Raw genomic sequence first — 143,647 nt, 5'->3', positions numbered from 1 at the left:
GTTGGCAGTTTATTAGGTGCACCCAGCTAAAACTATTGCTGTCCAATACAATAGTCCTGCAATACATCCTGCTGTCATTTTTGTTGCAACCGTTTAAGAGGGGTGTTGAGTCAGCGCTGCGGTTGTTATGGTGGTTATGATTTGTGGTATGTTTGAACAGTAGTGCATTAGACTGACTGGTGTTCCTACTATTTTGTCCAGGCCATTTACATCAATGAAGGTATGTGCAGAAACACTTTTCTGCGTAATGCACCGAGTACAGCTCCTGCAAAATCACCATGAAGTTGAATGAGCACTTCCCTAAGACAGTTAAAATAAAAACTGAACATTGTAACATTCATGATGGCAGAAATTATTGCAGGACTGTTGTATTAGACTACTGGTTTGAACGAGTTAGGGGTGCATACCTAAAACTGCTTTCACTTCCATGCTGTACTACATATACCACTAGTAATGTACACAATTTTGCATCACAGTAAGACTTAAAATTTGATTATTTCTCACTTTGATTCAGTGCAGAAGTGAAATATAACTTAAATTGTACCCAAAGCACCTCGCTCGTAAAACATCCGCTTATTGATAGACACTACAATTCACAGTGCTGGACAGCTCTGCATAAAGAAGCTTCTAGTTTCTACTCGGTTACTGCAGTGCAGCGGCTCAGAGAGGTGTGTAACCAAAAATACTTTGGTAAAGACTTAAGTAAGGATCTCTAATGTCAGATTTACCCAAATTGAAACCCAATGATTTCATGCACCTGAGCAGAGCATTTTAAACATCAATTTCATTTACACACATCATATTTATTTAACTACAGGAACACAAAATCATGGTCATGATTAGTTCTTGACTAACTGTGCAGCCCTATTATACATATATACAGGTACAATGACATTGAAGAAATGCAACAGAATACATAAATAAATGCAATGGTAACTAATAAAGGTATACAGTTTGTCCAAAACTACGCAAGTAATTTCCTAATGTAAAATACTGTAAATAATGTCTGTATTGAAGACTTGTTGATTTTTGGTTTCTTTATGGGATTTGTTCACAATATAAAAAAGAATATCGACAGTCTTAACATTCAAAATGGAATGATTTACAGATTTAGATGTACAGATTCTAATAGCACAGTACCAGTAATTGGCTCCTTTTGCAACCATTCATCCTGCATTTCTGGTTGAATTATTAGACCTGAGCTGAGAACCTCTTCAGTCACTAATAAGAGCTTCACGCTTGTGCTTCACCACCAAAAACAATCCACCTGTTCTGCTTTACAGGAACAGCTCAAGCACTCCACGGCTTCTTTGCATGGCCCTGTTAAAATATTGAGCATGTACTTAAGTGCTATTTGGCCAAGTGTCATTTAGGCTGAGGGGCTCTCCATCCACAAAAGATGTCTTGAAGTGACTGGATCAGAGCTGGTAGTGAACCACAGAGGAATACACAGGTGTTGAATTATTTACTCGCAATGAAAAATTTATACTTTTGTCCCACAAACTACTAACTACAACTATGAAGTAGGGCTGCAGATGCAGTAAGTGCAAAAGCAATTTTTTTATGTGGCATGTGTTTCAATAATATATAATATAATGTTGCAGGTGGAGATTGTTAATTAAACCTGAATTTACTAAAACTCAAATACAAGTGGAACAGGTCTTTGTTTTGTGCTTCAACGAACATACAAAGTGAATGTGCATTTCTAGCATTCATTCATAATACAGCATTTATAAAACATGACTTCAGGTCAGATTGAATAATAAAAGCTTCCTCTGTGGAAAAAAATGTTGCACAGTACATAGCCTATCATACAGTTTGGTATAATTTGTGTTACCCTGTCAAAATAGCAGCAGTTTCAACTGTCTGAAGTCAGTGTTTGAGCATTTGCACCTTCTCCCTTATTTAAAACAGATTTATCTCACTATAAAAATAAAACGTCTTTAAGCTCAGCCAATTGTGTACATAGGTGATCAGCTGGAAGCAAATTGTCTGTAAACCCTCCATTTTGCTCCATAAACTGTGGTGACATTCTGTGATTAAATTATAGCTGTATTGACTTTCAGGAACCACTTGCCTAAATCTACAAGATTAGCCTAAGATTAATGTTGGACACTTAATCCTTTAGTCAAATTGAACTGTTCAAAAAGACTTTAGCAGGAGAAGACAAGACGTTCACTTTCTTCTCCTCTAACACCTGCCACCTGCTGTCGCATTACAGGGCCACATAGAGGAAAACCAGCCTGTTAAACTAAAAAAATCACACCAAGAATGTTTGTATGCTTTGTCCTTTCCAAAATGCCACATAGTGAAGCTATATCGCTTCCATACAGATAAAACGTTGACAGCATACAAGCCTGTCAGGAACCTTTACGTGATATGAAAAACCGAGTATGCTCCTGTGCAAACCACTGAAGGCTGAGCATGCAGGAAGGAAAACAAGATCAACTGTCAGGGAATTTATGGATGGAACAAGAAAGTGAGTCACTTCAAATACTGGAAGCAGGTCTTCAAGGAGGTCCTGACCCTGCATCCGAGTCAGACCGTGTCCAAATTATACTCAGTCTAAGTGAGTTGCGTAAGGTCTTGTTTTCCTGCAGGTCTTCTGTCTGTGTGTGTTTTCACGTATATCTGATGAAACCGATATCCATCATGCCTCCATTTTTAATAAATTTGATCATCTCCGCAAGTAGTGTAACAGCTAGTATTTTATTTACAATTATGCACATGAACGCAACACTTTCAAGGATTTTCCTGGGGCCGAATAGGTCTCTGGGGGATGACTATGACCAACAGTAAAGACAATGACCGCTATATTCCTGCTATTTCTCACCATTTATTTAAAAACCTGTCTGTTATATTTCAGTAAATGAAATCCCAATAAACAAAACAGATTAAAAGATCATATTGTTTTGGATATCTGTTTTATGCTGGTGATACTGTCTTGCTGCTGCCTAAAGCCTTTTTCTGCGTAGGAAAAAAACCTGACGTTAAGTCTATTTTCCTCCATTTTACTCGTGCAGCTAAAGTGACTGTATATATCTGACTCTGAGTGCTTCCAAATGTGAGTAACCTACAACTCAATACTGCGCCTGAACGCCTCCTGTGTGACACAGATGGCACACCGAGGCTGTGGCTGCCTCTGTGCTAACGTGTGTTCACGCCACACCTTCTGTGTGGCTTAATACGTAAATGGATCAGTAGCATATGCTAGAATTTTATGCTATGAAAGCGTAACTATTTATTAAAATTTGATTCGAAGATACTAAGTTGGTGTTAAAATCATTCAGCAACAGAATGTTTTTATGCTGTATGTGAAAAGAGGACCAAATCAGCCTTTGAAACACATCAACAAGAAATTTGAATAACATCGATGCTCATTTTAACTATGGCTGCTGGCTAACTACAACGCATCCTGCTCCTGCTGCTGTAGGTATAAACTGACAAATACATGTAATGCATGTAGCACACATTCCTGCTGGTTTACATTCCATCTGAAAATATTACAAACCACTTTGCAGTTTCTAATAAATGTTGAATTTCATGGATCTGTCCTCAGATATCTTGCAGGTACGTGGAGTGACATGGCCTCTCCACTTCAATCCTCTGTACTATTTTCAGTCTAACTGCTCACTAAAACCAGAGTGTATCTGAATGTATCAGAGTGCAATCACTAGCAGCAGATCAAAAATGTATGCTATTGGATGACAATTATGTTTTGGAATTCAGCTCTCAGATATTTTCTGACCTGCTCATCTATCGCCTAGTTGGCTACAGAATGGTTTGTTTTTGGTGCAAGGCTTTTTTTCCCAGCAACACTAAGCCTTCTGTCTCAAACACGGTTGTGTGGTTTCATTCCAACCTTTATTTTGACTTGGATATTAGGAAGGTCACCCAGCCTTGTTTTTATCATATATGCACCATTGCCAAAATGTGTTCATTTCTAAGCTTTCGAGACAGAGTTGTTTTCAGTTGTTCACGTTTAGATTACTGAGCAATTGCCAAATAGGCAACAATTCACAGGCTCCAAATATGGCAACAGGATTAGAAACACAAATCAAGAAAAGAGATAATACTTCCCTTTTACTGACTTTACATTGTCTACTGGTCTACTATAGAATCCATGTTCAGATTTACTCTTTACCTTTAAAGCACTTCATGGTCCAGCCTGCAGCCTATATGCAGTCTAAGGTTGACAAACAGAAACCTGTTGGCTGCTGCCATTTCAAAACTAAACTCTGAAATAAACCGCCTGAAGATTTGCAAAATCAGTATTCTTGTTTCTTAAACTGTGTCTCTAACAAACAATTAATTTGGGTTATTGGTTTGCATAACTGCATTAACGTGTATATACAGTGTTTCCAATATATATATGTGAATGCATGCATGAATTGTTAAAAAAATCTGGTTTATTCTTCTCACATTTACATACAGTAATTGACTATGTTTGAGTCTTTTCTATTTTCCATACAAAGCGTTTTGTAATCTGGTTTCTATTAGATGCGGCATAAATATTACCATTATTACTGCTTTCCAAAAATGAACAAATTCAACTATGCTCTTCTGTGACTGAAATAATTCTACAACTCAGAGGTAAGATTAACAAATCTGCAAGAAATGCTTTTCTTTTGTAAGTACGCCTCAAAATAGTTAAACAGACTTTTCACAAACATGCTATTTTTGTTACGGTCTGTATTACCTGTCAGATGAGTGTATATTCATGTGACACATAAAGAGAGCTACCATCAGAGGTTTATGGATATTTATGAAAGACAATGAAGAACACAGAATGGTAGCCTTATTTAGACAAAAAGGGTTTGCTGGGATATCAGACATCATCGCGTGACACTTTAGTCACAGACTGAGCTGTTGTTTATACATAATTCCTTTGTAGTTCCAGGAGCTTATTCTGTCATTGATCATATTCTCTTCTATCTGTGTTCAGAAGCTGACCTGTTGTGCCGAGATGTGCATATTTACTCTATTCATAGGCTCCACGCAGCACACATGCTACAGGCACATATTCATTACTAAGTAGCCTGTGGCGACTGTCATGTGCAGACAATGGTGGAAGACAAAAACAGTGTATCTACCACACAGGGAATCTTCCACACTTGTAGCCACACTATGGAGACAGCACACCCAAATAGCATTTTTTTAATCAGATTCACATAATCTTGTGAGAGTCGTATGTGAAATCACAGATAAGCCTCCTTATGTTGCTCAGATATTACTGCAAATGAGCATGTCTGAGAAATGTAACACCTTGCACAGACTCTTGCATTTTAATTTCTGTGGCATCTGTGACCGGTCCGTCGTGTCCCTAACCCCCTCGGGGGACCCCCAACCTATCTGCTGCAGACCCCCAAAACCCAGGAGGAAGGGAAGGGGGGAGCAGGGACACATTTGATTGATGATGGTGTGAATTAAACAGAAAGAGATGGAGAGAATCCTTTTATCAGGCCAGAAACACGAGTGGATTAAAATGTAGTTGTACAACCCCTCTGTATAATGCAGCAGCCTGGCCGCATATCACAAGGCAGCAGAAGCCAAGATGAGAGCAGCTTGTTATTATTGCCACCAACCCGACATGAAACTTTGCTGAAGCAGAAAAACAGAGATGAAACATGGGAAAGAGGGCTGCAAATATACCTGAAATAATTAGTAATTTTACAGAGGGTTTACCTAAAACTATTATAACAATCAATAAATCATTCTATTTTCTTTTATTTAATTGAAAAAAATATGAATTGATTAAACTTAGCAGCGTAACTGATAATATAAAGAACTGTTAGTTGTTGATCTACATGAAATGAACAGATTCAGATCATTCACCTTTTAAAACTTCAGTCAATCTTTTAGATCCAGGCACTAAGCATAACAAAACCTTTGTATTTATTACAGGGGAATATTAAACTCTGTTCACAGAGGCAGACAATAGTCGCGGTTGTGTTGCAATAAAAGTAAGAAAATTTTATAATGCAAAATTCTCTAAAGACTTTTTCTCATCTGTAACAGGATTATGAGCTTCACGTCATGTTATCACGCAGACAGAAGCCCTTGACTGTCCTTAAACAGCGTCACTGAGTCAAGTCCTCCATGACCATGTCTGAGGCTTTAATGGACCTGCAGCATGTCTCCATCTGTGCCCGACTCCACTGCTGCTCTGCTGATGTTTTGTGCCACTGCATAATTTATTGCTCTCTTTGCAGGCCTCTTCTTGCACATCCCTTTCTCGTGGTGTAGGTGAGAGTTCAGCTGTTTGGTTTAACACATCACTGAGAAGGGTCTCAGACCTGGCTCCACAGCAGCAGACCCCACATGTGACAAATGCAATTAGAGGGAAATATGCAATTACCGCAATCCCCACTCTCTCATGCGGCCAGACAAGGACAATTTGTCAATGAGGCCCCCAGTGGCATCTCCTGAGCCTGGATAGGGACCTGCAGGTACCATTGTCCCTGCCTCCTTCTCAAGAGCTGGCCTGTGGTGTTGGATGGCCTGAAGCCCCTGGGAGGCCTGGCAGAGGAAGATGTATGGCCAGAGAAAAGATATAGTGTTCACTAATCAAAAACAAACCCCTTGTCTTTGACTGTTTCCGTTACATGGGCTCTTTTTTCAGTGGACCACAGAGAGGCTGCATTTAATAACTACTGGCTGGAGGAAAGTATCACACAGTGCAAAAAGATTAGAACAGATAAAATTGTCGTTCTATTTCTTTTTGGTTTTGTTTCATTTCAGCTTTTATTTCAGTCTATTCAACTGAAAAACAACATACCGTTTTTATTATCTGTCATGCAAACTACGGTTAGTTAATGAGCAGTTATAAGTGGTGAGTAAACCATTAATATGCTAGAAAGCTCCCAATTACCGCCTCTGGCTTTTAGTTATCAAGACTGCAGAGCACTTCATTCAATAGCTAGTTAATGGTTAAGCTAGTCAGCTAGCTTGCTGTCACTTAACAAGCCTGTTAGTTTGGAGAGCTTGGAGAGGTTTTTCTTTCACAGAGGATATACCTAAAACTGTAGCACAGCTACTAAGTTACGGCAGATTCCTGCACTGTGTATCTTTGCTGTCAATCTGTTATTCCTCAACAGCAAGAAGTCTGAGGTGTCAAAGTTGCGAAAATTTGAAATGGATCCAAAAGTCTGCATGGATTTTCCACTCTTTGCAATTAAATTTGCCTGTACATAATGCTGGTGTGAAATTTATGCCATGAAAATCATTCCATCCTCCCTTAAAATGGCTTAAATGTAATTCTACACTGTTGCTCTTTTTAGAACAAGCAGATCTTAAAAGTCCCTGCCTCTCTCTCCACCTCCATGGCTTGCTGCAGCTTAGCACACCAGCTCACCTAATTCAGCCATACTTCTATGAACTGAAACCCGATTCTGATACAGAAGAGTGATACAGAAAACTCCATCCTGCAAGCTGACAGCAAGTTCTTCCTTGGGTTTGTGAAACCATGGAAGTCTAAACCTGTGTTTTTTAGACTGCCATTGGTACACTGCAGTTTCTTGGGAGAACTGCTCAGTATTGCTCCTGACTGCTCATTTCTCTCATGATGTGTCTTCTAGCATATGAAAAACACCATATGGACATGTTAACAAGGTAAAAACCTTGATTTTCACCAGAGGGGATCATTATGGTCAGAAGAGGTCTACATCACAGCTGCAAGTTGCTTCCGTTTTCTGTCATAATTTTCTCATACTCAAGAGCTCCTTAAGGTACTCTGGATCTCACTGCAGGGCGACCTGTTTAATCACTATAATATCGCTTTCAAGAAATTGTTGATGCCTCATACAGATGACAATGAAGAGAGCGGTTTGATGTCGGCTGCAGACTGAAACATTTGTCTGAAGTGCTCAACACTGGCTGACATGGTGAAGTAAATGACCTGCTGCATGCCTTTGTCTCCTCTTTGAATGGACATGATAGATAGAACTGGAGCAATGGAGGGGAAGACCATGACAATTTGAGCACTGACCTGGTTTTCACTGTAGTCATCATAAAACACAGAGCCAGCATCCTGGGGACATGTAATAACATCAGGCCTTTGGTGTAATTCACTATCTCAGTGTGTGGCAATATAGCAAAAGCCATTACATTTGCCTTGTAATTTGCTGTCGCCCTGGCGAGGGATTCAGGTGACTGCGACCCCCGTTAATGGAGTTCCAGTGATAAGGACAGGTCTGTTTATTAGCCACATGCGGTCAAGCGTGGCAGGAACAGCTGAGCGCAGGCAGGTGTCAGGCCCTGCGAGGGCTCAGGCACCGCTGGCAGGCCTCGGCGCTCATTTCACGCGCGTTATCGCCACACTAGCTAGGTTGAAAAAGGAGGTCGCCGGGTGCACAACAATATAACTGCTGAGTGATGAGGTTTCCTCAGAGCAACACTAGTGTGTGCGACTCCCAGCAATTTGGTTTGTGGAAATCAATGAGTCATCTGCAGTTTTGTTTCTAGTCAAGCTGGAGGAGGAGCTTTATAAATGAAACATCAAATGTTAGTTTTTGTTTCTGGAAGCAACCTCATTTCAAAAGAGCCACTGGAATATACAGAATTTACACTCCTGCACAAAGCCAAAATGTAATAAATGATGAAGCGAACATTTCATTAGGTCACAAAAACAAAAAGATCACACACTGAAAGGTTATCTCTTCCAGAACGCGTGCTTGCAGACATTTACAGAGCCTTGAGGAGAAAATGAACTTCAAATTAAAATGTCTATTTGATGCATTATCCTAATAGGGACGGATGGGAAAAGAGAATTCTATGGTGCTCTCATCCTTCAGCCTGGGGGGACAGACTTGGAGAGTTGTCATTACCAACTTAGCCCATCAAGATGAGCCTGTTGGGAGGTGGATTCACAGAGATTGTCTGCTGTTTTGACAGGTGTCTGTGCTGGTTAATTTATCAGGCAATTACAATATAAATGGAGTTATCTTTACAGGAGAAACATGATTGATCCTTGTAGAAATTACACAGTATATTTTTAGAGTTAGGTTTTGAGTTGAGTGTTAAAGAGAAGGCTACCTAACTGTACTTTGGATTGTGTAAATGATGGGTTCCAGATAATTTTTTTTTTTACAGAATGTGTTTTGTTCATTTCTGAGACTGCTTGCCTTCTCATTGAAAATATGTTCACACCTCAACCAAGAGATTAGCAGTAGGAATCGACTGATGTGCTTTTTTACAGCACATTATGATACTGATTATTCATAATCAAGGAGACTGATGACCCATATTTGGAATTGATACACACTACCGGTCAAAAGTTTTAGAATGCCACAATTTTTCCATTTTTTTCTATTGAAATTCAAGTACTTCAAGTCCAATGAATAGCTTGAAATGGTACAAAGGTAAGTGGTGAACTGCCAGAGGTTAAAAAAAGGTAAGGTTACCCAAAACTGAAAAATAATGTACATTTCAGAAATATACAAAAATGCCTTTTTCAGGGAACAGGAAATGGGTTAACAACTTAAAGTTGTTCTGCAGCAATGGAGGTTGATCAAACCTTGAAAATTGGTGCTACCAAATCCTACAAGTGCCTCAACTTTTCTTGATTACTTACAACCCCCTCTGTCTGCATTAATGTAGTGCTGGAACACACCATGGCACCATACCCTCCAGAACATTATTTCAACAGTATTGTACTGCAGAAAGTAGTGTGTTGCTATAAAAATGGCAAGGAAAAGGCAATTAACAATAGAAGAGAGACAGACCATAATACTTAAAAATGTAGGTCTTTCCTACAGAGAAATTGTAAAGAAAGTCAAGGTGTCAGTGAGTAGAGTTTTCTTCACCATCAAAAGGTTCAGAAACTGGCTATTTCAAAGGTGGCTATTTTGATGAGTCAAAAGTTTGGAATGCATTGTGGTTTCTAAATTGATGTTTTTTTTAACTTCATTTGTTTATTTGTTCTATGCTTTCATTTCAGAATACTAGGAGACATTAACATGCATAATTTCCAATAAAAAACTGGAAAAACTGGGGCGTTCTAAAACTTTTGACTGGAAGTGTATTGCAGTAAAACTGAAAATCTTGACAGCAAAATTTAGAATGACACAAATTCCAACACTAAACAGTGTTGAAATGCCTTTGATGACATATATTTTACATATTTCTAATAAAAATAGACCTTTCCATCATTTATTCTTCAAAGTTGACAGCAGGTTATAACTTGTATAAACAGTCTTGTAGTTCAGCCTGTGAGACCATTGCTCAGATATAGACTGGTGGCTACATCAAACTGAAGGTAGCATATTTTAAAATGTACTTACTGAATTAGGAAATGTGCTTTATTGGGGAAAAATGCTTAATATCACATCTGAAAATTGACAGGACTGAGAATTGCTCAGTATATAACTATGAACCTATAACATTATGTGAGAAAAACTAATATTGTTTCCATTTTAACTAACTGGGTAAAATTTACAGTTTTTCTCATCTTAATTTTCTAAAGCCTGTCTAGAGCACAGAAATACTGCCTATAATGTTACATTTTGAGGGAAAAAAAAGTGCAACAAATTCTTACAATTAGGATACTGGAACTCGGGAGTTCGGGCATTTTTGCCAGAAAACCAATAAATGTATTATTAAAAAACATTCCTATTAATTTCTTATGTAGCAACTCATTGGTTGCTGCAGCCATCATTTCAGCTGCAGACTTAAGAAAAATGCACACTGTCTCCGCAATTGACAGTCTGTGCATCACAGCCGTTATCGATGGGCCAGACAGCAGACGGACAGGCAGCCTTTATGTAGCCTATATAAAGTGTGACCCAGGAGCCAGGGCTTTCTGTAAGTGTGCCAACATGGACATGCTTCCAGCAATAGTCATGCTTCTGCCAGCTGCATCATCTGTGCCTGCACAAAAGCATGCCCTTTGAAAAGCGCTCAACACACACAAAAGCAGTGATGCGTGGTGCACATGCCTCAGTGTGCAAACGTGCATGCTCACATTACTCTTTACACAAGTTCAGATGCCCAATAAAACTGATTGTTGGAATTATAGAGTGTATAAATTTCACAATGCAGAGGTTAGATTTGGTCTCTATTATGTGGGATTCATAATTTTGTGTTTTTTTTCCCTCCCAGTGAATCTTGGCTTTATTTAGATTAGATTTAGATCTTTCACAAATGTTAAAATAGAACCATAATACTGAGGCTGGTTTAGAAAGATTTGAGGTGAAATCTAAATAAGCGGCAGCAGATTGAAGCAGAAGCAACAGAGCTCATCTGTCCTCTGGCAAAAGACTCACTGTGAGTCATACCAAGTGCACACATCACTGTGGAGACACTCAATTATGATTCAAATCTCCATAACGGGGCAATAAAGCCATTTGTCATGTGACCATCTGCAGTGCATCTCCTCTGATTCTGCCTGAATGTAGTTAGCCCCTGTGAAAGTGCAACGAGTGGAACGTGTGGATTTATTAGTGTCAGGCTCAAACTGTAATCACCACAGAATCAGTGCTGTGCCGATAGATTAATTTCATTTTCTGTGAATTTTGTGGCCTCTGAGAATCTCTGGGAGCTCTGAAACAAAAACATGCCCCGCAGCAGTCTTTGTTTTACTTTTTTCCCCCTCAGATTTAAAACAATGTGTGACGGGAGAGAGCAACACCAGTTTAGTCCCAGCACCGTAATTATCGCCTGCTTTCGTCTCCCAGGGATGTTCATGGACAAGGGCCTCATAACAGGTGACAGAATGCCTGCCAGCCGCCCCCAGTTCCCCGCCCCCACCCCAGAATGGTGGCTATTATAAACCAAAAACGTATGCTCTCAATATATATGCAAATGACGCTTGGTCCCAAGGTGAAGTTCGCAGAGCAGCAACGCCGCTTGCCTCTGTTTTGCTCATTTGCAAAAATGTTGAGAGTAACAAAGACCACAGGAAATTGAAAAATTGTTACTAAGTATTAGAAAAAGCAATCATCTTCCCCAGGCAGCCTAATCCTGTGGAAATTGATCTCACCTCTCTCCCTGACACGCACTAGTAGGAAAAACACATAAGAGGAAAATGCCTGTCTCAGTGTTGCCTGGTGGAAAATTTGTTTGGTTGTAGACTTCTTTTATTTATTTATTTTTCATAAAACTGCACCGCACTGTGGTGTCAGGAACCGGTATCTTTGTTTGTCCCCTTGGCTGCAAACAGGTGTAGTGAATCTTCAAAAAGAAAATAAGTAGCTGGTGTGTAATTGTTTTTCAGACTTGCTGCTGCTGCTGCTTTACAGAAACGCAGTAATCTTTCTGCTGCGCTGCTCCATCCGTGCTGCATGCATGCAAATCTGTCCATTTGTTGTCTAATTTTAAATGGGCTGATACCATCTCACTAATGCATTTGCTCTTCCTTTGCGTGGAAGTACAAATTGGAAACGACAGTCTATTACCCACTGCTCTGACCTTCGTGATGGAACATAATGTGAAAAGACCTACAATGCCTTTATTTGAAGGAGGAAGGGCGACGACACAGTGGTGATTAATTAACCCAATTAATTTAGACTAAGATTATCTGAACAATTATTTCTCGATAAATCAGAGCAAGGTGTGGTGAAGACTATTGTAGTTATTTAAGGTTTAATTACAGCATTAGAAAATGAAAGTGCTTTACTAGGAACACTCTTGAATGCTTTGTTGAATGTCTTCAGCTATGAATGAAATTACTACAGCTTCCTATTGAAAAAAGAAAAAGTTTGGGAGACATCAGAACCCCAAAGAAATCCTCTTCCACAGCAAATGCATAGGTGAAGGAACAGACATTTTAGAAAATATTGTTCTTGCACGGAGAATATGAGAAGATCTAATAAAACGTGCATGTCTGATATGGTAAACACAAATCTACTTCCAGCACCTGTCTAACTTAGCTCAGCATAAAAATAGACCTGGCTCTATCTGTCTACCAACACCTCTAGACCTCACTCATGTTGCTGCTTTATATTGTTAATTTAGAGGGTATATATACCAGACTGTCTCTTGTAACTTCACTGGAGAAAGTGACTAAGTAATTGTCTGACACACAGCACTCCAAAGAGCTGTGAACTGGCATTTTCCCAGTGGAGTTTTTAAAAGAATTTAACAAACAATACAAAACAGGTTAATAAGTGAGCCTTCGGGATGCTTGGAGATGAATTTTGTATCTTTGTGCATAGCCAGGCTAGCTGTTTCCCCTCATTTCCAGTCTAAGCTAAGTTGGAAGTTACTTGCAAAATGTAAATAATTACTCATATAACTCATTTTAAAAGCTATTTCGCTCCTAATTATTAATACTTCCGTTGCTCAGCCAATGTTAGCCTTGAAACAAATCCAAAGTCTTTTGAATTTTTCTGTTTCTATTAACTTTTGCAATACTTCAAAATGTACATAAAAATACATGAAGAAAACACAGCAACTGCACTCAGAAATCTACAAGTACTGTTCTCAGTGAAGCTCTGGGGTTCACACACGGTCCAAATTTGAGCAAAACCAGCTCATTACCTGATGTAAATGTTATGTTAGCAAGGCAGATTGGAACACACGTGAGACAATGTTCTTCTCTTTCGATCAGTCAGTTCACTGAACAACGCCAAACATCAACCCTACAACAGCAAGACAGCAAAAAAGCAGTCCTACAGTATAACTGGGTATTACCGGGATTAATTAACTGTAATAATTAAACCACTTGTTCATGAAAAAAGTAATCCCACTAATATTGACTGTACAGACATGAGAGGGGTTTCAGTTCCCAGCAAGACATTTGTACTGAAATTTGTACTTCCATCAAAACCAAATGTTCAACACTGTAACACTCATTTTGACCAGCCTTTCTTTTTACTGGTGCACAAAAGAAAGAGAAGCTGAAACATTTGTTCTCGGTGGCTGACATGGTGGCGCTCCTCACTGAGCATGATAGCGGTAGCTGGTAGAAATTTCATATGGTTTATTGCTCCCACTTTCACTGGGATTATTTATTGAACTGCCAGCATGGCCCCTGCTCTCCACAGCCACCCAGTGCCTCTGTGCCCCTCAGTATGATAGAGGAATTTATGCCACATGAACAGCATACTGAGCTCGAATTTAAGTGTTATTAAGAAGCATCACTCATGCATAGGATACTATTTACAGTAATACATTCACACATGCTGCGACTTCCTATGACGGCTCTTGAAGGAAAAATGATGATAGATTGTGTGCAGGGTGTGAGGCTATTAGAGAGAGCAGGGAAGAGACAGAGAAGGAACTAGGTTTCAAGTATTCCACAGGCTAAATGAAGAACAAACATGCACCATACAAGACAGTGAAGGAGAAAAGATTATCATCTGGAGATGAAAGGCAGAGAGAGAGGGAGAGAGATTCATTCACTGCCACACAGCTGTCTTATTTGCAAGGTGTTGAGAAACCACTTTTTTTTTCTCCAAGAGGATGAAAAGATTCTTCTGAAGCCAAAAGGGTCTGCTATCATTTTTGGGCAGCTTGAGCGGTAGAGATGTTATTAGCATAAATTATCTCCCCCACCAAAGAGATAGGAACATGCTTGCTCCTTTCTGCTTTTCACACTTAATTGCCCTATTTACTGAACAGTTGCCCATGGACAACAAATGCACACACGCTCCGAGATGCATACAGGACAACAGGCAGACACAAGCCAAATAGGGCATGAGTGATACACTGAACTATCTGCCAAACAGCGTTAGATACAGTATGACTGGGGAGGCAGTTAAGGTCCATTTAGACTTCATGTTAGACTAGAAATCCACAGCGTGATGTTAAGTACAGTACTGGTTTCATGACCTTCTTCACTGAGCCACATCTCGTCAGTGTCTGCATAAAAATGTGCCAAATGCATGCACCATGGCTGTTAATAATAATAATGAAACAAACAAGATGTATTACCTAATGACATAGATACTTGTTGCATCTGAAATGGATTCTATTTTAGACTTTTTAATCATCATTAGCTCTTCTCCTTCTAAAGAGTATAACAGTCTCCAACTGCAGCAGCTTAAAACAAGCTTCTCTGAAGTGACCTAGTAAGCAAGAGTGAGGTGAATTATAGATGCCTGCGCTTAATGGACTCTTAGCTTCTCTTCACCTAGCCCAATGAACTCAGAGTGTCTTTACATAAGCAGTGCCTGGTGTGAGACATTGAAATTTCTGGTTTTATGCGGGGAAAATCTTATTTTCTGTTTAGTAAGTAAGGTGTCTGAATTTGCTGAAAGCTGGATGATTAAACAGACTTCACGTGCCGGTAAATAGAGATAATAAACTGACCTGTAGATGGGGTAATTCAGTTGAATAGTGAGAAGGAACAAATCAGCTAGACTGACTTCATTCATTTGGCCAGTCAGGTCATCTCCACAATCCTGGAGGGTCATACAGGATGATAATGAGGTTGATTGTATCAAAGCCTCTTCTCCATCTTACCAGAGCAAAACCCCTGCTCCTGCACAGCGGAGTAAAAACCCATTCCTTCAGCCTGAGGGAGGCAGTCACTATGGTAACGTCCTGAGGCAGTGACCACATGTCACTGGGAGTCTGGGGGCCATAAGTGGACCAGAGCTCTGGCATTAGGAGGAGGAAACAATTGGCCAAAAGTTGCCTACTGCTGGATGCAGGTAACAATCACAGCATGTTTCCTTTAGTTCGTCACAGCTCACCTCTAACCTGTAGCTGAGTTGTTGCACTCATTCCATAATTCAACAATAAAAATCATATGTGATGTGCAATAATTAATTAGCAGATTATATTAATGCCATGCAGGGAACAGTCCGTGCGCAGAATAATTAATGTGATGTACTGTAAATATGCTGCTTGATGTCTTCTCCAGTTACAGGTGGTTTCCTTGGTGTGGGAAAATGAAAATTTTAGATTTTAGGGTTTTCCCTCCTTTTGAGTGGGCCTTTTGGAGTGTCATTATGCACGACAGTGAGCATGATCAGTCCAAGCACAGAAAAGACAATGTAAGTGTGTTACATAATTTGACAGATTTCTGTATTTTGTACTATTTGAAAAACATAGCGAGACATATTTCTACAGCGCAGCGTCGTCACTGGAGAATGGTCTGACTGCACCTCATTATCATTCTGCTATACAGAAAATAACACTCTGGCTTGTCTGTATCTCTTTAAACCATTCAGTCTTCTCTGGTGGTGCAAAGCCCAAGATGCAGCAACAGTATCAATGCAAAATAGTGATGGGGCAATTGTTTGGTGGAACATTTGCATGCAGGAGGTGAGCACTATCAATAACTAATTCACTAAAGGAACCAAGCAGGCCTGTCTTATTGCATAATCCATATCCGAAACGCTCTATTTTCTGCATGCAGTGTACTAACTTAGAGGTTGTTTTTTGTAGTAGTGAAGGAGATTATGAAAATGATGAAATACAGATAGTGGAAGGGCTAGAAGAAAGCTGAGTTAAATTCCTGCTGGAAATAACAGGCTTATACCAGAATCTACTACTAAGGGAGCCAGACTAGGAATAAGCCTGCATAGAGCTTAAACAACTAGTTTTTCAACAGAGAAATTATCTACGATTATTGTTTTGATAATTCATTTATCATTTAATTTCAGATTTTCCTAGTGCTTCTCTTTGCTATATATGCAATATAATCTGAATATGCTTTGGTTTTGAACTTGTTGTCTTAGTCTCTTTAAAGTCATGATGGGTATTTTTTCAAAATTTTTCGACATTTCATATTTTAAAAATATGACAGAGCAATATTAACAGATAATAAAAACAATCATTAGCATGAAATGAATTCCGCACAGGCCAACACCAAAATATTTCCTCAGAGCTGCTTGAACTTCTGAGGTTGAGTGTTTCTACTTTAAAGAGGTAAAAGCGGCTGTGCTCCGCTTCACTGTACCAAAAGCAAAATAATGAGAGCTTCTGCCAGAGGTGAGCTGTAGTTCAGGAAGAGACAGACTGCAGGTTTGAGAAGCTGCTGGAAAAAGGTCAGTATGAGTCAAAGAAGGTTCATTGTTCATTTAACCTCTCTGCTCTGTGGAATACAATCTGGAGAATAACTCAGTAGCTACACAGATTTGCTCCTCATAAACAAATCATGATCTTTATAACAACCCAGAAAGAAACAACACAGGTGCAATTAGATAATTAAAGCTTTGGAACTGATATAAAAATGTATTTGTGAGATGACTCATGCAGAAGAGTGTTTATCAAAAATTGTATTAAACCACAGAAACGCAAAACTTCCCTGCAGACAATGATTCTTCCCCTGACCTTTCTCGTCCTTGCCACTGCACTATAAGCTTGGCTTGGTGACAGCAACGCCAACTTCTCCTGTAATGTACAATCACATATGTGTGATAAATCTCGGCCGCACTGATTTAACACGTCCCCTCTTGACACCCGCCGCGTCCGAGCTGCAGGGTCACTGTTCGTGGCAAGAATGATTTAGAGCAACCCGGGTGAGGGGGCACGCCTAAACGCCTGAGTAAATCTGGAGCACCTTTAACCACATTCACGCATTTAGGAGCCTGATCAATATGGAAAATGCAAAAAACATGAACTCTATCAACAGATGAGCCTTCGCATCAAGTTTGAAGAACTATTTTGTTTTTTCCAGGATAATCTACAAGTGGTCTTATAAATTTTTACATTTCGAATAATGTAATTAATTTTTAAAAAGACCTTACTATAGATATCTAAGATGTAAAAAATTGTATACAATATTGTATACAATAGAGAGGAATGGTGTTGAAATGTATTAAACAATGTTGATTAATCAGGTTAATTGCCAATAAATAACCACATATAATTTGACAGTTTTTTTTAAGGTAATTATTACACATATATGCTTTCTGATTATCAACTTAAAAATGTGATGATCTGCTTATTTTGTCTGTTTTATTGGACCATAAATTAAATATTTTGTGGTTTTCAACTGTTGGACACATCAAACAAACAATCTGAAGATATCATCTTGGTTTGCGAGAAAACTGTAATTGGCATTTTAGGGAGAAAACAATCATTAAGGTATTTGACAAACTGCAAGCAGAAAAACAGACAATGACCACACTTTTCCTGTTATACTTTACAAGCACCACCACTGCTCAGACACACAACAGCAAAATACAGAAACGTAGCAGCCGCCGCAGACACTACTTTCTTCCTTTTTTTTTAACAGAAATAGTTGTTAATTGTGTTGTGTTAATACAGTACAATATTAATTAATCAAACAAGTGAAGTGACACAAGTGTTTCCTGTTGATAGTGAATCAAACAGGTGCATCATTTCTGTTACACTTTCACAGTTGCTTTTAGAAACTACCAAGAGATTTTATTTCCTCATAAATATTCCAACCTAATGAAAAATAAGGTGTATAATGTGGCATAAAAATCAGAATAAATTCACAGAAACACAAACCAACCCAGAGATATGCAGCCAATTTAGTGAGCATGGATCTAATTCTAGATTTCACCCTAATCAAAAAAGATGTAATTAATTAATCAGATAATTCACTGCCACGCATGGCAGGACACACATCTGTGCAGCGGTAATGGGGAGGGAGAGAGACAAGCTGAGCCGTGCAGCACTAGTGCTTCCCTGTAGCCGGCTCGTCAATAGTGCTGGAATCCAGTGCAGCTTTAAAAAAGGGTCCAGCACTCCCAGACGCTCTGATAGCCTCTCCTGTACTGTATGTGTGCTCTCAGCGTGAGTACAGTGCAGTGTGTCGAAGGGACGGAAAGATCTGAGGCTGTTTGAGGTAACAGAGATGACATGAGGGAGGCAGCGCCTGTACAAGACAAACATAAACTGTGCCACTTCATCTGAAAACAATGGGGGACAGGACACTGAGTGTGCTCTCATCCACATCTCCATTGTCTGCCCTCCTCTTTTACTCCTCCTCCGAGCATGGAGCATAAGCGGGGTGAAAGAGGGAGGGGAGGGGAGGAGGAGGGGGAGCAACAGTGGGGGCAGTGGGGGTCTGGCTGTGTTCTTTCTCCTCTGTCTCTGTGCGAATGCACAGACGGTTCAGTAGTAATTTGATGTGTGTCCCCGGGGACATTTGATGGATTAAAGCTAAGCAGCTCCATTTCGCAGCACCACCTGATCTTCCACTGCCTGTGCCCCATATAAAGGCTGGCGTGATTGCTGATCTCAGCTAGTCTGACAGTCTCTCTCTCTCCCTCCTCTCTCTGTCTGTCTCCATCTCTTCTCTTCCTCACTGGTCCCTTAAGCCTGCTGCATCACAGGAGCTATCCAGTGCTGAACAGGATCGCTTTTATTTTTTATTTTTTTATTTTTCTGGGGGAAGCTGGGGGAGCCAGAGAGTATCACACAGCATCGCCGTCAGCCCTGTTCTCCACTGGTTTCCATTTTCTTTCTTATCCTATGTTTTTGGCCGTTGTCTTCATACTAACCACAAGGATTACCGTCAAGCCAGCTCTGCTTGTGTGCTTCCTCAGAGGGTTTTTCGTTTTCTCTCATGTGTTTTTCTCAGCGCTGTGTTTTTATCCATTGAAACATGCCCCGCTCATTTTTGGTGAAGAAGATCAAGCTTGATGATTTCTCTTCGTCCAATGTGGCCACCTCGAATCATCATCACCACTTGGACGACTCGTTCACTTTTGCACGCTCCATCACAGACTCGGTGACCAGCCTTGGGGTTCGTCTCAGTGAGAATGGTGAGTTAACATGCCTCCAGTCTGAGCCGCTCTAGTTAAAGATGTGCTAGCACTCCTGCCTGTAAACAGCTCCGGTGCTGATTTCAGCATGCCTGACATTTCCACACTTACCACAGATGGCATCCTCTTGTTTTTTGTCGACTGAGATTTTCCTTTGAGTCAGCCAATAACATGCTCGTAGTATGTAAATTAATGTGAGATGTTGCACGGAGCCAGCTGATTTTTGCACCAATATCCTAAATAATCCTCTCTAGAGGCACCCCACCCCCATCACTGTGCTCCCAGACTTTTGTTTTTTGACTCCAGCGAAGGACGGACACAATTCAGGTCACAGCCACGGATTAGTTTATGTAAATAGGGAACAAAACGTGTGCCTAATCAGGAGAAGCTCCAGATACGCATTTGTATGACTGCAACAACCCTGTGGTGTCTGAACACACACAGGCTGACGATATGTGGTCATCATGTGGACTAAAAAATTCATGAATATGAGAGATGAGTATCGGATGATACATTTGTCCTTAGCTGTTATTGTCCTTGAGTTCCCATCACGGTCCGATCCTCCCTTGCCCCCCTCTTCCCATCCAAATGGAGCATGCACAGGCTCCCCACCCCCATCACTCCACTACATCTTTCTCTTCCTTCCGGGCATTTGAAAACTAGCAGGGGTTAGAGTTTCAGCCATGCAGGCCTATCGCCGCCACAAGAGACATCAACACACTGTACAGTAGAGCCAGGAGGGAGGCGGGGAGCTGGGCTGAAGGGATAGTGAGGGGAAGGAGAAAAAGGAGACAAAAATGCTTGGGGCAGCAATGAGGCTGATCACGTGACAGAGGTTGTACAGTAAACATGAAGAAAGACACACAGCTGCACTGTGGTCAACACGCTGACCGGCCACGCTAAGCTCCAGTCAGAGCCGAGAGGCGACCTTCACTTTCACGGTCCGCTTTAAGCTCGTCGCTTCCATTTTGTGGCCACGTTTAGAGGGCCATATGTGAGTCTTTGTTGTGATTTCTTAGCGTGCTTTCACATCGAGAGGCTTCACAGTCCACAGCTGAATGTTGTGGTGATACCCACCTGTTATTCAACCGTGTTCGTAACAAGGTGAAATTTAGAGGATCTGGATTAGGATTTAGCAAATTCTTTGTGGCAAAGTGACTAAACAGTTTTGCAAAACTAAATATAAATAGCTGGTGTAAGACTAATTAATTATAATAATTTTAAAAAATTTGTAGATTTACTAAGCATATCTTGTTGCTTGTAGTGAAAGTCGTTTACTTTTCCTGCCGCGGGATTTATATTATTTAAGATTTAATTTTTGTCACTCTATTGTTCTTAAATCTATTGTTCAGTACCATGAAAAATAAGCATTATATTAAAAAGAAGAAAGGAACAATAGGGCCCTGCACTGATGTTAACAAAAGGCATTTAATTTGAACAAATGAATCCTCTTTTTCAAGCAGATTAAAAGGTAAAATAAAAGAATTCTCAGCGTGGCTGAAATACCTAACATCAGCACTTCTGCCGTGCCAGGAGACTTTCTTTCCCCCCATTGTGGAGACATCTGACTTGAGTGTCTGTCGAACAACAAAGAGGGGTGGCTGAGAGGGTCCATTAATTACATGCTTGCTTTGCATTACAGAAATGAGTCTATGAGCTGTAAAGGCTGATGCAGCGCAAGTCCTAAATGATGAGCTCTGTGTCTGACCTTGGGTAATTGAAACATAGTAAACAACACTGTAGGTTTTGTTGATTTAAAAAATGCTTGCAAATAAAAAAAAAGGGCTGTGATGTGTCATGGTATGTAGTGCAAAGGCCCTTTAGCTGTATGCATGACAGTTTATACTGTAGCCTTAAAACAGGTGGTCTTAGCTGTTTAAAATTGTTGAAACAGCATTTATTGTATTTGTAAGATACATTTTTCGAATTTTAGAGGATAAAAAACATTTTGTCTTTTTTCAGTTTTATTTTTAAAAGACATTGTTCCTCTCTCTCAGATAAACACTGTCTGTGTAGTTTAAAACAGTGAAGCCATGCAATGCAGCATAACAATGTGTGCACAGGCCGGGTGTTTCCCTGTCCCCGGGTGTCATGGTCACGTCTTTGACAAAGTGGGTGTGTGAACTGAAACCCTTGGGAATGGAGACACCGTAGTAAGAGACCACTTCAACTGATTTCTTAATGGCTTGTTTCTTGAAGGCACTTCAGCTTGCTCGCTGCTGCAGACAGGTGACCCTCTTCACAAACAATGTGCACGATGCCATTTCTCACATTATCAGTCCTCAAGCACACTGTGCACAATAAACTATTATTGTGTGTTGCTGATACTTGATCTGTTCCTCGCATTATTTCTACCTTCTACAGCACTCAACTGTTCTAACAGCTGCACTATTTTACAGATGATAGCCTATTGATCAGTTCAAAACTTTGAATTTCATTAAAAAGCAGTCAATACCTAATTTCCACTGCTTGCTGCACACAGCGCTTAGGAATGGCTTTTTCTGCAGTTATGCACTATTTGTCTCAGGAAAGGAATTTCACCACATTTTATGTTTGCACTCATATGTTTAACCTATAGAATATCAACCCTGGAGGGAAAATGCATTTGCTATGTATTCAACTCAAGAAAATCACAGCATAAGAATATATCAAGATCTGTTTAGATGCATTCAGCTGCCAGCAAGTCTTTTAGCTCCTCTGGCACTGAGCTGTTTCAGAGGGAAGGGAAAGACATGAATGATGCCAACAAAAATATATCTCCTCTGAAAATCATGCTCTGTACAGTTGGGGACATTTAAATCACTCATGGTGCTTTGTGCTTTGCTGCATCATGTTTAAACTTGCTTGAAGAAGTAGCATAAAATCCAACAGGATGTAAGTAGCTATGTAATCTGGTCCAAAACCAAAAACTGCATTTGTTTGCAGCAAAGAAGAAGAAAACTGTTTTTTGTTCAAGTTTATAGCTGAAACACGATTCCTTGTGTCTAACTTGTAATGCAAGCACTCACAGAGAAAGGAGGTCTAATCAATGGACCTACTTTATTTAAGATGGGCTTTAACATGCATCTTCATAAACAGGAGAGCTCTTTGATGAGCTATTATCAAGCACTCATCCTCATTGTAAAACTGCAACCTTCCTAAAGGTAGCTGAGCACTTCTTGTTTCCCTGCATCACTGAACTATTGTGTGTACAATCTGTGAGATCTGGAAAAAATGCAATTAGCTCTGTGCTGCCACTCACTCGTTCACCATTTTACAAAGGGCAATCATCCAACATTATAATCATGTAATCACCAGCATGTCACTGTGTCCTTATCCATCACAACCCCTGGCCAACTGTGTTTGCGTGTGTCTCTTACCCAGGATACATCCAGGATTACATCACGCCATCTGTATATCAGGGGGAGAAGAAGATGGAGCACAAGCTGGCTTCGCCAGTGTCAGACCCCCTGTACACCCAGGTGAGCAGCGGAGGAGAGTATTGTGACCCCGACCTGAAGCACCCCGACAGCCCCCAGTCTGGCATGACAGCCAGCGGCTTCTACACTGGTGAATCGGAGGCCCTGGCCGAGGGTTACACCATGGATGCCTTCTTCATCTCTGATGGGCGCTCGAGGCGGAAGGGAGACGGGGAGAGTCGTGGAGGAGGCTCCAGAAGCAGCAGTGCCAACGCTGGGGCTCAGGAGAGGGGAGCCGGCACGCCTCGCCACACCTGCAACGAGTGCGGCAAGACGTACGCCACCTCCTCCAACCTCAGCAGACACAAGCAGACGCACCGCAGCCTGGACAGCAAGATGGCCCGCAAGTGTCCCACCTGTAATAAGGTGTACGTGTCCATGCCGGCGCTGGCCATGCACATCCTCACCCACGACCTCAAGCACAAGTGCGACGTGTGCAGCAAGGCCTTCAGCCGGCCGTGGCTGCTTCAAGGTCACATGCGTTCACACACGGGGGAGAAGCCCTTTGCCTGCGCCCACTGTGGCAAAGCCTTTGCTGACCGTTCAAACCTCCGCGCCCACATGCAAACACACTCTGCCTTCAAGCACTACAGATGCAAGCGCTGCAATAAGACCTTCGCTCTCAAGTCCTACCTGAACAAGCACTATGAGTCAGCTTGCTTCAAGGGCTCTGCAGACGAAGACGACTCTGGATCAGAAAACTAACCACGAGGAAGAAGTAAAATTCTGAACCCCTGTTGTAGGTTCACAACCAATAACCCTGTTCACTCTGCCCTCCATGCCTTTTTTCTTCCCTTTTTTTAGAAAGCAATATTTTCACTGAGATTACGTGAAGAAACTCTAATGATTATGGCAAAGACAATTTCAAAAGATGCTGGATTTTTTCCCTGCACAGTAGCTAATCGTCCACAGAAACATACAATCAAGCAACCTTCCCCCAAATAGAGACTGTAGATGATGATAGTTGTACACAATACAGCAACATGTGCTCATGTGGGAACATGTAAACAAACACGTACAAATACAGACATGCGTGCACATACACACACAAACACACACGTACGCATGTGCGCACACACATAAACACACACACAATTAAATATGAGGCCTGGCATGTGAATTTTTATCAATGACTATAATGATATTGATATCAATAGTAATAATATTTAGATTCCTGATATTTTATAGGAAATAGTAATGAGAAAAAGAAAAAAAACATAAAAAAGGACTAACAGTGTTCTTTTGTTTTTTAGAGACAAAATGACCTCTTGTATTTTTATGCTGCTTTTTATTTGCTAAGAATTGAATTCTTTTGCAACTGCCAACATGAACTTTTTATGAAAATGTGAACTATGACAGTATTTGCAAAAAAGGGAGATCATTTTAAAGGTAAAAAGACAAACCCCTTTTTCCACACCAATGTTTCAATTCAACGGATGTTATTTTTCTATTTGATTTTTCTAAATTTATTTTTTTGTGCTTATTATTCCTTGTTGATCAAAAGCATCTTTGTAACTGTGGGTACTCAAAACACGCTCATTTGAATAAGCTATATAAGATCATAGGTCATCCAATTCAATTCTGCAAGAGCAGAGATTTTAAAATGTTGGCCTGTTGAACAGGTTATCACACACTCTGTCTGATCAAATTCATAGTCTCACCCTGATGTACAGACTTGGACAAAAACACTGAGAGCCAGACCAAATGATCTATCGTTATAAGTGCCATGTGCGGGTGACTCGTCTATAGCAATGAAAACTCTCGTTGTTCTTCCTCCACCATGGTGGCTTGCATAAACTCTGCTGCCTTTATGGTGAATCGTCCAGTCTTAAATAGCAATCTTCACCCAGTGTTTGAGGTGCTCCCCCTCCGCCAGTGTTACCTCAGAGTGAAGGTATGGACTCACACACCCTCAGTTACAAAGTGACAGGCAAATTATTGTGTTCGTCTGTTTTTATATGTCGCTAAAAGCTCCGCCCGCGGTTTTAGATGCATACCATCTATTTATCATGTAAATACTTTATTTATCTACCTATTTATCTATTTATTTAATTACTTATTTATTTACCTTATTTTTGTGTATTTATTGAAGACTCGCTTATTTATCATGTATTTATTTGTTTATAATTTAAAAAATGAACATCCATTGACCTTGTAAGATGCTGCTGATCTTCAAAGAAAATGTTTATATGCATGAAAACTGTAGAGAGTCCATGGGACTTAGGTTTTTAAAGAGGAACAATGTACATTACCAGTGTTAGAAGACTTCCAATGAATGAATGCAGAATTATTTTTGTTTTTGTAGCAATAACTTTCCTGACACAGCAACTGACATGTGTAACAATCACAGCTGTCCTGTTTTGTTGACTTAGGGCAATAAAAAAAAAAACAAACAAACAATGAAATGAAAACTAAAATACTCTTTACCTTGCTGTTTCCAAAAAGTCTGTTGCCTCCCAATAACTGGAGCATCCAAACCACCTTTTTGTCTTTAAATCTCAGGCAACAAAGTAAATCTCAGAAATAACCGACGTTGATGTGGATGTAGATGTCGCCCAGAAAATGTAAAACCTTAAAAATCGCAGGGTGGGAAAAATGCAGGTGTAATCTAGTTACACCATGGTTGCAAATGTGCAAAAGCAATAACGATGGTGATAAAGTAAATAAAATAAAGACTGAATCCTTTATACAATAAGTTCAAAATGCTGCAAGGGTTAATTTGCCTGGAAAAGGCTGCTATTCCTCAATATTATTATCTTTTGTTTTAAAAAGCCACCAGGTATGAAAAAATTCTTCTGGCAGCTGAAGCGCAGGTTTGAGTTTGAGGTTATGTATTACACGACAGGTTTAGAATAATTATCATTTAGGTCGCTGGCATAATAAATTGTCTAATAGAGTTAAATTCACTACTGATCCCAAACAACTCTGAGGTGTCAAAGGCAAGAATCCCTCTGAGATAACATAAGGATGGCTGCATGGATGTATGTCTTAACCAGCACTGATGGAAATGATCTTGACGTCGACTGCCGCCTTGGTAGAGAAAGTTTTTGAGATTGTTGTGTTAAAACGACGCGCTGTAACGCACTTCCAACTCCCACATCATTTCTCCCGCATCCCTCCCTTCCCCACCAGCCATCCTCATCCTGTCCCAACTGCCTCTAAACAGACGCAGCGAGGATGAGATGTGCTGAAGTGGGATTGGCGGAGGGTGGCGGAGTGTGGGAGGATAACAGGTGTTTGCAGACAGACTGCAGATAGGGAGCGTAATTGAGTCGGTGAGCGACCTCCAAGGGGAAGGTCAAGCACCAGCAGGCAAATGCACTGTCAGCTATTTGCATATTCCAAATGGATGACACGATCGCTGTAATGCTGAGTCCGCCCTAAAAAACAAAAAACCCCACAAAACTGAGGAGAAAAGACAGCAATGAGGAGCTTCTGCTCTGTTTGTCCGTCGTCTCCTCCCTGTTCCACCATCATCCTGTCAATGGTCGCCTAAGTGCTACAGCTGAATCACTGCATGAGAGCATCCAAACCACCTGTCTCCTGATTAACTTGCAGAACACCCAGTTTGGCACGTTGCTCTATTATCGAACTAATGCAGAAATCATAACTTCCAACAGACTATTTTATATATTTTTATATTTTTCTTCGGGAGTCGTAAATAATGTATCTCCAAAACCTGCGGACTGTGTTTTAATAAGGCAGATAAAAGCACTGAGATTGTTAGAAACATCAATTGGAAATGCACTATACCTGTAGGCTTGTATCTAAAACTGGCAGTATTACAGCTTGTCCTCACAGAAAATACTAATTACAAAGAAGGAGGCACAATTTGATTCCAAACTACTGAATTTAGATGTAGGGAAACATTGTTCCTCTTTGATAATTTTGTAAATATATTTGTAAATATATCACAGCAATAATATGACAATGCATGTAGACATTTAATTGCTCTTTTTCTATTCATGTTGTCTTTTTTTTAATTAAAAAAAAGACAAATACAGGTATCAATTGCAGTCTGGGTGGCCATGTGAATCAGGGAGTGTCTTGATTAAAAAGCTATCTGTTGTAAGTTACAAACAAAAACTTCAAACTCTGTGTATTCTCAAAGATTTGATCATGTTCTGTATGATTTTTCTGTTCTTGTTTTCTTTTATTTATGTGCCCGGCTTGGCTGCGCAATGAAAAAGTGCCAAAAAGTATGATTTCCATGACAAAAGCCTTCAACATATGGTTGGCTGCTTGAAACCTTCCATATGGTCCTCAAAGAAAAAAAACTGATTAAGATTTTCCACTTTCTTTCTCATTCTCTCTCTTTCTCTCTCTTTATCTTTCTCTCTCTCTGTTCCAGCTGAGTATGAAGAAAAGCCATGATTGCTGAGGGGTGTTTTGATTTATCTTGTTCTGCTACAATTAATAATGATGACAACAATAGCAATGATAACGTTAATAAAAACAATAGCACAAGGAGCCTGCAAGTCCATTCTTATTTCTCTACATTTTTTAAGAAATGTGGAATGTTTTTTAATTATCATTTTTATTTTTTACACGTAGAAAACATACACACTGACATGTCAACCTTCCATCCTACACGTTTTCTGTGCAGTATGTATCTGAACACACTTAGAAAACGGTGAGTCTGGTATCTGTTTGGTGTAGCCTTTAGTCAACATTAACACAGTGAGTAATTGACGGTAATGCGCCATCAGCTGTAGCGTCCTCTGTCAATGTTTGAGGGGTTTTATGAGCTTTACTGTCAATTTACTAACTTTTAATTTCACTGCTCTGAGGCACAGGAATGCCAGCATCCGTCTTCTTTCACAGCCAAGAGCAGGAATGGTCAGAGGACCTGACAACACCAATGTAGCTTTGAGTAAGAGTTCCTGAGATGTCGGCGTTATGAAAAGCAGAGGCATCTGTTCTACCACTATTAAGCCCTTCCTGGTCATTAAATTTTAATGGAACATTGATTTTATGCTGGAACTACTCTTTCTGAGTGACTCAAAAGCCAGAGAAAAATATGGAACAAAATAAAAATGAATCATGACAGCGGACAGGGATTATTATTCTGGGGCTTTTCTTGATTGGTTTCCAGGGAATATACAACACTTGAATTCAATCGCTTGTGTCCTTCAGTGTCCTCCAACAGCACAGCAGCAGTATAATGAGACAGCAGGCAGAGCAGACAGAGCAGAGCAGGGACTCAGAAACAAGACACTTTGCTGCACACTCCTCTCCTCAGTAAGGGGAAGCAGGATTGCCCTTGCTGTTGCTTCTATGCGAGTAACGCTACGGAAGTTAAACACAATATAAATTGTCGTATCGGCTTTCACGTGTTGAGTGGGATGACAAGTTTACAGCCAAGTGTTGATTCAAGTGCACACAGCAACAGCTCACAGTGCTGCAGATCAGGACGTTGCAGACCACACATCAACATTCATGTGCAGCACTGGCTCAAACTTCACCCCGGCAGATGTTGTCCCTTATCAGATTTTATGATGAAAGTAAATAACTGATTTCATTACATGGCAATGGACTGTAAAATGGGGACCCGTGGAATCCAATTACATCACCCGTGGGTGTGCTGTGTGTGTAACAACAGCCGCTGTGAGCGATCACCACCGGGAGGCAGGTAGGGCGACCGTGGCCCTGCATACATATCCCTGCAACACTCCAGCGCCCGGCACACAGCCAGCGCCTCCCACCGCCACTCACACTCACAGCACATCAGGTAAATTATTGAAAACAACCTGCAAAATTGAGCGAGCTACACTCACACTTCAAAGACACTGACCTGAAAATATCGTCATTTTCTGAGAGACTGTCTGAGAGGAAACATTACTGTGTTCTGATGGGGTGAGGGGTTACCACCAGGTTACTGCACAAAGCTGGAGCAGCAGATACAGCCAATAAATACCGCAGAAAAAGAAACTGTGCACTGAAATGAAATGGCAATTACAGAGAAAGCTGTGTTTCAGACTTATTTCAGTTCATTAACAATTTTGACATTTGAGCAGTTCAGTAAGTTGGCTGTTTTCAGTTTTTGATACACAGATATCTGCTTTTTTGTTTGTCTTCTGTCGTATTAAACAAGAGCTGCAACAGTCAAATGATAAATTGATTAGTTACTATTAAATTAATCACTATCTATTTTGATAAATTGGTTTGAGTGATTTTCTGACAAAAAAAGTCAAAACTCTCATTCTAGCTTCTTAATTCTTAATATTTTCTGGTTTCTTTACCCCTCTAAGGCTGAAAAACTGAATACCTTTGGGTTCTGGACAAAACAACACATGTGAGAACATTATCTTGTTTTTTTATTTTTACAATTTTCGGAGATTTATCAGAGCAATCAGTTAATTGGGGAGCTAACAGTAATAGTTACCAGTTGAAGCTTTACAACTTGAGCTCTGAATTTTAACAGTCAAATCATATTTATTTCTAGAACCAAAAACTTTATATTATTATATGACAATATAAACAATATGTAATTTTTGCGAAGTTGAAACCACAAGTCAATAGAAAATTAATCAGAAGTAAATTCTAATAATCAAGCAATCATTGTATGTTTTATTTCAGCTTCTAAAATGTTTATATTTGTTCTTTTTCAGTCTTTTATGTCATAGTAAACTGTTTATTGGGGGGATATCTTTGGACAGAAGGATTTGAATATGGTTTTAAGTTTTCTGTTATTTTTGATAAAACTGTTAAATGTTGCCCAGCACTATTTATTCAAATTCAGATTTTCTACTCTGCACAATCAAGGAAGTCTCTTTTATTCCTATTATTTCTAAGATGACAGGCACAAAGCAGAGCTCAATCAGCTGAAGAATCTATTAATCAGTCAATAGAGAACTAATTTGCAAACATTTTCATAATCGATTCATCATTTCAGGTGTTCAATCCAAACTATTCACTGGTTGGAGATTCTCAAATCTGAGTTTTAGCAGTTTTATAGGATTTAAACTTGAATATTTAGGGGTTTTGGAATGTTGGACACATGAAAAATCTTTCTTTTGGCTCTAATGTTTGCAGTTCATAAATGAAAAAATATATATATTTAACAATAATCTTTGTTAGCAGTCTTTAAAAATACAATTAATACACCAACTGAAAATCACACCTGATTTTCTTTTTTTTTTTTTTTTTTTGCCACAGCTGGCATCTCTCAGTTTCATAGAGCTGTTCCAGCAAACAACAAGTTATTTTTGTAATGACACTACCATTATTTCATTCAACCTCCTTCAACTAGTGCCGGCCCTCGCTTTGACCCTTCCCATACATCTGGCGCCATCTGTTGGCTGATCCCCAACTGTCAGCATGAACAATTCAACAATAAGCACAAAGGCTTTGTATGTTGATGACGGTGCACTCAGTTCAACTGGATAATTCAGTTAAAGAAGAAATTCCAAATCCATCACCATCCACACGCAAACAGCCTCCACAACATAACCATTCTGCAGGCACACTGACCAAATTCAAGAGGTTAGTTAAACCTTTCAGTTCAACCAGTCAGGACCAACCAACTGTAACTGCCCCTTTAAGAGCTAACAGTTTGTCTTTTCACATTCTGCATCACAGGAGAGATGCTCATTAAAAGCGCCTCCATTCCTCACTGTTTCATCAAGTGAGACTGCCAAGCTCTTTAACTCAGTGTTCTTGATGTTTGTGCTGTTTGTGTAAAACCCATCTGTTTCCTCGTCTCTCTGTTGGCAGAGGGTCCACCTCATCCGTATGCTTCTCTTTTTGAAGTCATGTCAAAATCGCATTTTTATGCATCCAAGATATCCCACTTGTCATCAGCACTCAGGCAAAAGTCAAGGAGGGCACTCCTTAAATAGCTCCTTTTTCCCTTCATATACCATGCATGCAGAAACAAGGATAGCAAAGGAATTACAGCTATGAAGTTTTAGAGTTTAGAACAGAGCTGCAACGACTACTCAATCAACAGATCAGCGGATCAACAGATCATTATCGATTATTTTGATGAATATGACAATTGATTGCACCATTTTTAAGCAAAAAATAAAAAATATTTTTCAATTCCTGTTTCTCAAACATGAGGATTGTATGTTTTTCTGTGTTGTGCATGATAGCAAACTGGATATCTTTGGAACTGTTGATTGGAAATGACAGCAGGCATTTTCACCATTATCTTAAATTTAAGAGCTAAAACAATCTGCCGATTAATTACTAGAGAAAATAAGGAATTCTTTTATATAATTTCAATAATCCTTCTGAGGCCCTTTACGTTGATATTTAAGCTGAGGAATGCATCATCCTACCTCTGTTTTTGTTGTGAGGTTAACAAAGTGAACCAAGTGTACATGGAAAGAAAGACCACAGCTGAATCCACATTTAAATAACCCTACTCCAACACACCACTTGCTCTCTCTGTGGATGAGATTTGGAGAACAAATTTATTTCAAGGCAAGGAAGATCATTAAACGGGAATCTCATTTGGGCAGCTGTACCAGAAGGAGATAGTGCAGAAAATAATTTCATAGATTTAGGCAGCGAGAGCCACCAGTGAATAATCAACTCACTGAACAAATCAGTCACACGTTCGGCCACAAACACAGCAACATCCACTGCTGCTAAACCGCGTTATGATTTCACACACATTCATCTATCACAGAGCTATAGTTTGAAGACTGAAAATCGGCGTCAGAATAATTATCACTTTAAAAGCATGTCAACGCATAAAAAAAAAAAGAAGAAGAAGGCATAAATAAATATAGCTCACTTCCCTGTCGGAAAGCTGGCAGGTAATTTTCTCCAGCTGCTCTAAGTGTGACAATCCCACAGGGACTGAAATCTAATATTAACAGCAAATCATTATGTGGGAACTGTTCTTCCATGACCTGCCACTGTACCTGTGTGACTAACTCAATCTAAGTAATTGAGATATGTTAGCAACTCGAATACAGTCCTGCTGTGACAGCAGAGGGTCACGCAGAGTGTAGTGGGACTCCGAACACACCACAGCACTGGAGATGATTTACATGTCTATATGCTTTGACTGACAGCGTCTCTTCTCTTCACGAGATGCTGGTTCCTTTTGGTGCGTGATGAAGAGGCTTTTGATTGACAACAAAGCAGCAACTTGACTATGGCGTAAAGTAGCGAATGCCCAGGGGGGACATGTCACTGTACTTATTTACTATATTGTAGTTATTCACACAGAAACACCAAGTCACACAGCCAGTGTCAGCATATTATGATCTGTGTCAGCATGCTAAAGTCTAACTGGAGTTTTTCTAGTATTCTGTTGTCAGTTTAATTGCTCTTTAAGACAACAACTTTGAAAATGTAAAGTGGCTTTCAAATCTAAGCTGTTTTTGTTGCCGTGACTGCACCATCACTTCACAATGAGGCAAAAAATATTCACTACACACCTAAATTACAGGATGTATTTTGTTCAGCTTTATTCTATGAGGGTATACAATGTATTGATAGCACTGCTAGTGATTACATACTATATATAGACCTCCTTCATGTTGTAACTGATCCCCGTGTGACCAATTAATCAACATAAAAAGCGTTGCCATTGTAGTTCAAAGAATTTGTAATAATTCAATATAATGGCCTGCCTCTCCTGTCCAAGAAATCATTTTTAATTGTCTCATTAGGATATGCTGTAGCTGTAGGTTGGAAAAAACAACAATAGTTCTGTTTCCACTCCACTGCCACAGATCTTTGAAGCTTTCCACTTACCTGTGCAAAGCTGTGAGCCCAGACGTCCCTTTCGTAACCACAGCAACCCGGCTGGTTCTTTGAAATCCCTGCAAAAATAGAATATCACAAAGTAGCGCACTTTGAAAGTGGAAGCCTATATCATGCGATAGTCTACAATACAAAACAATGATCTCATTAAAAACTATTGTCACCAAAGGATCCTGGTCTTGTAGAGGCTCTTTTTAACAGCATGACTAATTGCTGGAGTGAATTTTAAAGAGAAACAATTTGGCCATGAAATGTGTTTGGTGTGAGTTTAGTACTACATGTAAATGCCACGAAATACTCAACAGGCCTGTTTACATGCTAAGAAGCAGAACAGTTAACCCTAATGTCCTGTCTGACAGTTCAAAAAAGCCACTTGACAATGTTTTATCAGTTTCATAGCTTTTCCCAGTATAATTAGAATTGCTTGTTAGCATGTTTTCAGTGACCTGTTTCAAATGTCTACTACGGAAAATACTACATTACTTTTATTTGGAATCTCAGAAAACCCAGAGGGTAAAATGCACATTTCCATAGTTTATATCAGTGTCTGGTATTGGCATTACTTGTACACTTTCCCAGTAAATCCAAAGTGGGCCTATGTAGAACTAAGGGGGAGATGGCTATGCAGAAGGCACTATGGGAAGAAGGCAAGTCAGCTGAGTGTGACTCTGTGCAATGTACTGGTATTTACTTGGACAGTATCATCTACCTAAACATTGCTGCAGACCACATACAGCCTTTCATGGCATCTGTATTCCTTGACGGCAAGTGCCTCTTTCAACAGGACAGTGCTTCCTGATACTCTGCAACAACTGGCCAGAAATGGTTTGAGAAACATGACAAAGAATGCAACGTGTTAATTTTGCATCTAAATTCCTCAGATCACAATGGGAATAAATAACTGCCGGATGTTATGGAAAAACAAGCCTGATGCACCACAGTTATATATTTACTCCAAACTGATCAGCCCTAATTGATAGTACAAGACATCCTTAAAGGTCTCGTGGAGTCAGTCTATGCCTCGGTTTGTCAGAGCTGTTCTAGCAGCACAAGAGGACCTACACAATATAAAGCAGGTGGTATTAATGTTGCAGCTGCGCATCAGTGTACACATCTTGAATATTTGGTCATGCATAGCCCATACAGCATATAACACATACAATGTATGCATGTCAGATGTAATAAAGTAAGAAGAAACAATGAAGCATATAAAGCAACAATTTCAAAAGAAAAAACAATGGAGTCTGTAGAAGGCCAGACTATGAGGAAGTAAAGCCAGTGTCAACTACAGATACGGGTCTGGAATTGTAATTTACTTGATTAAATGAAATGTGTCTACGCCATTGGACACATGGGAGTATAAAATCATGTGGGGAAAGAACAATATTCTACATTTCTGTCCCATTTTATACCAAGAAGTATCAAAATACAATGTGACCAATGACACATCATGAATTGTCATTGCCTCTACAGACCAGTTTATCATACTTTAACTCACATGCTAACATTTTTTTTTTGCCCTCAAATTGACTGTTTTAGTTCACTTTAACTGTTGTCATAGATCTTTCAGCAGAAGTAGGCAACTCTTTATATCCAAAAATCTCTGAAAAACCCAATATACTATCCACAATCTGGTCACCGCCAAGCTGCTAGCGTGTAAGTGTACAAGCTAGCAAGTTAGCTACTAGCTTGTACACACAGCAAAGTATTAAGCCGCTAAAACGCCATATCCCTCTCAAGAAAGTAGAGAGATCGAAAATAGTGAATATTTGACTCACATTCATCAAGTGGCCAGAAACACGAATCCAAATAAGTGATAGTGTTGCTCTTTTGCCGACAAGTTCGCCATGTCAACTTAAAATTTGACGACGCTGGAATTTGCAACTCCATTGAGTGGCTAATTGGCTAGCTAGGTAATTCGCTGGCTAGCTAATTAATTGTAAGAGCCAATAGCGAGATGGCTGGCTAATTCACAGCAGAGTTTAAAACAAGATGTGATATATCACTTCTTAACACGACACCAAACGCCAGTATAAACATGTAATTACTGACGAACCAAACATATAAAGTTTTTTTTTTTTTTTTTTTTTTAATAAAATACGTGGGCGTTTCAACAGTTCCACAGACCTAACGGAGCACTGCGCATGTGTGATTGACGGTGAGGATAACCAATCAAAACCATGTCTCGCATCTCGCAAAGAAACTCCAGGAAGTACTCACTCAGAGCTACCCTCGAATGGTAAATGTTTCGACTGTGGCAGGGCGCTAAAACTCGATTTAATGTGGTGTTTTTGTCCAGTAGAAACATATCGATAATGTCCAGTAAATGTGGTGCGGCGGACGGTCAAAACACCAGCGACAACAGGTCGATTCACTCGGACACCGTGGAGGAGGTTCATAACGTCCCAATGCAAGTCATCATCAGACCGTTTCCCCCGGTGCTGGATGAACAGAAAGTCCAGAGTCTGATGGACACAATAAAGGTAAAACGACTGTTAATGTGTTTGTATTATTATTGTGTGATATACAGAAGAAGGTAGAGGAGCAAAAACTCTTCTCAATAAAACCTCTGTTACGTGTTCTCAGAGGCCTTGTTAGGATTTTGAAGCACTGGTTCACAGTCCAGCAATCCTAAGATTTTAACCTGATAATTGCACAATTTTCAGGTTATTTCAGAGTAAAATGAATATAAAATGTGAGACATTGTGCTCAAGGCTCTCTGTGCGTAGCTAATGTTCCACATTAATATCACAGTGAGTGCAGCAGCTAGACCAGTGGTTCTCACTGTGTGCCTTCAAATTAGTCATTCAACTGATTCACAGCCCTAATAATGTATAAAGGTGTGCACTGAAAATAATTGTTTTCATAAACTGAATTTAATAGTAATCAGTCCAGGAGAAAAGATGCAGGTGTTGGTGAGAAGTTCACCCATAAAGTCCCAAATAAGTGACTACTAATATTAATAGTAAATCTGCTGTCTGTGTTGCTGATACGAAAATGATGTCCATAGTTCTCTGTTAACTTATCTCAACACAGCAGCTTAAAATAAAACAATAAATGTGTTTTCCTTAATTTAATTTGTGTGACTGACAGTGAGAGTAAAAAGCCAAAACCAAACAATTATGCAATTAGTTAGCCATTAGTTGCAGTCCTGTACAAAGCGTTTAAGTTAGCTCCAACTTAACCACTTTTCCCAGTTTTACTTACATACTTTTCTTTAAATATGATTTGTAATGCTGACATTTACAGTGTTTTTACAGTCTGGTATTGTTACTTTTACTTAAGAGGATCTGAATAAGTCTTCCACTGCTGTTATTAAAATGGATGTGGATCAGATTTGGTCGATTTGCTGCTGAGAATTTTTAAAACAGGTTCAATAACACCAGTGTCATTGACACGTTTATGAGGCCATTGTTATTCACTGTCAGATTTAATTTCATTAGGTCAGTTTTTGCTGGTGGGGGTTGTAGATGTCAGTCTGGCCTGGTGATGTAGACAATCTAATATATTACATTTTTAAAATTATCACAACTGTCATTTATTCATAGAGCCCAAGGTTGTTCATTTTGGCCTTACAGTTTAGTCGTTTTTACAGTTTTGGGGTGTTTATTTAGGTGATCAGTATTAGCTTAGGATCTAATTGGTTAACTAGTTGATCTCTGGATGTACTATGGCAAAGACTTCAATTCTTAAAATTCTAATTTTGCTGCTCCACAGCCTGAATAGTTATAATGAATTCTGCAAACTGTTTTTTTGCCCATAATGATCGTAATGATTTTGATGTTCTAACTAAAGAATGCTTGTTGTCATGTTTTGCTTCTCACATATACACCAGTTTCACTCTAATCATTACATTGTAGTGTATCATTAATGTTTTGCAATATGACAGTTTAAAGCAATTAAGAGCCAGTACAGTGGTTTATGAACATGTGTTTTACCTCCTTCTCACTTCAAGACATTTTTGTTTGCAATACTTGCATAATTTCTGCTCCACAGCTGTTGTATACTTTAATTGACAGTTTGTCTTTCCCTCCAGGAGACAGCAGACATCAGCGTTGTTCCTCCAATTGATGTGCTCTGGATCAAAGGAAGAGAGGGGGGAAATTACTTCTACTCGTTCGGAGGCTGTCACAGGTTTGCTGCGTATCAGAGGTTGAATATGCCAACTATCCCAGCCAAGATCATCAGATCAAACATCACAGACCTCAGCACTTATTTGGGGTCTTCTACGCCTGATCTGCGGTGAAGCTGCAGCAGCTTGGAGGGTTTTTTTGTTTTAGAGACTTGACTCTGGTGGATCACACGAACAGATGTGACTCTTGTGTTACAGCTGGTGACTGCACAGTAAAGGATTTACCAGCAGGGGGAAATGTAACTCTTTTGATAAAGACATCATTTATCATTAGAGATGGCTTAAAAATAAGTGCGTAATTGTGTTTTTGTTAGTTGTACATTTTTACGAGATGCATATCTGTCATGTCATAGCTTTAACTTTCAAATCCCAGCTGTAATTGCAGATAAAAAGTAGCTTAAATGAATGTTTTCTGACAGTTAACACTTTCTGATGATAAAGTGGTGAATATATATATATGTATTGTTATTTAGTGATCCTACGGCAAAGATGTTTTCAGATGTTAAAGCATTTTCACTGCAGATATCTTGATTTGTCAAAGTATGAAAAACACTTACAAACACACTAACAAACTCTGTCCACTGTTTAAGAGTCCCAGTGAGTCATGACATTAAACCAGCATGCATATTAACACGAGTGTGAGACTGAAGCAGATAAATGGAATTCAGCATCTTTTAGTTTTACTGTTTACACATGTGCCTTTCCTACTGTGACACTTGGAAAAAAGGCCTGTTCTAGACACCAGTGGCTCTCCTTCAAGTGCACCTTTGATTTTTTTTCTACTGAAAACCCAGGAAGCTATTTTTGTCTGAAATTATATCAGAAGGTCCCTGTAGTCAGTCTTTTTTTGTGGAACTAGTTTTAATTTTAGAATTCAAAGGACACAGACCTGCTTTATGTTGCAGCAGCACGCTATGAGGAGGAAATGAATTTGTCCTGCGGGACATGTCTTTTCAATAAGAATAGTAATCGCAGTAATAATTATTTCTCTTTTTCTTTTTACCCGAACTTCTCAGCAGTTCTGGTGTTACACAGTCTCATGCTTTTTAGTCATACTCAGCCGCTTTGTTCCATGCACAGTCAACTTTAATTGAGGTGTTGCAGACAGCACAAGACAACGGGGTAAAAGTAAGAGCCTATAGAGCAGATGGTTCGTCAAAGAAGTCAGGTGCTATGAGAACATCAGGCTGACAAAATGCAGGATGTTATTGAGTCTTACTGACTCTGCCTGTCATTAGTCTCTCTCTTGTCATCTCTGAAAAGGACTGTAACCTTACAGATTGTGTTTGACAAAGAAACGGGGAATTGAGCACACGTTGTTAACTTCCACAAACTGATCAGTTCACATGAAAACCCTCCTAAACAAGTGTAATCCAGTTAAATCTTTTCTAATAATGTAAAACATTACTTGAATATTGGCTTCCTCTTTATCCTGTAGTCCCCAATGCATTTAAGAGCACAAATGCATGCATCTGACAGTAAATACCACAATTTATCCTCAGTAAATGTATTAGATAAAGCCCTATTTGTTGTTGTTGCTGACCTTGAGCCTGGCCCTGTTTACTAAATCAAGTCAGACAGCAGTTCCCTTGCCTCTGCCTTGGAGGAAGGAACTGTAGTTTACAGAATAATGTAGGTAATCTATACATCAAGATGAGGCCTTTCCGACATCAGCGCTCTCACAATGCAAGCCCAGAGCTGCTTGACGATCTCCCTTTGTGGCCATCGAGGAAATGAAAGGAGACCTAGGGCAGCTTTTACCGACCGCCCCTAAAGGACTCTAAATTTCTCCTCTGAATCGTCGCGTGTGAGAAGATTTCCTGTAGCTCGCTCACTGTCTGGAAGTAACCATATCCTCAAAGGGGTTTTGACACGCAATACTGGTATGAAAAAATACATTGCACCTGTTGCTTCGGGGAGCGGTTTCCATGGGTGGTTCTGCACGCTTTATCTCCGAGGATTTGAGCAGATCAAGGGGATTTGGAGGGCTAAGAAGGGGAGCTGTTGAGGCCATTTTTACAAATGGATTGGATTTTTACCTTTTTTTCGTCTATTTATTGTTTTGTGAGAGGTGGTCAAGGATGTCATTTGTTTGCATCTCAGTCAGTCTGTGTCATTTGTGGTGATAGAGGTGTTGCTCCTCCATCTCAGACAACATGGAGGCAGCTTGTAACTTTGCAAATATAATGACAATATATAAAATTCCATGCACACTAGTTTTTGTGGCCCTACAAATTAGTCCATGGCATTTTGATAGCAAAAAAAATTGTTGGAATACGGACCAAAGACTGTTTTAGCTGTAGATATTGATACATACATATATAACCTTTGAACTCTCTTGGGTACCAATTTGACCCTTGTTTAAAAATGTTGCACTTTTTCCATTTTCAAGGGCGAATAATTCTAAATTTGGCCTCTGTTGGAACTATTGAATCATTTTGTTTAACTGGAAACAGTTTTGTCCATGTTCTCACTTAATTTCATGGCTGTAGGAGTAAACTTTCAGGAGATATTAAACCTTGAAAATGCCTGCCCAGATAATATGTTTTTATTAAGGGTGAATATACAAAAAAATTCTCAAAATATTATAAGCTTAAATGTTTTCCTGAATTTAGTTTTTCCAGACTTGGTCTTGGTTTGTTTAGTGACTTAAGCATCTCTAGTGTAGGTAAATGTGTGCCTTATTGATTGAACAGTTGTGTGACCGTTATCAGTGACACATTAAGGGAGCACAGTAGTGCATCAGAGCCATGTCACTGCTCTTACTATTTTCTTTACAATGTGCTGTTGTTACTCTGTAATGACTTAAAGAAATGGACTCATAGTGTCAATTTCATGTTTGCAAACCTTTCATTAAATTTCATTTCTTTGTCCTGATTTTCACTCTTTTGTACAGTTTCTCTTCTGCAGTATCAGCACAAAAAAGACATTAACAAAATAAATACCCATTTATTTTAACACAATCTAAGGAGGTTATTTTTTGTAATTACTGTAACAAGCAACAATGTTATGAATTATGGAGGATTATGAAACAGCTGACTCATACTGAAATGAGGACAAGAAGTCAAAATGATGCTGACAGTACTTTTAAAAAGTTTTTCCCTTTTTGTGCTATTTTGAGGATCCCCAGGAGGCTGTTGGGCTCTAAACAGAAACTTAGTTTGATATTATATTATGTTGATTTTGATAATTATAAGTACAGGGTCTTGGCAGACAAGACAAGTGAAAGGCACTGAGTAAGGATGAGAGTAGACTTTCAGTTCAATCGTCAGCAACTCAGTGATTTTTCATGTCAACAAACTAGTTTTATCTGTTTTATGGCTTTTGATGTGACATTGGACAATGAAGAGAGAATGAGGATCTAATTAATAGGCTTTGGTTCTTTTCTGATTAGAAAAAAAGTTTTATCCACATCAGCAGCACATAACCATTAGTCAGAGTCAAGTCAGACAAGTTACCATTATTTATGTAGCACATTTAGAACAACACATTATGACGCAAAGTGCTTTCCAATAGAGAAGTAACAATAGCATCAGAGATTTACACGACCAGTTTAACTATTATAGTTAAGAAGCAACAATATGATTGAGGGAAATCCAACTATTCCCTGGATTCAGTTAGAAACAAAGTAAAAATGTCATTCATTTTCTTTTGACAATGCAAAAAGAGTGACTTCTACATTTTTTACAAGAACATCTCTGTGGTCACAGATTTCCCTTTTTGTGCATCAACCAGCTGACAATATGTTTTTGAATCAGTGATTGTGACATTGTGACAGCACAAGCTATAAAGTTTTTGTTTACAAAACTGTGGAGCATTTTTAAGGAGACATATGTGCCACTTGCTTAAAGTCTCAGGTGCAAACTAATTTAGAAGACTGCTTTAACATGTTTTGGCGTGGCAGTGTTTAATTCTTGGTCCAGAAAGTGCTTCATGCGGTGGCATAATTCAACTACTGAAACTCTACAAAAGTGACTCTAACTCTCCTGCAGAGTTTGTCTACATTTAAACTGAGACTGAAAAGTGATCTCTGGTTAGTCAGCTCACCCATTTGTTCCACTTCAGAAGGCATTACAGCCAAATCCTCTTGAAAGAGTTTAGGTTTAGGTGTTTGATTCGACGAGGACTTTTCACAGCTTCCTATCCGGAATTCGCTCAGACTATACTGGTGGTTGCAGGCGTGTAATTTGTGCCAGATTTGCAGTGCCGTGTCCACCCTCTGACCTCAACACAGAGACACATTGTGCATAAACCTTCTTCTCTACGTAGCTTTGTGAAAGTATACATGTGGTATAATAGCAGTAGGTTGTATTTCGCACAGGCTTCAAAGCTGTAGCGTGGGGGACACTTGCACTGATGAGCCCTGCCAAGCAGAGAGCGTCGGCTATAAAAGATGGCCTCACTTATTAGAAGGAATTGTCTCTGGTTAATTATCATGTAGCACACCAGCTTTGTCCTTTAATTTCACTGTGTTGCCTTCAGTCGGACGTGAGGACGTGACGCCCGACTTGTCTGCTGTGACATCAGTAAATTAGACATTTACAAGTTCAGTACAAATGAGTGTTATTGAGGCTGAGAGCCAAAGGCAGGCTGGAAAAATGTGAAGTATTGCACTAATACTACAATGAGTATTAGACTTTTTGTAGGATTTAGGAGGTCTGTGTCCCTTTTGAATAGTACTTACAGCAGTACTAAAGGTAGATGGTCAGGTGTTGAACAGAAGAGTGGGGTTTGGGCTGAGGTTTTGTTGAGGTAGAGTCCAAATTGATGGGGAAATGGCCTTTATGTATATTTTACCTCATATAGAAACACTTGGACAGAGCTGTAGCATGGCATCATGGTTTAGGCACCGTCTGATCATCAGTACATGTTGGTGAATTCGGTTGTCCAGTGATTGAGGAGGTATTCAGATTCTACCAGCATGTACTGAAGGTTGCATTTACTGCAACCAGGGAAGAAAATGTGGAATGAAACCAAGATTGAAGAGAGGCACGGGGAGGGAGTGCTGCCAGTCTTTTTGACTTAGATTAGGTTCAATTTCACTGTCAGCTAAGTATTAAAATAAGGAAATGTAGTTTACCATCTAGAAGAAGTGCAAAAGAAGCAGTAAAAATGCATTGTTAAAATCTAAGTGGAATAGCTTTAGTATTAGCAGTATTAACAGTATAAACAGTGCAAATACACGATATGACTATCCAAGATGTACCAGTTATCTATTGTATATCCAGTATGATGCAGTATTACCAGAAGGAGCAGTACTTGCAATATTTGCTCTCAGCCATCAATAATTTTAATGCACCTGTGCTCTTCTTGCTGTGATGGATCAAAATGTCCGCTGTATTAGTTGTTATAAACCGATCAGCCACAACATTCTGACCACTGACAGGCGAACTGAATAACATCGATCATCTTGTTATAATGCAACGTTCTGCTGGGAAACCTTGAGTCCTGACATTATTGTGGATGTTTGACATGTACCACCCACCTAAACATTGCAGGTCAAGAAACCCCCCGACCCCCCATGGCAACAGCAGTCCTTGTTTCCACCCTCTGCAGGACAGTTCACCCCAATACAACACAAAAACTGCTCAGGAGTGGCCCGGGGAACATGACAGAGCTAAGCTGTTCACCCGGGTTCCACACTCCCCTGATCCAAATCTTATTTAGCATCTGTGGGATGTGCCAGGATCAGCCTGATCTAGGCACAGAATTCACTGCCACCATCCCAGTTTCACAGGACATCCCCAGAGGTCCTGAGTCCATGCCCCACTGGGTCGGAGGAGTTTTAGCTGCATGAAGGAGACCAACGTAATATTTGGCAGGTGGTCATAATGTTATGCCTGATTGGTGAATAGAGATATAAAGCATAAAAAGTACATGTTTTGTTGACTCTCTTGTATGTTGAATACAAGTTCATAAAAGACCTTCAGCAGAAAAGAAAAAACACTGTTTTCTATGTGACAAGACAAAAAATGATTGATCCACTGAGCTGGCCGTTGAGGTGCATGATGCACCTACACAGCAGTGATTAAGTAGTCCTATGTAGTGGTGGAATTTTCACTCACCTTTTACCTCAAGTGCTACAAATTTAAGGCACTTCTTAATTTGTTTTTCTACTTGTACTGCACTACAGTTTGGGGGAAAGTCGGGTATAGTTAGTAGTTACTTTACACATTGAGATTTTATCATAAGAACCCTTGAAGCTTATAATATAATTTTGTTACAGTTCAATTGCCAGAAAATTATTTGGCAACAAGCTTAATGATTGTTTATATCACATTTTCATGCTAAAAAAAAATTTCATGCTTGCAGCTTCTCCTGATGCTCTTCTGATGCTTTTTCTCACACCGATAAAAAGCATCAGGAAATTAGTTCATGATGGAAATAATCATTACAGAGTTTTTCCTGGCTCAGAATGAGCTTTTGTGACCAGATCAGAGGTTAGCTCCATTCAGATGATCCGGCTCCACCACTCCATCACTCTCAGCACTTAGTCCTTTTCACTCAAAGTATTTATACAATGACATCATTCCCTCCTCTGCCTTTATTGTTATGGGTGTATTTTGCCATAAAGAAAAATACATACACACTGTGCTGCACTGATAAGAGTTAAGTGGACTGAGAATAGTCTGTGCACACACCAACTTCACACAAACAGCTCAAGCTGTGAAGATCCGACCCTTTAATTTTTTTTTTTTACATAAACAGTGTCAAAGCCGATGCCAGTCAGATGTAACTGTATTAATAAGCATGGACAGTAGAGTACGGGGTTACAATGTTTGACAGAGATCTATACATTTTCTTGTTGTTTCTGACCATTCGTTAAACAAAATACCTATTAATCTTCATTAAATAAAACCGCAGTTAATAAAGCTGCTTATGAAAATGAAATCACTATTTCGTTTTCAATTCTAATTTTGGTGCTAGTGATTTTCCCTTGAGATTGGCCAATGCGTTTCAGGTTGGTGACAAATGTTCTTTTATACAGTAAAATGCATTCACTAGTTGCAGTCCTGTGAAAAACCGTTACTCCACCTCGTAAAGAAGCCGATTTGAGTACATTTTCCTAATTATACTAACATTCTTTTACTTAATATTTGCAACATACTACTTTTACTTCTAACAGAGTACTGTACAGTGTGAAATTAGTATTCTTACTTAAGTACGAGAATCTGAATACTTGATAGTGACAGCTCCGGCTGTCACCATCATGTTCTGTAATTTCTGGATACATTCAGCAAATAAATATTATTAGATGGTGCCTAAACCATGATGCCATGTTACAGATCTGTCCATGTGCTTCTGTATGAGGTAAAATGTTGATTAAAATATGTGTTTAAACCTCTTCCCTCGTTGATTTCAACTTCACACAACCCAAATCCCAGCCATTTTTCTGTCTCCATTACTGAACCTCAGTGCTGATGGAAGACCTCCCTTTCCCAATTCCCAATTGCCCCAAGTCCATTCATTGCTAGTGAACATTTCTGTGTTAAAAAAATGGGTCACAACTGCATAATCTCATATACCAAAATGCTAAATAATGCGCTTAAGTAGGCAGGTTTTGTAATGTCTTCCTAACACTGCTCAAACAGAACTAAATTTTGCCTTTCTGGGGACTATTTTCAGCTGCAGATTTAGTGTTAAAGTGAGTGTTTAGCACAGCAGGACAGCGTGTGTGGGATCAACTCAAAATAGACTACAGAGCCCACACTGATTATAATAAAGGGACATGTCACACGGTGCAGCAGTGTTGAACTCACTGATGTGTTTTTAATAGCTGTTGGACAACAATGGAGCTCCAAAACTGTATCTGCGGATACACGCACAACATTCAGATTTATTCTTTGATGGTTTTCTACAAGAAAGTCAAGGGATCAGTTAAACCCTGAACAGCTCCACAATTATGAGGCCAAAATGAACGACCACTGACTCTGTGGATAAGAGAAACACAGTAAGTCCTCTTGTCTGCATCGCCAGTTCACACTGAGATCTGATAAACTCAAGCAACAACCAACATTTTTATTTCAGTCCTTGGACCCTTATAACAATGAGTCAGTAAACTTTGATTTTAGAAAATCTGTTCTAAAGATTCTCAGTTGCAGCTTTACCAAATTTAATGCAACAGAAATGAAGCTCAGCAACATGATGTCCATTTTAATCAAAGTAATACAAGGAGGTTTCTTCACTGATTGTTCAACACTCTGCATCCTCCTGCTATAAATACGGTATTGAGTTGCTTTTTAATTAATAGATGCATATCATTGATTTAGGGACCTCCAGGGCAGAAAAGGTACATTTTAATTTTAGCCTCCCCTCACTGGTTGCCACTCGGTTTTAGAACTGATTATATGATTTTACTGATCACATTTAAAGTATGCCTAATTTTATTGTGATGCCACATTGGATGCATTCTCAAATGCAACAAGGCTTTCCAAATGCAAACATTGTCTGTGCAAAATAAGAAAACTACTTCAACTTAAATTATGGAAAAAAATGCCATATATATTCACACTCTCCCTCCCTCTAGGAGTCCGCTAAATGCCAGCGAAATCCAGGCATTATTTTATCGGTTTTCATGGTAGGCAAATAAATCGATAATGATCTTGACCGATATCACGTTTTTATGCTAATATCGGGCTGATAATATCGGTGGGCCGATTTTATTGGACATCCCTACATTTAATGAAAGATATTTGCATGTGTAAAAACACTTAATTACCTATCAGACAGACAGTCAGATAAATATGATGATATATTCTATATAATATTAGAAATGGTATTTTGACGGATTACCACTTATTATAGATTTTATACACTGATGTTGACACATTGATTCGACATGTTTTTTTGTGAAAATTTCAGTAGTTATACAAGATATCTCTCATTTAACAAACAAATCCTTTCACACACATAGAACCAATACTTATTTTTCTGTCAAGCATCGCCAACTGTGTTTGATTTAAAAAATATATTACAGTATTAATTTTTAACAGTTTCATCTATTAAATAAAAAGGAAATATTTGTGAAATTATAATGGAAATGTTATGTTACTCACAGTTACAGGTGTTCAATGTCATTTTACATTAGACATACAAGTCATTTTATTGATATTTTTGTGAAGTTCAACAATGTGGAAAACATCTGTGAAATAAAAGGAAAAAAGTCTTCAAAATTGCAGTTTTGTTTTGGTTTTTCAGTGCAAACTTTACAGCAGGATCAACCCAAGAATTGTCAGGACATTTCACTAAAAACCAAAAATGTCAACCTAATACAAGCCCGAGATGAAAAGTTAGGAGATAACCAAAGTCAGTAGGGTTATCCTCTGAGAACCATGAATTCATGTACAAAACTCTGAGCCAATCTGATAAAGTAATGGACTGACCATCGAGTGATGAGCAAAGCTAACAGCAGACACAGAACCTTCCTCTCTGTGGGTCAGACAGAGCTGCTGTTCCTGGACTTGTGGAGCTCAACAACTTGGACCTCAGTGGGTGGAAAACCCAACATGGTTTGGCCTCATCGCTGTGAATAAAACGGATCTGTTGCTTCCAGATGAGCAATAGAGCTCTTCACAGTTCCATGAAATAAGAGCATTGTTCTCAGAAAGCTTCGACTTCTGTGTCTGGTGCCAGGTCAACATGCAGAGTCTCACACATACACATGTGCACACAAAAACACACGTTCACATGTGTTCTACTTCACATACTTGTGCGCACGCCCCATAAAGATACATAATAAATTCCCAACAAGACTTCATGATAAATCATATTTGTTGACCTTTAATGTGTTATTACTGGATCATCAGATATTGCAGCAAATTAAATTAGTTTGTGTATCTTTCATACTTCATGATGTTTTTAATTAATTCAGATTAAATAAATCCTCTGAGGACACTGCCTTATTTCTGCAAACTGAAATCTTCACAGCCTCTGGGTCTGGAGGGTCTTGTGTTTGGTGTCCTTTCTAAGACCTCAGAGCTCCTTCAGCAGACAGTTTGATTGTCTGATGTCTGACTGTTGATGCAGCTGAGGAACATTGAAATGTCTGAATGTGCTGCCGGCTCGCGTCTGCTTACTTGAAGGGACTAAATCATCCATTTGCCACCGATTTGTTTTTCTGAACTCAGGGCAGCGAGCAAATAAATCCTCGCCATTCCAGGATCATCTGTTCATTGTTTATTTACTCACACTTAACTTTCTCTTGCTGCCTGAATTGTGAGCCTCAGTGGGAGCCAAGAGCAGCTTCTAATGCGGGGACACAACAGTGGGATTATTTACTCTAAGCCTGTTTGTTGTTGTGATATAATTAATGTACAGTTAATTTATGTTTCTGAAGGCGATATTCAAAGGACTTCTCACATTTGACATTTTTGAGTTGGAAAGTTGGTTTACAGACACATATGCTGCACATGCATGCTTAGATGTTGGGAAGTTTTGTTGAGAGTTCATTTGGGTGGTAAAACTGCAGTTGAGCAGCCAACGAAAACAGAGCCCAGCGGGTGGCAGAACCGTAAACATGTCACACTAAGACAAGATAGTTAACTGTAAAAGCAAACTTTAGCCCCTAAATACCTTTAAAACACTCCAGAAACAATACGTTTGAATTTTGCAAGTTTATAAACTTGCACTGGCAGAGTTATTTGCATCCAGTGAGTACAGTATTGGAATATACTAAGTACATTTATTTAGTTTTTACTTTAAGCACCTTTATACTTCTACTGAACAACATTTTGAAAACAAATATGACTGTACTTATTATCCCATTAGCTTTATTTGGCAGCTACAGTTATTAGTTTTTACATGCATAAGTTTAGTTCAGTAAAAATATGCAGTTTTTATAGACTAGTTCACCCATTTTATAAAGTAGCTTAAAGTAGATAAGCTCCATCTAAATAAACTCCAGTCAAGAGATACAAGAATAATAGAAATATACTGTATCTTAAACTATATGTCACAGTCTATCTAGTTTGTTCTTGAATATTATTACCAGTACCATAGTACACTGTAAAAAGTGTATTTGAGCTGTCGTCAAAGTAAAGTTCTCTTTTGAATTAATCTCATTTATCCATTTTCTTTGGTGATGGCAGTTTACTTTTGTGGATTCTGTCAACTTTTTTTGCTTCAACTCAACCACCATTTTCTTCTTTAAGTATGATTACTGCTTTAAAAAGTACAGTTAAGTAATTTTTTTTAAAGAGAAGGGGCAGTGTTTGACACATTCTGTTTGGGTTTAGAAAATACCTAAAATTAGAAAAATTGTAAACTTCAAATGACCTTAAAATTTAGTTGCAGCAATAAAAACTGTTCATTTGAAAGAAATCTAAATATTGCAGCACATTAACATAAACCAGCAGCATTAATATCACTTGTTAAGTTGAAGCAATTAGTTTATGTTGGTCCAACATTTCTTGTTTTCTTACTGTTGTACTGTGTTTAGGGATTCAAGAAGTCAAATCCATAACTGCTTTACAACTGTAGTCATTATGTCAAATAAATTACCAAAAACAAACAAAGCTGGTGGTTCTTAAACATTTCAGTGGCTTCCAATGATCACTTTCTCCTCTAACTGTAGAACTCATTTTTGGGTGATTGGCAGCATTTTATCAAGTTACTGGGGAGTTACTGTTTGTGTATTTGGAGTGTTTTCACTGGAGAGGCTACTGTAAGTCTGTGCGCTACTGCAGCTCCTCCCATCCAGCTATAAGAGCCCTGCTGACCAGGTAGTCTGGGTCCATCCCGAACCAGGCCAACTAGTCGGCCAGCGTTATTAAAAACCTCCTTTTTCCGCAGGTGATCGCATGCTGCAGACTTTGCGCCGTACTGAGATGCAGGGAAAGTCCCCGAGTTTGTTTTCAGACTGACTGCGCAGCGGATCTGGAGCCGGGGCCGGTGGCAACTTTTAAGGATGACTTTTGCCATGCTGCGGCCTGTGGCGACGCACTTGATCTATTCGGACTTCACTGTCACGTCCGAGGACGACGAAAACCGCAGCGAGAGCGACGGCAGCTCGGAGCAAAGTTACTGTGGCTCTACGGGGAAACGAAGACGGATTTCACGCAAACTGGAGGGAGACACCGCGGTGGTCGTGAAGCAGAGGAGCGCAGCTAACGCCAGGGAGAGAGGCAGGACCCAGAGCGTCAACACCGCCTTCACGGCCCTGCGGACTCTCATACCCACCGAGCCGGTGGATAGAAAACTGTCCAAGATCGAAACTCTTCGACTGGCATCCAGCTACATTTCCCATCTGGCCAACGTGCTTCTCATCGGAGACGGTGGCGCAGACGGACAGCCGTGCCTCGGCGCGGTCCATGCGCAAGGAGAGAGTGGAGGGAAGCAGCCGCGGACCATCTGCACATTCTGTCTGAGCAACCAGAGGAAAGGGGTAAATGCTCTTTTATATCTTCATGCATGAAGACTTAAATACAACTGCTGGGTTGGAGAACATGTAACAGACTCATCAGCTCTGAGTCCAAACTATGTGTAACAAGAGGTTTGATGCAGCTCCATTTTAAATCATCTATGTAGCTTTTACGCACGCTTTTGGTGTGCACTTTTAGTCCCCCACATTCTAAAACCCTCACTGTAGTGCAGAGCATGTGGTGTAAAACATCTCCCTGTTGCATTTGGAAAATAACTTGACATTAAAGAGTGGGATTATTGATCTGTTGAAGCCATTTCCATTCTTTCCCTGTGGAGAAATTACAGCTACATCTGGTGTCCTGAATCCTGATCTGAGTCATTTCTCTCTTTCCAGATAAAGGATGGAAAAGACTGTTTGAAAGTGCGAGGGCTGGGTCCGCTGCGAATGAGACGCTGACTGCAGACCAGTGAATGATTAGCAACCTGAAAATCCTCAAAGACTGTCTCAGGGAAGAGTCCAAGCTGTTTTTTTGCAAAGCACACACGTGTACATGTTCACATGCTGGATCAAATGATGGAACCAAAGAAGAGACTATTTATACTTGACGGAGAAATTTAATCCATAAGTCTTTCAAAGATGCAGTGCATTTGTTCGAAACTTATGAGTTTGTGTCCTTTTTTGTGAAGCAAAAGTTTTAAATAAAATATATTTTTATCAAAATAAAAGCCATTTTTGCTCTTATTCCCAGTTTTGGTCCAAATACACCACTGAGCACAGACAAGATTAACGTAATCAAACCAGAATATGTTTCAGGTTTCTTGCAGTGATGCCTCAAAGAGAAAAAACAAAGTGTTTATGTATATTTGTGGCACCAACATCTTTTCAGGCCTTTGCTATTTTTAAGTTCTTAGGCTTCTGAAAAATAAAATCATTTTAAACAGGGGGTGTACTGTAAAAGATATATTTTAAAGCAGTTTTTAACAAATTTTTCACACAATTTACTGTTATTTTACAGATTTGTTAAATTATGCATAATGACGAGTAAAAATCACAGAAAGTGTGTATGTGTTCATTTTGAACATTTTTATTTTACAAATACCAATTAGTGTTTTTACAATGTTTTACAATGTGTGCCTGTAAATGTATATGGTTTTACTGTATCTAAATCAGCTAACAATATAAATATTTTACAGATATCTGCTGTTATTTTCAATGTTACAGTGTACATATTTTTTCTGCCCCCCTTGCTTCCAGAATTCACATTTTCTAAAGTACTTTTCTTACAGTGTGGTAGTGTAGAACAAGCATTCCAACTGTGGTTTGGGAAATGACGAATCTCAACCTAAACATTTAAACTTCTTTTAAAATATTTAAAGTTTCTCTGTGACTAAAATGCTCAGTTTATCTTGATCTCCATTTGCACGATTTCAAGGTTTAAAATGTCTTTGTTGAACGATGTCTTTCTCTCTCACACACACATTTCCACTGTTTGCATTAATGTTGCCAAGAAGTTGTTTATGAAGCCTGTAGAGCCACAGCAAAAGCTTCGGGGTTTCTGGTGTCATTGACTGGTGTATTTTTCCCAGATCTCACGATTGGTGTTTTTTTGAAGTCTGTTATCGATTAGTCACGGCAAATAGTAGCCCACACTCTGTTCGGAGCTCCCAACACAGCTGTTGGTATGTCAGGGGGATAAATCATTGCTGTGGGCCCAGTGGACAGGGAGAGATGGAGCAAGAGGTCGGAGGTCACGGTGGAGCACTGAAGTGAAACCTTGTTGACATGTAATGATGGTAGATGATGCAAACATATTCCGGAAGCAGATCCTGTACATAACTTTTCTGTTTGTCATGTGATTTCCTGGTAGCTCACATCTACATCACTTGAGGATTCGTCTTGATTTGACTGACCATCATGACGCCTAGTTCCTGTTGTTTTATTGCAATCAACAGCTTGATTTTCTCTCGTAGCTGCTGTGCTTTCTGTCAACATGTAGCGCCGAGCCAGTTCAGACAACTTTTACTGGAAAAAATTTCCTCAGTGCTGAAAAATCAGTCCATGAAGCAAAAGCAGCCCAGTCTCTGTGGGCCTCTTTCTGTCTTCTCCAGTCTGAAAAAGCCGTTGCAGTGAACACATTAACAGGCAGAATGCAGCTCAGACACACCGACAGCTGAGCCCGAGTTCCTGTCTGGCATCGCTTTGAATAAGACTGCAAACTTAGAGCTGGAAACGACAGAGGAAGGCTCCCTGGTGACATGGGATGCTGTATGGAAAGTGAATTCTCAAGCAGTTAAAGGTGCATGCTGGGGGTCTGGAGCTTCCTCACCGTCCCTCCCCCACCTAACCTGTCAGGATAAGTCGAATTTGTCCTCCGAGCTCAGGGACGGGGCCTCCTCAAACGGCTCCCCGAGGCTCCCCCCGGCAGGAAGATGTCACGTAGGCAGAGGAAGGCAAAACACCGCACAGCCGACCTCTCTGAGGAACTGTGTGCGGTGGGCTTTGGGTCATCGCCAGTCTTGACATCATCCGGCGCTGGGACCCAGATGTACGGCTCTCCAGTGGTAGTCTTCAGAGCGAGCCAACCAAATAGTGAGTTTCAACAAAATCAAAAGGAGCCTTTTTTTCGTACCAAGATGACAGATATCAGATTGATGGCAGAGAGCATTAAAGGAGACATGGGGAAATCAAAAACAGCAGATAAGGTCAGTGTGGATCTGTTTAACATGTCTGACTGGCGAGGGTCCAGAGGATCCACCTGGGAACCGCTGCAGAGACTTACCACTTCGCTTTGGTGAGTTTTTCCTCTTCCTCAGACCCTCGCATCTCTTAATCCCTACAGAGGTTTTGCGCAGGAAGGATTTCAGCGGAGATGAAATGAAGCTAGATGGCACTTCCACCTCGTTCTGCTGCCGATTTCGTGACCTGAGATGAAAAATGACCTTAATAGTTAGAGCTGAAACAAAACAACAAAACCAGAACATTCTTTGCCTCTTCTTTGTTTTCTTTTTCTGCTGTACTGTGACATTTCTTTGAAGGATGCAGCATGTAACCTCCTTTGTAACTTTGTATTAGATCACAAAATATATACACTGAGACAAAAAAAGGGAAAAGGAGATGATTTTTGCCTTTCTCCTTTTGCAGTTTGCATACTTGGATAACTGATTATTCTAAGTAGTACTCGTGTTCATTTTAAAAAATTACTGATGTGTTGTTTACTCCAAACTGTCAGACCTTAACTGTTAGATATAATGTACATATGACAAGAAAGGCACAGTATGTAGTTTCTGCTATAAAGGGGACTCAACACAGTAACAATAGATGTGGTTTAATGATGGTGGGAAGTAGCATGGCATCATGGGATTTGTTGTTTTCACCACTGTTGCTCACTCAGGCGCAAATTATGTTTACAGACACAGTCATGTAAAAATTTGTATTCAGATAAGTCATGTATTTTCATGTTAAATCATTTCATGCTAATAAAATAGCCATGTTAGCAAATGTGATGCTAATTGCTAGCAGCTACTGTAGCTAACGTCACACAGTTTATTCACCCATGGGTTAACATGGTGCTGTTAGCTGTGGTCAAAACAAACAATATAATGAAAAAACAACAGTGGCTAGCGAGCTAGCTCACCTATTTATTCTTCTTGTTTCTCTAACGTATCAGTTGATGTATTTCCTCGGCTACACCAGTCGCAAAAGATTCAACACCAGTGATAAGCGACCAAACTGAAACTCAGTATTAGCGAAACCCCCAAACGCTAAACCTTCACTAACTTACCTGACTGACTTTATGAGCGGTATAAAGAGGTTAATAAAGTGAACTTTGCTTCATTCACAGTTTGTTTAGCTGCTTAGTTGTAGTACCACAAAATCACTGTCAGTATTTATACAGTTTAGCTTAAAAAAAGGAAGCCACGGACATCTGTTAATCATAAGTTTGCCTGAAAATTAGGAGCCAGATGGTATCACTTACATCTGCCCTGGACCATCCATCCAACAAATACATTTAAATGTCACCAATTTTGCAATGAACTATGAGCAGGTCGCTCTGTAATATCTAACAGAAATGAAGTGTCATAACATTGAAATGTCTACATCATATGACAGCAGAATAACCCTAAACTGTCACACACTTAACATGTTTCAAAGCCTGTGAGTGTTTATACTGGGTTGGGTCATTACATAAACTTACAAATTCTCTCAGAACATTTGTGATAATGAATGACGAAAAGTCAATAAAATATATAGCATTCATCGAGTCATTTTTAGATATTTTAATGTGGAAATGTTGTATATTATGCTTTTAAAAATACATGTTAATAATTATTCAGAAAATTAGAGCTCAAGCACACAGTTTACAACCAATGTGTGTCCATTTAAAACATGTTGATTTTATTATTTAGAGGCGAGGGCAAGGCTTGAACATTAGCTTATTTTCATCCTGCATGAAGAATGTAATAATAGGAGGTGCTCTAGGAACTACAACGGTGCCAGAAATCCCCGGCCAGTTTAATGGTAATGTCCGGTCCATGTATTTGAGCACAATAATATTTTGAGCATAACTTTATGTCTGCTCACATGCCTGCAAACTACCCTAGTTTCATATCAGTGGTTACTGGATGAGGGTCCAGTTCTAGTATTGTATTCATGCTATAATTCACCCAAACTCTGTCAGCTGTGACCTAGTAGTTGTGTGAGCAGATCACACAACAGCAACACATTTAATTAGCAAGTAAAAGTTCAAACTGTTGTCCGCTTCAGTTGATACAGCTCATACAAATTTGACTTTTTGGTCAAAATGTTAACATGATCAATGATGCAAACTTTCTTCTTGTGTTTTTAAATGTTTCTAAATCCTAAAACTTTCTGAATATTTCTTGTTTACATTAAATTGTGACACATTTTTATCTCAGATTTGTGGACCTTATAGCACACGGTAAAAAAAAATTTAAAAAAAAACAAGCACTGTTACATTTACTGTGATTTCACAGATCTTCCCTGTTTTGTTAAATTGCAGATAATAACTAGTAAAATCACAGAACAAAAGCATTTATTGATAGTTTATTGTCAAAACTGTAAACAATGCCCACATCAAAATTCTATTTTTCCTTAAAAACAAAAGGGTAGTTTATTCTTTCACAAAATTTGACTGTAAAATGACTATATTTTATTAAATTTAAATCAGGTATATATTAAAGATAGAAATATGGTATACGGTATAATTTATTTTATTTTTTAAACATCATTGGTGTTTTAAATTACAGATATAGTGAAATCAGAAAAAAATAGGAATCTACATGTTGACTGTAAAAAATAAACAATCTGGTCAAAACTATGCAAAATGTGAACATCAAAAATCCATTTTTTCCCCAAATAATAATGAATTCTTTAGTGTCTGACCCTATTGTTTTGCTGTATTTAAATGTTATAATATAATTAAAGATATTTGCCCTTATTTTCAGTTTTTTTAAGCATTATAGCATTTTACTATTTTAATGTATTTTTCTTGCACCCTTGTTGCAGGATTTTCACAGTTTTATTAGATTTTTCTTTACAGTTTATGTTACAGGACTCGCAGGAATAAAATTTAATTGTACAATAAACAGTAAAGCAAAAACGGTATTGAGTCTGTAAAAAGACTTTATGTTCTCCATTGGGATGTTTAGTGTTTTGTTTTAATTACAGATTGCCATTTATTGTTCTTGAGAGTTTTTCATGAATAAAAGTAGAAGAAACTGACATAATGTGTTCATGTTGAATGGCAGTTCTGTGATCTAAACACACGGAAGAGGAAGCTGTCCCATTTAGGAAGTGCAGTTTAATGAATCCTGTCGAGCTATGGCTCTTTGAAAACACCTTTACGGATGAAACACAAATCACTGCTCAGACAGCTCAAACGTGTTCCTGTCCTTGCCTTGCCAACAGAAAAAAAGTTAAAATAGATGATCCAGAAACAGGAAGGATGTAAAGTCTTTTTTCAGCATCATCTGGGAGCGCAGTCCTGATTCCCAGATGGGTGCTTATCTTCGGCATTTTGTAGTCCTGCCAGAGAGCTGTTGTTAGAAACAAACCTGCACATGGTAATATTTTAATAGCTTTTGCTCTCTCTGAGTCCGTTTCAACATGTTTCAAACGCTCACTGGCTGGGGACGTGGCCCCTCGCTCCACCTGCATGTCAAAGATATTAATGGTTCTGAGTCATTTTGTGGCTCGAGGCTCAGAAACCTCGCTTCCAATTTTACTGAACATGACCACTTTTCCAAAAGAGGGAAGAGGAGGAGGAGGAGGAGGAGGAGGGAGTCTGTCTGTCTGCCCGACTGTCAGCTGAGCTTCTGTGGGGAAGAAAAGCCCTTCCAAGGAGCCGGTTGTGTCTCCTCAAACATACAAGAACAATTGTTTTCATGTGCCAGAGAGTTTGGCAAGAGTTTCAGACAGAGGGAGGATGATGGAGGGCTGCAGAGTGAATAGAAAGGGTGGGTGGAGGGAGCCGGAGAGAGGAAATCCCAGAGAAGAAATTAGGGAACAATGCAGCCCGTCGTGGCTCTGCTCTGTTCTGTTCAGTCTCGGACAATCAACCCCCAGCAGTCAGCAGCCTGCCAAAGCCCAGAGGCAGAGGTGAGAATCCAGCAATGCACACTTAGAGGGGTTTTTGCTTCCTTAAATAAACAATTGAACAGGCAGTGTGATGCAGCTCTGCAGCCTCTATTCCCTCACAAAGACAGGAATCATTTCAGCCACTTACAGCTGTATTCAGCAGCGCAAAACAAAGACATTATCCAGATCAAACAGGAGGACAAAATCATATTCTGAGTGAATAGAAAAGTGCTCATCCTCCCCAGCATGTGTAAATGTTCATTATTATGGATGTCTAAAATATGTTTCATTGTTAATCATGTCAGAATATATTCCCCAAACAAGCCATGAACACAACACTTAAATGTTACCTTTTATGTTGATATATATAATAATATATATATATTATATATAATAATTATGAATAATTTCTAAAACCATTGAAAAACAGATGAATTTACATGCTGACCATGAAACCAGCAGACCAAAATTGATTGTAAGATGCTGTTTTAAAACACTGGACTGTAAAATTAATTACATTATTCTAATAAAGACAGGAATGCATTGTTTAAAAAAAAAAATTATCTTTTTAACAGCGTTTAACTATAAATTTTTAAATAATTTACCGTTAATTTGCAGTTTTTCCTGTTTGTTAAACCACAGAGAGCATCTGGTAAAATCACCTAAAAGAGAATTTGTTTACATGATAATCGTGAAAAAAAATGTACAAATAGACTTATATTCTATTTAATTGTGTGCCTATAAATTTACATTGTTTTACTTTATTTAAGTCAGCAAAAAATCTAATTATTTTACAGATATTTGTCATTATGTTTAGAAAATAATATGTATATTGAGGATTTAAAGCATTTATTAAATTACAGATAATAACTAGTAAAATCAAAGAAAGAATGTATGAATTTACACAAAACTAAACTGTGAATAACATCCACATCAAAAAATCTGTGTTCTTGCAAATAGAAAATTAGTTATTTTACAATGTATCATCATAAAATTGCACAATTTTACTGTATATAAATCACTTCAAAATATGATTATTTAAAAAAATGTATTTCCATTATTTTCACAGTTTTACAGTTTTTGAACTTTACAATATTCCAGTGTTTTTTATTGTGTTTTTTTGGCACCCCTGCTACCACATTTTTATTTTACAGTGTTATTTGGAGCTGAGCAAGGAGCATGCAGGGATGACAGGGTTAGTCTGTTCAGCTATTTTGTCTGAGTCAAATTATTCTTACAACTTCTGTCATGATATTTAATTCAGGTACCCAATGGTGCTCAGAAGATGAAACAAATGAAGCCTTTGACTTTTCCTGCAGTTCCACCGTAAAGCATTTTTCAGTGAAATGTCTCAATAACCAAGTTTCATGGCAACTCATTCATCAGGATCGGCCTTAAATTCAGGATTCACGTCGTACTAGTTATGACTAAATGTAAAAATTTCAATGATTCGCTGAATTTTCATTCAGCGCCATCATGAGGTCAAAATATGAATGTGTCCACTTTCATATTTCATGACACAACGCCTGCACCAGTAATGATACTCTCATCACCCTCTGATGCACTTTGTGTTCAGTGTTAATTAGTAAATGTGAGCCTGTTAGCACCAAACTAAGATGAGATGATGATGAGCACTGCAGCCACTGAACAATAGCGTGTTAGCATCTCCACATCAGTGTTTAGTTCAAAGCTCTGCTGTGCTTTGGGGGCTGCTTCATGGGTCTGTCATAGCTTGTTTAAAAGACCAGCAGTCCAACCACACTGGAAATCAGATCTGAACGGCTGCACTCGAGGGTGGATTCAAAAGCCCTCCATCATAGAGGGATGAAGCTGTGATATTGTTAAAAACAGAGAAGGGCGCACATTTTCAGGCTGTCTCTCCAGGGAAAGATTCATAGTGTTACACTCAGCTGAACACGAAAAGTGCCCCAAATTGTTGTGCTACATGTGAAAACGGAAAGCTGACCAATCACAGGGTAAAGTGGTGTGAACATTTGGTTTGGAAAGTTGCAGAAATGGTTGGACAAAGATCTTTATCCCAAATCACAATGTGTGGAGAGAAGAGGTTTCTGAAGCTCTCTGATGAAGTGTTCAGAGAATAAGGCCGGGTCAAAGCTATAGTGCCCGACTTTCACATATAAATGAACATCTGGTATTTGCGAACTCACAATGCTAATTAATCCCATCAGCTCCAGGTATATTTCTCTGCATTCTGCAGTTTAACAGAGTTTTAAGTCTGTGAGAACATTCTCATGTTGGCACAGCTTATCTGTCAAGCAGCAGTGATTGGTTGGCCAGAGCTAAAGAGGAGACGGAGAAGAAGTAAACTACACAACTAGATGCATGGCAGTGAAAACCAAGGAAGCATCCAAGAAAAGTTTCTGATGCTTCAGATGAACAAGGAACTTTTGCTGAAAGCATTAGAGTCTAAAAGAGAAAGCAACCAACTGTGAGGTAGATAAAATAAGCACCACATAGACAGTGTTTGTGTAATTACATCATCAAAACCAACCGTGTGTTGTGGCAGAAACCGAGGCTGTAGAGCAGTGATTGTGAATTAAAGTAGTGCAGAAAACCAAAGCTATGAGCTAAAAGTTGCAGTAAACCTCCAAATAGAGCCGAGGGGAGCAGCTCCACTGATTATATACAATACTGATGGTGGTCACTTTAAGCTGACATTTTGTGTTAACTGAGTTTTCACAGCTTCTATTAGCATGGCCATTCTGTCTTAAGAGCTACTAACTCATTTGCTATAACTGTATAAATACAGTTACCTTGACAAGAAATTACATATTTTTAATGTTGGAAAAATGTTGTCAAAATAGTATTATTTTACAAATTCATCACACAATCATTCCAGGCTTTCTCTGTCAGACAACGTTGTCAAGGTGGAGAGTAATATTTGAGCAGCAGACATCAAGAAATCACTGAAATACATCAACACCAAAGCGAGCCATCCTTTTTTCCCACAAATTAGGTGCAAGGGATTAAGTTTTTCACTTTAAAACACCATAATTCAACTATGACTCTTATTTATTTATTTATTTATTTTTTTAAGTTTTCTTTACTTTTATCACTTGAATGTTTTCTTGTTCTATGTATTGTAATATTTCTTCTGGGTTTTTTTTTTTTGTTTTTTTTACTGTGTTTTTATGATGTTTTTATGCTTCCTTGCAACAAAGAACAATTTTCTCTTGTGGGACAATAAAGATTATTTGATTAGTTTTGGCTTCAGTGCAGACTTTTAGTATCTCTGAATTTCTTAATCACTGTTTCAGCAACAACAAAATTGTGGAATAAATTAAAAAATGGTCTGTTGTATCTCAAAATATCATCTGTCGGCCTGGCCAGCACGGCACACTGGTACTGTTATGGTCCATCAAAGAGCCATATATCTGTCAACCCCCAGTAAACATGCACGGTCTTCATGGGAAAGTCTGCGTGTACAGGACCTGTGGGAGAGACGGCGGAACCATTGGGATGTTTCATTTCAGCCAACAGAGCAAACAGTCAGAGGATTTCCTCAATCAGAGGCGAAAGAGTGTGCAGTGAACAACCTCGCTGACAGAAACATGGAGACCTGGACTAGCAGCTGGGCGTGCTAACAACCTCTGGGACTTGCTGTGGCGTGCGACACCCTTGAACTACAACACAGAGAACCTGAATCAAACATACATGCACACATCACACATGCACTCGCTCACATTTACACCAACCTTCAGAGAATCACAACTCTGATGAGTCTCACAAGCACTTCTTGCCACTGACCTTTATGATCACACTACTTCCTTATCACACATAGTTTGTATGAACTTTAAAGCTCCCATGTGCTTGATTATGATGCTTTTCTAAATGCAGCGACCGGAACATCAGCACATCTGCATCTCAGAAATGTGGAGTATCGCGCTTTTGTATCTGCTTGTTTACTTCTCAGGCTGAAATTGCTGCTGTTCACAGATCTGAAACCGCTCACAGCTGCAGTTGCTGGTGTCCAATTGGACGTGGCCAAAAAAATCCTCATTTCCACTGATGCTTTGCTGTAACATCAGTAAAATTTCTATGTCCCTGCTCTCCCTGTGCCAGCTGCTGCTGAATGAGGCATTGTTTAATGCAGATGGTGGAATCCAAAGACCTCACTCTTCCCCTTTCCATAAAGTCAGTGTGCTATTAATAACCATATATCGACCTCCTTTGTCAACAAGAGCGACACATACAAATAATATGCCTTGAAGGTAGACAATGGGGAGTTCCCTGTGATCAAAACAACAGGATGAGCCAGACTCGTGTGTGTGTGTGTGTGTGTGTGTGTGTGTGTGTGTGTGTGTGTGTGTGTGTGTGCGTGCGCGCGTGTGTGTGACAGTCAATCTTACTGACAGAATTAGACATTTTACTTTTTTCCCTTTGCTAACAGTAATAACAAAAATGGTAATGCATGTTTTTTGTTGGCCACTTTACATAACATCATGCGTCATAGTAACACAATACTTAAGCAACAAGAATAAGATCAAAGTGAATATGACAGTACAGGATTAAAAATGAGTTACAATAAGATAATATAACATATGCCATTATAATCTCACAGTGGGGACATTTAGTGTTATAGCAGTAAAGGGAATCAGAGGAAAATTTTAAAATAAACACAAAATATGCACAAGTACTGTTGACATTAGCATATTCTTCTGTATGTAGAAATTCAGATATTACACAAATTCCCTGAATGTGGAACAGTACAAATAATAACAATAGTAGCTCCATATATACAAGTACATATAGAATATGCAGCACTGCCTTGCTAATGTCAGCTTACTAACTTTTACTAATCATTGGTGCACACAAAGTACAAATGAGGATGATGATGAGAATGTCATTAATTGTGCATGTATAAAGCATTGGACAAAAAATGACATTTTGTCCTAATAGTGAAAGAAACAAAAAATCAGGGAACTCCTCATTGTAGTGTGACCATGTGCAACAACTACTGTATTTATGCCTCTGATTTTCAAAACATCCTGAACCAACAAGTTGTGCTTTTTGTTGTGTTTGTTTTATACAGTCGAGTCTGTGGTTCTGGAGAAAGATTGTTGATATTTTGCTAGCTAGCATTTTTGGACAGTTAGAAAATATGCAGCAGATTCACAGGAATAGGGTTGAGTGGATCACTTTGTTTCCCCTTTACAAAGCCTGGACTGTGTACAAACACCATATTGTTTTCAGTGCACTCAGAACAACCAGTGTTAGAATTGCAGACTTCAACTTCGAACCACTGGGGGTCAGCATGCAATACGTTTTCAGGGGCTGTTGAAGAATCAGTCCATGAATGCAGCATTTGACTTTCGTAGAGGAACTTTCAAGGGACACATTTCTGAAAAAACAAAACATGACCATCCAAAACGCTGGATCCTACAATTTCTCAATGTCTCCCCTCCACTTCTACGTGCCCCTCTGACTCCCCTCATGTTTACGTCATCAGGGTATTTTTTTCGAACTTTAGAAAGCTTCTCAGGGGCCACTGAGGAAAAGACATAACTGTCTCCACAGACCGACGAGTCGACTCTGTCATGGCTGGATTTCATATAAGTAGAACTGGTGGAGTTCCACTTCAAGTTGCTTATTTAAGCAGCTGAATCTTCTGTTGTGGTTGATGATGCACTGTTTTATACCACACGGGGGGAGTATTTCCTCATGCTCCCACTACATCAAATTGAGACCTTCTGATCAAACGTGCCCCTTTTACAGGAAACTGTGTCTCCATTTCAAGTGAAGTGAGAAAAAGTTGCACAGCTACAGCTAAGTGAAAGGCAAGATGAAGCGTAAAGGATTGTGCCAGGCCATCGTGTTGGTTGAGGTGAATTTTCTATCAGCATTTTTTTTTTTTCACATTTCATTGACCATTCCATCCCAGAATACTCTCTCAACATTGTGGTTTGTTTACCTCAGCTGCTGTTGGTGTATTGTGCAGCTCAGAGTCGCCAAGTTATTCAAACAGCGAACTGCAATGAAGATGTTTCACTCGTGTGTCCAGGTGTCGACTGCATAGATTTCCACTCAGTGACGTGGTACCAGGTCAGTCCCTCACCTCAAGTTTTCAAGAGTAAATACCGCTAAAGTTAAGCTGGAGAGTTTGTTTGATTTGGTTTGGAGATATTAAAACTGTTTTTTTCTTCTTTACCTTGAACAGCTTGTCAACGGTCAAAGATTTGGCATTATAAAGAAACGTAAACGAGACCAGGCTCCGCAGATGTACAACTTTGCTCGAAACGTCAGCTTTGGAGAGAATTACAGTCTGTTCCTACCCAGAGTGAAACCTGCAGATTCAGGCACATATGTGTGTGGAATTGGTGCAAATGTAGGGGGTCAAAGCCAATATCCCACAGTCGACCTAACAGTTAATGGTAAGCTTTTCATTTACTATCCATCACACTCGGTGGAAGACATGCTGCCTCAGTGACTCATCCAAACTGTTGTCTTTCACAGGGCGCCATACACATGTCAAAGCCACTCTGGTCTCAGAGGTGTTCTATTGCGCTGATGCCACCCTCACCAACAATCCACACTGATAGTGCAGGTTTAGGTTTATGCACAAAAAAGATCTGTTTTTGTTTCCTTCATATATTCTCAAGAGTGTTTTAAAGCCTCATTTTAGAAACGCTTAATAGAAATTGCAAAATTGAAAACAATTTTCTCAGTTTTGCAAAGAACTATTTATACTTGCTTGAGATGAGTTTTGACTTTAAAGGGACAAAACTAACATGCATAGAAGCAAATGTGTTGTGACGTAGCAAATATTTAAGTCACGTGATTAACCAGCTGGTTGTTTTGAAGTCTTTGTCTCCAGACAGTCTAAAACAAGCCTAATACCAGATGAAACGCAAAAACAATTCCAGCTTTCCAGATTAAAAATAATTCGATTTTTTTTCTTGTAGATGGTCAAAGTTTTGTTTGTTTCTTATTCATGTTTTTTTTAGAGGTTGGCAAATAACTGGTTTTGTCTCTGGCTTCCTCTACTCTTTTTATTATAGCTGTGTATGTGTAACATAGCATATAGCACCATGGTCTATTATAGTAAAATGAATGTTTTAAGTGCATACTCTGCTTTTGATAAGAAATATTTGCTGCACTGGTTATTTAGCAAAGAATTAAAGCAATTAATTGCCTTGTTAAAATGAAAAAAATAAAGATTCATAGCATAAATCACATTCATCCTCCCTCTGGACATTATGAACATCAAACACTGCTGAATTTTTATGCACAAATTTGTGCTTTTCTGCAGCAATTTATGTACAGGAAACCACAAAATGCAACCACCAGGTAACAATTTTCAAAATATTGCAACATAATGCAGTAATGTTATTCATCATTTAGTGCTGTCAGATATTTCTTTTTCCATGGATCAACCAAAAAGCATCCATTGCTTTACATTTTTGGATCTCTCTGTACTGAAAAATGTAGTTTCTACACTGATTTTCTAACATGTTTTTGTCTTTTATCTAAATACAGAGTGTGTGACCCAGGCTGACCCAACAAGTCAAGTCGTCGTTCTTTCGCCAACAAAAGCAATGAACACAACTCAGTCCATCCAAGTGCAGGAGCTGCCCATCATGTGGACCACAGCAGGCTATGTGGCAGTGGCCCTAGTTAAAATTGTTCTTTCTCTAATCAGCATTTGGGTAAATATGCTCTTTTATTAATCATCATAAAGTATGTTGGTTTGTTGTAAGTTGTGAAAGTTTCTTTTTTTATTGATGGCGAACATGATCAAAGGGCTTTATGGATAATTAAAATGACTGCAATAACGGGGAATGCGGAGTCAAGAGGGAGAGTTCATCAAAAGATCTGAGGGTTCTGGAGGCGGAATAGGAGATGTGCTGGTGCCAAACTCCTGTAGTGCTTCAAGACATATAAAAGAATTCTAAAATCAACTTCAGTTGCATTTCTCTGGTAACCAGTGAAACCAGTATAGTGGAGTGTGACAGGCTCCTACAATAACAACAGAAATAAGGAAATCAAGCCCTTTAATTTTAAATTCAGTGATATATTGACTCTGTTGAAGTTGAGAGAAGCATTTAGATTTTGAGATAAAATGACTAGACCCTTATTAAGGTTAGGGGGACTCCAGTGGTTATAACCACTATATGTGTTTGGGGTTTTTTGATAAAGGTCATGGTTGTCCAAAAAAAGACTTGCTGACTCTTATTCTAATACGGGAAATAGACAGCTGTCGTCAATGTCAGTGTCTGTAAATCCATACATTCACCCAGATCTCCTCCTTTTCTTCCATCATAATCACTCCAATCACAAGACAGAATTGTTTATTGTGGCACCTGCCAATGCAACTAATGCTGTTTCTGACTAAATTTTCAAATTACACCTAAAATGAAAAAAGTTTAACATCAGAGTGTTTTTTGTCTGACAATCTTTAAAGCAGAATCAACAATAAAACTGAGATTTCTTGACAATTGAAGGCCAACAATGCACTGAACTGAAAGGTTAAAAATGCAGACTTGTGTGTCTTAAAGTGTTTGTCAAGATTTTTTTTTTTAAAAAATAAATGCAGGTCTTAGTGAAACAGGTGCAGAGGAAATGATGTTTTGGTTCCTCACTGAAACTGATACATGTGTTGCCTTTATATAATAACCACATTTTAAAGCATGATAAATATCACCTGAATCTGCAGCTTTGCACAGCTTTACAGAGTCTCATATCAAGTTTCAGCTCACTATTTAGTAAAGTTACTGGTATTTCTGTCTGCAGCAGGTGCCTGTTTTCAGTAGCATTGCTTTGAAAACTAATTTTATGTTACATGTTTAGTATTCAACAGCAGACAGGCACAATTAGCAAATAGCTGCCAAACACTGTGAAGCATTTCACATCTACAGATCCAGATATTTCTCTTAGGAGTTGGTGGAGACAAAAAAAGAGCTGGTGTTAAGGGTTAGGGTTTGACAAAACAAATCTCAGAGTCACGTACGACAGAAAAATGAGTGGTCAACTATGGCAGCAGAGATATAGAACTAACAAGATAATAGAGTGAGTGCATAATAAGTTTGAGCATTGTTCAAGTGGCACAGATTTATGAGAGAACATTTAGGTTTTTAGTGATGTAGTAAAAGAGCTTGGAAGTTTTTTCATTTATTTTGCATTTCAACATTAAATCATGATTAATTTAATTTGGCTTTTTTGACAAGAATTTACAAGCAAAAGTATTTCATCTCAAAGTGAAAACAGATTTCTTCAAACTAATTTAATGAAGAATATAAAATATATTTTTTAAAAAGGTGAAAAAAGATTACTGAAGACAACCTTGACTCCTCAGACTGAGTTAAAGCTTCAATGACTGAGATGGGAGAGACTGTGTATATGCCAACTGTTGCTGGTTCTTCAACAGTTAAGCTTTATGAGAGAGAAGCAACTGTTGTTCACTGCTGCAAAAAAAGAGCTCATATTGAATCTTGACTAGAGTTTAGAAGACATGTAGGAGACTCTGAAGTCAACCACAGAGAAGGTTATTTGATCTGATGAGACCAAAACAGAGATTTTTGTCCATCAGATTAGGCACTGTGTTTAATGAATGCCAAACGCTGCACATCATGATAAGCACACTATCTTCATTGTAAAGCACGGTGGAGGCATTATAATGATGTGAGGATGCTTTTCAGCAGCAGACACTTGTAAAAGTAGCAAATGAAGGTAGCAAAGTATAGAGAAGTCCCAGAGGACAACCTCATGCAGTCTGCAAGGGAACTGCAACTTGGGAGATAAATTGCTTTCTAGCAAGACAATGACCCCAAACATACAGAAAAAGCTACGCAGAAATGGTTTAAAGACAACAAGGTGAACGTTCTGGAGAGCCCACACCTGAACCAAACTGAAAATTGCAAGGTCCAGATGTTTAAAGCTGATTGAGTTTTATATTTTCACTTAGTTGACATTATGTTAAAAAATTCTTATCACTTTGACATGAAAGAGCCTTACTTGTAAATTGTTATTTCTTGTCAAAAAGGCCTAATATTATTATTTAAATTCAATGATAAGAAGCAATAAAAGGGGATAACCTCCAAGGGGCAGAATATTTTTATAGACACTGTGTCTTAATGCATGTTACATAGTTTTTAAACAAACCCTGTTTTCTGTGAATGAATAATTTTGTGTCTCTTAGTCTAAATGTTATTTTACTTTCTTTTCCACTGTGGCACCTTAACGGGGTTCTGTTTTTTTTTCCACTCATGCTTCAGTCTAAATCATAGTACTGAAGATGATTCTGTTGCCTTCAACTGGTATTTCTAGTTCTAATATGAGGTTTAAAAAGAGGTCAAAGACTGCAGCAATGCTCTACGATGTTATACATTTTCTTGATGTTTGAAAAAAAAAGTGACTCGGTCCAACCACTTAGTTTGCTCTCACTGCTCATCATCTGATCAATTACAATAAATCCCTAAATAGTATCTCACACTATTCACCAGCTCCTCTGCAAAAAGAAAAGTGTGTCATTGTTTCCGTAAATTAGCAAACTAAAAATGGAATTTGCAGTCAACACAAAAAGGAGCTCCAGTGTGGGAATCAGAAACCACAGCAGCAGTTTGTTGCTCGGATGTTCTGGTGGAAAGATCTGTAGTCGGCTCAGCTCTGAGGTAACATTTCCTCTAACAGCCCCCTACATGCTGAGAGTTTTTTTTAAGTGGGTGGGCTTCTTTTTCTGCTGAATTCATTAAATGCATTTGTTCTGTGTTGCTTTGTCTCTTTCTATTGTAACTCAGGTTCTTCGCATCAGCTTTTCAAGGAAGCAACAGAGACGGCGCTGCAGCTGAACATTCGACCCGTTTGGAGGCTTCAGGGAGGCCGTGTAACCAGAAACATCCTCTGCATCAACAATTAAAAAGAGCTTTATTTTTGTTTTTCTGTATTTAACAGGTGTCTTTATTTTGCAGACAGATTGTCTTGATAAGTGCTCTCAGTGTGTGAAAGTGTGCAGAACCTGACCACTTGCTGCTTTTTTTATTAGCTCAAAAGAGGCCAACAGGAACACACCAGAGAGGATGTAAGCTTTCTTTAGAAGAACAAAAACCACCACAGTACTCACACTGCTCCGGGTGTTAACACCATCTGACAGCTGATCTACTGTAACAAATTATTCATCAAGCTTACATTTTAAGCTGATTCATACAATCTTTAAATTAGTTTTTACTGAGTTTAGATAAATTTAATCAAATCAACAAAACTGTTTTTACTGTATAATAAATGCATAATGTATGAAATCAACAACTGTAATAGTTAGCTTTCTGTTCTTTTCTATCCCCTTGAATTTTAATTCCTGTTTAAGAAGTGAAAGCTCAACTCTCCTGCATTGACTTTCACTGTTTGTGCTGTTAAAGGATTCTACACTGAAACATGAATCACAGAAAACATGTTTTGATGAAACCTGCCGTTTGTAAATCTGGATCACAGATCAAGAAAGAAGAGAGGCATGTCGCAGGATGCAGCCCAGCGGATTCAGGCTGGAATATAATGTGAAAAGATCCCCATCTACTGGCAACACAGCAGTACTTACTTGTTTTAAAGCAATCTTGACAGAATAACTCACTAATTTGATTTAAATATGTATGATTTAGTAAATCTGGTGCAGGAATGTTATGGAATAAGAGTGGATTTTGCTACATTCAAAGCTATAATACAATTATTGTGTATTTTTACATTATGTATTAACAACAAATAAAAATAGATATCAGTAATTCATTCCATAATCTGTCTCCTACTTATGTTATATTCACATTATTTTCCTCCTTTAGTTTTGAGAACAACTTATCTGATGCAGAGAATAAACAAAGGACCGCTAAGAGCATCGAAGGACCTGTTTTATAAGCATTTAGCTGCAGAAGCATTATCAGCCATACAATCTTTAATAGAATTTAGGCAGTTACATGAAATGATTTGTTGTGTTTTAAGATTTTAGAGACGTGTGGTAGAACATCAACTGTGTAGCAGTGATAAGCAGCAGTTTATCTTGAGGCTGCGTGATGCATCTGTCACAAGGCTGCAGCATTAAGAAGAAGATAGCAGCACACTGGATGGATTGTGATTTCTTACCGGCCTTGCAGAGCTCTTACATTCACCTCTTCATTATCTGCTGTCCCAGCTCTGAAAAACATTTAATGCAGTGATGACTTTGCTTTCAGAATCTTCCAAAATTCAGACTCAACTACAACTCTGGGGTTGAAGAAAGCTACGTCTCCTGGGAATGTCTGTACATTCAGCCAACACTCTTGTAAACAATAACTCTTAATTTTGAGGGGTTCATACCTGAAAAGGGGAGTAATGAGTAAAGAATGCACGGACAAACTTTCCTCGGCCATGTGTGTAATGACTGAGAGGAGCAGTGGAGTGTACCGTAAGCTTGCGCAACATTTGGCTAAAGAAATTACCCTCCTTTTATGTATTTGAAACTACAGATTTCCAAAGTTACCTAAAAACTATTGAAAAATTAAATCAAATGAATAAAAAATTGATAAAAGCATTAAGAATCTTAGAAAAATACAAATTTATTACCCCATCCTAGCAGACCCCTTATTTTTATTTATTTATGTTATTGTATTTCTATTTGCTGTTCTTTGTGTTTTATGTATGTTTAGTGAAATGTAAATCTCTAAAATGCAATGTAATTAACATGTGACGCTTTGTTGAAATGAAAATAAAAGATTAAAAAAAAAAAAAAAAAAAAAGCTTGCGCAACAAATTGAAACTCCCCCTGCTGGAGCCCTCCGGTAACTGCTGTTACAATAGTATCTTGGACATAAGGTATAACTGAATGACAATTACTGTACTAAGACCGCTGCAACTGACTAACATTAATGAAATCAGAATGAACTCTGAATATAAACTGGGTGCCTTCAACAGTCACAATTCAATAATCAGAATTTGAAAAATAGTACAACTGGTATTACAGATATTCCAATCCATCACACAATCACACGTTAACATTGAGTTTTGATGCTGTCAATTAAAGCTTGATACATAAACAAGCAGGTAAAAGGAAATTTTCTTGAATTAGAAAGGGATCTTAAAATACAAATAGGCTACAGAACAGCAGAAACCCCAGTCTGGCAAAGGGTGAACACGTGGTATAATTACTGAGATGACTAATTAGTGAAGTGGATGTGAGTGGGTGTTGCTGGGTCTGAAATTGGTGAATGGCAAGAAAACACCAAAAAAACACAATTGGCAAATCCAAATCAATGAACTTGACAAGTATGACAAACCTTGACACAAAATCTTTCAGCGCTCTTGTTGCAGTAGCATTTCGTTGGACCCAAAAGCAGGCCAAAGGTAACCAAGGCCTAAGGTCATGCACAAATAGGCAATCCACATGGCAAACATATTCAAATAAACAGAACAAGCAAACACAACAAATCCAAGGGAAGTTGGAGGTCTTACATGAAGAAGCAAACCTGTAAATAGTTGGAAAGCTTGACTGCGAGAGTAGAAATATAACCGAGCAAAGAGTACAGGTGGTTCTTTTATTGTGGAGGGTGATTAACATGCGTCTGATTACTGAATGGAGTGTAGTTCAGGAGACAGCCTGACTAATACAACGGTTCTTTAAGTTTTGTGTTTTCTCTTTAAATGAAACTAAATACAAAGATCATGTTTCCACAGAATACAGGGATGAAGTGGGGGTGTGACAATCACTGGGTGTGAACATGTTACTGTTAATAATTATTGATTTCTTTAATAATTTGTTTTCTTTATTTATTTATGTATATTTTTAGTCGGGTCTTTTCTTTCTGCTGTGTTTTGCTGTTAGGTCCTTTTCTATGAATGTAAACAGACATATTGGTGTATATTTAATCTCAATCGTGTATACTATTATTATTATTGTTATTATTATTATTATTATTATTATTATTATTATTATTATTATTATTATTATTATTATTATTATTATTATTATTATTATTATTATTACTATTAGTATTATTGCCATTATTATTGTTTATAAATGGTAGCATTTTGAAGAAGCAGAATGAATAGATTTGCAATCATTGTGTAAGGAGGAGGGGTGGGATTAAATAAGCTTTGACTTCTCCCCACTCCATTTGAGCAACTTCTTCATTGTCTTTTGTTGTTGTTTTCTTTGTATGTTGAAATGTTCAAAATAAACAACACAATGAAGGCAGCTGCTGAGCTAGTTTTCGCCATGCATCATGTGGTTGTGGATAACATGAATTCAAGGTGTCTGCAGGTGTTAACACATTTGTGCTGTGATCTCAGGGAAAATCAGGAAAGGCCATACAGTTAATAATGTCTAAAGCCGCGATTCCACAAGCACCTACTCGGCGCGGTGCTGCTCGGCTCGTCTTTGTTTGCGAGCGTTTCCATATGGATTAGTGCATGGTATCAGGCACGATTTTCCGTACCTCCTCGGCTGAGGTTCCAACCGAGATGAAGTGAGCCGAGATGTGACGTCTACATAGTGCAGGCCACTGATTGGACAGGAGTGCAGCCCACTGATTGGACAGGGAGTGACGACACACGAGAGCGACTCCAGCACTAAAACAAAACCGGCATTTAAAAAAAACTAAACAGCGACTGTGCCCATTGCTCTTCACAGACCTCTCTGTCTTCATAATTTTAATATGACAGCCAGACCTGTACCGTGGGTGAATGAAGAGGTCGAGACTTTTCTGTCTTTGGTGGTGGACCAAATAATACAGAGGGAGCTGGATGAAGAAAGTTTATCAGGAGGTCTCTGAGCGGATGGCCGCTCACATATACAGTAGACTGTATATAAAGAGGACAATGAAGCAGTGTAGGGAGAAGCTGAAAAAGCTCAAAAATGACTATTGGTCCACCAAGGACCACAGCGGCCGGCGTGGGTCAACCAGGAGGTGTTGGAAGAGGTTTCATGGAAGCTATTTACTGGCACCGCACCGACGAGCAACAGGAGGGAGACTCAGCTGCTGCATTATTGGAGACGTTCAAGAATGGTGAGTGTTTTGTGACTTCAAGAAACTTTTACATCATTTATCTCATTGGTGGCAAGCTTCTTTTAAGCAAACAAGTATATTTAGAAAGTAACGTTGTTGTCTCCTGTAGCAGACAATAAGCTAGCTAGTTAGCCATCAGCGCTAGCTAGTTAGCCATCAGCGCTAGCTCCGTGCTCTGCTTGTATTTCGTGCTGCTGTTTCTAACGTTTAGCTCTCAGAAGCTAATACATCAGTCTGCATGACGAACTAAGCTGGTGGTCGTACAGGTTTATTTTTTTTCACAAGTTACAATGTCGTGTTTTTCGTGTACTTAGGGTGAGTGTTTGTGTTCAAGAATCCTTTCCACGTACGAAGCCTACTCCACCTCCGTCGCGGAGCCCCCAGCTCCCCTGCCTCCTCTCCACCACCAGCAGCGGCTCCTCTCCAGCACCAGCTTCGACACCAGTACCAGCTCGGACACCGACCCTGTCAACATCAACGTAACAGCAACGTCTTATTACCGGTAAGACACGGTAAACAGAGACCATGGTTGATTTTCGCATTATTATTATTGCTACAGGTGTAAATGCCTGCAAGCATGATCAGAACAACGAGACCAGCGACCAAGAATTCAGACAGGTGTAAATGCAAACTGCAGCATGCCAGCTCAGGAACGCCTGATGAAAGCTACATGTAGCTACAGTGACACATAAACAGAACACATGCAGCTCCATTTTTTTCCTATTGACTTAACAAGCAAGTCACTCTAATTTACTTTCTCGTGCAATGTAGTATTGCAACCATTCTTCTTATAGTCACTAGGTAACTGTGAAACCGAATGAAAATATACATAGAAATAAGAAAACACAGCTGTTCTTAGCAACTCCAAAATGTGCACAAGATGAAATGAAGTTCACACCACGTTGTTTTTAGTTGTGGTGGAGGAGATACTATTTGTGCTTCAGTTAAAGTAAAGAGTGCCAAAAATTTATTAAAGTAAAACAATCAAAGACATGATCATGATTGAAAATCAATGGACGGGTGGCTAAACACATCACATCATAGCTGTGGAGTCCTTCTAGCTCCTGGGGACTACAATCTCTCAGGACCTGCAGTGGGAGACGAACATCCACTCCATCCTGAAAAAGGCTCAGCAGAGGATGTATTTCCTACAACAGCTGAGGAGACATGGCCTACCACAGGAGCTGTTGATCCAGTTCTACACTGCAGTCATCCGATCTGTCCTGTGCACCTCTGGATCAGCCACACAGCAGGACAGAAACAGACTACAGCCTATAGTATGGACTGCAGAAAACATCATCAGAGACCCCACTCACCCTGGACATAAACTGTTCTCCCCTCTGGCAGGCGCTACAGATCCCTGAACACAAAAATCACCAGACACAAAAACAGTTTCTTCCCCACTGCCATCACTGTAATAAACAGCTGAGCCATTCCTAAACACCTGTACAATAGTCAGTATTCCAATGGACATGTACAGCATTTTTTTCACCATGAACAGCATTCTCTGCTTTTGCACTACTGTTTATAGCAATTATCATTTTGCTAATGTGTTTATTCCAGTCTAGCTGTAAATTTCTGTATATATTGTTTTATTTAATTTTTCTATTTCATTTTTCTTCCTGTTCCTCTTTCTATAGTTTCTTTATTTTTTATTATTCTCTTCCATATTCCTAGTGTGACACCAACAGCCGAAACCAAATTCCTTGCATGTTGTGTACTTACTAAAGCTGATTCTGATCACTTTTCTGTCTTTGGTCTAGGCAAGAGGAAAAGGTGCAACAGAAAATTGGACCTTCCAAGCGTGCTTGTGGAGATGCAGGCTGAGGAGCGGAACCGGCACCCAGCATGATGAGAACATCTGGTTGCTCCTCAGCGAGGCAAGAGAGAATGAAGCGGCCTTGCAGCGGGAGGAGATGGCCCAGAATGCTGCCTTCAACCAGTCATTCCTGGGTGTACTGGGGCAGCTGGTGCAGGCAGTGGGCAGCCAGCGAGTCCACCTCCCAGAGACTTGAGATTGAGGCCTTGTCCACACGTAGCAGGGTTTTTGTAAAACCGAATATCCTGCCCCCCTCCGTCTAGAAAAAAACTTACGTACACACCACCTCGTTTTTAGAAAAAACTTTATCTACACCTAACCGCATAAGTGCGTTTTTCAGCACATTCATAAGCATGCCGGACCTTTAGGTGGCAGTAGTTCCCCAAATCCTAGCAAGGTGGTGGAGAAAAACTGTCCTTAACGTCGTCCTTCGCCTGTGTTGTTGAATGTGGAGCAGTATCTGGGCTTGTAAAAACAAGCAAGTAAAAAGCGCCTGTACAAGAAACAGCGCCCAAAACCTTGTGAGAGCATCCATACTGTTACCGAATGTAAACACAGGTCGCATATGTGACGTAAGAACATATTTTGTCGCAGGCGGTGACGTTTTGAAACGCAAAACCCCGGTTACTGATGTCCACATGCAGACGCATAAAAGGGAGAATTCGCAAATCTTCACTTTGGTCGGAGTTTTTAAAAAGAATCGTTTTTGATGACGTAAATCTGCGTTTTCGTGTGGATGATAGGCCGAATCGTAGAAAAATATCTTCGTTTTGTGAGATACCCGGCTACGTGTGGACAAGGGCTTAGTTGTATATAGTTTTACTTTTAGCCCTCCACTGTAGGAGAGGCCCACCACAGTTTGTACTTTGCACATTGTAAATAGTTTTGATTTTGCTGCTGACTAATAAACTATTTTGTGACTTATGTGATTGCATCTTAACTTTTCATTTTGTCTGTTAAGACACTGGTAGGAAACGAGTCAACAGTCTGAACCAAACAATTCTGTATTCCCTAATAATGCATTTATGTTTAATGGGATTTAACATGTTTTAACACAAACTCCTTTATGGTTCATAATTCCGTTGACTGAATTACACCAAAGCAATACTGATTTATCAAACTGGAATATTCTTAAAACAGCTGTTTTAATGTCTTGGTGTTTGTCATGTAATCTTGCTAACCTTCACAAATAAAACAATAGCACAGACACATCTGCAAAAGGTACAAAAGTTTATTGTCAGAATTGCATTAAAGAAAACGATAGCGGTCCGGGGACAGAAAAACGGAAGTATAACGAGAAGAATAACTTTTGCATGACATGTACTGCATCAGTGCATCCTGTACATCTCTGTCCTCCTCCTCTACACCTTGTGCCACTGCAGGCTCATGTGCTGCTGCTTCAGGTAAATCCCATGAAGTCTCATCAGAGAGCATCTGAAACACATACACAGCATACATGTTTTAATACCTAATAGCGACAAACTGCAGCCATTACAGGGTCGTTCACAGGACTGATACACGATAGCTAGCGAACTAGCATTAGCTTACCCTCATATGTCGTCTAGTTCATATCCTCTTGTCTTCAGCTTGATACTGCTGCATCGCCTCCCAAACTCTCCTGTGTGTCTCCTGAGTGTTTCGACTCGCCGCTCTCAGCTTTCTCCGACTCTTCTATTACTCTGAATCTGACAGAAAGCCACAGACCGAGCAGCAGGTGAACCATCGTCTCCGTTATGTTGCGTTTGTGTCGCACGCAAATGACGTTAAGGGACTTTCGGCTCGCTGCGCTATGACGACTCCACCCACGATGAGGCTATATGGAAAAACAACTAAACCGAGAGCCGAGTCAGATACAATAGTGGCGAACCGTACCGCGCCGAGTAGATGCTTGTGGAATCGCGGCTTAAGAGCCACTAGGAATCTTTGACTTTCAGCAAACGGTGCAGTTTTCAACCTTTCCTGACCTTTACAACATCTCTTTGTTATTAGGACACAGAGGACTTAAATGATCTTCAAAGGTTGAATCTGTAGCTCAAAATCAGGTCTCACACAGCCACGATAGTCACATTAATGGAAACACATCAGGTTGAAAAGAACCAGAAATACCCTGTAAAGTCCCTCTTCACTCAAAAACAGGCTTCGTTTATGGCTGCTTGTTACCACTAAGGCCTGATACACTGTAAAAAATGAAAAAGATTGTGTGTGTGAAAGCATTCATTTGCAAATAAACTGTAAAAAAATAAAAATAAAAAATACACGTCAAAACTGTAAATAATGTCCACATAAGAAATCTTTACCTTCACAAATGATGGTAATTTTTTTTTTTTTTTTTTTTTTTTTACAACTGAACTTTTTTTTTGCTGTATTTAAATCTTTAAAATTGGCCAGCGGCAGATGGGTCCCCCCATATGAGCCGGGTTCTGCTGAAGGTTTCTTCCTGTTAAAAGGGAGTTTTTTGGGGGGGGGTTTGCCACTGTCGCTGGGGGTTCAGGCCATTTGGGTTCTGTAAAGCGTCTCGAGACCATAAATTGTAATTGGTGCTATACAAACGAGAAAAGCACTCGGAGAGCACGGTACTCCGCCAAGGCTGTTCATTCCCCCATATGACGTTGTCAGAAATGCAGCATTTGTTTATTAGTTATTGAGGATCAGAAATCACAGCAACATAGATTGTGGCCATTAAATAAAGATGTCCAACAAACAAAAGGACCTTGCGCTGAGCACAGGCGTGTGTTATGCGTGAGTAAGTTATGGACCGATACTGAATGTCTTTAAATTCCTTTAGGACTGTTACTGAAATAATATTTTTAATTAATTCCAGGAAAATTACTAAAATTATGCATGGGTAATTATTAGATTTCATTTCTGATCTTTCTGTACACTGTAAAAATAAAAATAAAAAAATCTGCAGCAAGAGTGCCAGAAAATTATGTTAAAAACCGTAAAAATTTAAAATAAAAAAACTGGTGGCAAATATCACAAAAATAAAGTTTTTAAGTGATTTAAATGCAGTAAAAAAAGTGTCCTTTATGATCACACGTTGCAAAAGAATTACTTATTATTTGTAAAAATGCAGATTTTGGATATGGGTATTATGTAGAATTTTGAACTGTTTTTATTTTATTTATTGACTGATTGACTTTACAGTTGTCATGCAAGTTATTATTGCATTAGGTTATTCTGTTATTTTATGAGTTATTATTTGTAATTGGTTTTAAAACAGGGAAGATCTGTAAAATAAGTTTATATTTTTTTTAAAAAAAATGTTTATATGCATATTATTTTCTTTCTAATAATAGGAAATGTCTGTAAAATAATTCAGATTTAAATAAAATAAACGTTAATTTTATGGTCTAACAGTGTAAAATAAAAAAATACAGATTTTTTACAGAGGACATTATTTTAAGTTTTGGCCTTTTTTGTGTTTTTTATTGGCATGTTTATATTCATACTTTTTTTCTGTGATTTTACTAGTTGTTATTTTTAACAACGACTGTGTGTTGACATCAGTATCAACATGTACTAACTTAGTAGCACTTTATTCATTTACATTCCCACAAGAATCTACAGCCAGTCCTCCAGATGTCTGAATCCACCTCTCTGCCTCTGAAGGTGCCTCAGTCCTGGGAGAGGTCTGCTGGGTGGAAACCTGACAGAAAGTCGTCTATTCTTTCCAAACCACAGGAGGAGTTAACCTGTAGCAGAGCGTTAGTTAATCTTCTCTGGACTCTCTGCCTTCAAAGTGCTGCCTCTCACCAGTCTGGAGCTCATTCTCCCTGAAAGGACCCACAACTCCAGTCTGGAGATGAAACTGTCGGTTGTGTCCAAGAAGCTGTGGTGCGTCCACAAACAGCTGATCCTGCTGCTCACTCCACTCGTGTTCCTGCCTTTACTTTTTTCTCTGCCGGAGAAGGTGAGTGGTTTTTACGCTCCGTGTGCGTCTTTACGCGTCAACCGCGTTCCAGGAATAGCAGCTGAATCGCGTTAATTCGGTCACACCGAGGCCAAAACACGAATGTCCCATCCTGTATGGATTTAAAACAAGAGCTCAAGCTGGGCATTTATGTGTCTCAGGGCGTAAAAAAATGTTTCAGTTGGAGCTAATCTCATCTGATAATCGTCTAAGTCATTTCAAGGAAAAACTGTGACAAAAACGCCAAAAGTAATCAGGTTCCAGCTTCTCAGATTTGCTGTAGTCTGAACATCTTTCAGAGTTTTAGTTGAGCAAAAGCAAACATTAAACACATTCTCATGGGATCTTGAATGTTCTAATTGGGAACATGTTGATTATTTGTGGACAAACAATGAATCAGATGCTTAGCCCAGCTCTTGACTGAATACCGCCAATCTTAAATATTAATTTTAAAAAATATATTTTTATGTTTAACTGGTTGTGTAACCGTCGTGTTGTCCTGTGGGTCAAAATTGATCCGGTTTAAAGTTTGAAAGTGTGGAAATTTTTTATTTTTTTTTGCAGTGAAACTTCTGATGTCCACATTTTCAAAATTTTTTGGGAAATCTTTGAACATTTTTTGGTGGAAAAAAAGAAATGCTAAAAATGTTTCTTAAGAACATTCACAAAAAAATCAACCAACATCCAGCGAATTTTGCTGGATTTTGGTTGATTTTTTGTGGATGTTCTTGAAGAAAATGGACTGAAATATATGTAATCACTTAAGATATTTTTAGGATTTTTTCTGAAGATTTTTACTCATTTTTTGAACATATTTACAAAAATTTTCTTGCCAAACTTGTGGGATTTTTTTTAAATAAAATTTTTAAGGGAAACTTTTAAGGATTTATTAAAATTTTCTTCCTGAAGGTTTTGCAAATTTTCAGAAATTTGGGGAATTTTTTTTGCAGAATTTTTGTCAGAGAAGGAAACAATATTTTTTGGTGCCTGTAAATGAGGACAACAGGAGGGTCAAGTGTATAGCCTGCATTTTCTTTTATCCTCAAACTGCTCCTGCGCAGACACTCAGACACATTCCCTCTGTTTTACCACTGACATCCACAAAACCAAACAATGCACCACCTGTGTAACACACTCCTCATTCCATTGCTTTCTTTTATTCGTGTCAAACATTTTTGTTGTTGTTGAAGTTGGCCGAGCATTAACGATCACGTGTCGCTCATCTTTTAGGAGGGAAAATGTCTTTACGTGGTGGTGCTGATGGCTATGTTTTGGTGTACAGAGGCCCTTCCTCTGGCTGTTACAGCGATGCTTCCAGTCTGCCTCTTCCCGACACTGGGAATCCTTCCATCCAAAAAAGTCTGCCCTCAGTACTTCCTCGAGACCAACTTTCTCTTCCTCAGCGGCCTCGTGATGGCGTCCTCCATTGAGGAGTGGGGCCTGCATCGCAGAATAGCCCTGAAGGTGCTCACTATTGTCGGAGTAAAACCAGCCTGGTGAGAAAACAGCTTTACTGGAAGACGGTGCAAAGGATGATTCTGTATTTATCTCAGTTTTAGTGAAACTCATCAAGAAAACAAAACCAGCAATCAATCTAATCTGATTAAAAAGAAGTGTCACCAAATATCTGTTAATACAAACTGTGTGTCATGAAGCTCTGTTGTTGTCCCAAAACAAAAACAAATGCCCCATTCACCCCAGTTTGGGTAAGTTTTGCTAAAACCTGTAATACCCGCTTGTTTTAGGAAATCCTACAGCTGATTGATGGATAAGAATCGAAGCATCTAAAGTTCTGCATACCTTCATCAGTCGCCACAGGTTTCGGCCTGAGGGCCAAAGACACTGCACTGATCTGAGAATGTGGACTGAATTGTTTTCACAGGCTGATACTGGGCATGATGCTCACCTCGTCCTTCCTGTCCATGTGGCTCAGCAACACGGCCACAACAGCCATGATGCTCCCCATTGCGAATGCCATCTTGGAGAGCCTGTTTGGCGACCTGGAGACCCTGAAACTAAAGTCCAAATCCCCCGAGGATCACGAGAGCAGCGTAATAAACGGTACATTGTCTGCTCTTACAGTTTTCCCTGAAACCCTGGGACACTACCTGCCTAGTGTCTTAACGGAAAGCTGCTTTAAATAATATTTTTTGTATTACAATTGAAGAAAGTCTGTTTGAAATGCTTAAGCAGTTATTTTAAGCATCTTTTAACTGATTATTTTGGGTTTCTAGTCAAAAATTAGTTTTTGTACTCACTCATTTCATAGCCCTTACAAGAGCTCAAAAAAGATCTGCAAAAGATTTTTAAATCATTTTTCTGCTAAAAAGATGAAGTTTTTCCTATAAATGTTTTGGAAAGGAATGAATATTGGACAAATTTTCTTTTAATGGAGAGAAACTCCTAACCAGTCATTATGCCACTTTGTATCTGCTAAAGCTTTAAAAAAGTAACAAGATACTAATCCTTACAGTTTGGTCCACAAAAACTCCAATAAATATATGTTTATAACTTTTTACTGTCTCTTTATAAAAGATGTGTACACAGACAGTGAAGACGTTTGTTATGTTGCTTTAACCTTGTCAGGTTGAGCCTTAATATGTAATCTAATATGTGAACTTTGTGCAGTCTTTCCATAACAGAGTCTCCAGACACAAAGTTTGTCTATCTTAAAGTAGTAATTGATTAATGCTGTCTTCCTGACTGAAGTCATATATTAAATATATCAACAGTACAACCCCTTGAATAAGGTTTAACTCATAACATCTCTCATGTTTATACTCTGTGGCGATCACGTGTTTTCTAGTTTTCTTGAACCTCACACATACTCTTTGTTTTAATTTCTTTCAGGCCAGTCCTCTGTAAAGCTGCATTCACTGCCCTCAGTACCCTCGGAAAAACAAGTACTGTCAATAGACGGGTAAGAACAAACAGATATTTTGGTAGAAAATGAAATTCATGACTTTCATATACAAACTGGAGACAGTTAGCATCAATTAAAGTCTGGAAACAGGCTGTTTAAAGGCAACAAACCCAAGAAATAGTCTAGTAAATAACCCTACCTGAAAGCACAACTGTCCTACTTACTCTTCTGTTTTTGTGCAGAATTCAACAACTGAGATAAGAAGGTGTAATCGGTGCTGTTAGGTGGAGTTTGTTACTTTTAGACAGAACTGGGCTTCATCTTTTCCAGTCTCTCTGCTAAGCTAAGCTAACAGTCTGTAGCTTCATATTTATCACTCACACATGAGAGCGATATCCATCCTGAGATCTATGAACTCCTGATGCTTCTAAAGGACGGATGCAGCCGAGCAGACCGACCTGAGGACAGCTGAGGAGATCCGATCAGAGTCGGAGTATCAGCTGAAGGTGTGGAAAGGATTCCTGATCTGTATTCCCTACGCAGCCAGCATCGGAGGAACCGCCACGCTGACGGGCACCGCACCAAACCTCATCCTGATTGGACAGCTGAAAAGGTAGCTTTTCATTTTGTACAGCATTTAAACTGACTCTGCTACATGAAAACAATCATTTTCTGCAATCATTTTCTCCTTCACAGCTACTTCCCAGACTGCGATCTCATCAATTTTGGCTCCTGGTTTGCATTCGCTTTCCCGCTCATGCTTGTCTTCCTGTTTTTGGCATGGCTGTGGATCTCATTCCTCTATGGTGGATTAAATACAAGGTAAAGTTCTGTATGTTATCGTGTTAAACTGATATTATGAGCATTAGGAGATGCATACAGTCAGGTTCTGTCATTAGTACCGTTTTTATATGAAAATAAATAATTTTATAGAGCATCAATATGAGGTTCCAAACTTTGTCTACAGCATCTCTTTATTTTTCAGACTGTGCTTTGCAAAACATGACTGGAGAGCCCAAGCAGAGGCCAGAGCCAAGGCTCTCATAGAGGAGGATTACAGAAAACTAGGGCCCTTAAAGTGAGGACTTGTGTATGTCTTCAAATCTCATGCAATGGATGCTGAATCAGTACGTTTCTGTCAGATTTCTTTAACTCACTTTACTCTGCGTGCTTGATTTCAGTTTTGCAGAAGGAGCCATCTCTTTCTTTTTTGTGATTTTTGCCATCCTTCTGTTTACAAGAGATCCAAAATTTGTCACTGGCTGGTCCGTGTTTTTTAAAAAGGGGTAAGAAATGCACACTTGCTTGTTATATTAGCTTTCATATCATTTATTTAAAATTGAGATGCCTCTCAATTATGGGTTTTGTTTACTTCCTGTTGTCCTGCAGGTACGTCTCAGATGCAGTCACTGGAGTGATCATCGTGTCGATATTGTTCTTCTTCCCTTCACAAAAACCTTCTTTCAGATGGTGGTTCGACCCTCAAGGTCAGTAACAACTTATCTATTACCATTTCATTTACTACACTATAATAATAAAAAATAATATTAATAATAATAAATCCCACAAAAAATGGTGAAAATGTAGTAGCCAATGTGTTGGAAAAATAAAGGAAGAAATGGTGAATTATTGTAATATTATATAAATAACTAAAATTAAAAAATGGCAATTATCTGTCAAATAATCATAGATATATTTTTAGCAGATTTAAATACATTAAAATTGCGTCATTTTATGATCACATATTATTCAGCAAAAAATATTATTTGTGAAAATACTAATTTTTGATGTAACCATTATGTGCAGTGGCCTGAAGTTGTTATTTTGTTTGTTTGTTTTGTTTATTTACTGTCAACATGTAAATTAATACTTTATTTTGCAAGTTTATTATTTGTTATCTTTAATTAAACACGACAGGTAAAATCTGTAAAATAATAGTTTGCAAATTTTCACTCCCTAATATACATATTTCTTTTTTCGTTCAAATAATGGCAATACAGTGCAATAATAATTCTTTGCTGATATAAATTCAGTAAAACATATAAGTATAATTTTATGTCCACACATTATTTAAGAACAAAGGATTTTCTGTAAAAACTGATTTTTGTTGTGAATATTATATACAGTTTTGTCCTCATTTTAAACATCAACATATAAATTGATACTTTATTCTGTAATTTTGCTAAATATTATCTCCAGAAAATGTTACCAGGAAAATCTTAAAAACAGTTAAACAGTCAATAACTGTATTTACCATTTTTAATCCTGACTATGCATATTTTCTTAAAAATAATGTCAAATATCCATCAAATAATGATATTTTTCATATTTTAATCCAGTCAAATTTTAGAATTTAAAAAAAAAAACCAAAAAAAAACATTTGTTAAAATACAGATTTCAGATGTAGAAGTTATTTACAGTTTTGGCCTGTTTTTTTTCCAGTTACCTAGAAAATTGACATTTTGTCTGCAATTTTACAAGTTATTAGCTGTAATTTACATCAGCAGGTAAACCATTAAATAACGGCAAATAGTTTATAAAATTACATTTAAAACTGTTTTTAAAAGTATTTTTTACAGTATTGTGCTCCTATTTCAATATCTATGTTATTTCCAATGATTTTAATTACTCTGATATATAACTAAATGTAAATAAACAGGCTTGAGGTGCACCATAGGCTGGGATCAGGCAAAGTCAAAGGTTAATATCTAAAAACTGATATTTGTGAGGAATTCATGAACACCATGTCTCTAGAACAGCCATTGCAAAATACAGAAAGTAAGCTGAGGAATGTTAATAATGTAGATTAGAGAGTCTGAGTAAATTTCCCGTCTGGAAATGAGACTGAAGTTTCTCTGTTTCCGTGATTAGAATAATCTCTCAAAGTTATGTTGTCACACTTTGGCCTTTTTGTTTATGTGTGTGTGAGGACGTGTATTTTGTATTATTCATGTTGCAGAAACAGATCTGGCGACACATTACGGGGCTCACCTACATTTTGGGGACACGAAGCAAATCTCTGTAACATAAATGTGTGTGTGTGTTTGTCTAAGAACAAACTACATGCACGTGTTTGGTGTGTTGAAGACATGAGGCACGTGTGTGTGTGTGTGTGTGTGTGTGACTCTGGATATTATGTTCAGCTGGTCAAATAAACCACTGGATGCCAGCAACAAAAGCAAATCATTTGTCCCACTCAGTGTGGGTCAGATTCTAGAAAGAAAGAGAATAAAATCTGACTGTACTGTCTAACAGAGTGTAGGATGAGCTTAAAAAGCAGAACATATAATAAATGAATACACAAGTTCAAAAACATCGCACCACAGTAAATTACAAATTCAATATTTAGTATAAAATGCTAAGATATAATTGTATCTCAACGGCCAAAAGTACCTTATAGTGTCTCAATTTAAGCTCACATTTCTGCTATTATGCTGAATGTTTTGAAAATGAATCTAAGCTGTGAACATACCCACACTTTATTCACAAGAGTTAAATTAAAAGACATTGTTTATACTAAAGAGCAGTTCTGAACTACCACTGAAGAGGTTTAATCCCAGTAATACCAATAAATCTAGATGATACTTTAAGAATTCTAAACCATCATTGATTTAAATTGACTTATATTTTGCCACATATAATATTGAATTCTTGAATTAAAATAGAAAAAACTTCAAATGATCTGTGACGCAGTTTATTAAAAGCTGTTATTTGTTTCTTCTGACATTTTTCTGCAGCTTCAAACACTCCTTATGTCCCTCTGCTGTCGTGGAAAAAAGCCCAGGACTCTGTTCCCTGGAACATCATTCTGCTGCTGGGAGGAGGCTTCGCTATGGCCAAAGCCTGTGAGGTAAAGACACGAGTGAAAACTGAAGATGCTCTCTGATCCTAAGTGCTCCAGCAGGAAAATAACTGGACTTCCTTAGAGGTGAAAATGTCTTGAACAACCAAAAAGAAGTCCAGTTGTTTTCTACTAAAGCACTGAGGATGACAGTGAGCAGGATGACTGATGTATGGACATTGTCTCTCATGTTTGATGTTTCTGGACTTTGCTTTTTTTGCTTATTTGCTTTCTTGCTGAGAGTTTGAGTAGAATGTCAACACCATTACAGCGTCTATCTGGTAATGGCTTTCAGTCTCCTCTAGTAGTCAAGAAAGAGATGTAATGACCATCCATAACGCTTTGCTAAAGTATCGTAAACTAGAAGTAGTGAATGGAAACAGTAACAAATCTGTGGATCCAGACTATAAGCTGCATCACTGCCAAAATTTAATCACTTGGTCCTTGTGTCATTTCTGACCTTGCCTGAAAATTTCATCCAAATCCGTTATTCCATTTTTGAGTAATGTTCTTCACAGACGACAGGACAGATTAACAAACAAACATATGCCAATCGCCACAAAACTCTGCTGCATTCCTTGGTGGAGTAATAATATCTAACAGAGAAAACATTTAACTTACATGACCATTCACGCCTGTGCGTTTCCTTCGTTGTCTTTGCCTCCAGATAGTGTGAAATATGGCCTTGACCAGCATGCATGAAAGAATAATTACAACTTGTTCAACTGAAAACATTTCCTGAAGACTTCTCTCCATTTTTCTCTTGTAGGTGGACAATGTTTAGTTTGTTTCTTATTTTGGTAAAGCCTTACTTTATGTCTGGCTTCTTTAGCCATGTGTAACGTAGCTTAGATCTCCACATTCTGACAGCATACGCCTAGTTTATTTGCTTCTGTCAGTGAATGACAGGAAACTTTATTTGCATTCACAACATTTGCAACAAAGTCCATTTAAATTTGTGTCTCCACTAAAAATTCTGAATAGAAATCTATGGGAGAATTTAGCAAAACAAAAATGGCAGTTGTAAGATACATCCCATCCCTCTCCTGAAAGAGCCAATCATCTGCTCTTTAACAGCAGAACCAGGAAACATCCAGCCAATCGTGTTGTTGCAGTGATACAAACACGGTGGTGAGTAACTGTAGTAATAGAAGTAGAACCTGTGGAGAAAAACTTTTTTCAAACATGGTTTTAGGGCAAAGTGACCAAACTATTGAAGCAGTTTTACATGCAGTTTTTGCATCCTAGTGACCATTGTAACTGCAGTCATGACTCCTCCTCTATTCACTGAGGAAGGATGCTGGTTTTGGTAGCCTGAAATAACTGCTCAGAATGGCTGCAGAGTGGAGAGACTTGGCTGATATAAACCTCCACAAAACTCCAACTACACTTTAGTTTTTGTTTAGGTTAAACAAAGAATTTACATCGTCTTAATTAGTGAGCCTTAGGGATGTTTTTGTGTTTTTTTTACATTTTCACAGTGCCATGCTAGCTGCTTACCCAGTGTTAAGTCTTATGCTACGCTAAGCTAACCAGCACATTTTGACACTCACAATATGTAAAATTTGGGATTGTGTTTACTCAAAGAATTAAAACCATGTTAATGCCCAGTGAATGAGCAGTATACAGGTGTGGTTTTACACGTTTACCCGCCACCTTGTGCTAATATCATTCATGAGAAATATGCCCCATCTTGATTATCATAATATCAATAAAACTAAGGCTCCCAACTGCTTATCACACATGAAGCTAAGCTGGTGCCATAAAGTCAGTCTGGGAATATAACTAAAGAAAGCCAACACCCAGCAAGCACTGCGACAAAACATCTAAGAGGCCGACACAAACTAACAGAACAGGAACTGAACACCATCGGAGGAGAATTTGAAAGACTCTCAAGCAAAAACTGAATCCTGCAAACTGGTTTGATCGATGTGATTTATCCAAAATATCATATAAAATATGGAAATGTTGTATCTGCATTTCATATCTATGACATATGACATATTACTATATCACAAAATTCTTATAAAAATGAGACCGTCTTGATGCTACAACTTGCTTTAACCAACCAATTATTTCACGTGGTAATGTGACTTTGGAAGTGTACCCAGTTTTGCTATTGAAGCTTTGATATATCCCATAATAATTAGGTTGGTTATAGAAACAATTGTGCAATTGTGACACCAGGAGTGGATATAAAATTGATTTGGTTGCAGGTGTCTATCTCCTCTGCTTATGAAGTTATGGTGGTCAAAAAAGCTGAAAAAAATATGCTAATTGAAAAGAATGAGATTTCAGCCCACTCCTATATCCTCCAAGGACCTGCAGCTTATAAAATATTTGTAGTATAAAGGTGAGACTTTGCATGGCATCATTAAATATGCTAAAGTTATTGTGCATAAAAAACAGCTGATTCTGAGGTGGTCTTTTCACTTTATCCCAACTGGGTGATTTTATATACAGCTCTGAGCATTTTATCAATATTGTTGTAGAACTTTCAGTACAAAATGATGAAGAATGATTTAGTTTGTTTACTAATGTTTCCTTATTTCCCTCCATTGGTGTCTCTAAAAGCTCACATTGATGAGTTCATGTTATAAAATGTGTCTCTGCTGTTTCCTGTTGACTCAGTGCTGCTCTGCTTTGTTTGGTTCCACTTTCCACTTTGGTTTATTATGTTATGATTTGATCTTTGACCCTTAACCCTCGATCTCGTGGCTTCGGCAGGAGTCTGGACTCGCCTCCTGGATCGGAGGCCACCTCCAGCCTTTGGCCGAGGTCCCTCCTGGTGCAGCTGTGATGCTGATCACTGCTTTCCTCGCCTGTTTCACTGAGTTCGCCAGCAACACTGCCACGATTATCATATTTTTACCTGTCATTGCTGAGATGGTAAGCCTGGTCTTCAACTTAAACATACAACATGTAGAGGATTAGACTTCTCTTAGATACTGTATGTGTTCCTATGACACAAAGGACTTAATATTTCTCACAGAGTAAAGCAAGTAAATTACTCTTCCACACTTTGGATGGACAATAAATATTCATTAATTGAAATACTTAATGGAACTTCCTGCATTGATGAATCTAAATTACACTTAAGTTTGACCAGTAACTCCATCAATACATGTGGCAAAGGTGACAACTGTTAAAAGATAAAGCATTGGAAACTAATGAACGGTGAACAAGGTGTGCTGCTGACCTCATGTTTTAGGTCGCACAGGTTCTTAGAAGGCTTGTTAAACTTGTGCAATGAATGCTTTTATGATTGTAGTCTGTTGGACATTAACTGCTCGTGTTGGAAATCATTATGTGAGGCTTTTGCACTTTGCAGTGCAACAAAAATTCTTACCGTATGTACAGAAGGTTAATGGATTTTACTTGAAGGGTCAGCTCACCCATATTGCAAAAAATATTTAGATATTTTTAGTTTGGAAAAGCATTCATTTCACATTTACATAGTGTCACTATTGCAGCAAGTAGATTCACATAGAATTATGCACAATTAAAACAAGACATACTGCTGGTTTAATGTACTCAGTCCAAATCTCGGAAGACTTTTCTTTTTGGACTTTGAGCGACATTGACCAAAAAAACCAAAACATTTTCTCTCTAACTGTAGCTCTACTGATGTGGATCCGTCCACATACTTCCGGTTGTTTTAACCCAGATTGAATAGGTTGCCGTAAAATTTCATACAGACATTTATTGTCCTTAGAAGACAGTTATGACCTAAATAATCATTTAAATTGTCCTGTTGCACAACTATGAAGTGCTGCAGATATTTGTGATTTGAAGTGTAAACAACACTTGTGTAGTTTCCTACAACCATCCCCCTCTCAGTGAATTATAAAAACTGTGGTGATCCTTTAACTTTTCATGGTGCACCATCATCAGATTACCAATTTGTCCAATTCTTTGGTTCATAACTGACTGAATAAAATAGTAGTTATTGTCTTGTCAAGTCAAGTCACTGTTATTTATGTAGAACATTTAACACATTTAACAGGCGCTGACCCAAAGCGCTTTCCAGCAGAGAAAAAAAGATAAGATCTACTTTATTCATCCCGGAGGAAATTATTTTGCCAGAGTACAACAAACAATAAACAAAGGTTAGTGGATTATACACAATTACATATAGGTTAGTAGTAAGATAGAAATAACAAAGAATACAAACTACAAAATACAAAGTACCAAATACAAGTTTCTAAAAGTGTGTGTGAATGGTCTAGAAAAAATAAGAATTGAAATTAATAAGAAAAATAAAATAAGTACAAGATGTAAACTGTGTACCAATACTAATAAAAAGAATGATTAACAGAAAATGAACTGAAGTAAGAGTAAACAGATCGATTGCACTTTAATAATGATAATACAGATTGTGAGTCTACTAGGAAAATAAGATTAATGTTACAAATCTATGTGACTGATTGAATAATCACGGTTAAGACCCTACAATAGCAGAACATATCGATGTCTTATGCTGACCTGGTGTGAATATCCTCAGCGTGTTTTTGTGTTCGTCCCTGCAGGCTATGCATGCGTCCGTGAACCCTCTGTACTTCATGATACCTGCCACAGTAGGATGTTCTTATGCCTTCATGCTGCCAGTATCCACTCCGCCCAACTCCATCGCCTTCGCATCGGGACATCTCATGGTCAAAGACATGGTAAGATCCACGTATCTGCTCTGAAACATGCTGTAGATAATTTACAGTTCATGATCAGATAACCTCGTGTTTTCTCTCCCTAATTTCTCAGGTGAGAACTGGCATTGTCATGAACATGCTGGGTGTCCTCTCCGTCTCTCTGGCCATGAACACTTGGGGCGTCGCCATGTTTAACTTGAACACTTACCCAGAGTGGGCTCAACCGATTAACAAGTCTGCTCTTATTACTGATGTGTCACCTGTTCAGTCATTTAATGCTACACTCTGATCGCAAATGCAGTTTCACACAAGTATCAGAAGATTATATAAAGATCTAAGACTAAACAGGGACAAAAGTCTGTCTGTAGACATCTACTGTCACTAAAATGACAAAATGCTCTGGGAGCTGTTACTTGTTATAATGCTTGTAAGTTCATTATACATATATGGGTCTGTTTTAGGCTCTTGGAAGTTAAGATTTTATACTGTGAAGCATTTTACCAAGTTAAAGATGATGCTGTAGGTTCAAATCTGCTCCATTATTTCACATTTTAACTCAACAGGTCTAAAGAGGGTTTTATATTTGTAAAACTCCAGTCGTATTGAAGATTGTGCCGTTTGTGTTGCTACTAGGCTGAACTTTGCTGGAAAAGTGAGAGACATGATTGTGTATAACTCTTTTAAAATATGTATTTTGGCTAAAATCACTAAGAGATTATGTTACTTGTTTGTGTAGTCTATGGCGCTTTCATCACTAAAGCCATAACACAGAAACAATATTTTAAATCTTGTCTAAGCTGTGAATCCTGACTAATGAATGTGTAAATTTTGTTACATAGAGATCTACATTCATGTAACTACTGATACAAATACATTTGTTGATGATGATTTAGTACATGTTGTTGATGTATTTGTACGTAATAAGTGCACAGAGCAGGTTCAATCTGAAGAGGAGGAGTCTTTTATCAGACTATTTGCAGCAACTTTTTAATAGAAGCCCACAATGTAACCTTCAGTTGTCGGTTTCTGATAAGCTGTTATAGCATATAGTTACACTTCAGGTCTCCACACATTAACATGTTTTGGCACCTGCACACAAACACACAGCATGTAAATTCCTGACAATGTTTGTTTGTTGTAGACTGCCTGAGGTCACATGGCCTGACAACAATGGCTAACTTGTGTGAGGCAGCGGTGGTTACTCAGTGTGAGCAGGGTCAGTGCAAAAGGTCTGTAGCATTTAAATGCAAAACTATAAAACACTGCACACACCAGGACAGGATGTACCTGAGTGAGGCAACACAAACAACCTTTGACAGCACTGATTTGAACCAAAGCTAATTTATATCTGTGCAGGATTAGAAATAGTTTCATTTGTAAATTATATAAAATTGATGCGTTTTGTGATCATGAACTGAAACCATATGTCTACATTCAATCCCATTTTCTCTCTGTTGACATAAAGGATCTCTTACAGTATTCCTGAGTGGAGAACGGGGCTACATGTGATCACACTGCAGTCATTTCCACATCATTCTGAAAGTGCACCTTGTGCAGCGTGCCCTGTGTCACATTGTGTGTTTGAGTGCGTCGGGCCTCTCCATATGATTTTGTGTCATGTATGCTTCACATGGAGAAGAGCTATTCTTTTTATTTCCCATGTGGGAACTTGCATGTGACCCACAAACACCAACATGACTGTGACTATTCAGCAAAGTTCCTCTTTTTACCTTCACAGTCCATCAACACTTCCCAATCCTGCCTTTTTTCTCACAGTCAGAATTTCTTAGAGAGAATGAAGTTCATCACAGAAAATGTTGTTTTGCCCCTCAGGTAAGAACCATCATCTGTTTAAAATTATTTTTAAAAGGGTCGTTATTGTCCATTCAATGATTTTATCTATCTTTATTGTAAATCTATGTGTGAATAGTTAGATCAATGCAAAGTGCAGTATTAATTTGTAATATTTAACTACTGGAAAAAAAGTATCACTATATTATATAATGATTACCTGCAAGTGAAACATTTCTATTTTAAATGAAGAGTGTGAGATAAGATCATGTGTGGTTTTAGGAGGAATAATGTGCTGTGTTTCAAAACAAATATGATTTGGATGATCTGATCATTTTTGATGCAGAAAGAAACAAAAAGCTAGAGTAAAAAAATCCTACTTCAATAAAGCTGTTTCTAATTTTGAAATTAACCAACTGTCAGTATTTAGTTTCAGCACATAAGCCCTTCCAAAGCCATAATTTTATTGTCTATTAGATTAATTAGGACATTTAGAGGCACTCCTAAGTGGATTTTGAACTTTGGACAGAGGCAGAAACACCAGATGAAACATCTATAAAGTACTTGTTTTAACTTTTATCCTTGTGTCATTATTTTTTATTAATGAGTAGAATAAGAAACCAGATGAAAAATAGCTGCAGCTGCCTACTTTCTGCACTGCAGAGGGTTAGATTTGTGTTTCTGTTTTGTTTATTGGTGGGTGGCATCAAGACAGGTTTTTTTCTTTTTGCTATTTACATTTTTGAGTTGAAGTGAGTGAAATTTAGAACAACAAGATGCCTGCTGGTATCTTTAAAAAAAAAAGTGAGTCAGTGATTAATCACGCAAATGCATGAATCATACACTAATAATAGAATTATTCACAATTTTGATATAGATGAATAGAAATGCATGGTCAAAATAGCATACTGTCAATGTTTTGGAGACCTCCCAAGATTTCATGAATCATATTTTCAGGGGAGCTCATGTCTCGTTAAGATGAGTCCAGCTCCACCTGTAGTTCTCAGTCTGGACAGAGGAGGACTGGCTGCTGCTCCTGATTCCTGTCTTCATCTTAATCATTGATGATAGCTTCCCTGCTTTACTGCAGCTTCACATTTTGAAAAATGTGCTCATTTGCTTTTGTGCTAAACCTTAGATAAGATCGAAGCCACTATCATGTCTGTTTGTTCAATACGGTGGAGTGAAGATACAATTAGCTTAGCAACAGTTTCCAAGTAAGTAAACAAGTAAACTACATTCTCATTTAGGTTAATAAATATTTTCTCATTAAAAAATGTAAACCTTTGATGTAGTATGTAAGGCTTCTGGTTTGAAGAAGGAGGATGGAAGTAGAAGTCCACAGTAGGACTTCCACTCAGAAGACTGGTTTATATCCTTTGAAGAACCATTCATCTTAAACTTCACTTCTTTGGTGAGGTTTAGGCACCAAAATTACTTGGTTAGGTTTAGGAAAACAGCACAGCTGGGGTTAAAATAACAACCCTTTTATAGCATTGTTGAAGCTTCACCTCTATTTCTGGGCTACCAGGGTGATGAGTTCATACAATATGTGATTGGTTGATGACAGTAAAGCAAGAAAATAAAAGGAAAAGGTAAGCTGATTGTAAACTTATTCGTGATATGTAACAAACAAACATAATCTCTGAGAAAAAAAGTTATATAGTTAATGTTCTGTTTATTCTCAGTTATCCAGGTCATGCTAATCACCAGGAGCTTTGATAGAAATCAACTGCTTCTCTTTTGGGTTCATGTAGACACTTCACCTCTCATCTTCAGTTCTAAAGAAGTCTCTTGGATGAACAGAATGGATTGGATGAGAGGGGAAACGTCTTCAAGAACCAGTATATAGTTATAGTTAGATACAGTAATAGTTATATATGAACCATAGATTGTATCTAAGTATGGACAAACGTTTTATGAACAGCAGTGTTGAAACTCAGTGTGGCTCTAGCTGTCACCATCTTAGCAGGGCCTAACTCCTCATATCTCCATAAGTAGAGCTTAACTCAACATAAAATGAGACGTGCAAATGTCTCTGGATCATAGACTGTCCTATAACTGCATCCATTTGCCACTCAAAGCAGCTATGACTTATATAAAACTTCGCCCCTGCACAGTTTTCCTGAATGAGAAAATTAGCTAAAGAGACCAAAACAGTTTTTGTACCAGACTGTTAACATGTTTATTTCTTCTGCAAAGTTGTACATTTTAACATGAAGGTCAAATGAGGGGGATTGACTTGCTTTAAGCCTCAAGTGGCAATTTCAGGAACTGCAGTTTTTCTGTTTTGACTTCATCCATCAGCTCCAGAGGGTGCTGCTTAATACGAATGTTTTCCATGGGAGAGAGGCATCATATTTAAAAGACAAATATAAGAGTGGTATTGATCTTTTCACCTGTTACTAAGAAAGGGAATAAACATATTGCCCAAAATGATAGAAATTGTTGACCTACATTTGTCATTTCAGAGACCCAAAGTCTAGTAAAAATAACAGCTAGCAGTGAGTTGAGAACTACATGATAAAAGTTCAGGAAAATGAAGCTCAATGTGTTCAATTTTGCTGGAGTCAGAGACAGTTTGACCATAACTACTTCACAGAAGTATGACGCATGACAGACGTTTGGTCTTCAAAGGCAAACTACTTCCTGTTCTGTTAACCTCAATATGTTGCATTTTTTCTCCTCAGGAACAGAACAGGACCCTGCAGACAGACGGTAAAATCTCTCCTGTTTTACCTCTGGGATGTTTTCTCAGCACCGACTCCTGCCGGCAGAGACATCCTGACTCTGCTGTTTCTCTGTTTCACTCTTGCCATCATCACTGGCGGCCTGCTTCACCACTGGCTGTCCATGACTCTCAGATACGACCATGGAGCGTCCATTCAGACCGCCTGCATCTACAGCGTGGCCATGTTCCTGGTCTCCTTCCTGTGCCACCCCCTGCGCTGTGTGCTGACTATGACTCTGCCCACCGTCTGCACCAAAGAGGGCCGCAAACTGCTCATCTCAGCCTCTGTCATGATTTTAGTGTTGAATGTCATCCCTAACATCTCGGTTAATGTCGGGGCGGTCGCACGCATCCTCAAGTGCACTGCTGAAGGTTTTACAAAGACTTTATTAAACATATCCGAACCCTTTAACATCGTTAAGCGTGACCTTGTTGAAGAAGCCATCAGAGTGAAGCGGGAGGACCTGAGCATTGTCACCAACTTAAGGACTTTAGATCATTTCACACACGTCAATGTGTCAGGAGTCAAAAGCAGATTCACTAAGATGATCGGGCAGATAGAGATGAACTTCTCACATGCCAGGAACCTGCTGAGAGAATACAAACTACTGTCAAACCGGATTCTTGCTGCCATTTTTGTTGCTTTACTAGTTGCTGAATCTGCACGCTACTTGAAATCTTACCTGACATCAGTTCAGTTCGATAATGGCGTCACCTCTAAAGAGCTCCTGCAAAAAAACCCTCATGCTGGTAATAAACAGCCAGCTAGAAATAAAATCAGTCTCACAAGCTGTAAAATAACAAGTCAGGAATGTACCTCTTGTCTTGTCTCCTTAGTTGTAGTGACGCTTTATTTCATTGCTATAACTTTAATAGTAGTTTTGGACCATGTTGTGTATCATATAGTTCAGATGATTGTGCCGTGGCTGCTGGATTTTCCACCTACATCTGCAATTATAAGTGTCAATTATAAGGTAAGACAGCACACAAATGTTTCACTTTCACTGCAGCTTCAGTTTTTGCTTCCTCCCTTTCTCAGGATTTCATGTATTTGCTCTCGTTTCAGGTTCAGTGGTTCCCCCCTGCTTTTTGTATTATCCCACAATCGTGCATCACACGGGAGCTGACAAACTTCCACAGAGATTACAAGTGGAACTTCAGCCCCGAGCCATCGCTCTGTGACGTGACAACTTCAGCTCCGAACCTGGGAGTCACACTCATGCTGGGATGCCTCTGGCTGATGAGCTACTTCATGGTTTTCCTCGAGGTTTATGCCAGACGGCTACGGAGAAAAATCTCGGCATCCTTTTTCAGAGAGCAGGAGGAGAGGAGAGTGGCTTACTTGGTGAGGAAAATGCATGAGAAGCAGAATAAAAATGAGAATAAAGGGACTGTTTATGTTGGTGTTTGTAGGTAAAATGTCCCAACGACGCTTGGATGGATTACCAAGAAATTAGAGTCACACATTCACATCCATAAGAAGGATGAACTTTAACAATCCATCTAGTGCCATCATTAGGCTAACATGTTAATTTGTAACTTTGAGGTTGTGTGGACTATATTATTTACTCTGTTAGTACAGTTTGTGAGTATGTTTCAAAGATTTTTTCCTTTGTTAGCATGTCCCTATGGGTTTTTTTTATATGCCAGAAGACACATCATGAGCAAAATCAGCAGTCAACAGCAGTGAATCAGTGACAGTTTCAGAAACACAGATTCAGACTTGCAGAGTTTAATATGTAACAAAGCCCAAATATCCAATTCTGTCTATTTGCAGGGTGGAACTTTCTATATCACTATTCATCTTGAGAATAAGTGTCTAGTTCGAACATTCATGGCTGAATTACTTCTATATTACAAGTTGTCATTGTTGTGGGTGAGCTGGTGTGCTCGACCTGCAGTGAGTGGAGAGAAGTGGGGACTGTATGTATCTGTACATTGTAGAGGAGGCAAAAGAGCAGAACTACATCTAAGTCACTATTATGGCGCTTTTCCACTAGCACCTACTCGGCTTGACTCGGCTCAACTCTACTCGGTCTGTGAGGATTTCCATTAAGACGTATAGAGTGCAGGCCACTGATTGGACAGGGAGTGACAACACCACACAGCACACATATTTCAATACCTAATAGCGATAAATTGCAGCCATTACGGGGTTGTACACGGGACTGACACAATAACTGTAGTGAACTAGCATTAGCTTACCCTCATACATCTCGTTCGTATCCTCTTGTCTTTAAACTGCTGTATCGCCTCCCAAACTCTCCTGTTCTACTGAGTGTTTCGACTCGCTGCCCTCAGCTTTCTCTGACTCTCTTCTTTTACTTTGCATCTGACAAAAAGCCATAGACCAAGCAGCAGGTATACCATCGCCTCGATGTCGTCCATTTTGTGTTGTGTTTGTGTTGCACACAAACGACGTTAAGGGACTTCCGGGACGCTGTACTCTGAAGACTCCACCAACGATGAGGTGATACTCAACTGTAATGGAAAACGAGCTCAACCGAGTCGAGTCAAGCCGAGTAGGTGCTAGTGGAAAAGCGCCTTTAGTATGGCACACACTTGGAAATATGTCATTTTGATACTCAGAGAGGAGTTTTTAGGGGTTTAATCAGTGGCCAAAGAGGAACTTTAAGTGTGACCTGCCAGGTGACTGCAAACGGAATTTAGATTTAGGCAATTTCTGGTGCAATGCATCAAATTGAAACATTTACGTTTAATACTGGACATGGCCTCATACAAATTACTATAGTAAACATTCTGAGTAACATACTGACAGCATTTAGCTCAAAGCATCAGTGTGTCAAAGCACATCCTTAGATGGACGTAGACTCTTGATCTTGTTACCTTTGTATAGTGTTTCTTTAATGTTTGCATCATTTGGTGTTCTTACTGTTTTTCTGTTTTTTGTAAAAGATGACCTAAACATAGCACATCCTGTGTATGAGTCACTCTCAAAACACCATCTGCTAGAGCATCCCGTCTTGACGCTTTCCTCTCAAGTGTTTGTGGTTTATAAAGATGCGTTTGCACCTGCCTTGTTGGTTGGTAACACTGTCTCTCTCACACAGAACATGTTTTGCTGTACAGTTGTTTTTGTAAGTGTGTGTAGTGTTGTTTTTCCTGTTTCCCCCCCCTAACTGTGATTAAACCTTTTTTTTTTTTAACCACTAGATGCCAGTATGGTGCTTTGACAGATGAAAACAGAGCCTAATACACAGTAGTAGATAATATCAGGAAATGAACAGCAATAGATTGGGTTTTACTCTTTCTGAATATTGTATTGGCCTAGATAGTTTTAATAGATTCAATTAATCTGATTCATGTACATGTCCAATAACTCAGCAGCTTATTTTAATCAGTGTGACCTTGCAAAAAAGAAAAAAAAAATCACTTCCTTTCCGAAAAAAATCCTTGCATATCAGCATGCTCCTGCCTAAAATTCCCGTGAGGCTCCAGGGGTTTATTTTAAAGCCTTATACCAGAATAGAACACTTCTTTATCATCTATTTTTACTCTTGTCCACTTCACGATTGTCTCAAAATTCAGGCGCCTGTGTAAAGATGATTTACTGTTTTTCCAGAGATTATGAATTATTCATATGCTGTCTGTTACTATGAATTCTCACATGGGTGTGTTACTGGTATGTGTGTGACATCTCTGCAGCCGACTGTGGGCTTAGTCTTGTTAGGAATGCACTGGACTACAAGACTGATTAGCATTAGCATGTAAATAAACCCCTTAACATAACCTGACCTGATATCATGTTGGCACCTTCCCATTACATTAAGTTAAATAAAAATATTGTAGATGTTTTTGTCTGGCACATTTGGTCTGACTAGATTTTGCACTAGCAGACATTCGGAAATACAACACACAGATATAAATACCAGAGTGTGCATTGCTGAAGATAAGCAGACCAACCGTAACAGTACAGGACAGACTTCTTAGTATGCAGCGGCTTGGACAAGAGCTGCAAAGCTGTTACACGTTCATTACAGGCAGCCTGCATACTGGATGGTCTCCAATTGAACTCTGTTCTTCTATAATGTAAGAATCGGTCGTGCATCAATATTCCCACTAGTCCTGTCCACAGATGCAGGGTTAAAGAGCTTTTCAGTCTGCTTTCACTGCTTACAGAACCAGATCTGATTATTCTTCACAATGAGTTTCAACAACACTGAATCTTTTCCGCGACTGCAGTGCAACCCTTTAACAGCATCAGCATCTGTAATAGCCAAACTGCTGGAAGCTGTGAAAGCGTTCTCAAATGTGCATCATGGGAATAGCAAGAATCTTTATCTTAAGATGTTTGTGTTTGTCCCTCAGGAGACAAGAAATTTTGTGATTCTCCACTATTTGCAAACTCACAGAATTTAACACTTTAAATGTGCCTTTTCACACAAGTGTTAGCTAAATTATGTATGCTGGTGGCAAATCAAAGGTCTACTTCATAATTAGTGCCATTTCAATTAAATGGCCAATCTCTGAGGTGGATGGTGTGTTCAAATGCAGGCAAACTCCTTTGTTCTTCTAGTAATTACAGGATTTATGTGATAGCCACAGTGACATTCTGAGCTTAGACGTTGAGGTGAAATGGATTGTTAAGTTGGTGACTGTACACGGCAGTGTGGATGTGATGGTGAGTGATGTGAGAGGGAGGGAGGGAGGGGTGCACTGGGAGAATACAGAGGGAGAGAGAGACAGATGTGGAGGACGAGAGCGGCTCTGGAGGAGGACTGAGCAGTAATCATTGTTTCTTGGCTGACTGCACCTGAGCGCTGCTACGGTGCCAGAGTGAGAGCTGCCTTCTGCAAATTATGGTAAGCTGCCCATTCATATTTATTCTCTCCTGATTTTATTTTCCTAACCTCAAGCAACTGCAATTATGTCCTTTTTCTTTTTACTGAAGAGTATCCCGACTTCTTTTTCAGAGCAAAGGAGGGTCTCTTATTAATCAGTACAATTTCAGCCTTGTGACATTTTTTTAAAGATCAAATAGTTACAAATGATGGCTTTAGTGAGCACTTTATCACATGCACAGGGATAACGATCCTGTCATTATATCAGAGTTTAAATTTTTCATCACACTTGAGGGGTTTTTTTTTGTTTTTGTTTTTGTTTTTTAGAAAATTGCTATTTCAATAGGATTTAGTTTAAAGAGACTGCAGTAGCATCAGTCATTTTATCAAGTGCCTCGAGTTGGCTGAAATATGTACTACAGAAGCACAGGAGGAATTCAGGTGATGCTATTCAAGAGCATAAAGTCTGTAAAGGGAGGAGGTTGGGGTGGATGGAGGGTTTAACAAAGCCCTGGACTGGAATAATGGGAGATAATTGTCTTTTTACTCATTTAATTTAGCATTCCTCATTAAGTAAGTTTTACCTGAATCAAAATTTTTCATTGAATCCAACCTACCACAGTATTAATAACCACAGCGTTGTCACATCATAAAACTGTTCTTCCCAACTCAACTTCCCTACAGTAATTTAATACAGTATTGGAAAGCACAGACAATAGGTATTTTCATGCTGAAGTGGCATCAGATCTGACAATGTTTCTTTCTATCATTATAGAAGTCATGGACAAATTATTTTCTTTTTGTTCTTTTTGTTGTTTAATGCGAAGGACTCGAGTTTATATTAGATCACATGTCAAATTCTTCTTACACTTTTCTTCTTTAAGTCATTAACAGTGAATCCAAACAACATCCTGGCCTGCAGAATGCTTTACATTTGTTTAATTCAAGACAGCGCTCCAAATAATTTGGAATATTACTGTTAATAGGAAGGTTATTGGATTTTCAAAAAGTGAAATCTAACATTCAGTCTCTTGCCCCATCACAATCACCCTCATAGTGGGTAATGAATGTTTCTCTCCATTTCTGTTTTGAGGATTGTCATATGTGCCCCTGAAGATTAACTGAATTGTTGGACTTGAACAAGATGGAGAACAATACGACCATCTTTCAGGATGTCACCCAGGTTGTAAATCTGACACAAATACCTCTGAACCCACTTGAAGAACAAGTCATAACAATATTTTTGACAATGCTCATTTGTGGAGTGGGGATTGCTGGGAACATCATGGTGGTGCTGGTTGTACTGCGCACTAAGCACATGGTGACCCCGACTAACTGTTACCTCGTCAGCTTGGCTGTGGCAGACCTCATTGTGCTGCTGGCTGCAGGCCTCCCCAACATCTCTGATGTTGTAGCCTACTGGATATACGGCTACACGGGATGCTTGTGTATTACTTATCTCCAGTACCTCGGCATCAACGTGTCATCCTGCTCCATCACAGCGTTCACCATCGAACGATACATCGCTATTTGTCACTCCATAAAGGCACAGTTCATATGCACTGTCTCCAGGGCCAAGAGGATCATAGCTGCAGTATGGATCTTCACCTCGCTCTACTGTACCATGTGGTTCTTTTTAGTGGACACAAATGAAACTGTCTACACCAACGGGGTGGTGGTCACCTGTGGCTACCGTGTGTCCAGGAGCCTCTACATGCCCATCTATTTCCTGGATTTCACTCTGTTTTACGTGATCCCTCTCATTGTGGCCACTGTGCTATATTGGCTCATTGCAAGGATTTTGTTCATGAGTCCGTTGCCGTCACACCTGAACGACCGAGCCGGAGGAGGGTCAGTTCACCAGGGTCCCTCCAGCAGCACCGGCAAGACCAACAAGGGAGCAGTCTCTGCAAGAAAACAGGTAAAGACTGGATCACAGTTCCAAGAGAGAAAATACTGAAGTTATATGAATGATTGTGGTTACTAACTTCTTTTTTAGACAGACTTATCTGTGTTTGTGGTAAATATGAAAAAATGGGAATCTCGAATTTGATTGTGCACTCATTCAATCACAAAATGGCTCCATGACTGCATTATGGGTCTGGTGGTCCACTTTGGCCCAGGCTGAATGATCAATTGAAGCGTCAAGAAAGCTGCTTAAGATATTCAGTGTCGCAACAATTATTAAATGGATTCCAATGAGATTTAGTTCAGCCATTCACATTGCACTCAGCATGAACTGTAATCACTGTGGAGACACTTTCATCTTCTTTAAGGGATCGTTGGAACCAGATTTTAAGGTGCCAAAAAGTTTGGTGAATAACCAAACAACCCATTTGGACATTATCAACCCATTGAAGGTCTCATCATCTGATAATTCATGAGCAGAAAGCAACCGTGATAAAATTACCAAACCTCTTGCGGTTGTGTAAATAAGCACATGTAAAATATCAGGTGGAGTCGTCACCCTAGAAACATACAAAGCTTAGGATGTGGTAAATGTAGCAGCAGAGTGAATTTTAACCCAAACCATGATCCTTTTCTAGACCTAACCAAGTATTTTTGGTGTCCAAACTTAACCAGCCACAGACTCAAAACACAAGTAAACACTGAGTGAAAAACACTGAGTGAACGCAAAAGACAAAATGAGACTGACGTTCAAAAATAAAACTATAATTATGGCCTGAGATGAGAGTCACACTCAAATCTGCTGGATTTATCCACTGACTAAAAATAAATGGTTGCTTTCCACATCCAGTCTGGCTGATACTAAATATCAAATGACTTGGATCAGGGGAGGCAAGGGGGCATTCCTAGTCATAGTCAATTACTAAAATATAGTAAGACAGGATGGATGGATGGATGGATGGATGGATGGATGGATGGATGGATGGATGGATGGATGGATAGATAGATAGATAGATAGATAGATAGATAGATAGATAGATAGATAGATAGATAGATAGATAGATAGATAGATAGATAGATAGATAGATAGATAGATAGATAGATAGATAGATAGATAGATAGATAGATGCAGAGCATAGATGTGGAAGCCCAAGCATTTGCCTGATTGGTCCTGATGGTGCATCCAAATGCCATTTTTCAGTGATTAGCCCCCAGCTCTCTATGACAGCAGGCTTTTATGAACATTTAGCTGAAAAGTTGGGAAAACACAATGTTTGAAGTGGAACTACAGACTCAGAGTTGTCATTATGAGTATGTTAGCATACTGACATTAGCGTTTAGCTCTACTTTGCCGAGGTATAGTCTCAGAGAGCTGCTTGTGAGCCTCATTGACTCTTATGAAGCATCCTCAGCAGCACTCAAAAAGCAGCACAACATTGAGTCATGGCATACTGTGTGCCTGTTGAGGTAATTGTACTCTTCATCATTATTATTCCTTATTTCTTTGGTCCTTTCAACAGATAACAAAGATGCTGGCTGTGGTGGTGGTCCTCTTTGCCTTGCTCTGGATGCCATACCGAACGCTGGTGGTGGTCAACTCCATGATTGACCCGCCTTACCACAACAGCTGGTTCCTGCTCTTCTGCCGGATGTGCATCTACACCAACAGTGCCATCAACCCCATCGTCTATAACCTCATGTCTCAGAAGTTTCGCGTTGCGTTCAAAAAGCTCTGCAAGTGCAGCTGGCGACACAAAGAGGCCGAGTACAATGTGCCGATGTATTACAGCGTGATGAAGAACTCGACCAGCAACGAGCCAGTCACAGAGCAGGAGGAGGTCAGCAGCCACACCGCCAACAGGTTCACTTCGTCTCCAGCAGATGATGACGCAAGCACACTCAACATTTCTAAATGAAAACTTTGGTTTGTTCAGGTCACTAGAAAATTTTTTTTAAAACGTGTGCATGATGATTTATTTATGAAAATCCTCAATTTTAATGTCTAGGTTTTGTTTTAAAAAGTACTGACTAGATTAGATTTTCTTCTTGATAACTGTGAAGCAAGTTTTATATGTGGTGTTGTACTTGTGGTACTTTTGCATCAGTATTGTAACTACACTATAAATAGAGTACAGTCTGTCAGCCCAAGCTTTAGTGTACTTTAAACTACTCAGTGGGTCATTGTGGTATTACAAAGGCTACAGTGTTACATAAAATTTGTAGTTTTTTCAAATGCATTTGGAAGTTATGTACTCACCATTTCAGTGCACAGTGAGAATAACCAGGATTGACAAACATTTACATTTTTTATGCATGTGTTGCTGTTGCTTCAAATGCATATTTTAAGTTTTAGCTGGAGGTAAAGTTCAGACTTTTTGTCAGCTACTTTTTTCAAAAGCCATTTCCATGCTAGCAAATCCTGTTTTGTCTCTCTCCATAACAAGTGTGCTTGTGCTGTGCTTTTCATTCTTGAAGGGTCCTCTGCACTCAGATGTACCACACTTTTTAACAGCACTGATGATACACACAACACATTTTATCCTCGTTTTTTGAGCACTAAAGTAATGCCAAAGTCCTTATAGGCAAGTCTCGCCACTCGAGAGCCATCATGGTAACGCCCACAAGCAGTTATTTTGAACGAACAATACCAGGTCTCTATCTAAATGAATGAAGGCGGGAGTTATAACTGTAATTTTATTGGTCATTTGGACAACAAAATATCATGTATACAATCAACAGTTAAATCTGATAAAGTTTGCCTGTGACTTTACCCTACAATTAAGTGTTAAAAGCATTTCATTGCTTCGTGATACCACAGTTCTGTCAATGCAACAAATTGTTGGATTTTCCTGGTTTGGCTGTTACAAAGTGGACAATTGGCTTTTTGGAGAGATGAATGTCATATAACCACCATCTCTGGCACTACACAATTCTCACATAGATTTCTGTTCAGGATTATTTAAGTTAGAATCACCTAGGTGTGACCAAAGTGTGTTCAAAGCTAATCAGCTTCTCCTGCTGAAAGGTAGCTTTAATTTCGAAAGTCAGCTGTTTTTACTACTTAAACTACATAACTTTAAGCCTTGACACAGCCTTGGTTCACCTTTTCACAAACATTACCTGGTTAGACCTACTGTTTGAACTTAACTGACTTGTTATTTTAGTCTCCTTATAGACTTACCACATATGACCACTTCCACCATTACTGCTTTTAATTGAATTCACATGTAACTCACAGATTAGCTCCACTTAATTTCAACATCACTAAATTAGCTAGAATTATTGAAAACATCTGTGTGGTGTATGTGGCCTTCTGTGTTTCAAGTCTCAGTCTGGAGCAGATAAAATGTTTTGCATCATGTCACAACTACCTCCTCATCCTTCCACTGAAACTATGTCTGACTCCGCAAGAACTCATGTGCAGAACAACCTTGAATCATCGGGTTTCCAGTGTGGGTGTTAAGATGTAATCAGCATGAAATACATCTGCCAAGTCAGAGAATGAAAATAGAGTTGTCATTTTAGCCACGGGTAAAGCACAACAAATCTGACAGCAGACACGCTAATGAAAAAAAAATGTGATGCTAATTGTCGTCAACAAGTTTGCATCGCCCTCGTCTTGCTTCTGCCCTGCCTCTGCATCTTAACGCATCCAGCATCCTACTTGTCAACCTTGTATAGAAAACACCAATATGAGCTCCATGTATAAAACACTTACACAGTCTGTTTAATATATTTATCTTTTCTGTACTTCACATTTTGTGAACAGACTCATGGTTTCCTATGGTATTTCCAGATCCTTTTACATCCCTAAATGTATATAATCTCTATTTATGACAGTTTTGTGTGCTGAATTAAAATACATATTGACAACATTCACCTAGCATTTGTTTTATATAATGGAGATTTTATGTAGATTTGAATATGTTGAGGTGAAACTGCCCCTGAACACACTTATAATTCTCCTCCCTTTTGATATCTCCTCACAATAAAAACATGCTTAAGACTGAGTGTGGCTGTAAATGGTTAGATTCCACATGTTTTATGATCAAATAAATGTCATGAGGGCCTGAGGAAAATAATCAGTGAAGGCAGAGAGCATAGAGGCATAGAGCTTCTTTCTTGCACTCACAGCTGCTATTTCAGTCCGTGAGGTGTGAAGTGGAATCAACAATATATTGCTTTTGTGGGCAGTTCTTGTTTTATTTTGTTGTATGGCGGATGACATAATGACCTTTTCTTTAACTCAGAGTCATTTACACTTTCAACATGAATTTATGCATCTTATATTGAGAGAAACTGTCAAAAAATTGGCTTTATTCCTGGAAGAGGTTTAAGGTTTTAGGCTCTAGGATACAGCACCTTCCTCTGCTTGTTGGGTCAAATTTTCCAGAATCTGTCCAGACAAACATGACGCTGCATAGATATAACTTCATCCTTGACAAATCCTGACTGCTTACCTAATTTTGTATTCTTGTTTGACAACATATTTTGCATGTTAAAGCCAGTTCCTAACAAGGACGTGTCAGATCACAGATTTATTCAGTCTCCTGCAGAAAGGCAGTCTGAGACAGCTCCCTCTGTATTACAATGGAGAAAATTCAGTGATTCATAAACAGTTTAGAGTGACATTCAAGGATTTTTTATGATAATGTTCTGCCTGTTGTTTTTTCCCAAAAAAAAAACCACATCCTGCTACTGAACAGTAAATGTGGACATTTTCAACATTTATGTGGTTCATTAGCTGCTGAGAGCAGTTTAATTCAGGTTCTTTGTTCCTTACTCCTAAATTGCGCCAACTCATTTTGCATTCAACCTTCAACAGCATGAATGACATTCAAATGTCAGTGAAACAAACAAACAAATACAGAAGCCTCAATAGTTGCAATTATTTCACCGCAATTTTAAATGTTAATGAAGTGTGGCTCATTTGAAATTTAAATGAAACTGGGAGAATTGTGAAGTCTTTCTAACAGAGGAAACACAGAGTTGAAAACAAAATTATTAGAAAGCAGACAGTACTTTTATACAGCTCTGGAAATCACTATTAGACCACCTGTTGTTCTCTTTGCAAAGTCTGCACAACAGGCTTTCAATACTGACAATTTAGTTTGAATTTTATTATAGGAGATTAAATAATTGCAGCATCTTCTGAAAGACATGGAAAAAGTCAAAATTCACATCAAAAAGCATTTTTTCAGTCACCACTATCTTTTGCATAAATTGTATTTGTGAAGTAAACAGATAATCCAAACTAAATTATAACTCAACATTGCTTAAAAGAAGAGAATTGAGAAATGGAAAGAAGACCACTGTCCATAACAACCTGAAGAAGAAAATGTAGTTGTTACTTTAATGAAGAACTAGAAAAAGAGGGAGAAAACAGTAATCACATTGAGCTCGTAATTGTTTTCAAAACTGTAGAATGGTAGTTCTCATCCTCTGTTCCATACCACAGATATTTCTGAACTAATCATCACATTTCAATTCATTAATATTTTCAAATTCACTTTTTTCGAAGTTACATGTTTATGTTCTGTGTTGGAAATTATTAGTCTTCTCTATCTTTAGGAAAATAAACTTATGTGAATCACATGAAAACATCAAAACCTTTCTCATACTGCCAGTTAGCTTAGCTTAGCACAAAGTTTGAGGAATATGTATAAATATAAAATATATAACTTTTTTAACCTTGCTGTCTTACACAAAGTGGATAGTGAAACTGAATAAAAGCACAAATACAAGTGCTTTTTTTAAATTTTTTTTTTTACCAAAGCTCACATCAAAGGATGCAGCAGTCAAAACGAGTTTAGTAATATCCTACAAAATCGGCAAAAACAGTAAGCCATTCTCTGATGGAGAGTTTATAAAAGAATGTCTGGTGGACTCTGCAGCGTTTATATGCCCGGAGAAGAAAGGAGCGTTCGTTAATGCGCCCCTTAGGAGGCGAACCGTAACGAGGCGGGTGGAGAGCAGCGCCGAGAATCTGGAGCTTCAGCTGCACAACAAAGTGAACGATTTTGACGTTTTGTCCTTGGCTCTGGACGAGAGCTGTGATGTCCGTGACACAGCCCAGTTACTCATCTTTGTACGTGGACTAACAAAAACCTTTGAGATGACGGAGGAGCTGGCAGCTGTGCAGCCAATGAAAGGAACCACGACGGTGAGTAATTTGTTCACTGAGGTAAATACACGCATGAACAAGCTGGGACTAAAATGGGAGAATTTGGTTGGTGTTACTACTGATTGACAGGGAAAAATGTTGGACTTTTGAAACGGATGCAAGATAAAGTGACTGAAGTAAACCCAGAACAGAAACTGATATTTTTGCATTGTATTATACATCAGGAGGTGCTGTGTAAGTCAGTGCTAAAAATCAACCACGTGACTGATGTTGTAGCTAAAGTAGTTAACTTCATCAGGGCAAGAGCATTGAATTACAGACAGTTTGTTGTCTTTTTGGAGGAGATGATAGTGAACATGGTAACCTTGGTCACCAGACAGCTGTCAGATGGCTCAGCCTGGACAAGATGCTTAAACGAGTTTGGGATCTGAGAGCAGAGATTCAAGAGTTGGGCATTGTACATCATTGTATTGTGTAATTTACAGTTTTTATTGAGATATATATTGAGCAGAGCTTTTACGTGTACTGGTCTAGCCCTTAACAACCGTCAAAGTTTCTCATGTGGCCCCATATGAAAATTAATTGCCCACCCCTGAGTGACAGGTATCTGGAACTGAACAATCTAGTATTTTACTTTATGATCAAAACAACTTGTCAAGGTCTAGAAATTGTTTTAAATTTACAGTTGTACAAATTTATAATTTACAGTTAATGTCGTTGTAATTTTTATCCTTTGTAAAGTCGTCCCACGGGCCGAAATGGACCGTCTGGCAGGCCGGTTTTGGCCTGCGGGCCGTATGTTTGACTTCGCTGGTAAAAATAATCGGAGCAGATGAGCCGAGTACGTGACGTGATCAAGTTCACTGGTGTTCCATCTGCACATTAATAATGCGTTCTCCCGTTCTCGGGAGTTTGTTCTTCAAGTCCGAACTGCCAGCGCACATACAGTCTATGGGGCAGCGCAATTTCAGTATTGTTGTACGCTGCGAAAAACATGCCGACGTTAAAACAATAGTTCAGCTAATTAGTTCCGTGTAGACGGACCTTTTCCTCCCAGTCGCCCACGCCCCTCTTGACATACCTCTGCGTCCCCCCAGGGGGGCGCACCCCACTATTTGAGAAACACTGCACCAAAGCAATCATCCATCCATCCATTATCTATATACCGCTTAATCCTCATTAGGATCAGGGGGGGCTGGAGTCTATACCAGCTGGCTTAGGGCGAAGCCAGGGGACACCTGGACAGATCACCAGTCTATCACAGGGCTACACATGGACACAAACAATCACACTCACATTCACACCTACGGATAATTTAGAATCACCAATTAACTTCAGCATGTTTTTGGACTGTGGAAGGAAGGCAGAGTACCTGGAGAAAACCCACACATGCACAGGAAGAACATGCAAACTCCATGCAGAAAGATTCCAGGAAGGCCAGGACGTGAACCAGGGATCTGTGCAGCCCCAAGATGATCATGATTGGTTTAAAAAAATACAAACAAACCAGAGCTTTTTTGCTCTACAGCAGAATGATAATGAAGTGCAGCCAGATCATTCTGCACAGCGCTGTAATGATAGAGAATAGTCAGAGGATGTGAGACTGATCCATGAACAGGGACCTCTGGCTGGTGAGCTGTGATGTCTGGATGCTCGGGGGCATTAAAGAGTTTGGAGGACAGTTCAACAGTTTGTGCTTTTGCAAATTGCTCCAGCTGTTTTTGAGCAGTTTTCCTGTGTGACCTCAAGAGTGCCGCTGGTATACTTGGTCTGCAGCAGTGTCTTGGTATCTGGTACACGTCAAAGTAACATCCACATGAATGCCAGGACTCGAAGTTTACCAGCAGAACACTTAACTGTCACGAGATTATCAGTGTCATTTGCTTCACATGTCAGTGGTTTTAAGATGTGGAAGATCTGCGTTTATTCACGTACAAAATATGTAGAAGCAGTGAACTAGCTTCTTCACATTTTAGACACCATTAAACTAACTCCTGTCACACAGTAAACCAGTCACTCACAATTCATTAGAAGGTGGAACGTCACTGCTGGGCAAATTCAAGGCTTTAATGACCAGACATTGCAGATATGTAGGCATGAGGAATAACGTGTTTAATTGTGGTGGTATACTAACAGAAAATGGGCAAAACATGTGAGGTCATTCAGAGTGGAAACTTTCTAGCTTCTTATTCTGTTACTAAAAGACTGATTGAAATGTATTGTGTGATATAAGTAGTTTAGAGTACGTTCTGCTACTTTATGTCCATTTCACATGATTTCAGCAAGAAATATTGTACTTTCTGACTCCACTACATAAATTTGTGAAAGTTACCAGCCGCTTTGTAAATATAGATTTTTTATTTTTTTTTAACAGATGGGTCTCTCTTTGAAAGTTGAGTTTTAAATTAAGGTTTTAGCAGTTATATCCTTATCAGTGGAAGGAAATTGTTTTTATGTGATGATATCTATGTTCATATTAATCTTTAGATCTCTATTAACTTCCAACTCTTATCTTCAAATACAGTAAATGCGACATCTCTGAGCAGAGATGATTTAGATATCTTTATTTGTGAAATTAACAAAATGCTGTTGAAGGCGTGCCATAGATGAATCTGTTATATCAGACCGAGCTTTATTCAAATATAATGAATAAATTATGTGATGAGCAACAGAAAGGAGGATAGGTAGCAGCAAGTATTGTGTATTTTAATCTCGTGATAATAGAAAACACAATGAGCTCTTCTTCTGCGAAAATGAATAATTTATCCACCGCATCTGTCAAGAGCTCTTGTGTTTTCAGTATCAACACAAATAATCAAAGGCCAGATAGAGTGTTTTTGTGTTGTTTCAGGAAGCCCATCGATCTGCAATGACACCATTCATTCACTCCTGTCTTTTAATTGCCATGAATGAAGCTCCTTCTCTGATAGTGCAGAAAGCCGACTTTATTACCCAGCAAGGAGGCAGCAGCTGGACTTCAGCACATCTGACACTTTATTCCAGTACTCTCAAAGTAAAACTTTCACTTTTACTTTGTTCTACAAAAAAATCCAGATATGAATAAAAACAGGTGCCTTGCGGGAATCAAGGTGGGAAAAAAACTCAACTTTTATCTTAAAACAAAACACTTTTCCTTTTCCTAACTGTGTAACAAAAACTCTTCTAGTAGTTGAATGTTGGTGCTGAATTTAACCAAGTTTGGCAGATGAAAAAGGATCAACAGCGTGTGTGAACTCCAGCCAAGACAACACCAAAGGCGACTGCATGTTTCATTTGTGTGCAGTACAGTTCAGTTTTTCCTGCATAACTGCAACAGAGTTGGAATTATTGAAGCAAATATGTGGAAAATGACATTTTAATGTTAACATTTGGATGTTATTTAACATGTGAATTCACAGACTATTTATGTACATTTTATTGCTAAGTTTGTGTATTTCAAAAATACAGGAAAAAATCCATTAAATGAAAAGATTTTTATCGTGTAATTGTATTTATGAGACACTGACTATGAAACGTTTAAATACCTGCAGGCAGCATTTTTAACCTCAGGAATCATCTCTGTTCATACAAATACGACTGAAGAAATCATATCACAAGACCGTTCACACACAAAGGAACACCGCTGTGAACAGAAAGCAGAGAATTTATTACCTCCATGTAGAGACACATGAGAGCAGAACAGCAAATCAGTGCATCATCTGCTCTTTGTTTTCTTACAGCCCAGTGCTGTGTTTTATTATCTCTGTCAGATGAACAGTGTCTTTACCACCTATGGTATATGTTTACTAAGAAATACAATGCGGCAGAATGCACAGATGTCATATATCTTTATTTTTTTATTTATCACATGTGTCAGGGCAGCATGGTGCAGCGGTTAGCATTTTTGCCTCAGGTGGAGGTGTGGTGTTTCTGTGTGGGTTAACTCTGGATGCTCCGGCTTCCTCTTACATACGTACAAGTTAACTCATTATTTAAACTGACTGTTGGTGCGCGTGGTTTTCTTTCTCTCTGTGGCTCTGTGATGCACTGCTAACCTGTCCTGGGTTTACTCTTTCTTTCACCCTCCATAATCCCCCCTGTGACTCCACACAGTTAGAGTATTAGCATACAAATAGAGAGTGACATATGTTCTGGTTGATGGTATTCATCAGTCCTGCTAGCGACATGGTCCTCGTATTCCAGCTGTGTGTAATGTCTCTTTTATGTTACGTGGTGCAGGACACACCTGTGCATCCTTTGCTGACAGCCTCCTTGATGCTCAAGATGCGTTTTAAGGAATTAAGACATGTAAATGGTCCACACTTATACAGCACTTTTTTTTTAACCAAATTTTTATTTAAACGACATGTATTTATACATATTTATATGCAGCTCAAAAGTGGACAAACGAAAACATACACATGATAAACAAACAGATATACAATTTGGCAACACAACCATCTCATGGCATCATCTAAACCCACATAAAGAGGAGAATAAAGTTTAAAGTTAAATTAGAGAGCAGCAAGGGGTTATGAAACCCACAAATATTATTACATCTCCACTTTCAGAGAGAGAAATGAGATGAGCCTGGAAGCACATGTGGAGATTTGTGTCATTTCCAAAAATTTCAGTTTCTTCATGTTCACATAACTAAAAACTGAATTTATAGAGGACAATAGACCCAAATGCAGAAAAACCTGTGCTTTATAAAACATCTGTGGACATGTGTTCATGTCTATGTGGGTATCTACAGACTATCTGACCCCTCCCACACTCTGTTGTTGGGTTTCTTGTCTAATCAGCCAGAATAATTGAAAATACCTGTGTTTATGTGGCTGTGAAGGGCCTTACAAAGATGAACCACTCCTGTTTGTGACACTGTTGACTGGGAAGATGCAGCCAGGCGGTGAGATGCTGCTGCTGTTTTCTGCTGATTGTGATGCTACTCATCATTTAGAGATCAGATAAGGATCTTTAAAGGGGCTGGATCACTGCTCTCTGAACACTCTGTTACTGATATACGGCTTTATATCTGACTAAATACTGCCACCATGACTCTGACTGACACGTTGGAATGTGTCAGCGTACTTTTGAGAACCATTTCTGTCATTTGCTTTGAGGCACGTATTTGCTGAGTACATTCACAGCAATGAAGAACTGGGATATTTCTATATTTATAAAATTTTCTAAAAGATGGAATTATCTTGAAATTTAAATGGACAGATATTGTATTACTGTATCAGAATAATAACAATTTTGAAAAAGCACACTGTGAAAAACAAAGAAACCTAGGAATTTATACTGTCTAGTAATATATCAGATAAATGAGCGACTACTCTGACAGCAAACTTGTTAAGGAGCCGATTAATCACCATAGCAACGCCACAGAAATCCCCTGTAGCACAGCTGGTCACTGCAAAAGGTCTTAATTTAAGCAAACCTTGTATGTGTAGATAAATAAATGGAAGAGAACTGTTGATTAATCTGTCATAGAGACTGAGAACCATATAAGTCATTAACCTCATGCTCAACTAAACACTTTTCACACCCATAGTCCACAAACAAAAACACATAAATGGCGTAATTTTTTATTTAAAATAACACCCTCATGGTTTATTTAGCATTTTTTATTGTGTGCTATTTGCAGTGCACATATATAGTTAACTTTTGTATGTTCATCATTCTGCATTTTGTTGCACTAATTCTTTTTTTGTTTGACTGGTGTCGGGATATTCCGGCTTCTGCTGCAGAGGTCAGATGACTGGCTTCTGGCAAAAGATAGAAGGAAGCACCAGAGCTGTGAATCCTGGCTTTGATCATCTGGTATATATGTTACCTTTTGTTCTCAGTTTTGTCAGATCCGTTCTGAGTTTTATTTTATCAGTACAGGTGTTTTTGCTGAGTCATTCTGTCAGTGCAGCTTTAGTTTAGTTCTGTTCATTTGACTCTTTTATGGGAGCAGAACTTTTGGGCTCGCTAACTTTTTTTAGTGACCCATTGGTTTTCTTTTGCATTTTTACTAATTCACCTGTGACTCCTCTTACTTTGCAGATTGGTCCCTCACAAAGCAGTCACCTAATGGTACAAGACCTACATGATACAGAGTAGACACCAATTTAGACCACGACGAAACAAATGTTTCCCTAAACCCATCTTAATAATACGAAGGAAACACTTAAATTTATCATGTAATATTTTGACAGTTGCGACAAATAACATGCAAAACAAATGTAATATCAGAGCTGCAAACTTTAAAGACTTCAATTAGCTGTCCTCGTAGTTGGTCAGTGCTTCTGACACATTTATTTTCTGCAGTTTTATTCTAGTGTATGAATTCAGACTATAGGACCTGATCACAGACGTGGACGTGAGGTCTACATTCTGCTACCATTCCAGTAATGCTTTGTACTGCTTTTGATATGTATCTGTCTTAGGGTGACCGTTTTGTGGTTGGATAAAGCAGGAGGCTTGAGGCGAGATAAGGTGCAGACCAACCTGGTGTTTATTCACCAACATTCGCATTATGAGAACACAAGCAACAAAGGGGGTTAATAAGGGTTAACCGAAAATAATCAAACATAAGAAATTCACAAAAATGCATTTTATCTTTACTTTTAACCATGATAACAAACATTTTCACCAAGCAATGTATTTATTTTATCACCTGAAGAGATTCACCCTCTAGTCACCTCCACTGGGTTCCTCCTGGTATCTTTATAAAAGTGGTCCAGTCCATCGGGGACTCTTTTGGCTGGAACACATGAGGCAATAAAAGAGAGGTGAGTCATCTTAAACTTTTCAATTTACACATTCTTAAAACAATGCCACATACCCACTTCTGTAGTCATCCAGTTATAAATTAAGTCCAATCACTTAATCATTGTACTAAAACTGTTATTTTCTTTGTCTTGTAGGCCTTGCCAGGGTTTTCACCTAGTGCTGTGAGGAGAAACATTAAACAGCACATGGCAGCACATGTTAGCCCCAAAGCTACACCCATTAAACCTATCCAACAGTCATTGTCTTTTGTCTTATTGTGTCTTTGTCCCATAATGTGAACTCCATATAGGTAATGAAGCTGACCTTCAATACGGTCTGCAATCACTTCCAATGTAGTGGAAAGTGCAATACAGTTCTATTACAAGTGTAATATGTACATATGCTTGTATGTATGTCCAGATGTATATTTATGATCTAGACAGGAATTTAATACATGGTTTTACATACGTATGGTGCCTGGTGCCTAGTTGCAGAACTGTTAATGTTGCTCTACTGCTCAAAGCAAATCTCTAATCTCATCATAATATTTACTGTCTGTCATTCTATGTGTACATTTATCCATTCTATAATGCCTTCAAAAATGACCAAAACACAAAGAAAAAAGTTGTGTCCATAACATGTACGCTACTTTCTGCTAACAGTTCCACAGTGCAGTGCTCTACATTCTAGAAATTAATGTTTAGTGGCTGTAGAACAACAAAATACACTGCCTTCAAACAGTTCAGATGTGAATACACGGTTTCTTCCTCCAATTCTGCCCACCACCAGCTCACCAATAACTCTGCTCAAACACGGAAACTGCTCTGAGACACAAAGGTAAATTGCCATGTTGAAGTCAGTTTTAAAAGAAAGTCACCACAGGAATATGTAAAACACTTTGAAACCTTTCCTGACCAAAATTTCTATTTCTCCGTTTTAGAATTTTGAACAGGCAGACTTGAAACATTTATTCTAAAAAGTCCATGTAACTTACTATTGTCTGCAGTGTCCAGCAAATCATTGTCTACAGACCAGCTTAAAAATCATAGACAGCAGACACCAGAATTGGCCTAAGGATCGTCATGTTTTTAGGTTTCCTTTAGTGTCAAAGTTTTCAAGTGTCTGTATATCCATGACTGCTTTGCAAACAATGACTGCCAATTTGCCAAAATAGAAAAAATATGTCAACTCAATTTATGTAGCATGTTTGAAACAACAGAAGTTGACCCAAAACGCTTTCCATTTGAGATGAAAGGTTGACATTACAAATTTAAAAGACTAAAACTAGCACACTGATTCCATGGCAGCATCATACTTCTGTTTGCAGCTCTCAGATTGTAGGAAATGCCACAAATCGAAGCACAGTCTAGAATAAAAAGAGTTACCTAATGCATCAATGTGAGCTTTTTTTTATGTTGCATCATAATTTATTAAAGAATACATTCCCAAGGACAAACCTAGACAGTATTTGCCTTGGAGGGGATAAAAACATGCTACTGCTGACATGTTGTTGGACAGTACCGTCCATCATCACTAACCTCATGTTAGTATGAAATCTGTCATTTTTTGACAGTTCTTCATTTAATAATCTCTTTTTCAGTATGAACACGCTACACAGTAAGGAGAGACACAGCCGCTGTGTCCAACGAGTGAAAGGAAAATCCTCAGTTTATTACTGTGAATTTATTGACGGCAGGCATCATAAGGCTCTCAGTGTGTTATATTTATGACTTGTACTTTTCACAGAGCCACCACTCGGCCTGAAATCCGTCATCTCAATACCACCTTCAAACTGTTTGGAAATATAGACTGAAACAGCATTATCATCTGCCTATCATGTCCTCATGTTCTCAGTTCTGCTGTGCTGAACCTTTCAGAATCAGGGGTTATTAGCATCAGAGACCTTTCTTATTGTAAGGGGATGTTGCTATGAGACGGCTTGAGCTTCAAATCTGCACTATAGATTAAAGCGATAGCGGATAAGACGTGTGCAGCTCTATATGTGCATGTTTCCAGGTGTCCAACGCATTTTTTTGTGTTCTGTTCACTGATGTTCGCAGCATATTTCAGCTCCATGAGAGTATTTTAAACCCAATCAGTATGTAAAAGCTGTGTTTTAGTCTCTCCAAACTACACAAGTTTAGTTTAACTGTTTACTTAATATAGAGGCAAAGTAAGAATTAGATTTTTGTAAAATAAAAGTGCCTTTAGACACTGACATAAAATAACTGAACATTTATCAGATGACTTCTATTGACTTTCACTTTCACCTACTTTACATCTTCTCTGCTACATTTATTTAACAGTTACTCTGCAGATTAAGATAATACATGCAAAATATGTCATTGAAAAATTAGTATGCAGCTTTATGTTGCAGATTAAGCCACACAGCAGTATAATAAAGCAGTTAAAGTGTCAACCTCTGGCCAGCAGCAACAATAAGATGCTGCCTACATATTTATTTACTGGTTAATGCGATTTTTTTTTTTTCATGGAACCACACACAAACATTGTTCCGAGAAGCTAAATCATGAGACACTAATGTGCAGGCTTTGAGGACAGACTATTCCCACCATGTGATGCTTTCAAGATGACAAAGGATGTGTGCATTATAATGTGGATGTGGCATGGATCGTGGGATGCGTTAAAGCACACATGTACGAGTTCTTCTGTAGATGTGCAAAGCTTTCATCATTACTCTGCCCACGCAGCCACAGCAAACACTTTGATATTGATTAGTGGTTATCACAGTGTACTTTGAACTTTTCTGAGGCCTTGCTGCAGTTTTACTGTCATGTTACATTTACGGTTATTAAAAATAATAAATATTGGAAGAAAAAAAAAACGACTCCGTGAGTCTTCACTCAACCTAAAGATGGTCAGACAAAGTGGGGTGTCTGTCCTGTATGTGTATCTACAATTCTACTTAATTACATGTATGTATGTAAGATAAAGATAAGATAAAGATAAAGTTCTTTATTTCTCCCCACTCCAGGGGAAATTTACATTGTTACAGCAGCTTATGTAACAGTAGATGTAGTGATAAGAATAAAATAATAATAGAACAATAGTAATAATATTTACAATATATACAAGGGTGAGAGATGAGGATAAAGTGGCTTAACAGAAAAAATAAAAATGAAAATAAAAATAAAGTTTAAAAGTGCAAAGATGTGCAGTGCAAGAATGTCAGTGCAAATTTTATGGTTTGGGGTGGTAATGATATAGTCCAGCTTATGTTAACATCAGCCATGTATGAGTATCTTATATCTGACTGCTGCATGATTTCCCTTTAATAATCATTTCTGAAACCTATAATTTGGTAAATTTCATAAGGAGTGCTCATGCATTCAGCTGCTGTTGTTATGTAGAGGCCTGAATATGTATACTTTTATCTGACTGTGTCACCACTTGTAGGAAAAATATGTATATTTATGTAGCGTGTTGATGAATTTATATTTCTATCTAAAACTAATCAAATTAACTGCGGTGTTTGTGCAAGAATGATTAGATGAACATCTGTCTTCTCTTTGTAAATGATTCATAAATATAACAGTTGAATTTGTTATTTGTTTTCAAGATATATTCAGGCCTGACACACTCAACAACAACACTTCATATACACACTGTAGCTGCTTCATCTCATACAATAACAAAATAATAGCAGTGTGACTGTATGGTTGCTGCCTGATGGACACAAAAAACATTCTAAAACATTTGGAATAGAAGAAATGAAGACATCAGAAATTGCTTAGCACTAGAGGGGACTCATCTGATTACATGCAGTATGATGCCAGAAATGACATTTTAAGTGAGAATCTAAATGGTCAAACTTAAATTATTCTGTTTTTAACCAGAGCATTTTTTTCCCTCATATTTCTTAATTCATACAATCGATATAACCTCCTTTTAATGAGTCTTCAAACCATTCAGGTGACAGTCAGAGTTCATTTAGAAACATGAAACAGTCAGTCCTGATCAATACTTTCTGCACTGCAATCACAAATGCCATAAAGAATCACACACACAGAGTCGTCATGAATCGATTAACTCTGTGCTTTTATATTTCAGGGAGCAGCAGCACCGTCAATAGCATGTTATAAATGTACACTTTGTATGTCTAAGGAGGGCAGGATTTTCCTGTATTGTACCCACTGAATATTTACTATTCTGTGTCTAAAGCGGAGTAGTGTTTTATACAGAGATGTATGTTAGGAAAGAGAAGCAATTTTCCTTTTGTTCATGTGAATCTGCACTTTGTCGATTTTTACATTTTTGTATTTAGAGAATAAGTCACAAATTTGAAGCTAATTTCAAATCAATACAGAAACATTAGAAAAAACAACCACCTCAACTGCAAAGAAACATATATTAGCAGGTGTAAGGCTTACCATGTTCACCATCTTTACTCGTTGGCGCTAAATACAAAGCGCAGTTGAGGATTTGCAGGCATTTTGTCACAAAAGTTTAAATTTTGACCAGATGATGTGCAAAAATAAAAATCTAAAAGGATGCAAAAGTTGTAATAATTCCCCCTCCCTACATTACCAACCAAAGGACTTGATGTAATCTTGCGCTGCCATGTATCTTTGCACCATAAACCTTTACTTTGCACTGCACTTTGTATATTCAGAATTGGCTACCTCAGTATGTATGAGCAGATCTAAACATTTCTGCAGCAGAAATATCGCAAAATTTTTACACTGTTACCTGTGCAAAACCGTTTTTGCATATTCATATATGCTACCGGGTTGCAAGGTGGCGCTGTGGTTTGCACCGTTGCCTCACAGCTAGAAGATCCCTGGTTCGCGTCCCGGTTAGGGCGCCTGGGATCTTTCTGCGCAGAGTTTGCATGTTCTCCCTGTGCAGCGTGGGTTTTCTCTGGGTTCTCCGGCTTCCTGGTACTGTCCAAAAACATGCTGAGGTTAATTGGTGATTCTAAATTGTCTATAGGTGTGAGTGTAAGCGTGCTTGGTCGCCAGTCTATCGCAGTGCAGCCCTGCGATAGACTGGCGACCTGTCCAGGGACTTCCCTGCCTTCGCCCCAAGTCAGATGGGATAGACTTCAGCCCCACCACGACCCTGGTGAGGATTAAGCGGTGTATAGATAATGGATGGATGGATGGATATTTGTTACCGCAGTATGTCATGTGAGTGAAGAATGTGTTACACAAATATATTTTGTTCATACTTTAATCATGGCACTGGGCAGATACATAGTGAACTAAGAGTTTCATTGCACCAGTAACTTGTTTATTGCTGCATTATAGCTGCAAATGGCAAGAAAGAATCTGAATACATCTAAAGGTGGCGTGAACGTCTGGACTGTGTTTCATTGCTGTCTATCAGCAGCTGGGGACCTCCCTCAAAATCATAAACGTAAACCTCAGTGGGAGAAGTCAGAGGATCACTAAAGCCAGTAGAATTCAGTGTCCGGAGATCATAAATATCTGTAAAAATACTTCAGTGAGGACCAAACTAGTGGACACACCCGCCGAAACAATGACAGAGCCGTCTCTGGAGCCACACCACCACAGCAGCACAGCTAAAAATAAATTAAATAAGCCCACCACCTTTTATCCAAAACCACTTTTGTCAGTTTTTATCTGACGTCTCAACTTTAAAAAGGCGTGCTGTTCTTTTGATCTGCTGAAGCAGACAGTAGAAAGACACATTTGACTGATGAAAGCACTACAGGCTGCTACTGTCTTTATTACACTTCTCACAAGAGGAACCTAATTCTGGCTGACAGCTCCATTTCACTGCCTGCGTCAACCTTAGTGCAGCCCGCTGTCCCTGCAGTTATACGACGATCACCGCTGTCATTATTAATCTGCTCCCTCCCCCCTGACATTTGATGTGTTTGTGTTTGTGTCATAACTCCAGCGCTGTCAAGACGTGAGGCCTTATCATGCTCCGCTGTAGGGCTCTGCTCATACATGGTAGCAGGAGACTTAGTTTTATACCAGCATGGCGCCTATAAATAAGACTTTTATTTAACTGCCTCAAATATTGCTGTACTGCAAACTGCCCAGAGCACATCCCTCTTGATTGAGTGTTAATGTTCAATTTAATCTCAGCATGTGTAATAAAGCTGAAAGTTAAACTGCGTGAGACTGTCTTGGAAAAATAAAGGATTATCCGACTTAACAGCTTGTCTGAATTTGGTGTCCCCCCTCTTCTCCCAGGGAAGTTGATGAAATGAAATATAATTTAATTTTGCTAAATGAAAGCAGCAGCGACACACAATATGCCCACTCCTCCCCTTTGTGTGAAACCCTGTTTGTGCAAATGCGCAGACTTCCCCAACATGATTCTACACTTAGATTTTTTCTTTGAGTTAGAAGACAAGAGTGATTGCCCTCATATCTGTAGAGTCAATTTGAAGCTGGAGGAAATAGACAGTTAGCATAGCTTTGCATAAAGACTAGAAACGAGGGGAAACAGCTAACATGGCTCTGTTCAAAGGTAAATGGGAGGATTTCACATTTATTCATCCCTTGACAAAGTATTGTAACAGAGTGTCTTATAGGTGTATGCGCATTGGAGTGATTGGGAATAAAGCTTATCCAAAAGGGGTTTTAATTGCCTTTGGTTGGGCTAAATTGTTTTAGGCTTACGCTAGTGTTACACTTCTTGCAGTCAGAAGCATGCAAGTATCTGCTTGAGTCCAAGTGATGTAAATTTCACCATCCAGCCGAGCTCATCTCCTCTGCAAACATCTGCAAGAAGCCCAAATTTTGCATCCTGACAGAATGTCTGTGGTGACTATACTACAAGTGCAACAGTGCACATGTGCAGAACATATTTCTGTCAATTTACTGCACTGACTGTGTGCACAGGTAGCAAAAGTATTTAATGGGACAAGCAACTGGGTGTTATCCAGTGCAAGAGATAATCAGTGCTACGTCTTTGCATGATGTACCTCAGGGGTGAAATATACAGTTGTGAGCAAAAGTTTACATACACTTGAAAAGGCCATGACCATGGCAGTCTTGAGTTTCAGTGACTACGATGGCTCCTATTTTTTATGATGGAATCACTGGAGCACATGAGCCTTGGTCACAAAAAACACCATCTACAGAACACCAGAAAGCCATTTCTTTGTCGATGTGATCAGCAGCAGACTTCAGTCAAGCTTTAAGGTGCCATTTCTGGAGACAGTGCTTCTTTCTTGCATGGCAGCCTCTCAGCCCATGTTAATCTAAAACACATTTGACTGTGGACACTGATAGCTGTGTTTTAGCAGCTTCTAATTCATTGCAGACCTGATTTTTGTTGATTCTTGGTTGACGCCTGACCATCCTAACCAGTTGTCTCTCAGCAGCAGGCGATAACTTGTGTTTCCTTCCTGACTGTGGCAGTGATTGTGCCACTTCAAACTTACAAACGGTTCGCATAGATGTTTTTGGGATCTGTCGCCGCTTTGAAATGGCTCCAAGTGACTTTTCTGACTTCTTCAAGTTAATGATTTGCTTTATCAGATCTTTGCTGAGATCCTCAGACTTTCTCATTGTAGTGTTGAGGCTGAGTCTAATGAGTGTATCAAGTGGGTCCTAATTAAATTGGCTTAAATGAGTCAGCAGCTGTAGTCAATTCTAATCACTCACAAGATCTTAAGAGGCCATGCCATTAAGAAAATTTGATTAACACAACTGTCTACATCACCAAAACTGATAATTCAATTTAGTATGTGTATATTTTTGACACAGCAGAACGTGTTGTATTTCCAGAAGACCTATAGATAACAAAATAAGTAATCTATTAAACAATCAAAATGCATTATTGCTTTTTGTAACAAAAGTGCATTTGTTTCAGTGATTCCATCATAGAAAATGAAAGAACTATGGGGCTGATTGGAAACTCAAGACTGCCATGATATAGATGGTCTTTAAACTTTTGTTCACAACTGTACAGAATGAACAGGAGGGGACCATAAAAACGACCCCAGGGACCCCGTTGAAGATATACACTATAATCCTACAGATACACATTAAGTGTACAAGTAAGTATGTAAATAATTAAGCCGGCTTTACAGCCTACACACAGGTTAAAAGCAAATAATGTATATAAGGTGTCTAACCCTTCCTGTCATTTCTGCTCCCCCCTGTACTTATCCTGCAGTTTCCTCAGTTTACCTTCAACTTGCATCACCTGTATCTGCATCAAGGTCCAGTTGAGGCTGATGGGAACGGCATTAGCTATGCAAGTATTATTTTGGTCATGAACACATGAAATAACAGCAGATCGCCAAATTAATTACAGATCTTCCCGAGGGGGACATGAATGTCTGTTCCTAATGTCACGATAATCCATCCACTAGTTGTAGTGGCATTTCAGTCCTAATCAGGAATGACATTGGTACAATTTAACCTTTTAGGACCATGAATATGTTTTCAAAATTGAATTACAACCCATTGAATACATCACCCTGCCAATGCTAAAGCCATGCCATGAGGACAGATAAAAATATATAATATGATTCCTTTTACAGGCCATCCAATAAGACAGGGGTTATGTTACATTTTCTAAAGTTACATCCTCTTACCTCAGGCTGAAGTTCACCTTTGAGATAAGGTCCTGAACTGACAGAGTTGGGGCTCCTAAAGGATCATGGGTAGTGAGAGTTGAACTCAGCTGGCTCGGCCTTGGACTTGGCAGCAGCCTCGTACTGACGCTGGGGGCAGATGGTCTCTCTCTCAGAGTCAGGCGTCAGCTGTTCACAAGCACAGATGAGGGACTTAGAGTGTCGGACGCTGAGTCTCACCCACAGCTAAGAGGTACAGCTACAGAGGGAAACACAGAAACTCCTGACAAAACTCCTGAGCCCTCGTCTCTGTTGGGTTTACTGGAATCTGACTGAAAACTACCATGTTTTTCTCTGAAATGTACATTTGATCCGGGAAGAAATGCTTTACTCGAGGTAGGCCACAGAAATATTGTTTATTTGATGCATTCGCTTGAAAATGTTTTATTTGTCACTGTTACGTGTAATTGTTTTCTTACACATTGTAGATAATCTGACTAACGCTTACTGCAGTGAAGTTACAGAAACGACATCTTTTATGACAGAATTAAACAAAATATTCAAAAAACAATAGATATCAATCATTTCAGTAACATATGATTTACTCTAGATGATTTCTTTCTGTTTTACTGTGCATATTTACTTGTTAGAAAGTGTTTTTGTGTTTCGACACTCACCTCTTCAAGAGGACAGAGCTAACAGGAGGATCACTCACCTGCTAAAGCTCCTCTAATTCCATTTGCTGACCGTGAGATCTGCCTGAACAGCTTATAATGTCTTTACAGTAATACATGCTGAAGCCAGACAGTCGTACTATGAGCCAAGATAAGAGGAGCATGTAAACATGATCCATGCATTTATGCGGTTGGAAACTTTCAGTCTACTTCAGTTAAAAATAATAGCCAGCGCTGATTTATTACAGTTTAGGAGCAGAGTTTTTGTGAAGTAGTAGAAAGTAAATAGATGCATTTGTCTTAATATCTGTGCTACTTTGAGGTACTTGTGTTTTAATTAAATATTTTTATTTTTTTCTGTTTTATAACTTTCATTACAAGTTTCAGAAATTTTTACAACTCCATATTTATTTGATGACTTAGGTTAAATAATATTAATGCTTCTACACTGTGTTATTGCCACTTTAACTTAAGTAAAAAGTCTGAGAACTTGTATTCTACCACTTGTATTATTGCCGAGCTGTTTGTGTTCAGTAAACAAAGCACCAAACCACATGCTCAGAACAATACATCTGCAGGTCGAAGGCACCGAGTCACCAGGTCGTTTCCTCATCTGTATCCTGTTCTTGAACAAAACACAAACTCAGAGGGGATTCCAAGTTTCCTCCTCTGGTTCCTGAACAGGGAACCACACAAGGCAAAGAGCCACATCCTCTCATATAATCACTTAAATAAGACTAATGTGTCATTTAAAAGCAAAATGACATGTCAGATTGGATGGAAGTGAACTAGTTACAGGAGTATTTCCCAGGATAACCAAGAGATAATGAGTAATAGCTCTCAAGTTAGCATCCAAAACAGAGCTGAATGTGTTTGTTTTCACTGTAAAAGCTGAAAATAGTCTTTTCTTTTTGCAGGTGCACAACAGGAAAGTGTTTAGTACTTGTTCTGGGTTCGGGAGCTTCCTCTTTCCCTGAATGACACAAGCAGGACGTTCCGGTTTCACCCCTTCAATGAGCAAAGCAGCTTCACGTCCAAACCAGCTGCCCACCAAAAAGAAGTAATAATCCTCCAAGATGGCAATGACTTCACTCTATGTTACTGAGGAGCCAGGAGCTGGCTTAACTGAAGTGGACATATGCACGCTTGAGATTAATATGAACTATGAAGTCATCCCATCTATTGTCTGCTCTGTTTGCCTTTCATTCGGCCTCATCTACTGCTTCTTTGGTATGTACTCATAATGATATTACACTGCATGTAAGTCACTTAAAGTCACACTGTTTTTAACTGTGTCATTAGCTCACCTGATAGCTTAAACCCTCGGTGGCAGGTGTCTGCAGGCTGCCAGGGGTTTAGGCTGGATAAGCCCAAAGCTGGAGGAGTCAGATGGGTTAGTCAGGTGTCTGAATTTGATAAAGGCAGCATGTATGAGGTGGTGCCACCTGTTGCACTGAATGACATCTCACTGATGGTGAATCTGACAGCTCCTGACAACAGATAGTCTGGGAGTCATTTTGTACTTTTATGAACAACTTTTGACTAATCGTCTCAACATCAGAACCTAATTTTGTGTAGATCCCCCAAAATAGCTCTGATCTATCAGGTCATGGACACCAGACTTCTGTGGTGTCTGGCACTGGAACCCTGGAAGTGGCTAACATGAGTCTTGTGGGTTGTGAAGTGGGGTCTCTGTGGATCAGGCTTGTTCTGGTGCATCTCATCATTTTCATATTTGGGGAGTTTAAAGGCTGGGTCAACATCTTGTGCTCTTTGTCGTGTTCCTCGAGACATTCCTGAGCAGTTTTTATAGTGTATATAATATATATTCTTATCAGTAATGTTTATGTGTTTAAAAGTAGCATCCACATGAATCCAGGACCTAAAGTTTCCCTGCAGCAGAACATTTCATTGTAATGAGATGATCAGCGTTATTCCCTTCCACAGTCAGTGGTTTTAAAGTTGTGGCTTATCAGTGCAAGCAGGGCTGGTGACTTGTTGAGAAATATGCTGTATTGTACAAAAAAGAGGGAAAAAAGAAATATAATTGCAGTATAAAAAGCAATATTATTCCAGTCTCTGCTCTCACTGAGAAAATATCTGGAGACAAACTCAATAAACACAAACTGTGAGTGTGATTAGAAGTGTTATGTCCTGTGGACCTGCTCCCTAAAACATGTGACATATGCAAACACACATGCTGCCAAAGTCTGTGTTCCCAGTAACTCTTCCAGACTGAGCGTCAGCGTCGCCTGTGAGGAATTACACGAATGTAAATAATTAATCATTTGAAGCAAAATAGCAACTTCAGTGGTGTAGACGAGGAGAGTGTTGTCGGAGTTGTGTTTCCTTATGTAATTTGGGGTTTCTGAGGTTAGTTATTGTGTCTTGCACATACAAGTGCACAACCCACATGGACTCACAAGTCACCAGAATAACCATTTAGTGTGGTGAAACATTACAAGAGCAACATTACAAACAAAGAGTTTTGTGTCCCATCTGGGTCTGTTGCAACATCACATTTTCACTGCACGGTTAAAAAAAAAGAAAAGTCACGATAACAATTTTATTAGGATATCTGTTGCAAATTTGAAAAACAAATCATGGCCATCAGTCAAATGCAGCTTTAACTTTGCTTGTTGCATCTTTTCTCACCTTTTGGGTAAATGAATTTAACCCATAATATAAGTGTAAGGAGGTGTATAGACAGTCTAGCCATAACTGTACTCTATGCTGTTCCTATGTTGGAGTGTCAGCTAGATATTACTATACATTTATAATTAACATGTCAATATTTCAAGATTAGATGAGATATACTTGATCCCTCACTGGGGAAATTCACACATTACAGCAGCTAGACAAGAATGAAGCACAGGAAAGAACAAGACACAACAAAAAGTAGAATAAGGATAAAAAATACATAAAGATAGTAATAAAAGCTAACTACATCTTTAACCAGCAAAAGACATTATCATCAACCTCACCAGCTGCATATCCATAACTGCTTGCATGTGTAAGAGGTTAGTGAAAATAGAACATTAAAAACATCAAATATCACAATAAATATCACAGTTAGTGTCATTACTGGTATATTGTGGCACCCTTTCTCCCATCAGACACACAAAAATAGCCCCTTCCTGAAACACAGCTCAAGTTTTATCTGCAAGAACTCATTAGAAATTAATTATATTTTACTAAATAATGTTGCCCTTAAGATGTTACATCACGAGCAGTACTTCATCCTCATCCTTGCCAGAATCACAAAATAAACCCAGTAAACCTGCTTCTGTCTGTAGTTAATGGTGATGTACCTGAATGTGACTGTGCACACAGACATCTGACACTAAAAGTATCAATGAAAGAGAGCAGCTACTGCAGTCTCCCATGCAGGAGCTGGATATGAATATTTCAGCCATGTGTGACCCATCAGCATGAGAGGAGTCATCCAATCAACTCTTATTGTTAAAGTCTCAAGTGAAGAAACCAGGGAAATAACTGCAGCTTTTACATGGAGCCCTTCAGAATCTGTTATTAATGTGTGTCTTTTTCACAATGCATCATTCAAACACAAAGTAGGATCTACTGTAGGTCTTTAGCTTCTGATCAGAACACAAACTTTATGATTTTCCTGTTCTTGTTACATATATGGTAACTACTACATAAAGTATGCTGTCATTTAACAGTAATTTAAAATGACTTTCAATCGTTTCACAGCACTGTTATGGTTGTAAAACTGCTATCCCGACTTTGCCCTAAACTCCTCATAAACATCACATCTCTGTATCATTTTAAAACACTCAACATAATGATGCTGTAAACTAGTCTGAAAGAAAGTGTTCAATTTGTGCAGAAATCACTGTAAGTTAATTATTACCTGAAGTAAAGTTATTTATAATATTAATGTGATTTTGAAAAGCATGAAACATTAACATGCATTCAATACATTGCAACAGTTCCACAGTAATTTTTCTTTTCACTTTTTGTCCTACATGAGGACAGTATTTTGTGTTAGAATTGTAAGAATTCAGCTCCTTGGTTTAACTAAAAGATCCACACAAAGCATTTTTTTTGGTATGCATCCATGTGGAAGCTGATATCTAAGCGTGTTTTGACTCCACTTCCCAGGATTCCGCTGCTTCAGGATGGTCATGTTCTTCTCAGGCTTCTTGCTTGGCTCAGCAGCTGTGCTCCTGTTGTACCACAAGGAGCCTGTGCTGAACGTCCAGCTGGGGATGGAGACGAAGGCGGGCATCGGTCTGGGTGTTGGGGTGCTGTGTGGGCTGATGACCATGCTGGTGTCCACTATGGGACTCCTCCTCAGCGGCCTCCAGCTGGGCAGCCTGCTGTCCCTCTCCATCCTGGTGATCGTCGCGCAGTTTCACAGCCTTACTCCGGTTTGGGTGCCTCTCGGTGTCGTTCTGGCTGCCAGCATCACCACTGCCGTCTTCACGCTGCAGTGGCAGAAACTCTTCAGCATCATCTACACCTCAGTGTTGGGGGCGACCACGGTGATGCTGTGTGTGGACTACCTGGTGGGGACGTTCATGCTGCCCGATCAGGTGTACGACATGTTTTGTGAAGTTGCTCCGCGACCGCTCTGCTGGTTCAACTGGGCCATCAGTGGGATCTGTCCCGTCCTGAGCCTCATCGGTGTGCTGGTGCAGTGGTGGTTTACTGCTAAAGGAGTCTCACACAGAGACGGTGAGTTTAGCTCAGTCTGCACTCGCTGATGCATTCCTGTTAAAAATAATAATAATAATAATCGTGACATAAAATACAACCAAAAGTCAGTCAGGTCAATAATCAAAAAGTGCAAAAATGGACTTAAAAATGGTTAAAGATGCAAAATTCAAAATACAGAATTTCAGTGTAAATAAATTAATAGGATAAGCACCTGTTGATACAAATAAAATAGTATTACAAAAATAAAGCCATAGCACAACAAAGGAAAAAACAAGCAAAAGAAAAAGAATGAAAGAAAATAGAGTAAAACCAGAAAAAAATAGGAATAAAATGAAAAAATAGGATAAAAGAGATGAAAAGAGAATATATCAAATTAAAAGTGAGTCTATAGAAATGTGTTCTAAGAAGTGATTTAACCCTCATGTTGTCCTGCGGGTCAAAATTGACCCGGTTTAAAGTTTGAAAATGTGGAAAAAAAAATATATTTTCACAGGGAAATTTCTGACGTCCACATTTTCAACAGTTTTGGGAAATCTTTGAACATTTTTGGTGGAAAAAAAGAAATGTTAAAAATGTTTCTTAAGAACATTCACATTTTTTGTGAATGTTCTTAAAGAAAATATTTGAAATTTTACTGATATATATGTAAGCACAAGATATTTTGAAGATTTGTTTTTAAAGATTTTTACTCATTTTTTGAAAATATTTACATGACTTTTCTTGCCAAATTTGGGGGACTTTTTTAAAAAATAAAACTTTTAAGGGAAATTTTTAAGAAATTAATGAAATTTTCTTCCTGGAGATTTTGCAAATTGGAAATGGAATGAAGCCACGGTTGAGGTACTGTGATGTTGTCACTTAACACCAGTAAGAAGCTGAACTGCTGCTCTGTGTGAGGCTGAATATTCGTCACTTACTTATTTTTTCCCCCCCTTTTGGATGTTTTCCAGCTGCACATAAAAAACACCTGAAACACTGCAAGAAGCACAAACACAGGGAGTTCAGGGGAAGACCTCCACCGCACCGTCAGCGTAGACCTCCACCACTGAAGCGTTACGCTGGAGACGTCTTGGCACCGGTCAGTGGTTCAGATCAACATCCTGCAGTCAGCTTTTATTTCTCTGCACTTGACACTGAATGTTTTTAGTTTAAGTGAGAAATAGCTTCATCATGTATGATTTCACAGTAGATGGTCAGTACAGTAACAGTATAACAGTCTTCCACCTGTTTGCCCTCCAGAGTTACCTCCAGAGCCTTCAGGAGCGTCAGATGGGAACGGGCTCCTCCACCAGCAGCGTCAGCACCATCACACACACTCTAATAGACTTTGACTTCGAGACCGGCTCCATGGTGCCTCTGACCGCTGCCTCCCCCGTCTTTGCGGTCTGAACAAACACAAGTGACTGTAAACTGCCAGTATCTGAGGAATCTACTGCAACACGCTGATAATGAAATATTCCGTCCATCTCCACTTCTGCCAGATGATCATCAACATGCACACAGCGTGATCTGAGAAGTTCATCCCCTGAATGACGACACGACGAATTAATGCAACATCCACAGTCATCAGGATCATGACTGCCACATCCTTTGAACAATTTATCTCACAGACAGTTTATGTTTTATCGATGAGCTGCTTTGTTTCACACAAGTTTAACAACCTTTTACCCTTCAAAAATTTGTGTATGATTCTGGAGACTCTCCATGTCATTGGATATGCACATAGATCCAAAACAGTTCTAGATTTGTTTGAAATTAAAGTATTATGGTTATAAACAAGACATTCATACAAGCATATGCAATGAAATTAAACATACACAGCAGAAATGTGTAATTCTGGACTAAAAACAATAAAATATTGGTTTGACTACAGCAGTACAGCTTCATAGTCTGCAGTGTTTGGAGTATTGTCTCATGTTAATGTTCATTAAAGGATGACGTAAAGTGTCAGTAATGGGATTGTGGTAAATGCCAAACACATTGTGTAACATTAGCAAAAGCAGAGAGGAGTCATAAGTCAGTGAAGGTCCTCAGCTAACATTATCCAGTCACTGGTCACAGCAGACCAAATGTACTGATCTGGACAGCAGTTTTAATTGTTCATGAATTCAGTTTAAACTTGCAAGAGGATAACTGTACGATTCATTTTTTATAAGTTAGTCTCATATTTAAAGTATAAACATACTTGAAAGGATGACTCAAGGTTACTTAACCCAGCATTTATCAGGACAAAAAGCACAAACTTCCTTCACCTTTCCAAAACTGTGATTTTTACATGAATAATTTCAAATTTGTGTTTTCAAGTCTCAGTGTACGTAAAGAGAAATGAGTCGTCTGGAACTGCCATTAAACTAAGTGCATTAGGGAAACTTGCCAGCTGATCTAATCACTCTGCGTCAGGTCAGCCAACGTATTCATCTGTCAGTTTGTTTACATGTGTGAGGTCGACAGCTAAAGCGACCTTATCCTTTAAAATCACGTCATTGTTTCTTTTACAGCACATTTAAGACAACAGCCAAAGTGCTTTCCAGTAAAACAGATTATGATTGGCATTACGATTTAGCCTGACAGATTTAAATAAGATTGTTGAGACACTATGGATTTGTTTGTGGTCTGATCTTGATCTGAATATTTTAAATATTAGGGATCAAAATCCTACAAAAATGATATAAAAACTACTTTACTTGACTATAATATATATTAAGGCTGAGATCTGACAATGTTATTCATTATAAAGATTAACCTGTTCATTTGTTCTGTGCTTTCATCTCAGAGTACAATGAGACATTAACATGCATAATTTTCAATTAAAAAATTGAAAAATTTAGGTATTCTAAAACTTTTGACCAGTAGTGTGAATATTAAGGCTAAGACACTGCAGCTTTATGAATTACGGAGATTCATCTGACTCATTTAGAGGTACAGTTTTGACCCTACAAAAATATACATGTTAAACCCAACCAATCCAAATATTCCCCGAATCCACTATGATCAAGCTTTGTTTTTAAAGGCCCTGCATGTGAAACCACACAGGTGTTTTCACCTGCTCAGGTTGAAATCCATGTAATATATTTTAGGTGTGTTCCAATATCCATACTATCATACTATTAGTTTGACAAAAATAGATTTAGTCTGTTCTAATACATTGTATACCAAATACAGCTTGCCAAAATACATAGATGTTGTTCTACATCCACTCTCATTTTGCAGCAGTGATTTATTTATTTTTTTATCATCCAGACCCACAATCCTCAGCACAGTGAAAGAATACGCTGTCGCGTCTCATTCTAGTAGCAAACTTATGACAAAGTAGTGTGTCCCAGGTGTGTAATACTGCATGCAGCAGTACTTTGTAAGGGCAGCTGCAGTACGTACTCTAATGGCTCGACTCGGCTCAACTCGGTTTGTGAGGTTTTCCATTAGGACGTACTACCTGGTACCAGGTAGTATTTTAGTCCCTACTTGGCCGGGGTTTGCAAGCAAGTTGAGTCGAGCTGATAATGTGACGTCTAGAGAGTGCAGGCCACTGTTTGGACAGAGAACGATGACACAAGAGAGCGACTCTTTCACGAAAACTGGTGAGTGTTTTGTGACTTCAATAAACTTTTACATAGCTTTTCCCATTGGTGGCAAACTCACTTTAAACAAAAAGTATATTTTGAAAGTAACGTTGTTGTCTCCTGTATGCAGACAATAAGCTAGCTAGTTAGCCATCAATGCTAACTCCGTGGCTGGGCCGCTGTGCTATGACGACTCCACCCACGATGAGGTGGTTCTCAGTTGTAATGGAAAACAACCTAAACTGAGTAGGTGCTAATGGAACAGCGCCATAAGTAAAAAAACAAAGTATGTACTTGGTAATGCAGGGGTTGTTTTAATTGAGAAGAGGCAGTCTTCGTTGTCACTTACACATCACGCCACAGTGAAATTCTGTATTTTCATCATTTTCATAATCTCGTCATTTGGTCGTAACCCAGCTTTGTTATAAAATTACAGTCAGAGTTGGAGCAGATCAGGTTTGGGGTCCATCAGAGCTCTGCAGTTCTGGAGGTGAACCCTTGACTTCCATCAGTAACCCAAAGCCGTAAGTTATTTATCCACAACTGCACTCATTTTATTTAATTACCTTAAATGAAAATAACTTTTAATAGTCACTGTTATCCATGTAAACCAATTTTCATCTACTATCCCTAGTTATATGTCAACAAGATACCATAAAAACATATTTAGTAAATTTCATATAGACAACATAATAAATATGCACACAATGATACAGTACACTTCCTCCAATAAATACTGCACATGGTAGTTTGCTACAGTCCACACAAATAAGTGTTTAAACAAGATACATGCAGACAAAGGGATAACTAGTTAAACTAATGGCAAAGATACACTCTTGTTAGTGTCAGACTGGTTCTTCTCTGTGTGACTAATATTGTTTAAGTGAAGGAGGGGGAGTTAATATGTCAAATTCTGACAGCTAGACAAATATTTTATTAATAGTCTAGTTATAATTCAATTCTATGAAGGCTTTAAGAGTATATCCTAAAAGAAATGACAGCAATGTGAGCTAACAGGGGACTGAGGCTGATGTCAGATACAGTCAGTAAACACCCACACAGTTCAGCCGATGCAAAGACTGGAGGCGTCTCACTGCTGAGTTGGTTTGTGTTGAGTCCCTGGTGGCCTCTGCTGGCTCAGTCGTCACACTGCATCCAGCGTGAGGCAGTGCTGACAGGATAACCCTTCTCTACTGACTGGTGCTGATGGTTTACCCGCCAGTACTGGGCCCCTTTAAACATATATATATGGCCATTAGTCCACGTTAGTGCAGCGTCGGTGCTGCTGGGTGCTCCACGGATGAGCTGCCCCAGAGGTTTGGGATATACGCTGAAGTCTGTGGGACCCATTTCATCCCACTGCCAGTATGCAGAGCCCTAAAATAAACAGGAAAGTATTCAGCAGAAGCTACATATGGAGCATGAAAGAAATGTCTCTGAAGCAAATGTGTTTTTGCTTACTTTTACAAAGATCAGTTTTTTGTTCTTATTGAAGTAAAAGGCTGAGTCGATATTTGTTGGGATGTTGGCCAAAGGTTTGGGGAAGCCGCGGTCAAGTTTGAAGCCTGTGTATCTCCACACTTTGTCTCCTATAAAAGAACGCGCGCAGAGAAGAAAAATGCTGTAAACACTGCAGTAACACTCAGAAAGCATACTTAATTGTATTCACATTTGTAAAAACTGGCATTCCCAGCATTGTTCATTTTAACCCTGTGAGAAATTTTAAAACCATGAAATAAATCCACCTTTCAGAAAATAGGACTTGCCAGTCCGCTGAGAGTGAACAGCTGCACTGAGGCTTCCTGGCAGCTCCCTCCACAGTGCAGAAATCAGGATGGGAGTGTTGTAGCCAGAGTTGGACACTGTCCACACATGCTGCCTGCTGAAAATGTATGTTTTACGCAAAGGGCCTGCAGAGACAAAATGCAGGAGACACAATAACTAAAGCTACATCACACTAAAGGAGGAAATTACAAAACAGGTATGTTTTCGTTTGCAAAATGCAAAGCAAGGCTTGTTTAAATGTAGTCTGACAGCCGCTGAGCCTCTTTACCCAACATAACTGCATCCAGAGTGGCCTTGCAAGGATCTGGAATAACTCCTCCTGGCAATGACTGGCCTGGATTTGGGGATGGAGGACTCTTCTCTGGTTTTCCTGAAAAAGGACACCACTGCACATTGCGTAAGAAGTACTTCAAAGAGCCCTCATATCCTACTGTAATAATATTCTGGCATTACCGTATAAAGCCTGGATCCCTCGTATGTCATCTGGATGTAGCTTGAAGTCGGAGCGGTATCCGTTGTATACGGGGCCCATCAGAGCGCTGTAGTACTGTGAGTGACCCAGGCCGAGAGCGTGGCCAATCTCATGAGCTGCCACAATCCTCAGGTTGGAACCGTAGGTCTTTCCTTCTGTCCACAGTTCATCCTCATCAAAGTGCACAATGCCTGACTCAGGGGCATCAGCATGGGCTAAGACATGGCCTGAAGAAAAAGCAAAACTTCTTATTAAATGCTAAAACCTCTCATTTACACAGGACATTGTTTTACTTTATATCTGAAGTTTGAACATGACAGCCCAGAGATCACAAAACCTTTCACAGTTTCTTTGACAGATCATGTCATTTTGCTCCTACCTCGTCCATCAAAGGGCACTGGACACGTCTTATCTTTTTTGTGAAAGGAAATTTTGATGTCTGCTCTTCCTCCATGCAACTCCTTGAATTTCAAAGGCGACACATCACTCCAATACTTGAAAGCATTCTGGATGGCCAGACGGGTCTTTAACTGCCCCAGGTCGGGAGTGTAATTGTAAATGCGGTAGGTGAGCATCTTCTTACGCCAGTAACCTGTTCCATTACAATTTAAGTTAATTTTGTCACACTTTATTTCACAGTGAATATGTAAGATGACTGCAGTTACTCACCCATGACTCGATATTTGAGAGATTTCTGATTGAAAGAATCTTCTAGACCACAACGAGGCTTGTTCATCATTTCCAGTGTGGCTGAATTCAGTTTTCCAGATATTTGCAGGTTCATCACTTTCTGAAAGATGCTGACATTCAAAGGAAATGTTCTGACATGTGATTTAAAGAAAGAATGACTACCAAATGAGGACAATGCAAATAGATTAGTTGAGGTCACCTTATTGCTTCAGCTGTTTGCTCAGGTGAAGGGTTTTGGCCTTTGCTATCCAGTGGGATGTGCAGGTAGCCAAACTTCTTTAAATACGCCTAAAAGAAGGGAAGAGCAGTCACTTCATTAGACACAAGAAGGATGATTTTATTGAACTCTGCTCAGTACATTAAAGCCTTAGAGAAAGTATTTTTTTTCTCCGCTAAAAGTGTTCGTTCAGCAAAAAACTTTACACTTAGAAAAGGCTAAGTGAGCTGGTGGGTTGTGAATTCCACCGACTCAGGAACACAAAATGATTCTCATTAACCTCAAGGTTGCACTGAAGGAATCAAGGTTGCTGTTTTGCAATTATCTTGAAAGTGGCTTGGCCTAGAGTCTTAAGAGCTTCACTAGAAGGCATGTGGAGTTCTGTTTTGTGGTTCTTGATGACATTTCACCTCTTGTCCTAGAGGCTTCTTCAGTTCTAACTGACTGATGGGGAGTCTCAGGTGTACAGCTTTGGAAATAATTATTAGACCTCCATGATGACAGTTTTCTGCCTTTTCCTTTGCAGTTCTTGCAGAGTTTTCTTCTTAATGTCATAAAGGACAGCTATTTGCTGATTCCAACCCATTTAGCAATCCCTCTTTCGTTGTAAGTTGATTTTACATGTACCATACAACTTATGCACAAAACAAGGTCCTGCTGTATGGATCTATTAAAGTAAACAGCAGGTGGTCTAATAATTGTTTCCACATGTATTTATTGTCACTCCCAAGTCACATGGTCCTTGAACAACCCAACATTCACATATGAGGTACAGATTGTTCTGAAACTGAAGGTCAGGGATGACTCAATATGGTATTGATGGTAAAATTGTCAGAAGGATCTTAAAACTGCATTTTAAGTACCTGATTAGTGGTGTTGTGGCTCTCCCTTCTATATCTATGGATAGATGGTTCAGTTTAACATGGATGGTTTTTGTCACTCCCCACTCAAACCATCTGTCATCGCTGTCCAGAATATTAACATTTCTATCCTCAAAAGAGTGTCCCATATCCTTTATATGCAATTAGACTGCTGAGTCATGTGGTGAGTGAAGGGAAGTCTATGTGAAACTGAAACAGCCATCTTTAAGTAAGGAGGGGGCCTACACCACTTATCTTGAACTTATAATGCAGTCTTGAAATCTATTCCCAGAAAGTTTAACCACTATTAACATCTTAAGTTGTTCCTCACCTGGAAGTTTCACAACCATTTACACTTGGAGGCATGTCACTCTTGGGTTGTTCAGCCATTAATTACACGATTCAGAGGAACCTGAGACTCTCCACCACTTAGTTTGAACTAAAGAAGCATCTTGGATGAGAGGTGAACATGTTCAAAAACCTAAAAAGAGAAGTCCAGTTGCTTTCTACTGAATCCCTTAGGATTACTATGATCTGGGTGATTGACCTTCTACACAGATGATTTGGTATGGAGTCAAAATTCTTTCTTAATGTCTTTAATTTCATCTGTATCTTTGCTCTATTGGTCCTCTGCTCTAAAAATGTCAAATTTTGCATTTTTTTCCTATGTTTTTTTTTTTTTTTTTATAAATTAAACATCTCACCAGAAACTGCTGGACAAAAAAGAACATCTTACAACATCTTGACTGCTGGAAATATCTTAAATTTGAATAGACAAAAAAAAGAAAAAAAAAACAGTTTTGTTTGTTTGACATAATTGTCTCAAGTATGGAGGTGGAAGGTGATAGGAAAGCTATGTCTCTGTAAGTCAGCTTCTCTGTGGATGCAGACGTCCAAAGTTTGGATCCTCAGGTGGTCAAGTCCTATGTGCCAGCTATTTTTGTTTGTTTTTAGATGAATTTGCCAAAAAGGGCCAGTTCTGGTGACCTGAACAAAGCGTTTCCTACCTGTGCAGCATTGCTATTAGCAGAAGGATTAGTTGGTGCATCTCAACTTATTTCCGCTGTAATAATTCTTCCTTCAGCTGCCCTGATCATTAATACAAGCCTTTGTCACCCAAACATAGTGTTGAATTATCCCAATTAAACAAGTAATGTCATATTGATTTGCAATTCATGATTAGCAATTCTTAATAAAGCTTTTTTTATGGCTTTAAACTTCCTTTGCTGTTAAACGTTTTTGAAATTGTTCATATTTGTTAATAAGTCTGTAAAATTTCAATCAATCTTATTAATCAGCTTGAAACAGTTAAAAATCCGATTATTGCAGAACTTAGTGATATTAAAACCAGACAACTCAAAATTATCCTTAGTGTTCAGTTGAAATCTGCTTCCAAACATTTATTCTTTCTGTATATTGTATGCAAATTCTTAACTCAGAGACTTATACTTTCACATTAATATTTTAAGTTATATTTCTTCTGTCCTCCTTTTCTTACCACTGCTTCTGTGAGATCTTGGCTGCTCGAGGCAACAGATGAAGCTGCTGTCATCAAAACAAGAAGCACTATTAACTCCAATCTATATTCCATTTTCCGCCTTAGATCTTTTTCCATTACTGGAGAAAATTAAAAAAAAAAAAACAACTTTGAATCCAGCACAGCAAGTTGACCTTTTCAGCTGATAAACAGGTTTTGTGTCTTTCTAATCACTGCATCCATCCTCTGTCGTCTCTGCAGCTGGTGTCTTGGTTGAGGTATTCAGTTTTTATACCATCAAGTGTCTGCCTCGAAACCACATCATAAACCTTTACAAGGAATGTGATGTGTGGACAGCAAAAACCAACTCATATTTCACCACGCTAACTGCTTGATCACGCCTTCTTACACCACCATTTAAAGCCATTTGTCTTGAAGCGTGTAAGAATAACTTCCGAGTAATGTTGTTTACGTCAAAGGAAGCAAATAAATTTGGAATTAAACCTGTTAAAAAACGAGATCAACTGCCCACCAACTATTAAAGGTGCTGACTTTTGACTAGTTATGTCATTGTGGTAGGAAAACGGCTTTCTTCATTTTTAACTGAGCTGTAATACTGTTACTGAATTATTCTCCAGACATGTGGCAGATGCGTTTCTCACTTATGATTTACATTTGTTAAATGTGCAAGCTATTCCACAGAATCTGAGCTTTTTTTTTTTTTTAAACCACTCTATGTAGAAAACAACTAACCACACTTCCTCCATGAGACAACAGCTAATTATATTGTTCTCAATGTGGGAGCACATTCAAGGAAAAACAATGACGCCCCCATGCAACCATTGCGACAAATCGTCTCTGAATGGAGACAGAATACGCCCCCTATTTCTGCAGTTTCATCGTAGGAATAAAGTCTCAAAAAAACTGAGATGAGAAAAAGACTAATGTACACTGGATAAGCCCTGATTTCTCGCCACTAGAGGGCATCTTTAATCTGTTACATAAGAAGGGGGACTTATCCTGTCTCTAGGACTATTTTGTCAACTTAAATTTATTATTGATTGGTTGATCTTACTGGAAGACACTAAAACCGTGTCTCAGCTGTGTTACAATTCCAGTTCCACGCAAAACTGTAAAAATAACACTGCAGTCGACGAAATTAGACTTGCTCGGTGAGTAGACGTACACTGTCGCAATGGAAACAAAAATTGAAAACAAAATTGAACTGTATTGCCTGTATTGTGTGGTGAACCAGCTCCACAAAGAACATCAGCCAACAAAAAAAAAATATCCAGAAGATCTTTTTGCTTTTACTTATAACAAGTAATTAGCAGAGGAATGCTAAAGCTGTAGTTTAAAAAAAAACAAAAAACAAAAAAAAAAAACAGCTTACTATGTCTGTAGAGACTGGTTCTCAGTCAACTCCAAATGGAGTGAACAGTCAGTTTGTTGGGGCCTATTTTCAGCTGCAGATTAATACACATTTGGTGAGCAGTTAAAGCAGCATGATAGTGTGTGTGAGACTATTCGAATAAATCACAGTGCCAGTGTTGGTTGCAGTAAAGGAACATGTCGACGATGCAGATCTTTTGTGTGTTTTTAATAGTTTTTGAACAGCAATGGAGCTCTATGGCACAGAAGAATATACTAAATAGGGCTTCAGCTACACAGGTAATACTTCCTAGTAGGATCAGTTCACTGCGGTTTTCTTTAAGGGATTTGTTGACAAAAAGGAAATTACAGAATATCACTAGCCTTATCTTCTTCACATATAAACTGTTTCCAAAATATATTTATTTTTCTAAGAATTTATGTAATGCCGTCCAAACAAACGTCCCAGTCATCCACCACCCTGCGCACATTTTACTAAAAAACAATGATACATTTTTTACAGTGTATTTTAATAAATGTTATGATTGTGTAGACTCAACATTAGTGTGACGGCAAGATGCCGCCTAATCTTTGACAAAAATGTTAATTCCTAAAGCAGACAGGTCAACAAACTATATTCTCTTTAACACAAAATGGTTTTTTTTTTTGCATTTTATGTGTTTTGTGATGATATGAAATGTACAAAATGGGAAGAACAGAAATGCACAAAACAAGTCACAATGATCTGTTTAAAAGATATTTATAAATGACTGGCCGGGCCAATGCAAGAACATGAGCAGGAGTCATGATGCTATTTAGACATCTGTATCTAGGAAACAGGTTTGTCTGTAGTGAAGATGGGGTGTCTGTCCTGTTCTTGGATTGACGGGTGCTGGGACTGTGTTCGTTTCCAGAGTTCATGATGAATATCAAATAGGTAGAATATGTTAAATGGAAGCTATGATCACAAAGCTGCAAAGGTCCCCTAGTTTTATGTTCAGTCTGTCCCTTATTGCTTCAAGAATCCTGCTCCAGCTGCTGTAACTCATCCTGTAAGGCCTTTGCCCGACCCAGCTTCTCCAGCTGATCCTTTGTTGGCTGCTTTATTTCCCCTGAGTCTACTTTCTGCTGCAACTCCTCAACTTGTCGCAGCTTCTTTCTCAGGTTTTTGATCTTCTTGGCCTTTTCCGCAGCTGCTGCTGAAGAGTCATCAGGAGACGAGACAGAATCAGGCGGAGCCGTCTTGTTTGCTGCCTCACCGCCCTCTGAAATGGACACGTTCTCAACAGCATCACTCACAGATTCCACGTCTGCATCACCATCCTGCCCCTGGTGCTGCTGCTTTCGTTTTTCTTTACGTTTCATGTTGCGCTTGGCAGATTTTGAGAGACCAGCTGTCTCACTGTCCCCACAGCCGGGGATCATCTTCTGCTGCTGCTGCTTCACCGGAGCTGCTTCGGATGGGTTCAGGCCAGGGGGCAGGTCTGGTTTGCTCTTGAAAAACTTAACAAACTTGTTTTCATACCTAAGACAACAAAAGCACAAAATTTAAATGAAACACACTCCACTTCACTTGCAGCATATTGGTAATTTCAAATGAATATAGGTCCATTCTTTATAAAAATATTTATTTTTGTGACTTGTCACCTTTATTTGATTGGACAGGGTAGAGAGAGATCAGCAGAGTGACAAGCACCAAATGGTTCAGCCTGCCAGGAACTGAACCTGGGGTCAACATATGGACCGATATGATATGTGCTCTTACTACTGGTTTGTGGTCACCAAATATCGGCCCATTCTAATTCTACGAATGCCAATGTGTACAGGTGCAGGGAAAGCAGACGTGCACTTACACAGGGACTTCTTCTTGAGGCACATAACCATCCTTCACCCGCCTCGGCTTCCTCCATGTTCCATCAGGTCGCTGAGTGGCAGCAATGTATTTCCCTGAAGAGTGACAGGTGGAACATTTTAGAACAGACAGCTTTGCATGACCAGACCTTGAGAAAAAGATCCTCTGAGAGTTGTAGACACACCGGACTTCTACTGGTTTGTCAAACTGAGATATAAAAAGTTGGTGTTGACGCGTTTAAATGAAAAATTTGTGAAAAGAAAATCATTGCAACTTTTACAAAGTCTTACATCAGTCTTACATTAATATCATGCAGTACGTCCCCTATAGACATTTTAAACATCAATTTTATACAAAACTGTGCTGTTTAGATTGCACTAAATGCTGAAATGTTTTTGCAACCTTAGAGAGGACCTTTGTAACACTATTTATAAAATGAATGTTCAACCAGAAACACCCTTCAGTCGTAAAGCTCTGCAGCTAAACTTGATGCCAAGAGAAGAGAATGATGGAGAAATTTCAAATCAGTATGTTCCAGATATAATAGTAGAATGAAAATAATATTTTACTGGCTATAATCCTCTGCAGTACATCGTGACTCCTATAAATGTAACACACAACGGCATGAGGCCTATATCACATCAGTGAGGTACATTAATATATCTTGTCAACAAAAATATTGATACTGCACATGGCATTTATTAGTTTTTTCTCCCGGTAGCGTATGGCACAGTAATATATGTCTCTGCTTCTGAACAAGCACATTATAGGTTTGATAAATAACATGCAGGCTTCTTGGAGTTTTATTTCACACATGAGAGTGAAACTGTAAGACCAGTGAGGTGTTGTCATGCAGCTATGAGCTCGGAAAACCACCAGATGTCACTGTGAATGGTGAGTTTAAATTGTGTTTTGGCCCAATCAAAAAGACACTAACACACACTGATTAAATGCAGTTTCTAAAAACAGAAACCCTAAAGCTAATTCAGACACATGGAAAAAAAGCATTGTGAGCTGAAAAACATACTGAAATAACACCAACAGTACGTGATATTAAAGATAATTGAATTCTGATTATTGTAATACACACACATACATACATATATACATACATATATATATACACACACACATGGTGAGGGTCAGACATATAACAATACAGAAAGTGATGGTATGTAACTGTCCCAACCTTGGAATCTGGACCTCTCCAAAAGTTCAGGATGTGAGTTTGGGCAGTTATAATTTTACCACACATATTAAGTTTTTTTTTTTTTTTTTATTATTTTATTGACTTTTCCATGACCTCCTCAAACCTCTTGAGAATTTACAAAAGCATCTAAATCATGTAACTTAAAAGGACAAAGAAAACTCCAAAGTTGAACAGCTCACCACTGACATACATGATGAAGGTCTTCAGGTAAACACGATTTCATTTTAAAAAGTCCTCATGCAACACAGTTTGTAACTGCTGAAGTAGACCACTATGGACAGTAACGCAAACCAATAATCCAACCAGCTGTATGTCGATATTAAATTTACACATAGTTTTTGCATTAGTTTCATGCTTGTGCTTGACATGCTTGTGTCACATTCCCTCGGGATTAATAAAGTATCCCTCTGTCCATCCATCTATCTATCTATGCTGTAAATACTAGTTACATGATGTCTGATGTGGGATGTCACTGCAGCTGCCAGAATTTCATTGCACGGGTTAACAATGTGAATTTGCACTTATAGCAACATAAGACTTCAACTTGAAGCACCAGGTGTTTCATTTGCTGGATCAGTCACAATACTGACAGTCGTGTTTGTGTTACTTTATCCAAAAATAGTTTCTCAATTGATTTTTCACAAAGTGTTCTATGAATATTACCAGGTATGCTATTAAAATAATGCGAGTATTTTATCCATACCACCAAGTCCTGCTAGTTCTCTCTTAGTTTTACTTACTTTAAAAAACTACAGTAAGTTTCTGTCTTTTTCTCAACTTGTTTTACTGTTCTGGCTTGTGAATGATCAATAATGTCTCTGCATGCTTGACTACCATATACTGTTTATTTTTCAACACAGCCTAACTTATCTGAAAGTACGGATAATTACATAAAATTTCATCATGTAAACTAGGGCTGCACTATATATTGTTTGAACACTGGAACTGCCATACATGTTTACATAACACTCATAACGCAGAAAGCGCAATGTGAAGCAAGACTAACTCCAACACATCATGCTGCAATGTTTTTGGAGATTAACACTAACAGAGAACTTGGACAACTGTCATTTTTTGTTGACTAATGTACAGCAGAAGTGTGTCAGAAAGAATATAGTTTACTTTGATGTAAGGGTTTTTTGGATACACCATTCGTTTCTTTTGGGCTTTATTCACAAGATACAGAGTTTGTTGATATGCAGGCTACTCATGTGGACAGAAAAATTGATGAGAAAGAGGAGATAAACACTGAAAAGGAAGATTCGGTTGCAAAAAGAAACACAACATCAGTGTATGGAAATAGAGTGGCTACAGAAAGGTGGATATTGACCAAAAGCACGCCACGATCCTAGGCCACATAACTAATTTAAATGCATGTAAATAAGCATCCTGATGATCTGAATGAGTACAAGCTAAATCTAAATGTTATCCAGTGTTACTTCACACAAGAAATGTTTTTCTCAGCTGTCTTTAAATTATTTTTGTTTTCAGTGCTTATGCACTCCCTTAAAAAAATAACCTGATACATTTTAGAGTGAATTATTGCTCAATTTAGCTATTCAAGTTTTTTTTCCCTCCATATAGCAACATATGATCACAAAAAACAAACTGTTCATCGTCTTTTTAAAAAAATACATTAATTTCTGGCAAAAATATTTAGTTGATATATTTGATTTTAGGTTATGGACAAAACAAGACAGCAGAAGTTGCCACCTTGTTCTGTTGGAAAATGTAGAGGACCTTTTCCACTATTTTCTGTCTCTTTGTAGAAAAAATACCATCAATAAACAGAAAAGTAATCAGTAATAGAAACAATATTTTTTTCTGCAGTTAAAATATCGTCATAGCAGTTTATGTCAGTGTCCTTCATATCTGTGGCAACACCAGAGGAGTCTCTAGCATCACTAGCTTCACTCACATTTACAGCAGGAATGCTAAGCAGCTAGCTAATTGGGCAGCTGAGAGGCCATTATACGAAGAGGTAATGTTGCAAACCAACACTTACACAACTTCACAGCTGCATATCTAACAGTAGGAAAGTGTACCTTGTGGAAGTAGCATTTTCTATTCACTGTTTTCACACTGAGCTAACGAAGTGCGATAGCAACAAGCTAACTAGCGGCAGTGGAGAGTATAGCGTTAGCCGTTTGAGCTAGTAGCATTGGCTAGCTGCAACACAAGAAATCTGAATCAACATTAACGTTAAACTTGTTATTAGTGGCAATTAATGCTGCGGATGGACGGAAATAGGCTGTGAACCGATTGTAGTTGTTTTGTTAAAGAAGATTTAATTTAAGGGAAGACAAAGGTCTGCCACATGCACCAGCCTTACCGGACTCATCTGTGACATAGGGGGTTGCCATTTTGGTGTAATGTGCAACTCCGCTCCCCTCACTCGGTCGGTATCTGGGTCTCCAAACGGCCCCTCACTCACTTGGATCCCACAAAACAGCAGAGCTACAGCTTCTGTAACATTTGCTTTAAAATTGTTCCTTCACTCGAGGTGAGAGCTGTCATGGCAGCACTTGCGGACGGCCGGTGAATACGGTGGCGGGCGGTGCGAGGCAGCAAATCGAGCGAACCCTAGTCTTCGATTTAGGAAGTGACGACGTGCATCGTGGGTTGCCAGGTTTGGAAGGTCCTCGTCACCATTCTCCATCGTTCAAACAAGGAAAAGCAGCATTTTCCACATAATAAAATTTACTGACCCAGTTTAAATTACAGGAGTATTTGCAAGATTTATCGAACTGAAAGTCTCCATTAACTAGAAGCATCGCTGTATTACTGGATCATTGTTAACATGCAGGCCACAGCTGCAACTATTAGCTGATTACTTGATGGACAGGACATGAATCTGCAACTGTTCAGTCATTTTCCAAGAAGAGCTTTTCTACTGCATAAGGTAAAACTCAAAATACTCAGTATATAATAATGAGGAGAGCGATCAGAAAAAAAACATTATATGAAGTCAATTTACTCAATTTACTGCACACAGCCTGAAAACAACAGATTTTTGTGAAGTGATCCAAATTGGAGATTAAAGGTTAGTCAGACTACATATCCAGTAATGTATTGATCTATACAACTCTTAGTTTCACGTGTCTCGGAAGTGTCATATCTGACAAAAAGCCACAATAGTAAACATAGTCTAAAATAAAGTGTCAGCGATCATCAAGAAAGATGTTCACAGGACTATTGTACTGGACTTGTCTTGGTTTGTCGGAAAGGACAATTACATTACTAGAAACAGGAAACTTAAGCATCTTCAATAGTTATATGACTAATTTTTTGTATTTTAATGTTTTTCTGTGGTGTGAAGCATGCCCAACATGCTTCAGCAGATAAGAAAAAGTAAGTTTCAGCTGTTGCTGTTGGATCCAGCTGTGGTGCAGCAGTGACACAACGTAAAGAACAATCACAGATAAAAGGAAGGAAACAGAGATTCTGTGTGTCAGCAGAGTCAGCAGAACTATGGTTGTCTATGGTTGTGTGCATGTGTGAAAGTGTGATATGTTCCATACATACTTGTGTGCATGAAGGGTAACCAAGGAAACGTTTGACTACTCAAGGGAAGTAAAAATAAAGAAGCAGAAATACTGGCAACAAGAGGTTATTAAAATAAAGGTCCTTATTCATAATGATGAAATGCACAATTGTATTCTATCATTATTGTAAAATGAAATACACAATGATGGTAATAAGAAACAATAATAGAAAAACTCATGCGAAAGGCTAGGTTTGTTATTGACAGTGCAGAAGAGCCTCAGTAGTCTCTTTTTTGATATTATCTTTTAAAATACAGGGAAGCAAAAGTAACATGAACTAGAAAATAACTCCTCAAATGAAATGTAATGTGTCATGTGAAATTATGTTCATATACACTACCAGTCAAAGTGTGGACACACCTTGTCTTTCAATATTTTTTATTTAATTCTTTTCTGCATTGTAGATTTATACTGAAGACATCAGCATTATAAAAGAATACATATGTAATTATGTTGTAAGCAAAAAAGTGTTAATGTGCAATATTAATCTACAATGTATACAATAATATAAATAAATAAAAAGCACTGAATGAGAAGGTGTGTCCAAACATTTGACTAGTGTATATATATATATATATATATATATATATATATATATATATATATATATATATATATATATATATATATATATATATATATATATATATATATACATATATAAG

General features: G+C 38.8%; 10 protein-coding genes and 1 long non-coding RNA gene across 12 annotated transcripts; 8 read left to right on the top strand and 3 right to left on the bottom strand.

The window, feature by feature from the left end:
* The first annotated feature begins 19,010 nt into the window (after positions 1–19,010).
* scrt2 (scratch family zinc finger 2) lies at positions 19,011–27,556 on the top strand. Its single transcript, XM_023275579.3, has 2 exons — positions 19,011–19,628; positions 22,992–27,556. The coding sequence occupies exons 1-2, from the start codon at positions 19,469–19,471 to the stop codon at positions 23,789–23,791; spliced, it is 960 nt and encodes a 319-aa protein (XP_023131347.1). The 5' UTR covers positions 19,011–19,468; the 3' UTR covers positions 23,792–27,556.
* A 7,426-nt stretch (positions 27,557–34,982) lies between these two features.
* On the top strand, positions 34,983–39,821 carry srxn1 (sulfiredoxin 1 homolog (S. cerevisiae)). The gene is made up of 2 exons (XM_023275649.3): positions 34,983–35,295; positions 36,849–39,821. Exons 1-2 carry the CDS (start codon positions 35,056–35,058, stop codon positions 37,056–37,058), a joined length of 450 nt encoding a protein of 149 aa, XP_023131417.1. The 5' UTR covers positions 34,983–35,055; the 3' UTR covers positions 37,059–39,821.
* An 8,839-nt stretch (positions 39,822–48,660) lies between these two features.
* Positions 48,661–50,046, top strand: tcf15 (transcription factor 15). Its single transcript, XM_023275670.3, has 2 exons — positions 48,661–49,326; positions 49,699–50,046. The coding sequence occupies exons 1-2, from the start codon at positions 48,850–48,852 to the stop codon at positions 49,759–49,761; spliced, it is 540 nt and encodes a 179-aa protein (XP_023131438.1). The 5' UTR covers positions 48,661–48,849; the 3' UTR covers positions 49,762–50,046.
* Positions 50,047–51,312: 1,266 nt separating this feature from the next.
* On the top strand, positions 51,313–66,802 carry LOC111572136 (uncharacterized). Its single transcript, XM_023275671.3, has 6 exons — positions 51,313–52,096; positions 61,639–61,747; positions 61,840–61,965; positions 62,081–62,294; positions 63,400–63,569; positions 66,657–66,802. Exons 2-6 carry the CDS (start codon positions 61,706–61,708, stop codon positions 66,705–66,707), a joined length of 603 nt encoding a protein of 200 aa, XP_023131439.1. The 5' UTR covers positions 51,313–52,096; positions 61,639–61,705; the 3' UTR covers positions 66,708–66,802.
* Positions 66,803–73,912: 7,110 nt separating this feature from the next.
* Positions 73,913–74,959, bottom strand: LOC129349561 (uncharacterized). The gene is made up of 2 exons (XR_008602615.1): positions 74,248–74,959; positions 73,913–74,133 (listed from the first exon to the last, which is right to left on the bottom strand). It is a non-coding gene; the product is annotated as an uncharacterized LOC129349561 (long non-coding RNA).
* A 1,441-nt stretch (positions 74,960–76,400) lies between these two features.
* On the top strand, positions 76,401–88,857 carry slc13a3 (solute carrier family 13 member 3). 2 transcript variants are annotated; one of them, XM_023275626.3, is made up of 13 exons: positions 76,401–76,612; positions 77,843–78,108; positions 78,495–78,673; positions 79,463–79,532; positions 79,909–80,088; positions 80,172–80,297; positions 80,461–80,553; positions 80,657–80,761; positions 80,865–80,962; positions 83,213–83,325; positions 86,044–86,205; positions 87,846–87,983; positions 88,075–88,857. In XM_023275626.3, the coding sequence occupies exons 1-13, from the start codon at positions 76,505–76,507 to the stop codon at positions 88,249–88,251; spliced, it is 1,815 nt and encodes a 604-aa protein (XP_023131394.1). In that variant the 5' UTR covers positions 76,401–76,504; the 3' UTR covers positions 88,252–88,857. The 2 variants fall into 2 exon arrangements, with proteins under 2 accessions (XP_023131394.1, XP_054869259.1); XM_055013284.1 differs by having other exon boundaries at positions 76,482–76,612; positions 77,895–78,108.
* A 275-nt stretch (positions 88,858–89,132) lies between these two features.
* On the top strand, positions 89,133–96,146 carry ocstamp (osteoclast stimulatory transmembrane protein). Its single transcript, XM_055012693.1, has 3 exons — positions 89,133–89,191; positions 92,444–93,458; positions 93,551–96,146. The coding sequence occupies exons 1-3, from the start codon at positions 89,133–89,135 to the stop codon at positions 93,899–93,901; spliced, it is 1,425 nt and encodes a 474-aa protein (XP_054868668.1). The 3' UTR covers positions 93,902–96,146.
* A 1,030-nt stretch (positions 96,147–97,176) lies between these two features.
* On the top strand, positions 97,177–103,069 carry LOC111572099 (thyrotropin-releasing hormone receptor). The gene is made up of 3 exons (XM_023275620.3): positions 97,177–97,307; positions 98,380–99,207; positions 100,715–103,069. The coding sequence occupies exons 2-3, from the start codon at positions 98,431–98,433 to the stop codon at positions 101,108–101,110; spliced, it is 1,173 nt and encodes a 390-aa protein (XP_023131388.2). The 5' UTR covers positions 97,177–97,307; positions 98,380–98,430; the 3' UTR covers positions 101,111–103,069.
* A 17,655-nt stretch (positions 103,070–120,724) lies between these two features.
* Positions 120,725–127,818, top strand: LOC111572134 (transmembrane protein 198-like). The gene is made up of 5 exons (XM_023275669.3): positions 120,725–120,982; positions 122,178–122,490; positions 125,386–125,961; positions 126,894–127,021; positions 127,183–127,818. The coding sequence occupies exons 2-5, from the start codon at positions 122,337–122,339 to the stop codon at positions 127,330–127,332; spliced, it is 1,008 nt and encodes a 335-aa protein (XP_023131437.1). The 5' UTR covers positions 120,725–120,982; positions 122,178–122,336; the 3' UTR covers positions 127,333–127,818.
* Positions 127,819–129,820: 2,002 nt separating this feature from the next.
* Positions 129,821–135,277, bottom strand: LOC111572128 (matrix metalloproteinase-19-like). The gene is made up of 9 exons (XM_023275663.3): positions 135,026–135,277; positions 132,650–132,738; positions 132,430–132,560; positions 132,140–132,352; positions 131,742–131,987; positions 131,557–131,658; positions 131,249–131,413; positions 130,965–131,092; positions 129,821–130,880 (listed from the first exon to the last, which is right to left on the bottom strand). Exons 1-9 carry the CDS (start codon positions 135,140–135,142, stop codon positions 130,641–130,643), a joined length of 1,431 nt encoding a protein of 476 aa, XP_023131431.3. The 5' UTR covers positions 135,143–135,277; the 3' UTR covers positions 129,821–130,640.
* Positions 135,278–136,585: 1,308 nt separating this feature from the next.
* pym1 (PYM homolog 1, exon junction complex associated factor) lies at positions 136,586–142,006 on the bottom strand. Its single transcript, XM_023275659.3, has 3 exons — positions 141,770–142,006; positions 138,229–138,322; positions 136,586–137,900 (listed from the first exon to the last, which is right to left on the bottom strand). The coding sequence occupies exons 1-3, from the start codon at positions 141,798–141,800 to the stop codon at positions 137,393–137,395; spliced, it is 633 nt and encodes a 210-aa protein (XP_023131427.1). The 5' UTR covers positions 141,801–142,006; the 3' UTR covers positions 136,586–137,392.
* Between the last annotated feature and the right edge of the window lie 1,641 nt (positions 142,007–143,647).

This window comes from Amphiprion ocellaris, chromosome 8, assembly GCF_022539595.1.
Source record: "Amphiprion ocellaris isolate individual 3 ecotype Okinawa chromosome 8, ASM2253959v1, whole genome shotgun sequence".
NCBI classification, from domain to species: Eukaryota; Metazoa; Chordata; class Actinopteri; family Pomacentridae; genus Amphiprion; species Amphiprion ocellaris.
This window is presented reverse-complemented; position numbering and strand designations above follow the sequence as displayed.

What these genes read in the sequence shown, in the direction of transcription:
- scrt2 (XM_023275579.3), top strand. Translation starts at nt 19,469, where the DNA reads ATGCCCCGCTCATTTTTGGTGAAGAAGATCAAGCTTGATGATTTCTCT. An exon ending in GGTTCGTCTCAGTGAGAATG is followed by an intron (nt 19,629 to 22,991) that starts GTGAGTTAACAT and finishes TCTCTTACCCAG; the next exon opens with GATACATCCAGGATTACATC.
- srxn1 (XM_023275649.3), top strand. Translation starts at nt 35,056, where the DNA reads ATGTTTCGACTGTGGCAGGGCGCTAAAACTCGATTTAATGTGGTGTTT. An exon ending in GTCTGATGGACACAATAAAG is followed by an intron (nt 35,296 to 36,848) that starts GTAAAACGACTG and finishes CTTTCCCTCCAG; the next exon opens with GAGACAGCAGACATCAGCGT.
- tcf15 (XM_023275670.3), top strand. Translation starts at nt 48,850, where the DNA reads ATGACTTTTGCCATGCTGCGGCCTGTGGCGACGCACTTGATCTATTCG. An exon ending in TGAGCAACCAGAGGAAAGGG is followed by an intron (nt 49,327 to 49,698) that starts GTAAATGCTCTT and finishes CTCTCTTTCCAG; the next exon opens with ATAAAGGATGGAAAAGACTG.
- LOC111572136 (XM_023275671.3), top strand. Translation starts at nt 61,706, where the DNA reads ATGAAGCGTAAAGGATTGTGCCAGGCCATCGTGTTGGTTGAG. An exon ending in AGGCCATCGTGTTGGTTGAG is followed by an intron (nt 61,748 to 61,839) that starts GTGAATTTTCTA and finishes TGTTTACCTCAG; the next exon opens with CTGCTGTTGGTGTATTGTGC. An exon ending in AGTCGACCTAACAGTTAATG is followed by an intron (nt 62,295 to 63,399) that starts GTAAGCTTTTCA and finishes ATCTAAATACAG; the next exon opens with AGTGTGTGACCCAGGCTGAC.
- slc13a3 (XM_023275626.3), top strand. Translation starts at nt 76,505, where the DNA reads ATGAAACTGTCGGTTGTGTCCAAGAAGCTGTGGTGCGTCCACAAACAG. An exon ending in GTCGGAGTAAAACCAGCCTG is followed by an intron (nt 78,109 to 78,494) that starts GTGAGAAAACAG and finishes TTGTTTTCACAG; the next exon opens with GCTGATACTGGGCATGATGC. An exon ending in CTGATTGGACAGCTGAAAAG is followed by an intron (nt 80,089 to 80,171) that starts GTAGCTTTTCAT and finishes TCTCCTTCACAG; the next exon opens with CTACTTCCCAGACTGCGATC.
- ocstamp (XM_055012693.1), top strand. Translation starts at nt 89,133, where the DNA reads ATGGCTAACTTGTGTGAGGCAGCGGTGGTTACTCAGTGTGAGCAGGGT. An exon ending in GAGCAGGGTCAGTGCAAAAG is followed by an intron (nt 89,192 to 92,443) that starts GTCTGTAGCATT and finishes TTTTCTCCTCAG; the next exon opens with GAACAGAACAGGACCCTGCA. An exon ending in TTATAAGTGTCAATTATAAG is followed by an intron (nt 93,459 to 93,550) that starts GTAAGACAGCAC and finishes CTCTCGTTTCAG; the next exon opens with GTTCAGTGGTTCCCCCCTGC.
- LOC111572099 (XM_023275620.3), top strand. Translation starts at nt 98,431, where the DNA reads ATGGAGAACAATACGACCATCTTTCAGGATGTCACCCAGGTTGTAAAT. An exon ending in CAGTCTCTGCAAGAAAACAG is followed by an intron (nt 99,208 to 100,714) that starts GTAAAGACTGGA and finishes TCCTTTCAACAG; the next exon opens with ATAACAAAGATGCTGGCTGT.
- LOC111572134 (XM_023275669.3), top strand. Translation starts at nt 122,337, where the DNA reads ATGGCAATGACTTCACTCTATGTTACTGAGGAGCCAGGAGCTGGCTTA. An exon ending in CCTCATCTACTGCTTCTTTG is followed by an intron (nt 122,491 to 125,385) that starts GTATGTACTCAT and finishes TCCACTTCCCAG; the next exon opens with GATTCCGCTGCTTCAGGATG. An exon ending in CTGGAGACGTCTTGGCACCG is followed by an intron (nt 127,022 to 127,182) that starts GTCAGTGGTTCA and finishes TTTGCCCTCCAG; the next exon opens with AGTTACCTCCAGAGCCTTCA.
- LOC111572128 (XM_023275663.3), bottom strand. Translation starts at nt 135,142, where the DNA reads ATGGAAAAAGATCTAAGGCGGAAAATGGAATATAGATTGGAGTTAATA. An exon ending in AGGGATCCAGGCTTTATACG is followed by an intron (nt 131,659 to 131,741) that starts GTAATGCCAGAA and finishes GTCCTTTTTCAG; the next exon opens with GAAAACCAGAGAAGAGTCCT. An exon ending in AAAAACTGATCTTTGTAAAA is followed by an intron (nt 130,881 to 130,964) that starts GTAAGCAAAAAC and finishes TGTTTATTTTAG; the next exon opens with GGCTCTGCATACTGGCAGTG.
- pym1 (XM_023275659.3), bottom strand. Translation starts at nt 141,800, where the DNA reads ATGGCAACCCCCTATGTCACAGATGAGTCCG. An exon ending in CTATGTCACAGATGAGTCCG is followed by an intron (nt 138,323 to 141,769) that starts GTAAGGCTGGTG and finishes GTCACTCTTCAG; the next exon opens with GGAAATACATTGCTGCCACT. An exon ending in CCTCAAGAAGAAGTCCCTGT is followed by an intron (nt 137,901 to 138,228) that starts GTAAGTGCACGT and finishes TTGTTGTCTTAG; the next exon opens with GTATGAAAACAAGTTTGTTA.